A 120783-nucleotide genomic window follows, 5' to 3' on the forward strand; every position below is an offset into this window, starting at 1 on the left:
ATTTAATTCATCTTTTTGACTTGATAATATAAGCTTATGGCTTAAAATGTTAAAAATATGAAAGGTTGAACAGTGAAAAGTCTTCCACTCAGCCACCCGCTTGTCCCCTCATTCTATCCTAGACAACCAATATTACCCATTTTTTGTTTTTCTTTTTTTTTATTTTTATTTTTATCTTTTTTTTTTTTTTTTTTTGAGACGGAGTCTGACTCTGTCACCCAAGCTGGAGTGTACTGGCCAGATCTCAGCTCACTGCAAGCTCCGCCTCCCGGGTTCATGCCATTCTCCTGCCTCAGCCTCCCGAGTAGCTGGGACTACAGGCGCCCGCCACCTCGCCCGGCTAGTTTTTTCTATTTTTTAGTAGAGACAGGGTTTCACCGTGTTAGCCAGGATGGTCTCGATCTCCTGACCTTGTGATCCGCCCGTCTCGGCCTCCCAAAGTGCTGGGATTACAGGCTTGAGCCACCGCACCTGGCCCATTTTTTGTTTTTCTTACAAAGATATGAATAAACAAACATCTCTCTGTTAAAGACTATTTTTTAGAGCAGTTTTGAATTTACAGTGAAATTGAGTAGAAAGTTCCCATATATCCCCTGCCCCAAGACATGCAAAGCCTGCCTATCCTCCACCAGAGTGGTACAACCTACTTTGACACATCATTATCACCCAAAGTCATAGTTTACATTAGGGTGCACTCTTGGTTTTGTATATTCTATGGATTTTGACAAATGTATAATGATATGCATCCATCATAGTTTCATAAGGAGTTGTTTCACCTCTCTAAAAATTCTGTGTTCTTCCTATTCATCCCTCCGTCCATGGTAACCCTTGGCAACCACTGATTTTGTTTTTTTGTTGGTTTTTTTTTTTTTTTTTTGAGATGGAGTCTTGCTCTGTCACCCAGGCAGAAGTACAGTGGCATGGTTTTGGCTTACTGCAACCTCCGTCTCCCAGGTTCAAGTGATTCTCCTGCCTCAGCCTCCCGAGTAGCTGGGACTACAGGTGCATGCCACTATAACCAGCTATTTTTTTTGTATTTTTAGTAGAAATGGGGTTTCACCATGTTAGCCAGGATGGTCTCAATCTCCTGACCTTGTAATCCACCCACCTTGGCCTCCCAAACCACTGATCTTTTTAACTGTCTCCATACTTTTGCCTTTTCCGGAATGTCATATAGTTGCAACCATTCAGTATGTAGTCTTTTCAGGTTGGCTTTTTTCACTTAGTAGTATGCATTTAAGTTTCTCCCATGTCTTCTCATGGCTGGTCACCTCTTTTCTTTTTAGTGCTGAATAATATTCCATTTTATGGATGTGCTATATTTACCCATTCATGGACTGAAGAACATCTTGGTTGCTTCCATGCTTTGTCATTTATGAATAAAGCTGCTGTAAATGTTTGCTTGAAGTTTGTGTGTGGATATGTGCTTTCAGCTCATTTTAGTAAATTACTAAGGAGTGAAATTGCTGGATTGTATGGTAAGAGTATGTTTAGCGGCCGGGTGCGGTGGCTCAAGCCTGTAATCCCAGCACTTTGGGAGGCCAAGATGGGCGGATCACGAGGTCAGGAGATCAAGACCATCCTGGCTAACATGGTGAAACCCCGTCTCTACTAAAAATACAGAAAATTAGCCGGGCGAGGTGGCGGGCGCCTGTGGTCCCAGCTCCTGGGGAGGCTGAGGCAGGAGAACGGCATGAACCCGGGAGGCGGAGGTTGCAGTGAGCTGAGATCCGGCAACTGCACTCCAGCCTGGGCGACAGAGCAAGACTCTGTCTCAAAAAAAAAAAAAAAAAAAAAAAAAGAGTATGTTTAGCTTTTTAAGAAACTGCCAAAATGTCTGCAAAGTGACTGTACCATTTTACATTCCCATCAGTGATGAAGTAGAGTTCCTGTTGCTCCATATCCTTGCCAGCGTTTTGTGGTATTAGTGTTTTGGATTTTAACTTTTTTTTTTTTTTTTTTTGAGACTGAGTCTCGTTCTGTTGCCCAGGCTGGAGTGTGGTGGCATGATCTCGGCTCACTGCAACCTCCACCTCCCGGGTTGTGATTCTCGTGCCTCAGCCTCCCAAGTAGCCAATTACAGGCACCCGCCACCACACCCAGCTAATTTTTGTATTTTTTGTAGAGGCGGGCTTTCGCCATGTTGGCCAGGCTGGTGTCGAACTCCTGACCACAAGTGATCTGCCTGCCTCAGCCACCCAAAGTGCTGGGATTACAGGTGTGAGCCACCACACCTGGTCGGATTTTAACTACTCTAATAGGTATGTAGTGGTAATCATTGTTTTAATCTGCAGTTCACCAATAATATATGATTTTAGCATCTTTTCATGTGTTTGCCACCTGTATAGCTTTGGTGAGGTATCTGTTAGAGGTTTACATTTTTAATCGGATTGCTCATTTTCTTATTGTTGAATTTTAAGTGTTCCTTGTATGTTTTGTATAACAGACCTTTATCAGATAGGTCTTTTGCAAATATTTTCCTCCCAGTCTGTGGCTTATTTTCTCAATCCTTGATTCCCTCTTTTTACTTTTTTTTTCTTTTTTAAAAGAAATGGTAGCATAATATACACAGTTGTCCATTTTTTTTTAAGCTAATCCATCTCACAGATTGTTCTGTATCAGTAAATAAAGATCTTTCCCCCACCCTTGCCCAATTGTCTTAATAGACCATTATTAGTTCCCTATTGGTGGACATTTAATAGCTTTTATTTTTCTGTTGTAAGCAAAACTGCATATGCAGCATCCTTGTCTTTAGGCACATGTGCAAGATATTTATAAGATAATTCCAGGTTGGGCACGGTGGCTCACGCCTGTAATCCCAGCACTTCGGGAGGCCAAGATGGGTGGATCATTTGAGGTCAGGAGTTTGAAACCAGCCTGATCAACACAACAAACCCCACCTCTACTAAAAGTACAAAAATAATTAGCTGGCATGGTGGAGGGCACCTGTAGTTCCAGCTACTCAGGAGGCTGAGGCAGGAGAAATTGCTTGAACCTGGGAATTGAAGGTTGCAATGAGCTGAGATTGCGCCACTGCACTCCAGCCTGGGTGACAGAGCAAGACTGTTTCTCAAAAAAAAAAAAAAAAAAAATTAGAAGGAGGAGAAGTATGTGCCTTTATAGCTTTGATAGAGATTGTGACCTCCCAGATGTTTAGTTATTCCTGCCACTAACAGTGGATGAGAGGTGTGCTCAGTAAAGCAAATAAACAATTGCTCAACAATTCTTTGGTACCAAAAAATTTTTCTTGAATTTCTAACTCACCCCACATTGTTGACAGAATTTCCACCTGTTAGCTAGGAGGCTGAGGAAGGAGGATCAAGTGAGCCCAGGCATTTGAGACCAACCTCAGCAACATAGCAAGACCTCAAAAAACAAAAAAACAAAAACAAAAAACCTTGTTTACCCTGATGTGATGCATTTTATGCCTGTATCAAAATATTTCATTTATTCCATACATATATATACCTACTATGTGCCCACAAAAATTGAAAAATAAAAATAAAAAAATTTCCAACTGTTATTTGAGTAACCAACATAACACACTTGAATCCATTTGCAATGTAGTTGTCACATTCATAGTGATTCTGCATAGGATCAAGCATTTTACTTCCTGTGTGTTATATTACAGTCGTGCCCAAGCCTGTACATACTGAAATATATGTCATTTTTATTATAAATTACATTATTTTTAAGACTTTTTCCATATTAAGCTAGGTGATTTATTGATTTTTAGATATGTATATATGTAGGTAGTTTGTATTTCCTAGGATTTTCATTTTAGGGTGGTAAAGGTGGTATTATAAAAATATCTGTGTAGGCTGGCGGCAGTGGTGCACACCTGTAATTCCAGTGTTTGGCTGGCTAAGGCAGGAGGATCGCTTGGGTGCAGGAGTTCAAGGCTGCAGTGAGCTGTGATCTTGCCACCACACTAGAGTCTGGGTGACGGTGAGACTCTGTCTCAAAAAAACTCTGTAGGGTATTGGGTTTGATGGGGGCTTAATGAAAGCTTCATGGCATATATTAGAGAATGCAGAAAATGTGCTATAATGAGACTAGAGTTGGAGCCCTAGAAGTATGGCCTTAGCTAAAGTTCTGAACATTGCCCCCTTTTATTTGTAAAATGGAAATGAGATGCTATTAATAATACTCCAGGACTTCTGTAAAAAAGAAATACACAGTAACATGAGATGAATCCTATATGTATGCATAAAACCCAGAACCATAAAGCTTCTAGATGAAAGTTTAGAACATTATTTTGCAAACATTAGGTAGGCAAAGATTTGTTGGACAGGAGAAAACATTAGCCATAAAATAAAAAATATAATTTCATAAAATCAATAAATTAATGAAAATGAAGAATATTCTGTCACTAAGAGAAACCTTTAAGAAAACAGACAAGCCACAGGCTGGGGAAATTTTTTTTTTTTTTTTTTTTTTTTGAGACAGAGTCTTGCTCTGTCGCCTAGGCTGGAGTGTAGTGGCCAATCTCGGCTCCCTGCAAGCTCCAACTCCCAGGTTCACGCCATTCTCCTGCCTCAGTCTCCCGAGTAGCTGGGACTACAGGCACCCGCCACCATGCCTGGCTAATTTTTTGTATTTTTAGTAGAGATGGGGTTTCACCGTGTTAGCCAGGATCGTCTTAATCTCCTGACCTCATGATCCACCCGCCTCGGCCTCCCAAAGTGCTGGATTACAGGCGTGAGCCACCGTGTCCAGCTGGGGAAAATATTTATAACAGATAAGTTAACAAGGGATTTGTACCCATGATTTATAAACAGCTCCTATCAAGGAGAAATAAAAATATAAACAACTCAATTAAAAATGGGCAAAAGAAGAGACATTTAAACAAAGATACACAACTAGCCATTCATACATGAATATGATGCTCAGTGGTCTGTGATGGTTAATTTTATGTATCAAGTTGACTGAGTAAGCTGTGGTGCCCAGATGTTTGGTCAAACATCAGTCTAGATGTTGGTTTTTAGATGTGACTAACGTTTAAATCAGTAGGCTTTGAGTAAAGTGGATAACCTACAATATGGATGGGCCTTAGCCAATCAGTTAAAGGCCTTAAGAGAGAAAAGAGTGACATCCCCTGAAGAAGAAAGGATTCTGTCTCCAGACTGCCATGGGACTTGAGCTGCAACAACTCTTCCCTGGGCCAGCAGCCTCCTGGCCTGCCCTGCAGAATTTGTACTTGCCATCCACCAGCCCACACAAGCATGTAACCAATTCCTTAAAATAAAATCAATCTGTATCATTCTCTCTCTTTCTACCCCCATCTATGGGTTCTGTTTCTGTGGAGAACTATGCATGAAATACAGCATCTTTAGTCATCAGAGATAAGCAAATTAAAATAAGATGCCATTTCTTACATGCTTAAATCCCTAAAACAAAGACTAACAACCCCAAATATTGGTGAATTTGTATGGCAACTGGAACTCTCAAACATTATTGATGGGAGTTAAAATGATATACTCATTTTGGCCAGGCATGATGGTTCATGCTTGTAATCCCAACACTTTGGGGGGCCAAGGCAGGCGGATCACTTGAGGCCAGGAGTTTGAACCAGCCTGGCCAACATAGTAAAACCCTGTTTCTACCAAAAATACAAAAATTAGCTGGGCGTGGTGGCACACAGCTGTAATCCCAGCTACTTGGGAGGCTGAGGCAGGAGAATCACTTGAACCTGGGAGGCAGAGGCTGCAGTTAGCCGAGATTGCGCCACTGCACTCCAGCCTGGGTGACAGAGCAAGACCCTGTCTGAAGTAAATAAATAGTAAAAATAAATAAATAAATAAAATGGTATTATCATTTTGGAGAACTATTTGGTAGTTTCTTAAAATGGTAAACATACATTTAGCCTATGATCCAGCAGTTCTAGTCTTTATTAACCCAAGAGTAATAAAAACCTGTTCACAATAAACTTTTAGAAGAATGTATATAGCAGCCTTATTCTAATAGTGAAAAACTGGAAACAACCCAAATGTCTATCAACAGGTGAATAAAGAAATTATGCATGGCTGGGTGTGGTGGCTCACACCTGTAATCCCAGCACTCTGGAAGGCCGAGGGGGGGTGGATGACGTGAGGTCAGGAGTTCGAGACCAGCCTGACCAATGTGGTGAAACCTTGTCTCTACTAAAAATCCAAAAATTAGCCGGGTGTAGTGGTGCGTGTGCCTGTAGTCTGAGCTACTCGGGAGGCTGAGACAGGAGAATTGCTTGAACCTCGGAGGTGGAGGTTGCAGTGAGCAGAGATCATGTCACTGCACTCCAGCCTGGGCAACAGAGAGACTCCATCTCAAAAAAAAAAAAAAGAAAGAAAGAAATTATGCTATATTCGTATAATGAAGTATTACATAGCAATAAATAAATTACCAACACACATTCAGCATGGGAACTTTCTGGGATGACTGAAATGTTCTATAGTTTCTTGTTTGTGTGGTGACTACACAGGTAAACACAGTGGTCAAAACTTACCAAACTGAACATCAAAGATATGTATGTTAATTATATCACTATAATTCACATGCAATAATTTATATTATGCCTCACCATGAACATTTTCTAAGGATTAAATGAGTTTAAATATATTCTTATAGATTTAAAAGGCTGTGATAGTAAGTATTGGAACTTGAAATCTCACAACTTATTCACATATGGAGCCTTCACTTGGAGAGTAATAATTTTAATACACTGATGGCAGAAAGCAAAATGAATGGTACAATTCCTTTGGAAAAGATTGGCAGTTTTTCAAAAGATTATATACCTGCAATACAATCCAATATTCAACTCCTAGGCATTTACCCAAAAGAAATGAAAACATGTTCAGAAAAAGACTTGCACGTGAATGTTCATAGCAAATTTATTTGTTATAGCCAGAAAATGGAACCAATCCAAATGTCTGTCATTTGTTTAGAGCCTCTCACTGTATGGGAATGGCTACTAAAGAAAGCTAGAACTTGGGCTGAAGATTTGCCAGGTCAGTAAAATAGGATGATATTTGGAAAGAGAAAGGTAAAATTTGCAAGGCCAGACAGGGAACATGTTGAGTTGCAGAAGAGGCACAGTGGTAACTAGATACATGAGGGGACAGGGAGAAGTCAAGACACCAAGCTTATAACCCTGAAGCTGGGATTCCTTAAATCCTTTATCTGCTCCAAAGCCCAGGCTGTAGCTCCCTTGTTGCGCTGCCCATCACCGTTTCCATTCTGCCAAGTCCAACTTCCGTTGCTCATGGGGTTACAGAGAATCTCCTCTGAGAGGCAGACAGTCCTACTGCATTTGTGCCAGAGACTCAGGTTGACTTGATGACTCAGGAAGAAGCAAGGGCAAGGGGAAAACTGATGCTATGCCACCATCTGCACAGGGTGTGAGGGGAAAAGTGGACTGGTCCAGCTGGATTGGTGCAGAATGGAGAAGGTCGGTAAGGATTGAGAGTCTCAGAGCAACTGGGAAGATGGTTTGCATTCTAGGACCCTACACTGCGGGTTAAGAAGGATCTAGGCTGTGGAGAAAATGGAGGCTATGATCAACCAAATAGCAAGAAAAGTTATGGCTAGGCATGGGAGAATTTGGGGAAACAATGATTAAAAATATAAAGTTCAAGGTTTCATCCTGTAGCTAAAGAACCTAATCAGCTGTCCCCCAACAGCTCCAGGAACCAGGCTTGTCTTAGCCATTGCCGCTCTCTAAGACAACATTCAAATTGATTATAATAAATGGTCCCTTCTACCCCAGCTTCTAGAACCATATATGCCTAAGTCATATTAAACCCAGAGCTGCCATTAGCCTAAGAATGACTGTGGGGCCAATGGGGAGGGTTCATAACCTCAAACCTGGACAGATGCCTTCTGTCTGCCTTTTCTCTTCCCTGAAAGACTCCCATGCATGATCTGGGAGAAGCCATAGGTTGGTGAAAGTAGGTGTCAGTTGAAAGATAGTTTCTATAGCAGAGTTTTTGCTTTCTGGGGGAGAGAGCAGGTCCAGGACTGGTGAAAGGGCCACAGAAATAGGAGCCTGGAAACTCAGACATGCTTATTCCTTCCCAATGTGACTGTCTGGCCCTGGTTGTCTTGAGCCATCCAGCCAGATATGACTGTATGTTGTGCTGTTTTGTGTCAAACATCAGAACGTCCCTGACCTTTACAAAGTGGGAGGGAATCCCTTGTGGGCTGCAGGACTCCGAACGATAAAAAAAAAAAAAAAAACAGCAATATTAATAACCATAGGTGGCTGGGGCTATTAACATTCCATTATTGCAGAATGTTCTATTGGACAACACTTGGACTTGATGTTTGGAATTCCCAGACAGTAAATTTCAACATATTCTTTGGAGGCTGGTATAGATTTTTCAACCTTTTGACAAAGTAAGTACAATAAACTACCACCTTTCAAAATCATTATTTCATAAAAGAAAGTATATTTTAACTTCAAAGAAACAAGAAAGATATAATCTCAGAATAAAGGACTCATTCTGAAGAGAGGATAATTTGACATCTTTACACTGACCCTTTTGCCCCCAGACAAGCCCTGGAGTCTGTATTGGCATTCATGTGCCATTGCCATACCCTAGGATTCTGGCCTTTTTAGTACTGGGCATTGGTTGCCTTTGTGCCCTATCCTTGAAAAGGACATCAGGAAGGCCCTAGCAGGGTCTTTGTGGCCTTTGGAAGTGAGGTGTCCTTCTCAGTGCGTATCAGTAGGTCATGATGTCAGTATGACATTTTTTTTTTTGAGACGGACTCCTGCTCTTGTTGCCCAGGTTGGAGTGCAGTGGCTCACCACAACCTCTGCCTCCCAGGTTCAAGCAATTCTCCTGCCCCAGCCTCCCAAGTAGCTGGGATTACAGGCATACACCACCATGCCCGGCTAATTTTGTATTTTTAGTAAAGACAGGGTTTATCCATGTTGGTCAGGCTAGTCTTAAGCTCCTGACCTCAGGTGATCCACCTGCCTCGGCCTCCCAAAGGGCTGGGATTACAGGCGTAAGCCTGGCATCAGTATGACTTATTACTGGTAATATTAACTTTGATCATGCAGTTAAGGTGACATTTGCCTAGTTTCTCCACTGTAATGTTACTAGTTTATTTATTTATTTATTTTTTATGAGATGGAGTCTCGCTCTGTTGCCCAGGCTGGAGGGCAGTGGCCCAATCTCAGCTCACTGCAAGCTCCAACTCCCAGGTTCACGCCATTCGCCTGCCTCAGCCTCCTGAGTAGCTGGGACTACAGGCACCCGCCACCATGCCCGGCTATTTTTTTGTATTTTTAGTAGAGACAGGGTTTCACCATTCACAGGATGGTCTCGATCTCCTGACCTTGTGACCTGCCCGCCTTGGCCTCCCAAAGTGCTGGGATTACAGGTGTGAGCCACCGTGCCTGGCCACTAGTTTTTCTTTTGTAATTAGTGTCTTGTGGGGAGATACTTTGAGACTATGCAAATATTCTGTTTTTGAGCATAATTTTGGCCACTGATTTTGGCATCCTTTGATGAATCTTGCCAACAGCACTTGTGTATTAGTTTCCTATGGCTGCTATAAAAAATTATCACAAACTTGGTGGCTTAGAACAACAGAAATTTATTCTCTCAGAATTCTGGAGGCCAGAAGTTTCAAATCAGCTACTATGCTGAAATCAAGGTGTTGGCAGGGCCATGTTCTCTCGAAAGGCTGTAGGGAGCAATCCACTGCTTGTCTCTTCCAGCTTCTGGTGCAGCCAGTATTCCTCAGCTTATAGCCACATCACTCCAGTCTCTGCCTCCATCTTCACATTTCCTGCTGTGTCTAATCTCCCTCTATCCATCTTTTATAAGGAAAGGTGTGAGTGTAATGGCTTTTAGGACCCACTTATATAATCCAGGATAATCCACTTATCTCAAGATCGTTAATTTAATCACATTTGCAAAAAACTACCACATAAGGTACCATTCACAAGTTCCAGGATCAGTACCTGTTGTCTTTAGAGACCATCATTCAGCCCACTAAAGTTTTTTTTTTTTTTTTTTTTTTTTGAGACAGAGTCTCGCTCTGTCGCCCGGACTGGAGTGCAGTGGCAGGATCTCAGCTCACTGCAAGCTCCGCCTCCCGGGTTTACGCCATTCTCCTGCCTCAGCCTCCCGAGTAGCTGGGACCACAGGCACCCGCCACTATGCCCGGCAAGTTTTTTGCATTTTTTTAGTAGAGACGGAGTTTCACCATGTTAGCCAGGATGGTCTCGATCTCCTGACCTCATGATCCACCCGCCTCGGCCTCCCAAAGTGCTGGGATTACAGGCTTGAGCCACCGCGCCCGGCCTCAGCCCACTAAATTTTTTTTACTGTGGAATTTGCCAAATGCTAAGTTTCTATTTCCATAATTCCTCCTAACTTTATTAAAATTCTACTACAAGGAAGACCTAGCCCTTCTCATGTGTTAAAAAATATATATATTGTTCATATCAATAAGAATTTTATGAGTTGTAATCTACTATCATTAATTTCTTGTTCAAATTGCCCCAGATTTGGCCATTGGTAACTCCTACTAGTTGGCTCCTATATCCTTTTGACATGCCTTCATCATTTTAATTTTTTTGAGACAGGATTTCATTCTGTCTCCCAGACTGGAGTGCAGTGTTGTGATCACAGCTCACTACAGCCTCAACCTCCTGGGATCAAGCAATCCTCCCACCTCAGCCTCCCAAGTTGGTGGAACTACAGGTGTGCACCACCAGATACTGCTAATTTTTGTACTTTTTTTTGTAGAGATAGGGTTTTGCCATGTTGCCCAAGCTGGTCTTGACCCCCTGGGCTCAAGTAATCCACCTGCCTTGGCCTCCCAAATTGCTGGGATTATAGGCGTAAGCCACCTCTCCCGGCTGTTCATCATTTTTTAAACACCTTCATATTTTTTGGCACAAGATGTTCCAGGATCAGCTTTTACTATCCCCACTTTAGCCCCAGAATCAACTATTTCTCCAAGGAGCCCTAGCTTCTTTTTGGAGAATAATCTTTAGAAACTCTCCAAGCAATGCTGCCACCATCAGTCTTACAAACTTCAGGGAGCTCATCTCTCTCCTATCCAATTCCAACCTCAACCTAGGACCTTGGTACTACCTTTAATTTCCAAAGACCAGCTAAATCTTGACTGTCACATTTGATAAGGTTTTACCACTTTGGGGGCCACAAAAAAAGGGAAATACTGTACACTAACATGGCCCAGTTCTCATGGGATTTCCTAAAGTTGCCTCCCTGCCTAGCCTTTGGCTTACCTGCCTCAAGCTTAGCAAAGAGCATCTTTCCTCTTAAAAGTGAGAGTCTCCTAGGTTGTAGGGCAGTAGTTCACACCCTTGGCTGAAATTTGAAATCACTGGAAGCTTTCAGAACTACTGGTTTCACCACCAGAGATTCCGATTTAATTAATGTAGGTGTGGTTTGGGTATGAGTGGCTCTGTTTCTCATCCCTAAGTTATACATGAGAATCACATAGGGAGTTTTATAAAAAAGAATTGGATGTCCAACTATTAGGTTAAAGGTTGAAAAGAAACTTTATAATGAGCAGTTCAAGCTTGTCTTAATCCATTTTTTGTTACTTAGAATACCTGAAACTGGGTAATTTATTTTCAAAGAGAAATTTATTTATTTTTGAGACAGGATTTTGCTCTGTTGCCCAGGCTGGAGTTCATTGGTGCAAACATGGCTCACTGCAGCCTTGACCTCCTGGACTCAAGTGATCCTTCCACTTCACCCTCCCAAGTAGCTGGGACCACAGGCACACATCACCATGCCTAGCTAATGCTTTCATTTTTGTAGAGATAGGGTCTCATCATGTTGCCCAGGCTGGTCTCAAAACTCCTGGCTCAAGCAATTCTCCTGCCTCGGCTCCACAAAGTGCTAGTATTGCAGGTGTGAGCCACCACACCTGGTCTGAGGGATTTACTTCTTACAGTTTTGATGCTAAGAAGTCCAAGGTAGAGGGGCCACATCTGGTGAGGGTCTTCTTGCTGGTAGAGACTCTGCAGTCCTGATGCAGTGTATCATATGGTGAGGGGACTGATTACGCCAGTTCAGGTCTCTCTTCCTTTTCTTATAAAGCCACTAGTCCCCTCCCATGATAGCCCACTAATCCATGAACCTATTAATCCACTAATGCATGAATGAATTAATCAATTCATGAGGGCAGAGTCCTCATGACCTAATCACCTCTTAAAGGCCACACTGGGGATTAACTTTCAACATGATTTTGGAGGGTACAAATATTCAAACCATAGCATTTCATCCCTGGCCTCCCCAAACTCACATCCTTCTCATGTACAACCCTGTAACTCCAAAGTCTTAACAACCAGCTCAACTCAAAAGTCCAAAGTCCAGAATCTCATCTATGAGCCTATAAAATCAAAACAAGTTATCTACTTCCAAGATACATTGGTGGTACAGGCAAAAGACAGATATTCCCATTCTAAAAGGGAGAAATAGGCAAAAAGAAAGGAGTAGTACGCCTTAAGGAAGTCTGAAACCCAGGAGGGTAGACATTAATTGTTTTTTTTTTTTTTTTGAGGCGGAGTCTCACTGTATTGCCCAGGCTGGAGTGCTGTGGTGCAATCTCAACTCACTGCAACCTCCTCTTCCAGGGTTCAAGTGATTCTGCTGCTGCTGCCTCAGCCTCCCGAGTAGCTGGGACTACAGGCATGCGCCAGCAACATCCAGCTAATTTTTGTATTTTTAGTAGAGATAAGGTTTCACCATGTTGGGCAGGCTGGTCTCTAACTCCTGACCTCAAGTGATCCTCCTGCCTCAGCCTCCCAAAGTGCTGGGATTACAGGCATGAGCCACTGAACCGGGCCAAATCTTGAAGCTGGAGAATAATCCCTTTTGCCTCCATGTGCTTCCTCCTGGACACACTCAGGCGGGGATTGGACCGCCAAAGCCTCAGGCAGCCCCACCCCTATGGCATTGCTGGGTGCAGCCCACATGGCTACTCCTACAGGATGGAGTCTGGTGCCTGTAGCTTTCCCCAGCAGTTGCTGCATACTGCCTGTGATTCTACAGCTCTTGGTGGTGGTTCTGTTCCCATGACTCCACTATGCATGGCCCTAGTGAAGACTCTCAGTAGTGGCTTGCTTCCACAGCTTCACTATGCATTGTCCCGGGTCGGGACTTTCTACAGTAGCCCAGGTCATCTCTGCTCAGTGTTGCTCTACTGGGGGCGCTCTCTCTGGGGGCGGCTCCACCCCTGCAACAAGTCTCTGCCTGGGCAGCCATCCTTGGAAATTTTGGTGGAGGCTGGTAAACATCCACAGATTTTTTTTTTTCCCTGCAAGCCTACAGAATTAGCAGGTGGACACCACCAAAATTTACTATTTGTACTCTGGAGCTTCAAATACGTGTTCAACATTGCTTAGAAGCAGCATGAGAGAACAGGCCTCGTCTTTCTTCTTTGAGCCTGTCTTCTCTGACTCCAAACTCACCACTCTTAGCAAAATAGATCTTGCAGTCAACAGAACCCACTGTTCTTAGGAAGCAGTTTCCCTGAGGATGATAAACACATCTCAGGTGCCACCATGTCTTGGTCTTTGTCTTTCATCACAAGATGTGCTTCCCGGCTGAGCTTTTATGTTTACATTGCTAGAAATATCACCGGCAGTAAAGGCTTCACCAATATGATGTTTCAAGATTTAAGACCTTTTAAACAGTTTTTCATATTCCTTGTTTAAATTTTCCATCTTTTTCTTTTTCTTTTTTTTGAGACAGTCTTGCCCTGTTGTCCAGGCTGGAGTGCAGTGGTGTGATCTTTGCTCACTGCAACCCCTGCCTCCCGGGTTCAAGCGATTCTCATGCCTCAGCCTCTTGAATAGCTGGAATTATAGGGAATAGTCACTGTGCCCAGCTAATTTTTGTATTTTCAGTAGAGATGGAGTTTCAACATGTTGGCTAGGCTGGTCTCAAACTCCTGGCCTCAAGCTATTGCCCCACCTCAGCCTCCCAAAGTGCTGGGATTATGGGTGTGAGCTATTTTTTATCATAGTTCTAATAGAGTAGTCTTCCATGGTTTTTCTTTCTGTGGTTAAGGTACAGTACAATAAGATATTTTGAGAGTGAGTGAAACCACATTCACATAACTTTTATTATAGTATATTGTTATAATTGTTCTATTTTATTGTTAATCTCTACTGTACCTAATTTATAAATTAAACTTTACCATAGGTATGTACATATAGGAAAAAACATACTACATATGAAGTTTAGTATTACCTGTGGTTTCAGGCATCCACTGGAGGTCTTGGAATATATTCCCCATGGACAAGGAGGACTACTATAGTCTTTATCAGTGGTTCTCAAATGTGAGTGAATAACAGAACCACCTGGTTGGCATGTTACAGTGATTACTGGGCCTTATACACAGTTTCTGATTCAGCAGGCAAGGACCAAAAATTTAATTTTTAGGTTTCTGGGAGGTTCTGATGCTGATGGTACAGGGTCTACACATGAGACCTACTCATCTATAAAAAGAAAATTACAAACAACACTCTCATTCATTTTAACTATGTTTATTATGCACTTAGTAGGCCAGATACTCTTCTGATATTGAGAATACAGTGGTGAATAACACAAAGTCCCCGCTTTCAAGATTCCCACATCCAGATACTAAGACATATTAAAATTTACAGTAATTAAAAGTGTAGTTTGGTACAATAATATATATAGCAATGATACAAATTAGGGGAAAAACCCTGGCTTCTGTAACAAGTGAGTATACATTAAAGACAGTATTGCAGAATGGCTTCAGGATTAATTTGAGTCATTTAGAGCCTATTTCAGGTCTTCCTAGCTCACCCACATACAACACCTTTAAGTATTCTTTATAGGTACTTAAAACTTAAAAGGCCAGGCGCGGTGGCTCATGCCTGTAATCCCAGCACTTCAGGAGGCCGAGGCAGGTGGATCATGAGGTCAGGAGATGGAGACCATCCTGGCTAATACAGTGAAACCCTGTCTCTACTAAAAATACAAAAAATTAGCCGGGCATGGTGGTGGGTGCCTGTAGTCCCAGCTACTTGGGAGGCTGAGGCAGGAGAATGGCGTGAACACGGGAGGTGGAGCTTGCAGTGAGCTGAGATTGAGATTACACCACTGCACTCCAGCCTGGGTGACAGAGTGAGACTCTGTCTCAAAAAAACAAAACAAACTTAAAAAAGATAATGTGGCACCAAATTCGTAAGATACTTTGAAATTCATAATTTCAGATAGATGTGGCTGGTGAGGATCTTAACAAGCCCCCAGTATGGGCTTTTACTAATGAGGAAAATTGTTAGGATTAAGCAGGGTCTTGAGGAATCACCTGGAAAGGCTCAGACTTTACAATGCTTCCCTCCCTTCCCTACTCCAACACTTGGAGAAATCTCTCACTAGATGACCTTTCAAATAAATGAGAAACACATGGTTCTAGGACAATTGATTATTTGAGAAAAAAGTATACTCAAATAAATTCCAGATAGAATAAAACTTAAAATGAATAAACAAAAACAAAGAGAACATGGGTAATTCTTTTTTTTAAATTTATTTTTTTTAAAATTTTCTTTCTTTATTTTTTTGAGACGGAGTCTCGCTCTGGGAGTGCAGTGGCGTGATCTCAGCTCACTGCAAGCTCCGCCTCCTGGGTTCACGCCATTCTCCTGCCTCAGCCTCCCGAGTAGCTGGGACTGCGGGTGCCCACCACCACGCCCAGCTAATTTTTTTTGTCTTTTTTAGTAGAGACGGGGTTTCACTGTGTTAGCCAGGATGGTCTCGATCTCCTGACCTCGTGATCCGCCCACCTCAGTCTCCCAAAGTGCTGGCATTACAGGCGTGAGCCACTGCGCCTGGCCTATTTTTATTTTTTATTTTTTTAAGAGATAGTTCTTACTTTGTTGCCCAGGCTGGAGTGCAGTGGTGCAATCATAGCTCACTGCAGCCTTGAACTCCTGGGTCCAAGCCATCCTCCTGCTTAGCCTCCTGAGCAGCTGGGATTACAGGTGTGTGTCCCTACACCTGGCTATTTTTTATTTTTTGTAGAGATAGGGGTATTGCTTTGTCGCCCAGGCTGGTCTCAGGTTCCTGGCTTCAAGCAATTCTCCTACCTTGGCTTCCCAAAGTGTTGGGATTACAAGCATGAGCCATTGTATCTGGCCTGGGTGATTCTTTATCTGACATAGAGGTTGGGGAACAGAACAACAAAAAATTGATAAATTACATAACTTACAAATTAGTAAGAAAAATATGACCATACTAATGGAAAAAAGTTAATTCGAAAACTTTTGACCTTAAACTAACTTTTTAGATATCAGGCTTCCTGAAGTCCAAGAGTGATATATTAGGCTCATTTGTAATGTTAGAATCATACAGGAAACATTGTCAAGTGTGAGGTGGTGTTTAGCTTCTTTTGGGTTATACTGATAGAGATTTGTTGTTAATATGTGTTCCAGGGTTTTATGAGATTTCTAAAATTCTGATGTCTTAATATATGTTGTAATGATGATGTTAAAATTGTTGTAAGCCACAGAAATAACCAAATTTCTTTGTCAACTGTGTCTTTTATGGCTGTCTTAAAACTTTTGTCATCCATAATTGATGTTTTGCTTTGATCCTTCTCAAAAAAAAAAAAAAAAGTGACTTATACTCAGCTACAGTCCAAGGCTTACTTCTTTGGAGGAGTTCATGAAAAGAACTCTTGAATGCAGGTTTCTGATAACTTTGGAGAGTGTGCCATTGGATTAGACAGAAAACTTCCAAGGCACTAATTGAAAGGCTGATGTGTTCATAAAGATGAATATGAAGTAGAGCAGGAGTTGATTACGATGGACTGAAATGAACTAATGGAAGACTGAAATAATTTGTATGGCTTTTGTTGTTTGAAATATTGCTAATTCTTTTTGTTTTTTCAGTCTGAATAATCTTTTTAGTTTGAACTATTTATAGCCTTGAAATATACTTTAAGTATATAGAGTATTCTAATTTCTCCAGAATTTGTAAACTATTTATGAATATTCTTAATTCATGGTATTTGTTTGTATAACATTAATAACCACGTTTACTTTTGTAATAGGACACAATTGAAGAAACCGGTTACTTTCTCAGGACTTTGACTGAAATGGCCTTGTGAAATGTTCCAGCAAAGCCAATCTAGGAGAGTCTATATGGACAACGATTCTTGTTGCACTTTGTGTGGGTAATCAGGCCAAGTATACAGGACTGAAGCTTATTTTGAAGTTAGATTGGTTCTGCTGTGATTTGTCTTTGTATGTCCTGAAATTAATATAGCTCCCAACAACCAATCCCTCATTATACCTTTAACTGCAACCACCAAGACACAAGGGCTAGGAATAACAGCAGGGGTAGGAATAGGAGTTAGCGGGACTGCAACTTCCCTATCCTATTACCAACGCGTGTCCAAGGATTTTATGGAAAGCTTAAATGACATTGCTCAAAGTATCGTCGCCTTACAAAATCAGATAGGCTCCTTGGCAGTGGTCGCTTCGCAAAATCAAAGGGAACTAGATTTCCTAGCCACTGAAAAAGATGGCTTATGTCTTTTTCCTAGAAGAATGCTGTTTTGACGTCAAGCAATCAGGGTTTGTAAGGGACACCACCTGAAAACTAGCTGACTGGGCCTCCAAAATATGGTAACAGTTGTCGGGTCATGGGGCAGCTAAAGGGCACTAAGTTGGGTTTCATGGTTCCCTCCCTTGGCCAGCCCATTATTAATGATTATACTTGCCTTGGTTTTTGGATCATATTTGTTAAATCTTTTAACTAAATCCATTTCCCTTTGCCTAGAGACCACCAAGTTAGATGATCATATGACAAGATTTCTAGCCAGTTTCAGGTGAACACCCCACCGGCCATCAAGAAGCTACCCTGTCTCCACTAGACAAAGCAGGGTGAGAGTTACGTGATCTCTAATAGGTAGGGAGTATGTCCCAAGTTAGCATGAAGCAGTTACAGAAGAAAGACCCTCAGTCTCTTAGCCTCCCATAAAGATTTATGAGGATCACCTCTCTCAGGGGGAAAATGAGGCAGGAGAATAGGGTCTGGAGGCAGGGAACCTAAGGCTGATTCACATTGACTTCCTAGAACTGAATCAAAAGGAAACCCCACCTCTCCATACCTAAGTAACAAAAGGATGAGAGGCTATTCCCTTTGCAATCTCCTTGCCTTTTCTGCATTGCAGATGAAAAACGTAAGTGCCTCTGATTGGTCCCTTCCTGCAACCAATCAGACTGGTCATAGGCCAAGTCTTCATTTACACAGGAGTATAACTTTCTAACTTCCCTTCAGCCTCTGATTGGTCACTTTCTGCACCAATCAGACAGGTCACGGGCCACTACTTCATTTACATAGGGTGTATACCAAGTAACCAATGACAAACCTCTAGAGGATATTCATTGCTTTGTGCGTTTTGTCCAATTATTTGTCCAAAATGCCAAGAACCTGGACACCCTCCACCAGTAACAGTTTGACCAGTTATTTATTGTATTATTTAGGACTGCATTTGGCTACATATAAGAGAAACCTGACCGAGGCCTAATTAAGCACAGTGTTTACTCTTCTCACTACCAAGAAGTCAGAGGTCAGCAATCCAAGCTGGTGTAGCAGCTCCTGGAGGCATGTCAGCAAGGAGCCAAGTTCTGAGTCTTTTTACTAACATGACCCAAAGCACATGGCTGCCTTCCTTATGTCTAAAAATGGCTCTGCTACTCAGGTTTTATCTCTGCATTCCAAGTAGGATGAACAGATAAGAGCAAAGGCTCATGCTTGCCAAGTCTGTCCTTTTGTATCAAAAAACCCAGCAGCTTTATCAAGCAGAATTCCACCTGTATTTCTTAACTTGCCAGAGCTGAGTCTCATGGCCACCCTTAGCAGGAGTTAGGGAGGTATTTTAACAAGGCACATTATTATCTCCCCCACCCAAAGTGGAGCTATTGCTAATGAAAAAGATACAATGAGATTATGAAATTCTCTGTAGCTATTAATGTCGGTTTTTGAAATTTACTGACCTGGAAGAATACTCATAATGCAATGTCAAGTGAGAAGCAGGACAAAGAACATTTGCAACACAACTGTATTTATAAAATTTTGTTTACACACAAAAAAATGTATTTTGCTTAAAAATATAATTTACATACATATACAACCACACAAGGGAAATAACAAAATGTTAATACTAGCTAATTTCTATAGAGTTGGCATTTTAAGTCAGAGGGGTCAATACCCCTCTGATTGATGAATAGATGTAGTTTATTAAATTTTTTTCTCTATTTCCTAAACTTTCTATAAGGAACTTGTAGTATCTTTATAATAGGAAAAAATGTTATTTTAAAAAACACTCCATATACTTTCAAAGTAGACTAAATTCAAAATATTTACACTTACTCATTTTCATCTTCGTTGTCAAAAGAAAGGAGGCTACTATTTTTAATTTGTTTTTGTGAGCTCTTTTTGACCGAGTCCTGATTTATTTCATCTTCATTTGCCTTCTTCTTTTTTGAGCTTGCTGTTAAACCTGAATATTTTTCATCTGAGGGACGCTTGACTGGTTTTCGGTATATGATTCTTCCATCAGCTGGGGCTGGTTCTTCATCTGAGCAAAACCAGAATTTTTAAGAACTTCCTTCTCCTCATTATTTTGCCTTTATCTTAGAAGCAAATAACAAGAAAATCTCATATTGTATTTAAGGATATCCCTGAATTTGATTCAGTCTGGTCTTCTCCATTATTTCTAGCTAAACTGCCCTCAAGACATGCAGTTACTTAATAAAAACTCACATGCTAAAGTATTCTATAATATTGCCAGTTCCCAATTGCAATCAGGTTGTATTTTTAAGTATTTTCAAAAGTGATTGTTTGGAACTACAGCATTTTCCCCTAAAGCAATGTAGTAAATGTTCAGAAATAATGAAAAATATACTACACAGCATACCAAACTTCAGGCAGTAATGAAATACACCTTTATCAACTGGTTTGTAAGTCTAACCACCTATTTTTTAAAAAAAAAAATAGGATGCTTTTACTTAAATTCACACTTAATCCTGATAACAACCCAATAGGTACAATTATTTCCATTTTACTGATGATGAAATTGAGGCTGAGAGGTGTAATAACTTGCTCAAGGTTACACATCTGGTAAGTGTCAAAGCTAAGGCTGGAACCTGGAACTGCTGCCTTGAAACATACCACACTACTAAATAAAATAAACAATTTCATACCCCGGGCTCCTTACATTGTCAGAAAAACCAGATTACTTTCAGACCTACTTGCTTTGGCAGCCTTTATTTCTGCTTTAATTTTCATGACTTCTTCAACTGACAGGTCTCCCTTTTTCAAAACCACCACTTGAGGCTGTTCATCTTCTTTGTCACTGTGATCCCCATCTTCATCTGGGGGCTGAGGCTGAATTCTCTACGGAAAAACACAATGCAATGCGTATAGATCACTGATCTTGAGACAAACAGAACCACTGCCTCTAAGAGAAACTGTAATTATTCACGAGAAGGGTATCTTTATTGAGTAAATAAGGGCAGTGAATTTTAAGGTAACTCCAAAGAGACTTAGCTTGCCACACAAGGGAACAGGTTTAACTGCCATTCACCCTGGAGTGCCTGTCTGGTGGGATTCATTTCCATCTCAGCACGACCCAACTTGTAGTTGCTAGTGTGAGGGACCCTCTGCTTTGGGTACTGCTGTCATTCCTAGCCTACTCAGGGCAGCACTGTGCCATGTCAGTTGTTTGCTCCTCATCAGCACTTTTCACCTGTCTCTTCTCTGAGTTAGACAAGAAATAAACACCATCAAAGTATAGAAAGAAGCAAGTAAAATGGACTCTCTCTCACCTCTGCTCATCTTTTCCCCCTCCTAATAGCTTCAGTTTGGTGGATATCCAACAGCTATTTTCCACGTCTATACAACCATGCAAGTACATAAAACTTTTTGTATACCAACAACACTGTATATATTACTGTGACTTGCTTTTTTCGTATTTATGAAATTTCTTAAACATAAAGTACAGAGAATAATATAAGAGAAACCATGTACTCCCTGTATATGTGTAACAGATGGTAATATTTTGCCAATTGATTCAGATTTTTGAAATGTCAGACACCATAAGAGCCCCATTCCCACAACTTAACTCAAAAAATATCTTTGCACAGTACTTTAAGATACATATAGAATTATCTGATTTTTAAAAAATCACTGCCTTGCATTTACATAGTCACTTCATGATTTATTTGACCAGTATCTTGTAAATATAAATTTTGCTTGTTTCCAGACTTTTTTCTACTATGAAAAAACCTCATGCAGCTTGTTTTGCTCACTTTTGGGAACTTATATACAAGAACTTTTTTTTTTTTTTTTTTTGAGATGGAGTCTCGCTCTGTTTCCCGGGCTGGAGTGCAGTGGCGCCATCTCGGTTCACTGCAAGCTCCACCTCCTGGGTTCACACCATTCTCTTGCCTCAGCCTCCCGAGTAGCTGGGACTACAGGCACCCACCACCACACCCGGCTAATTTTTTGTATTTTTAGTAGAGACAGGGTTTCACCTTGTTAGCCAGGATGGTCTCGATCTCCTGACCTCATGATCCACCCATCTCAGCCTCCCTAAGTGCTGGGATTACAGGCGTGAGCCACTGTGACCAGCCAAGAACTTGTAATGTTAACAGTTCACTAGAGGTGGAACTGTTGGGTTGAAAGGTATGCATACCAAAATGTATTTTCACATGTTATTCAAACACAATCACTCATTACTCCACTTCTCATAGAGACTTCCTTGTCTCCCAAACAAGGCAACAAAGCCCTGCAAGAATTAGCCTCAGCCCATAACCATAGCTTTATCCTGTACCACTCTCTCATGGCATCTAGACTCTGGCATGGCAAGGTTTGAGTGCTTGGAGATTTATAAATATATTAGCTCCTTTGCTTTCCCCGTCTCTGAACAAATTCCTACTGCCTATTAAGCCCCATAGCCCCTGACCAACTCCTACTCAAGTTGCCTTCCAGATTCAGAGCCTCTAGAAGTGCTTACCTGAATCTCACCTCCTCTTGTTTCTTACACTGTGCATAGCTCATAGGTAGCATGTACTGCACTGTGGCACCAATGTTTTTCTGCTGGTTTCCATTGGACAAGTGCCTTCTGGAGAGGCAGGACTTCCAGAAATATTTGTTGATCTACTCATGAATGATAAACAGAATGGAAAATGATGAACTACGTGAAGCCCTGGCAAGTTGCTTGTGCCCTTCTGACTATATCTCAAAGTTCCCAAGTCTGCTCTATCACTGGACAAGTACATTCTCTTTAATGGTATTCATGTTACTTCACTGATTATTCATCAGTTTCTGCCTATTTTTCTCTGAAAGTCTCCAATAAATGATCACAAATAGGTAATAAGTTTTTTTAGCCAAAAATATGGGAAGGTGAAATAAAATCATTCCTTTTGTTTCTTAAATTGAGAATAATTAATTCTGACTCTCTTCTTTTTTTTAAATGTGACTGCCTGGAAAACAAGAGAAATAGTCTAAGGACAGTGGCAGCAGCCACTGATGACTGTTCAAAGACATTTCTGAATAACTCTCAAGCAAGTGAATAAGGCCAGGCGCAGTGGCTCACGCCTGTAATCCCAGCACTTTGGGAGGCCTAGGCAGGCGGATCACTTGAGGTTAGCAGTTCAAGACTAGCCTGGCAAACATGGTGAAACCCCCCATCTCTACTAAAAATACAAAAATTACCTGGGCGTGGACCTGTAATCCCACCTACTTGGGAGCCTGAGGCAGGAGAATTGCTTCAACCCAAAAGGCAGAGGTTGCAGTGAGCTGAGATTGAGTCACTGTATTTCAGCCTAAGCAACAGAGTAAGGCTCCGCCTCAAAAAAAAAAAAAAAAAGTGAATAGGATGATTTAGTTTAACTGCAGAATGATTTCCCATGAAACTCACTTATTTTTGTTAATAGATGACTAAAATCCTGACTACAGTAGTCCCCTCCTTATCCTCAATTTCATGTTCCATAATTTCAGTTACCTGTGGTCAACTGTAGTATGAAAGAAGGGTGAGTACAGTATAATAAAATATTTAGAGACAGCAAGCAAACAAGCAAATTCACATAACTTTTACTAGAGTATATTGTTATAATTGTTCTATTATTAGTTACTAATCTGCTGATATTCCTAATTTATATAGTAAACATCATAGGTATATATGTATGGAAAAAAACATAGTATATATAGAATTCGGTATTATCCATGGTTTAAGGAAGCCACTGGGGATCTTGGAACATAATAGGGGAATACTGTATATTGCCAAACTGATTAAAAATGAAGTGGTTCTCACACTGAAACATGGCGTACTTCTCTAAGGGAAACTCCCTTGAGTACATAAATAAGCGAAAATCACTGACATTACTTGGAAAGGATTCCCAAAGTTCTCTTAAGAGAGCATTCCAAGCTGTAACCTTCAAGCTGTCAACTGTGTGTACAGGGTCATCACCAGGACCTCAAGCAAAGTAAAGCTGAGAGAGTCTCGTCTTCTCATTGCTGAATCTATGTCCCTTTTCTCAAACCTTATCCTCTTTGTCACCATCCCTATTTTTAGTCATGGGGATCAGTCATTCCCTGTGTTACCTCTAAGAAAAAAATGGCTCCCTGTTGCTTACTAAATAGTCCACATGACCTCATCTCCACTAGTCCCTCTAATACTTCTACATACAGTCCATGACTCTCAAATCTCTACACCTTTACCCATGCCATTCTCTTCATCTCTACCTACTGACCTAACCATGCTCAAGAGTCTACCTAAATATCCCTCCTCCATGAAGTCTAACCTGATAACAAGCACAGTCATTAACAAATACAACACTACTACTTAGTGCCAGGCACTGTGCTAGGTGCTGGGAAAATATGGAAGGATTAAGACACTAACTTAAAGAGTTCAATCTAGTGGTGAAGATAAACAGGAAAGCAAGTAGTTGCAATATAAAATGAGTGTTATAGGTAAGATATAGATAAGGCAAAGAGAAAAACAGAGAATGAGTAACTGTTTGGAGAGCTTTGAAGGGTTTCAGAGAGATGGTGACCTGTGAAAATAGGGCAGGAAGTGTTAAAGAACATGGCATTTTGGAGATCCATCTCTTCATCCTTTCAGAGCCTGGCACAGTGCATGGGGTTAGCACATACTCATCCTACTGGCATACCTTGAAGATACCGCAGATTTGGTTCCAGATCACCACAACAAAGCAAGCATCAAAATAAACTGTCACACAAATTTTCTGGTTTCCCAGTTCACATAAAAGCTATGTTTATACTATACACTAACTACAGTTAGTATTAAGTATGCAGTATCATTATGTCTAAAAAAATCTAGATCCCATTAAGAACATCCACGATTCATGGGAGGAGGCAAAATATCAACATTAACAGGAGTTTGGAAGATGTACCTACCTTAATTTAAAAATACTTCATTGCTAACAACATTAAAGCTCATCTGAGCCTTCAGTGAGTCCTCATCTTTTTGCCAGTGAAGGGTCTGCCCTTGATGCTGATGGATGTTGACTGATGAGGGCGGTAGTTGCTGAAAGGCGGGGTGGCTGTGGCAATTTTTTAAAATGAGACAATGTGAAGTTTGCTGCATTAATTGAGTCTTCCTTTCACAAAAGATTTCTCTTTTGTGATGCTGCAATGCTGTTTCATAGCATTTTACCCACAGCTGAACTCCTTTCAAAATTCGAATCAGTCCTCTTAAACCTGCTGCTGCTTTACCAAGTAAGTTTACTCTAAATCCTTTGTTGACATTTCAACAATGTTCACAGCATCTTCACCAGAAGTAGATTCCATCTCAATAAACCATTTTCTTTGCTCATCAATAAGAAGCAACTCATGTGTTCAATTTTTGAGACTGCAACAACTTAGTTACATTTTCAGGCTCTACTTCTAATTCTACTTCTTTTCCTTGTTCTACCACACCTGCAATTACTTCCTCCATTGAAGGCCTGAACCTCTCAAAGTCATCCATGAAGGCTGGAATCAACCTCTTCCAAATTCCTGTTAATGCTGATATTTTGCCCTCTTCCCATGAATCATGGATGTTCTTAACGTGTCTAGAATGGTGAAACCTTTCCATAAAGTTTTCAATTTACAATGTCCAGATGCATCAGAGGAATCACTATCCATGGCAGCTGTAGCCTTACAAATGGTTTTGACTTTTTGTTTTGTTTTGTTTTGTTTTGAGACAGGGTCTGGCTCTGTTACCCAGGCTGGAGTGCAGTGGTGCGATCATGGCTGATTGCAGCCTCAACCTACCTGGGGTCAGGGAATCTTCCCACCTCAGCCTCCCAAGTAGCTGGGACCACAGGTGCATGCCACCACACTTGGCTAAATTTTGTATTTTTTGTAGAGATGGGGTCTCACCATGTTGGCCAGGCTGGTCTTGAATTCCTGGGCTCAAGCAATCCACCTGCCTTGACTTCCCAAAATGCTGGGATTGCAAGTGTGAGTCACTGTGCCTGGCTGTTATTTCTTAAATAATAAGACTGAAAATAGAAATTACTCCTTGATTCATGGGCTGCAGAATGGATGTTGTGTTAGCAAGCATGAAAACCACATTAATCTCCTTGTAGATCTCCATCAGAGCTCTTGGGTGACCAGGTGTAGTGTCAATCAGCAGTAATATATTGAAATAATCTTTTTTTTCTGAGCAATAGGTCTCAACAGTGGGCTTAAAATAATTCAGTAAACCATACTATAAAGAGATGTGCTGTCATCAAGGTTTTGTTTTTCCATTTCTAGAGCACAGGTAGATTAGATTTAGTGTAATTCTTAAGGACCCTAGGATTTTTGGAATGGTAAATATTAGCTTCAACTTAAAAGTCACCAGCTGCATTAGCCCCTAACAAGAGCGTTAACCTGTCCTTTGAAAATTTGAAGCCAGTCACTGACTTCTCTCTAGCTATTAAAGTCCTAAATGGGCCAGGCATAGTGGTTTTTGAGAGGCTAAAGTGGGAGGATTGCTTGAGTCCAGGAGTTTGAGACCAGCCTTGGCAACACAGTGGGATCCTGTCTCTATAAAAAAATACAAAAATTACCTACCCAGTGGTGGTGCGTGCCTGTAGTCCCAGCTACTTGGGAGACTGAGGCAAGAGGATCACTTGAGCCCAGGAGGTCAAGGCTGCAGTGAGCTGTGATTGCACCACTGCACTCCAGCCTGGGTGATAGAGTGAGACCCTGTCTCAAAAAAAAAAAAAAAAAAAAAAAAAAAGTCCTAGATGGCATCTTTTTCCAATAGAAGGCTGTTTCATCTACATTGAAAACCTGTTTAGTGCAACCATTTTCATCAACTATCTTAGCTAGATCTGAATAATCTGCTTCTTCATCTCATACTTTTATGTTATGGAGATGGCTTCTTTCCTTAAACCTCATGAACCAACCTCTGTTAGCTTCACTCTTTTCTTCTGCAGCTTTCTCACATGTCTCAGACTTCAGAGGATTGAAAAGAGTTAGGACCTTGCTCTAGATTACGCTTTGGTTAAAGGGAATGTTGTGGCTGGTTTGCTCTTCTATCTAGACCATTAAAACTTTCTCGGTATCAGCAACTTAGCTGTTTTGCTTTCTTGTCATTCATGTGTTCAATACTGATCCCTCCAGCCCTAAACAACAGTAGTCAGGTGTGGCTCTTTCCTGAAGCTCCTGTTCTATTTAGACCTAGGATATTTAGGGCTTTTGCCTACTTTTTTTTTTTTTTTTTTTTAGACGGAGCCTTGCTCTGTCGCCCAGGCTGGAGTGCAGTGGCCGGATCTCAGCTCACTGCAAGCTCCGCCTCCCGGGTTTACGCCATTCTCCTGCCTCAGCCTCCCAAGTAGCTGGGACTACAGGCGCCCGCCACCTCGCCCGGCTACTTTTTTGTATTTTTTAGTAGAGACAGGGTTTCACCGTGTTAGCCAGGATGGTCTCGATCTCCTGACCTCGTGATCCGCCCGTCTCGGCCTCCCAAAGTGCTGGCATTACAGGCTTGAGCCACCGCGCCCGGCCTATATATTTTTCTAATTTTTTTTTTTTAACTTAACAAAGCATAGAAACAGATTCAGGACATTCCTCCGAAGACGTTCCAGACTCGAGTCCTAGGACACGGTTGGGGCGGGGGTCATTTGATCGAGTGGCCTGTGTCCTTATCTGGAATACGGGACGACGCTGTAACTAAGTCACCCTGCGAATTCACAGCTTTTGAGGTAAACAAGAGAGAAAGAAGAGAAAAGAAAGTGATCTTTCTTTACCATCTACCAAGGACCAGGCGGTTTATATGTAAGGTCATTTTCAGGAAAACAGCAGCGCTCTGAAACCTACAGAGCTTCCAGGGTGTAGGGGTCTGTAGTCGCTTGAAAAGAACCAGGCTGCGGGTCCGAGTTCCATCGGAATTGGTGCCGAGCGCGGGTGAAAAGAGGGACCCGACAGCACCCACCCTCCAAGTAGAGGCAAAAGTTGAAAGTGGCCGGCTGGCCGCGCTTCCGAAGTAACACGACGGGCGAGGGCTCACCTTACTCTCTATGGTTGGTCCCTCCCTGTAGCCGACCCGTTCCTTGAAGCGGGCCAGAAACGCTGGCTCCGCTGGCCGTACGTACGATACCCGGTTCCGCTTGCTCATGGTAGCTCTAGGTAAAGACAGGTTCCGCGACCGATTCGCAACGATACAGAGGCGCTTAGCTGTGACGTCAACTGGACCACGCCCCTGATGCGTAGGCCGGCAACATGGCGGCCTCCATTCGGGCGTCAACGTCGGATACAAGCGCCAAATTCAAATTCGCGGCCATTTTGAGCGGGCGGAATTCAGTCGCGCGCGGCGCAGTCGGGAGGTGGAGGCGTCGGCTGCATTGTTCCCGGGATCGAGGGGTGAGGGCGCTATGGCACCCGGCTGCAAAAGTAAGTCTGGACCCCAGACTTCGTTACCCTATCTTTGCCCCCAAATACAGCTGTGAAAAGATGGCAACCTCGGACCGCCCGCAAGGTTCTTGCTGGGCATGAACTGCAGAAGCTGAGTGACCGGCGGGGGCGTTTCGGAATCCCTCTCTGTCGCTCAAAGACAATACGCTAGCCGAAAAGGTCATCCCTTCCTTCTGTGTCCTGTGCGCATGCTAGGAGTCTGGCGCAGTTGTAGGCGCTCGGGATGGGCAGTGGACCTGCCGTTCTTCCCTTTTTTTCCCTCAGTTCTGCTGTTTCTTCGCAGGCCTCTTCCCACATCCCGACCAGGGCTACCTCTCTAGATATCCTTGTTTCAGGATCGGCTTTTGCTCCCACCAGCTTCTGCGTATTTCCACATTTCTGACCTTCCTATAGGGAAGAGTTTATTTATGTTCCAAACACTTCTCTTTTATCCTTAAGTAAATGGAATGTTAAAACACAGATGTCAGCAATGTCTGTGTTCTCACAGTCTCTATTTTCACTTAAAGGAGACTCGTCCGATTTCTTTTTCTTTTTCTTTTTTTTTTTTGAGATGGAGTCTCGCTCTGTCACCCAGGCTGGAGTGTAGTGGCCGGATCCTGGCTCACTGCAAGCTCCGCCTCCCGGGTTCACGCCATTCTCCTGCCTCAGCCTCCCGAGTAGCTGGGATTACAGGCGCCCGCCACCTCGCCCGGCTAGTTTTTTGTATTTTTTAGTAGAGACGGGGTTTCACCATGTTAGCCAGGATGGTCTCGATCTCCTGACCTCGTGATCCGCCGGTCTCGGCCTCCCAAAGTGCTGGGATTACAGGCTTGAGCCACCGCGCCCGGCCCCGATTTCTTTCTCTTTTTCACGGTGGAGAGCACTGTCATTTTTGCTTATGATAAACCCTACAGTTTTCACTAACGTAGTCTTTTGCTGTGGCTGTGTACGTGCGCCACTTCTTTTTTTTCTTTTTTTTTTGAGAAGGAGTCTCGCTCTGTCACCCAGGCTGGAGTGCAGTGGCCAGATCTCAGCTCACTGCAAACTCCGCCTCCCGGGTTTACGCCATTCTCCTGCCTCAGCCTCCCGAGTAGCTGGGACTACAGGCGCCCGCCACCTCGCCCGGCTAGTTTTTTGTATTTTTTTAGTAGAGACGGGGTTTCACCGCATTAGCCAGGATGGTCTCGATTTCCTGACCTCGTGATCCGCCCGCCTCGGCCTCCCAAAGTGCTGGGATTACAGGCTTGAGCCACCGCGCCCGGCCGTGCGCCACTTCTTACATTGCCACATCTCTTAAGGAGTCTTGTTTTTGTAAACCTGATTATGAGCTGATTTAATGGGATCTTTGTGAGTGGTGTGAATGGTAATGAGGAGAGGCCTAGATCAGATGATTAAGAATTTATGAACTTCTGTCATTTGAGCTTTCCAACAGCGTTAATGTTTCTACCTTTCTGTCAATTATAGTTGTTTTTGATGGGTTTGTTGTTTCAGTAACCTTTTAGGTCGATCGCACCTTTATTGGAACACCTCTTTATACTACCTTTTTCCGTCTAAAATACTTCTTTTCCTTCCTCATTTTCAGTGTTCAAGGACTATGAGCTCACAAAATGGTACCCTATTGGAGAGAAATGTTCATCCTGCTTTCTGAACAATCATACTGTTTGTTCTTTGTTTCCACCTTATGGATCTGGACTCAAACAAAAAAAATTGATGCCTGTTAAATAAGTAAAGTATCTGCTTATTTAATGAGATATATGTATGTGACTAAGGGCTCTTGTCTGAAAACCAAATTTGAGAGCCTTTCCTAAAGTGGTGGGAGCACTCCCCTTTATGATGGTGGTGATGCCATGGGGAACTTTTCCACTCCCTTAAGTTTGTTGGCAAAATTGAGATTGATGACTTCCCAGGTAAAGTGCTTCTTGCTTTCCCAGCAGCCTAGAGACCTGGAGCATGAAGTGGGAACACATGGGAGAAGAGAGCCCGTGCAGTGGTCTTTACAACTTTTACTTTGTGCCCTGAAGGCTTTTTTTTTTTTTTTTTTTGAGACAGAGTCTCGCTGTGTCACCAGGTTGGAGTGCAGTGATGCAATATCGTCTCACTGCAACCTACACCTCCCGTGTTCAAGAGATTCTCCTGCCTCAGCCTCCCGAGTAGCTGGGATTACAGGCACGTGCCACCACGCCCAGCTAATTTTTTTATTTTTAGTAGAGCCGGGGTTTCACCATGTTGGCCAGGATGGTCTTGATCTCCTGACCTCATGATTTGCCCACCTTGGCCTCCCAAAGTTTTGGGATTACAGGTGAGCCACAACACCCGGCCCCATGAAGGCTATCTCTAGTGACATTGACACCATGAGTTGCTGACTGTGAAATCAGAGAAATGAAAAAGTGAAATATACAATTCCCTTTCTTTTTTTTTTTTTTTTTTGAGACGGAGTCTAGCTCTGTCGCCCAGGCTGCAGTGCAGTGGCCGGATCTCAGCTCACTGCAAGCTCCGCCTCCTGGGCCCAGGCCATTCTCCTGCCTCAGCCTCCTGAGTAACTGGGACTACAGGCACCTGCCACCTCGCCCGGCTAGTTTTTTGTATTTTTTTTAGTAGAGACGGGGTTTCACCGCGTTAGCCAGGATGGTCTCGATCTCCTGACCTCGTGATCCGCCCGTCTCGGCCTCCCAAAGTGCTGGGATTACAGGCTTGAGCCACCGCGCCTGGCTCTTTTTTTTTTTTTTTTTTTTTTTTTTTTTTTTTTTTTTTAAAGACAGTGTTGCTCTGTCACCCAGGCTGGAGTGCACTGGCACAATCTTGGCTCACTGCAGTCTCTGCCTCCTGGGTTCAAGCAGTACTTGTGCCTCAGCCTCGGAGTAGGAGATCTGGATTTAGCATGCCTTTGTTCAAATCCTAGCACTTCTCAGTGATGGTTCCTTAGATCTCAATTAGAAATAATGCCAGAACTATCTACATTTGCGTAGTTTTAAATTTCACTTTATCTCACTATTTGCTCATTAACTTTGCTTCTTTTTTTATTAAGTAAACATTTTACTTTGGGTTCCTTTTAGATATACCAGAAAGTTCCACATAAGCGCAGATCAGTATCCATCTAATTAGTTTCCATCTGATCGGTTACAGAGATCTCTGCAGAGATGAAGAGCTGGCAGCCTACCTTCTGGGGCTTCTTATTGTTGTTTGTTTGCGTATTTGCTTAGCAACTGGCTGGATCAATTTAGTGAAGTCTATTTCCCTCCTATACTGTTAAGCCTTTGATATTGCTCCTCAGGAAAGCACAGCTTTGGATATGCCCACCTTTATCCTGGGATCACAGTGGTTTTGGTAGGGATCTCTTTCTTTCCATGACTGCACACAGCTGTGAAACTCCAGTAGTTGTTAGCTGATTGCTCTATTGTTTTTTAACAATGTCCTAGGGCATAAGTTGTCTTACAAACTACTTCAATTCTTGCTCCATTGAAGGAGTAGTTTCTGAGGTTGTCTTTTTTATTTCTTGTGACTCCACTGTAGCTACTCCTAGTTGTCTTATATCCCCATTGTCTTCTGGCAAGCGAACAGGCCTACAATTTAGCTTGTATCTTGAATGTCTTCCTAATTACTTTCACTAAAACCTACACTGTTCCTGAGAGTGCCCTTAGGTTTGAACTTCTTTTCCCCACACCCCACTCCGAGACGGAGTCTCGCTCTGTCACCTAGGCTGTACGGCACTGCAACCTCCACCTCTTGCATTCAAGCGATTCTCCTGCCTCAGCCTCCCAAGTAGCTAAGATTACAGGCATGTGCCACCATGCCCAGCTAATTTTTGTTTTGTATTTTTAGTAGAGAGACGGGGTTTTGCTGTGTTGGTCAGGCTGGTCTTGAACTCCTGACCTCAAATGATCTGCCTGCCTTGGCCTCCCAAAGTGCTGGGATTACAGGCATGAGCTACCACACCTAGCCACGTTTGAACTTCTCTATGCTCTGTTGCAAATGAATTCAGCTCATTTGGGAAGAGAATAGGATTTATCTGTTTATGGGCTGATTCTTCGTCTAGGCAAAATCTCTGAGCCTGGGCACTAGAGTTGGGGATAGGGATAATGGCAGTCTTGTCTCTGAGTAATACCTTTTCTAGTTGCTGAGCATTTTGTGGGGAAGGTGGGGAGTGCAGCAGCCTCAGGTCTTCTAGACTTTCCTTGTGTGGAACCACTGCCTAATGAGTTGGGACAAGGATGATCAGGGCCCCAGTGTTCTCAGCATGCAGTTGCAAGATGAGGGCTGGGTGGGAGAAGAGAGAGCCCTCACCTCTCAACCACACTTGTCTAGGACTTTATCTCAGCATCAGGTAGCTAGCTGGAGACACAATGATACACTGACATCCTGCTGCTCTGTGGAAGACACCCCTGCAATTAGGAGCTGGAGGGGGATCCTATTTCTCGGCTGCTGCAATCTACAGTGGAGTGTTTGCCTTGCTGAGATGGGAGGAAGAGAGCAATCTTGGTTCAAATAACACAGGACCACCTTTCTTGATGAATTTTCATAAATGTTCTCTAACGGATGTTTCTTTGTTTGCTGTTTGCCTTTGGGAACATTTCCAGAGGCTTTAATTTTCTTTTCTTTTTTTTTTTTTTTTTTTTTTGAGATGGAGTCTCACTCGGTCGCCCAGGTTGGAGTGCAGTGGTGTGATCTCGGCTTACTGCAAGCTCTGCCTCCTGGGTTCACGCCATTCTCCTGCCTCAGTCTCCTGGGTAGCTGGGACTACAGGTGCCTACCACCACGCCTGGCTGATTTTTTGTATTTTTAGTAGAGACGAGGTTTCACCATGTTAGCCAGGATGGTCTCAATCTCCTGACCTCGTGATCCGCTCACCTCGGCCTCCCAAAGTGCTGGGATTACAGGTGTGAGCCACTGCGCCCCGCCAATATTCTTTTTTTTAATTTCACCAGTTTCACTGGGGAGTGGGTCAGTGGAGTTCCTTATAACGTCATGTCAGAAGTCAATCTCTGACTTCTTTTTTAACAGAATTATTCTGCTGCTAGGTTGAGAAAAGATGGGAGTGGGGCAGAAAGAGAAGCAGAGAGACTGTTGTAATAACACAATAAAGAGATGTTGCTGGCTTGGTTCTACACTGTGGCAGTGGATTTAGCAAGAAGCTGTTGGATTGTGGGTATGTTTTAAAATTAGAGCCAAAGCTTTGCTGAGATTGGATATGAAGAGTGAGAAAGAACAGGGTCAGGGATGACTATATGGTTTTTGGCCTAAGCAACTGGAAAGATGGAGTTAACGGAGATATAGAAACACATTTGGGGTAGAGGTGGGGTGTTCAGGAGCTCAGTTTTGTACACATTAAATTTGATTCATTGCCCACTGCATATCCAGTTAGAGATATCAAATAGGTAATAAGTTGTAAGAGTGTGGAGCTCAGGAGAGCAGTCCAGGAAGAAGGTTTAAATTTGTGAATCATCAATTTATACCTAGTATTTAAAAACAGGCCAGGCATGGTGACTCTGGTGACAGAGCGAGACTCCGTCTCAAAAAAAAAAAAAAAGAAAGAAAGAACCATTGATGCAGGATATTTTGCTCCTTAGCTCAGCTAAAATCCAGGTTCTTGTTGCATGCCCAGGAAAAATCAGGCACGCGGACACATTGAAAGATGAGGAGAGTGGAATTTATTAAAAGGAGGCCCTCAGTGAACAAAAGTGTGTCCTGCCAACAAGCTGCCACCTCACAGATTGAATACCAGGTCACCACACACCAGCTGAAGAGGCCAGGCTTCTCCCCCTGCATAAGGTGCAAATTCCCAGTGGCTCCACCCCATTCCCTGAGTGCGCATGTGGGCCTTTAGTCTGAGCCACTCCACATTGATTTATTTTCCTTACTGCGTGTGTGTTAAGGGACAGAATTTTTCAATGACCTGGGAGGCGTTTGGCTGTCTCCTGTCTCTATCATTCCCCCTTCTAAAGAGTATATCTGGCTGGGCGCGGTGGCTCAAGCCTGTAATCCCAGCACTTTGGGAGGCCGAGACGGGCGGATCATGAGGTCAGGAGATCGAGACCATCCTGGCTAATACGGTGAAACCCTGTCTCTGCTTAAAAATACAAAAAACTAGCCGGGCGACGAGGTGAGCGCCTGTAGTCCCAGCTACTCGGGAGGCTGAGGCAGGAGAATGGCGTAAACCCGGGAGGCGGAGCTTGCAGTGAGCTGAGATCCGGCCACTGCACTCCAGCCTGGGTGGCAGAGCAAGACTCCGTCTCAAAAAAAAAAAAAAGAGTGTATCTAACTGCCCTTAGAATAAAGATAAGAACAAAGACACTGTTTCCTGCTGACAGGGGGTGCTGTGTTGGGAAAATGGCAGTCAGATCTCCCTAAGAGGCTGATCTAAGGGTTCCTGGCAAAAGGGACCATTATCTGAGGCTCCAGTTGCACGACTGGAGTTTGATAGCCTGAAGGCAAGAAGAGACATGCTGGGTTATTAGAAAACATGTATCAAAACAAAACAAGGATGGGGGAAGGACAGCTTGAAAATCCCGAGGCCTTTTACTGGTTTGCACAGGGAGAGGGAGGCCAAAAGCCCGATTGGTTAAAAAAAACTTTTACTCTTTTGCCGGCATGTCAGTCTTCTGGGTTCCCTTCCCCCAAGCCCAATCCTAAACCAATCTCAAGTTTAAGGTTTGGGAAATTAACTTTTCGCAGTTTACAGGATGGATTCGAGGGGAGTGTCCTGTAGTAAGGAGACACAATTACCTATCTGTGAAGAGAGGACACAATAGGAAAAGGAAAAAAGAAGGTGTCCCAGGGGTTCAGGATGCATTCAAAATGGGACAGACTGAAGATGAATGGCTATCCATCAAGAAAGAGGGGAGCAGGTGTCCCTGGTTCCTTTCTCTTCCTAGCGAAAACCCAGGGTGGGTGAGGGAGGGAGAAAGCGAGGTGTCCCTTTTTATTTCTTCTGTCCTTTTATCCCCAAGACCCGGTGACCATCACAGGGTGCTACCCATGGATGTCAAAGCGACTTTCCCCCATGTTAACAGGGGGGTCTAGGAGGTGGAAATATCCACTCTTACCCACATATGCCCTATCTCCCCTGCTGTCAGTAGCCTTCAAGTTCTCTAGACCTCATTTATGTCATGGATACTAGCATGATGTTTATCCATGAAACAGGAGGCTTGGCTTAATTGGCAGGAATTAGTCTTGCTCACCTGTGCTGTGCTTTTTAACTTCTGTTACCATCTACCTCTGGATCCCTCAGATCCAGTTTTTTTTTCTTAGGGACCTGATGTTTGGAATTGAGTGTGGAACCAAAAATGTGTCTCAGGGGTTGTATGGACTCCTTATCATAAGCTGAATGCTAAGGTGAAGCTGTGGAAGTGAGTCCTCCTCCAAGGGAAAGAAAAGGATGTCCTGTGTCACACCCAGATAACTGGTGGCTATGGTTATGTTTGCTAAGATTTGGGTGCATGGAGCTTGGCTATGGTTAGCTCTCTTGGTCTTACTTTCCCAAAAAGGAAAGCTCTGGATGACAGGCACCCTATTTATTCCCACCACCTAGCAGGATTTGCAGGATAATTGCTCAGAACTAGAATAGATTCAGATTTTTACATTACCCGTCCCCCTTTGTTCCTTCTGGGCTATAGTCGGAGATCTCTGGTTGGATCACAGGAATAAGCCGGGTTAGTTTTTAAACAAACTAGGCAAAAAACTTGAAAACAACTAGTGGGTCTAGAATTTAGTGATAAGTTTTGAAACGTAATTTTTCTCTCTCCAGTCCTCATTTTTCTTAAAAACAAACCATGATAGGACTGAGTTGTTTGCAAAATAGACTTTAGTCTTATACTTGGCTTGATTATTTGCATGAAGTGCAGCAAGAATTATTTTTACAGAGGACTTTTAGATTGACTTTGATGGAACTCTATTCCACAAGGAATCTCAGATAGGACTTTCTAAAGCCGAGCCCAGCCATGGATTTGTACCCTCATATACCTGTGAGTTGGGTAAACTCCTCTCTTCTTGAGGTCCCAAGAGCATAGGGTTCCTGGGCCTGTTAAAAAGTGACACTTTTTACTCACCACAGATTAGGAACCATGTATGGGGACTGTGTAGGCAAGGTATGAGGCCAGTTTTCCCAAGGAGCTTTTATCAGGTCTGCAAGTCAAGCTTGACTCCTTAAAGGGAAGCATACCCTTCCAGTCAAAGGCCTTGGCAAAACAACTAGTGTCTTCAGTTGGGTCCTGTTGCAAAGAAAATGGACTCTTATTGCACTGATGCAAACAACTATATTGTCATAAGTTAAGAATACTCACAACTAGTTTCCAAATTCTGGAGAAGCCAGGCAGAGAGAGAGAGAGACAAACATGCTCCAAATTTTGTTCACAGGAGTATAGCTTACTCAATTATTAAAGGCTGTAAAATAGTTCAAAATAGTTTCCTTGACTCTGAAAAACAAAACAAGGATTGGCAATGTTCCAAGCAAAAGTCAAAAAGATTACTTCAGTTTTGTATTCATTAAGTCCATCCAGTTAACTCTTGTTTAGCTTGATATTCATGAACATTTCAACTCTTCATGAGTCCTGTTTGTTTTTTCTTTATTCTAATGTCACAATCTCCAAAGTTATCAGAAACCTGCATTTGAGAGCACCTATGAAAGTTCTATGGCTGATTATAAACCATCTTTTGAAAAGGATGAAAACAAGACAATAATTATCTGTGAATAACAAAATGTCCAGGGTAGTTACAGTCAGAAACAGAATTGACAAATAAATTTGGTTATCTCTGTGGTTTATAATAACATAACAACCTTAATTGTGATTGATAGCATATACTCCTGATGGGGCCCTAAGATAATTTCTGATGGCCTGGGACTCCTTGGAAAAAACAGAAAAGGCATCACAGATTCCATTTTGATGGTCAGACACTAGAATTTTAGAAATCCCATACAGTTTTGGAACATATATTAATATTCCCTAAAATAAAACCTGAAGAAGATTAAACATTATTTTGGCAATCTCATGCACCTAACTAAACATGTCACATAATCTGTTTACCTCTCTTCTGGATGTGCCAGGGGCCCTCTGTAGCATCCAAAAGCCAGGTGTCAGGAAAGATAATTTTGAAACTGAAGTTTGATTTTGGGAAGCCTGTTGAATATGTTAGAGGTTTAAAACATTTGATTTTTATGAAATAGAATTCCAGATTACCATAAGTTATTTATTTTGCCAAAATGATGGCTCAGAAATTTTAAAAAGCAAAAACTTTTTATGACAACCCTTTACAGATTTAGCTGAAGAGCAGATTGGTGCCTTAAGAGACCCTTGTTGTGCTTTTATTTTAATGCTCAATTTACAGAAGAGCCATATAATACCCTTTTGAATTTAATCAGTATGTTCACACAAGGAATTTTTTTTGCAAGATTAATTTTTACAATCCTTCCACTACTTGTTTAAACGTTTAGCTTTATCTTATCTAATTCAAAACAGTCCTTTAACCCTAGGCAAAAATGTACATTTTGATGACATCTGAATTTTACCAATAATTTTTAAGGCTGTTTTTATTTTTCAAAGATTAAAGTCATGTGAACTAAACGGTACCACAGCTATTCTTTCTTTTAAAAAATATTTGATATAAGTGCTTATTTTCCTTTAGGCCAATTAATTAGAACTCTTGTGTATAGAGATCACACACACAACACATACATAACTACACAGGCAGAAGAAGATCCAGTAGCTATAAGATTTTCTGTTCACCAATTTCATAACTGGACAGTTAGCCTCTGAGTGGGGCCCTTTAAGAGCAGGGCTAGGATGGCCGGGCATGGTGGCTCAAGCCTGTAATCCCAGCACTTTGGGAGGCCGAGACGGGCGGATCACGAGGTCAGGAGATCGAGACCATCCTGGCTAACATGGTGAAACCCCGTCTCTACTAAAAAAAAAATACAAAAAACTAGCCGGACAAGGTGGTGGGCGCCTGTAGTCCCAGCTACTCGGGAGGCTGAGGCAGGAGAATGGCGTGAACCCGGGAGGCGGAGCTTGCAGTGAGCTGAGATCCGGCCACTGCACTGCAGCCTGGGCGACAGAGCTAGACTCTGTCTCAAAAAAAAAAAAAAAAAAAAAAAAAGAGAGCAGGGCTAGGAAAACATGTAGTTTCTAGGGCCTAGGAAACAGATACAGCCAGAAAACAAAAACAGATTTTGAGAGGGATCCATCCACCTCCAATTCCTGGGGCTTCAATAGGAAAACAAAGGTCTCTCCCAAAATGGAATCCTGGAGCCTTTTCTTATTCCCCAAGGAGTGTCAGGTCATCAGAAATTATCTTAGGGCCCCTCATGCATGCATTAACAGTGGCAAGACAAAATGGAGAAAAAGAATTCAGTTAACTGAGAAAAAACCTTTTCCCAGCAAAATAAGATCCAAGAAGAGAAAAACACAAAGGCCTTTTAAATATACTTATAACTTGGATATCCACTTTCAATTAAGCTGAGGGCTTTTTAAGAAAATCCTTTTAAGTCCCTTATTACCCAACGTTAGCCATGTAAAGTGGCCAGTATGTCTGGCTTCGAAACTTTACCAAACCTCCCAAGTGCTCAGAAGAAGGAAAATTCAAGGTGGTTCATGGAGGGGAAGAGAATCAACAAATGGCTAAGGTCACACAGATATCAAACCAGAAAGGACTCATTCCTTAAGCCAGGATTGAACCCAAGCCACCATTGTAAAATGGCAGAGGCTAAAACAAAGTACTGGGTACGTGGTTACAGGCCACGCTTCCAAGGACGTAAAACAAGATGGAGGCCTGCAGCAAAGTTTGCCATTGACCAGTTTGCCGGACTGGTTTGAACCATGGACCTATGGAGTCCTAGGCCGGCATCCCATCCTAAGGTACCCCTCTTTCTGACAGAGCCGTACAGAAAGACATGGAAAGCACACCAGCTTGGCTACAGCTTAAGACCAACCTCACAAATCCTTTTTCATAATTGAAATCTTACAGAGAATATAAACAGTGATAGTTGGGGTCTTGGCCTAGTAAAACATCTTCAAAAAAAAAAAAAAAAGCTTCTCATATAAAAGTTAATCCCTGGTAGAAAAAAGGAAAAAAAGCTTAAATGCAGGGCTTCAAAGATGCTTGAAGGAAGAACCTGTTATTCTTATGCGAATGAGTTTCTGCAACAGGGAGAGAAATCTTTAATTGCTGTTTCTTCTCTGGGGCTTGGACCTAGCTGGGCCCCTTGGCTAGGGGAGGGGAAGACTCTATGGGCATGTGGTGGGGAACCCTAGCCAGCCAGCCAAGTGGGGTCCTTGGGCCATGCACCCCAGCCCCACCTGGGAGGGGAGGGATGCAAGGAGCTGCCACTCGCCCATCCATCCTACGCATGAGCCTGCAGCCATTGGGTTGGGGGTAGAACACCCCCAGTATTGTAAAAGAAAAGATAGGTGCTATTACAGTCTCAAAAAAAGAAGGAAAATGCCACAGAAAGGCTGGGCTGGGTTGGAATGAGGCCAACATTCCCTACCCTGAGAGTGATGGGGGGTAGAAGGGGGGCACAGTTTCCTCTACCCTCAGGAGAAGTCCGAGGACAATAAGGCTCAGAAACGAGGGAGAAAAGACTTTTTTGTTCACATTTTATTCACCTTTACTCATGTCCTTATACAGGCCACCAAAATGATGCAGGATTTTTTGCTCCTTAGCTCAGCTAAAATCCAGGTTCTTGTCACATGACCAGGAAAAATTAGGCACACAGATACATTGAAAGGCGAGGAGAGCAGAATTTATTAAAAGAAAGCTCTCAATGAAAAAAGGAGGTCCTGCCAACATACCTCACGGATTGAATACCAGGCCACAACACACCAGCTGAAGAGGCCAGGCTTCTCTCCCTGCATAAGGCACAAATTCCCATTGGCTCCACCCCATTCTCCCAGTGTGCATGTGGGCCCTTAGTCTGAGCCACTCCGCATTGATTTATTTCCCATACTGTGCATGTGTTGAGGGATGGAATTTTTCACTGTGGTTATGTTAGGGAAGCCCCCTGTGCACAATGACCTGGATGGCATTTGGCTGTCTCCTGTCTCTTATCACCATGACACTAGGTGTTATAACCAGTAATGGGTTAGGATAGAATGGGAATAGGATCAAGGCCTCAGCTGTGGAGCACCACATTGTTAATGTCAGGGATCTGAGGAGGCTGAATATAGTAGGCAACGCAGGAGCACGTTAGAGAAGAATAGGATTTCCATATTACAATTTAAATGACCTTTAATGACTTTTTATTTTTATTCCAGCTGAGTTACGCAGTATGACAAATGGTCAGTCTAACCAAACAAGGTAAGAAAAAAAATATTCTTGATGAGCTCCCAAAGGACTAGGGATTGAATATTTTTAAAACAACCATTTAGCTTAGTAAAGAGTACTTATTTCAAAATTTAACTTAGTCCTCAACCAGCTGGAAATGTGAGAAAATCGCATATTCCCTCTGCCCTCTCACTTTCCAGGCAAAATAATAGAATCAGTAGCATAATTCTCCTTGGGAATGCCTTACTTATTATTGCTAGTAAGAGGGAAATGAGAGACAAGCACTAGTTCATGAAATGAACTCACACTCCCTTTGAGTTCAAGTAAAGGGTTGTGAAGGTGCCTGTTGTGAAGTAAATCAGTAAAAGGAATGGGTCATGTGAGACTCTTTAAAAAGAGATAAATTTGGCCGGGTGCAGGGGCTCATGCCAGTAATCCCAGCACTTTGGAAGGCCAAGGTGGGCAGATAACTTGAGGTCAGGAGTTCAAGCCTGACCAATATGGTGAAACCCCATCTCTACTACAAGTACAAAAATTAGCTGGGTGTGATGGCAGGTCCCTGTAATCCCAGCTACTTGGACGGCTGAGGCAGGTGAATCATTTGAACCCGGGAGGTGGAGGTTGCAGTGAGCCAAGACTGCACCATTGCACTCCAGCCTGGGCAACAAGAACAAAACTCTCCATCTCAAAAAACAAAAAAGAAAAAAAGAGGTAAATTTGTATGGGGTATGTCTTCAGCTTTGTTGGAGAATCTCATTATAGAAACATTAGAGGCAATATGAGACTTGGATCCTTTTTCAGTTTTCTTTCTTCTTCAATAAACTGCACTGCTACTTTTTTTTTTTTTTTTGTCTTTAGTAATGAAGGTGATGCTATCAAAGTTTTTGTGCGAATTCGTCCTCCTACAGAAAGATCTGGGTCAGCTGATGGAGAGCAGAACTTATGCTTATCTGTGCTCTCCTCCACGAGTCTCCGGCTGCACTCCAACCCTGAGCCCAAGACCTTCATGTTTGATCATGTTGCTGATGTGGATACCACTCAGGTAATGATAATTGGAAACTTAACTTTTTTTTTTTTTTTTTTTTTTTGAGATGGAGTCTCACTCTGTCACCAGGCTGGAATGCAGTGGCATGATCTCGGCTTACTGCAACCTCCGCCTCCAGGTTTCTAGCAATTCTCCTGCCTCAGCCTCCAAAGTAGCTAGGACTACAGGTGCACACCACCATGCCTAGCTAATTTTTGTATTTTTAGTGGAGAAGGGGTTTCACCACGTTGGCCAGGATGGTCTTGATCTCTTGACCTCGTGATCTGCCTGCCTTAGCCTCCCAAAGTGCTGGGATTACAGGTGTGAGACACCTTGCCTGGCTAGAAACTTTACTTTTTACCTGGAAGAGGTAGGCCTTCATTAGCTCTAAGAATTTCATTTCTTGGCCAGGTGCGGTGGCTCACGCCTGTAATCCTAGCACCTTGGGAGGCCGAGGTGGGTGAATCACGAGGTCAGGAGATTGAGATCATCCTGGCTAACACAGTGAAACCCTGTCTGTACTAAAAATACAGAAAATTAGCTGGGTGTGGTGGTGGGCACCTGTAGTCCCAGCTACTTAGGAGGCTGAGGCAGGAGAATGGCATGAACCCAGGAGGCGGAGGTTGCAGTAAGTGGAGGTCGCACTGCTGCACTCCAGACTGGGCAACAGAGCAAGACTCCGTCTCAAAACAAAACAAAACAAAAAAGGATTTCTTTTCTGGGTTGGTCTCTTTTTAATTTCATCTGTCTCAAGGAGACTCAACTATTCCTTTTTTTTTTTTTTTTTTTGAGACAGAGTCTGGCTCTGTCGCCCAGGCTGGAGTGCAGTGGCCGGATCTCAGCTCACTGCAAGCTCCGCCTCCCGGGCTTACGCCATTCTCCTGCCTCAGCCTCCTGAGTAGCTGGGACTACAGGCGCCCGCCACGTCACCCGGCTAATTTTTTGTATTTTTTTAGTAGAGATGGGGTTTCACCATGTTAGCCAGGATGGTCTCAATCTCCTGACCTCGTGATCCACCCATCTCGGCCTCCCAAAGTGCTGGGATTACAGGCTTGAGCCACCGCGCCCGGCCTTCCATAAATATTTTAAATCTAATTTTATTAAATAGTTTTCTCCTTTTTTCATCAAACTTTGTAGCAGAATGACAAAAGCCTCCTTTTTTTTTTTTTTTTTTTTTTTTACCAAGTGATAGGAAATTATTGGGAATAGTGTCACATGCCTGTAAACCCAGCTATTCGGGAGGCTAAGGCAGGAGGATCACTTGAGCCCAGGAGTTTGAGGCTACAGTGAGCTATGATGGTGCCACTGCACTCCATCCTCGGCAACAGAGCAAGACTCTGTCTCTTAAAAAAATAAAGATCTGTGATGTTCAGTGTAGTAGCCATTAGTTGTATGTGGCTATTTAGATTTAAATTAATTAAATGAAACTTGAAAGTCAGTTCCTCATACACACTAGTCATATTAAAAGTGTTGCTCGTGCATCTGAGGCACTGGAGGTTAGTGAAGATGCACTTTTTGGAGTCAGTGGATGATTGAGAAGTATCGTTGAACTGCCTAATCTAAGGATTTAGGGTTACCATGATGTCAACAAGTGCTTTTCTAATTAACGTCAACTTAATTAAGACCTAGTTAGTGCTATCCAATGGAACTTTCTGCAGTGATGGAAATGTCCTGTATCTGTGCTGTTTGTTACAATGGCCTCTAGCCAAATGTGACTATATAAGTTTAAATTAATTAAATCCAATTTAAAATTCAGTGCGTCAGATGCACTAGCCACATGTGGCTCCTGAGCACTTTTAATATGGCTAGTATGTATGAGGAACTGACTTTTAAGTTTTGTTTACTTAATTTAAATCTAAATACCTACATATAACTAACGGCTACTATACTGAACATCACAGATTTTTTTTTTTTAAGAGATGGGGTCTTGCTTTGTTGCCAAGGGTGGAGTGCACAAGTGATCCTCCTGCTTAGCCTCCCGAGTAGCTGTGATTATAGGCATGTGTCACTATGCTTGGCTAATTTTTTTTTCATTCCAGGATAAATCTCAGTTATGCCCAGCTACATTTTAAATTTTTTGTAGAGATGGAGTCTTGCTATGTTCCCCAGGCTGGTCTCAATCTTATGGCCTCAAGCAGTCCTCCCATCTTGGCCTCCCAAAGTGCTAGGATTGCAGGTGTGAGCCACTGCACGCAGCCCATCACCGATCTTCAGTATTCCCTTATACATATAGATGTTTTTGGGCCGACATTTAGGTCTTTGGATCTTCTTTTATGTGGAGCATAGCTGGCCAAGAGATATATAAAATGAGGGCCTTGTGCAGTGGCTCATGCCTATAGTCCCAGCACTTTGGGAGGTGGAGGTGAGGTCCACCTCACAAGGTGGATCACGAGGTCAGGAGTTTGAGACTAGCCTGATCAACGTGGTGAAACCCCATTTCTACTAAAAATACAAAAATTAGCCAGGCATGGTTGCGCGCACCTGTAGTCCTAGCTACTCAGGAGGCTGAGGCAGGGGAATCGCTTGAACCTGGAAGGTGGAAGTTTCAGTGAGCTGAGATTGCGCCATTGCCCTAAAGGTGACAGAGCGAGACTCCATCTCAAAAATAAATAAATAAATAAAAATAAACTGTAGATTTGGGAGTTCTTACATTCTTAATAAGACTGCATCTACTTATAGGTAAAAATGAAAATAAAATGGAGGTATTGACTGTTCAATGCAAACTTACGAGAAAAATCACTGAAGAAGATATACACCCATTTTTTTTATGCTAGTACCAGTACAATAACTAGATGCAATATGCTGTACAAAATTCTGTATAAAGTTGAGTTGTGTGCTTTAAACCTATAGTTGTATAGGAGATTAATAGATGTAATTATGTTTAAAGTTTTATCATCTTAGATAGTTTAGCCTTTTTTCTGTAATGGATGTTAGCCATGTTATTACTAAGCAGTTTTTGCTGTTACATTGTAGAATGTAATTTAGGAAAAATGTTTTCATTTTTATGAAATGTTAAACACGTTTGGTTACGTTTGTAGGAGTCTGTATTCTCAACTGTGGCTAAAAGCATTGTGGAGTCTTGCATGAGCGGTTATAACGGTACCATCTTTGCATAGTAAGTTGTTGTCTGTGTCCTTATACATACTACATGCTTGTATTATTTTCCTGTTGCTGTTGTAACAAATTACCACAAACTTAGTGGCTTAAAACAACACAAATGTATTATCTTAGAGTTCTGTAAGTGAAAAGTTCAACTCGGGTCTCTCATGGGCTAAAATCAAGGCGTCAGCAGGGATGCAATTCTTTTGGCAGCTCTGTTCCTTTCTGGAAAATTGTTTCTTTGCCTTTTTCAGCTTCTAGAGGCCACCCACATTACTTAGCTTACAACCCCCTTTATCTTCAAAACCAACAACATGTAACTCTTTGACTCTTCTTCCTTAGTCACACCTCCCTCTGACAGCAGCTAAAATCGGTTTTCTGATTTTGGGGACTCATATGATTAGATTGGCCCTGCCTGGCTATCAAGGTAGCAGGGATTACACTCGAAGGTAGAGGGGTTGTGTAGAGCAGAGTATCTGTCTAACTACATATAACACATTTTTTTGTAAGAAAGGTTTGTCCAGCCAGGCGTGGTGGCTCATGCCTGTAATCCTAGCACTTTGGGAGGCTGAGGTGGGCGGGTTACTGGAGTTCAGGAGTTCAAGACCAGCCAGGCCAACATGGTGAGACCCCGTCTCTACTAAAAATACAAAAAAAAAAAAAAATAGCTGGGTGTGGTAGTGCTCACCTGTAGTCCCAGCTACTCGGGAGGCTGAGGCAGGAATCACTTGAACCCGGGAGGCGGAGGTTGCAGCGAGCCGAGATTGCACCACTGCACTCCAGCCTGGGTAACCGGGTGTGACTCTGTCTCAAACAAAACAAAACAAAACAAAAAAGATTTGTCTGTTTTCCACATTTATTTATTCAATTATTTATATGTTATGGATGTACATTTATTTTATTCTTTAGGTTATAATCTAATACTAAAAATTATTTACCTTGTTGTTTCTGTTGTTCCAGCTTTGCCCAGTGTGCCCTCCTTGAGGTTGGTTTTTGTGTCCCTTTGCTATAGCTCACGCTTTTGTTTTCTGAGCCCCTTCTTACTTTGTGATGCTACAAGATGCTCTGGGCTCATCTTGTGTTTTCCTTGACCTATGCCTAGAATCAGCTATTTCACCAATGAACCCTAATTCCTTTAATTGGAGCATGGTATTTAGCAACCAAGATCTGGTTGCTAGGTGTGTTTGGTTTGTTGCTTCTAGGCCTTTTCAGTAGACAGAGCTAGGTAATACATGGCGGGGTGGGTATACTGTCTGGTTTACTGAGGACAATACCAATTGTCAAGTATTATTAATAGTGTCCTCTTCACTCTCAAGTGCCTGTTTGGACAATAATCTGTAGGATTACCCTATTTGTAGGAGACTCAGTAATACCCATTTCTCATTCCGAGTTACTAAAGAACTTTATTCCTCTTCTTCCAGAAGAAGGGGGTAAAAAACTATAGCATACTGTTTTCTAGTTTTGGGGGGCATTTAATGAAAAAGTAAATTCAAAATTTTCTATTTTTGCTGTGAATCTAAGCTAAAGTCTTTTGATATCTTGATTGACTTCTTTAAAATACAACTTTTTATTTTATTTTTTTTTAAGATAGGGTCTTGTTATGTTGCCCAGTCCTGGAGTGCAGTGGCTATCCACAGCTGTGATTCTAGTGCACCACAGCCTGGAACTCCTAGGCTCAAGCCATCTTCCTGCTTTAGCCTCCTCAGTAGCTGGAACTGCCTGGCTTCAACTTTTTTACTTTTAGTTGTTTGTTACTCTTGTTTCTGTTAAGTGGGATAACAGGAGAGATGACATTGCAGAAAAACCTATAGCATAAGAATTTTTTTATTGCTTTATATTTAAATGAAGAGATTTTAGTATCTTTTAAAGACAAAGAATTTAGGAAAGGAAATGCTGTATTACTTAGCATAGCAAAAATTGGAAACAAAAGTTCATTTGATTCTGGTTAAATAAATTATGGTGCTGCAAGATGCTCCACGATCCCAAACCCGTGGAATACGGTGTAGCTATTAAAAATAATGAGGCAGACCTCTATTGCTGACCTAGAAAGATATCTGAAGTAAAATTAAGGGAAAAACAGGTTGCCAAGCAGTATGAAGAGCATCATCTCAATATTTGTAAATAAAGATTAAATGAAAACTCTGATGGCTATGTTTGTGTAATACAGAAGCATTTGCCAATTAATAGTGGTTAGCTCTTTGTAGGGAGATTGGAGAGAAAAGAGGCGGATCATTCACTTTTTATCTAATAGAATTTAAAAATGGAAAGAAAATAAGCTCACTTTTTGTGGAGAAAACTTATACACTAGTATTATAATAGGAGTAGTCTTTTAATTTTATGTGTAAAAATAACATGTAAAACATTATTTTTTACAGTGGACAGACTGGCTCAGGGAAGACATTTACTATGATGGGTAAGTAAATTAAAGATTAACTTTTGTTGGCTTAATCTACCCTTTCTGTGATAACAGTAACCTACAACATTTTGGGGAAAGGCATAATTTCTATATATGATGTTGATCTCTTGAAATTAAGGAGATTCCCTAGGCTTCTGCCAAGTTGTGAGTTTTTTGCTAGCAAAGTCCATGTGTTAATCATGTTTGCAGCTATGTTTCCAGCTCAATGCCTGGCACAGAGTGGTGCTGAATAAACAGGTTTTCAGTAGGATTTAATGAATTTGTATATGTTTCTACACCTGTATAACTACTAACCAGATCAAGATTCCTTCCTGGTCAGTAACTACCAAACCCTGTCCCCTGGAATGCCTATTACTCTGATTTCTGTCATCATTAATATTGCTTGTTTTTGATCCTCTACAAATAATATTTTATTGTGTATCTTTTGTTTCTGGTCTTTTAGTGTTAAGTTTCTGTGATTCACTGATGTTGTTGCAAGTAGTAGTAGTTTATTTCCATTACTGTATAATATATTATTGTATGAATATACTACACATTTTCCAGTCTACTGTTGGTAGACATTTGGATTATTTCAACTTTTCAACCATATGAATAATGTTGCTGTGAACATCTTTTCTTGTGTCTTTTGAAATAATTTGTGTTGGATATGTATCCAGGAAAATTGCTGGATCATAGTATATATGTATATTTAGCTTTAGTAATTCTGCCCAACAGTTTCCCAAAGTGATTATCTCAGTAGTATATGGAAGTTCCAGTTGCTCCACTTCCTTATATGTACTTGAAATTGTCAATTTAAAAAATTTTAGCCATTCTTAAGTATGTACAGTATTATCTTATTGTGTGTTTATTTCTGTTGACAACTGAATACCTTTTATATGTTTACCCGATATATCAATAGCCCCTCTGTTGAAATGCCCATTCAAGCTTTTTTCTCCCATTTAAAAAATTAGCTTGACTTTTTCTTACTCATTTGTGGATATTCCTTATAAAACAGAGAAGTTAGCCTTTTGTCTATGATATGGATTCCAGATTTTTCTCTAGGTTTTTCATTTGTCTTTTGACTTACTCGAGGTTTTTTTTTCTATGCTAAAGTTTTATTTTACATGGCTGAATTTTTTTCTTTTCTTTTTCTTCTTCTTTTTTTAATTTTTTTGAGACGGAGCCTTCCCCCTGTCGCTGAGGCTAGAGTGCAATGGTTCAATCTTGGCTCACTGCAACCTCCACCTCCTGGGTTCAAGGCAATTCTCCAGCCTCAGCTTCCCAAGTAGCTGGGATTACAGGCATGCGCCACCACACCTGGCTAATTTTTGTATATTTAGTAGAGATGGGGGTCTCACCATGTTGGCCAGGCTGGTCTCCAACTTCCGGCTTCAAGTGCTCCACCTGCCTCAGCCTCCCAAAGTGCTGGGATTACAGGCAGAAGCCACTGCACCCGGCTTCTTTTTCTTCTTTAATGGCTTCTGAATTGTGAGTTGTAGTAAGAAAGGTCTTCCTCTCTCTCTGAGGTTATAACAACAACAACAACAACAACAACAAATAATTGAATACTTGTACTTACAGTATGCCCGGCACTCTTGAAGACACTGTTGTTTACTTGAATACAAGGCAGTGTCCTGGCTCTTGTGGACCTTCTGATTTTCAGGCAGGGGGAATACACAATTAAAAGCAAATACACCTGTAGAAATTATGCCAGAGGTAATAAGTGCTATGAATTAAAATAAAGCCATGTAAAGGGATGGAAAAAAGTAGAGGGTGCTATTTTAGATGGTGGGTCAGGAAAGATCTCTCAGGAGGTCACCTTTGGAGTTACTAAGTGAAATGAGAGTGAACAATGAGACTGTCCAAGAGAATAATCTTACAGGCAGAGGAACAGCAGTTGCACAGGCCCTGAGGTGGGTGCACACTCAAGAATGTTTGAAGAACAGCAGAAGACCCATTGAGAGTGGAGTTTTCCAGGATAAGGGGCTGGTAGCGTGGGAAGTCGGAGCTATACCCTAGGGCCAGGTCATATAGGCCCTGGTGAGGATTTTGTATTTTGTTTTGAATATGATGTGACATTATTGGAAGAGTTCTTTTTTAAAATAAACAAACAAATAGGAAGTACATGATCTGATATATAATTAAAAGGATTACTCAGGCAGCTAAATGGAATAAAGACTATTAGGGGAGGCCGGGCGCGGTGGCTCAAGCCTGTAATCCCAGCACTCTGGGAGGCGGAGACGGGCGGATCACAAGGTCAGGAGATTGAGACCATCCTGGCTAACACGGTGAAACCCCGTCTCTACTAAAAAATACAAAAAACTAGCCGGGCGAGGTGGCGGGCGTCTGTAGTCCCAGCTACTCGGGAGGCTGAGGCAGGAGAATGGCATGAACCCAGGAGGCGGAGCTTGCAGTGAGCTGAGATCCGGCCACTGCACTCCAGCCTGGGCGACAGAGCGAGACTCCGTCTCAAAAAAAAAAAAAAAAAAAAGACTATTAGGGGATAGAGCAGGATTAGGAGATACTGCAGTGGGTCAGGCAAGAGATGATGAAGGTAATTAAAGATTTGTTGAATCTTTGTCTTAGTCTATTTGTGTTGCTGTAAAGGAATACCTGAGGCTGGGTAATTTTTAAAGAAAAGAGGTTTACTTGGCTCACAGTTCTGCAGATCATAGAGGAAGCGTGGCACCAGCATCTGCTCGGCTTCTGGTGAGGGCCTCATGCTGCTTCAACTAATGGCAGAAGACAAAGGGGAATGGGCATGCAGGGATTACATGGTGAGAGAGGAAAGTGAGAGAGAGAGAGAGAGTAAAGTGAGAGAGAGGGAGAGAGACAGAGAGAGAGAGATGAGGAGGTGCCAGGCTCTCTCCAACAACTAGTTCTCTTGGGAAATAAGAGAACTCACTCCCATGAGAATGGCACCAAGCCTTTCATGAGTGGTTGTGCCGCCCCACACTCCATGACCCAAAAATGTCCCAGCAGGCCACACCTCCAACAGTGGGGATCAAATTTCAACATGAGAATTGGGACCAAACATACTATATCAAATTGATCTTTGTATAATATATTCTCCAACAGGAAAATGATGTAAAATTATCTGCATGTTCTAATATTCTCTTTATTCATTTACTTGCATTTTTCTACCTCTGTTATGTGTTTCTTAAGCTACGAGTTACAAGGACCATTTAAAATATTCCAGGTGTGGTGCAAGGCCTTCTAGCAAAGACAACTATTATATTTTAAAATTTATTCTTTATTTTTCTTCTGCATATCAGCATTTTGTTAGTTCCTTTGGTCTCTAAGGCATACTTCACCAATATTTTGATTGTTAAATAGATCTAGATCTTTTCTAGCTATATATATTTTTTCTGGGAAATATTGCTATAACTTGAATTAGAATTCCTTAGAATCCTGCTATTTACATATACACTGATATCTCTTCCTTTTCCCAGTGTAACAAAATGGAGACTCTGCATTTTTCTGTCTGCATGGAAATCTTGTAAGATATTCTTACAGTACTTTTCTTACCAGCTTGGCTTTTATTGCCTAATTTAAAAAAAATCAACTAGCTAACCCTGATTTTTAGTACTTAATGTGTTTAAAGCACTAACATGGCTCTCAGTGCTTTGCCTTTACACTCTCAGTTAATTCTTTCCAATAACCCTATGTGGTATTTAGTACCATTATTATCCCCATTTTATAACTGAGAACTCTGCAGCTTAAGAGGGATTTAGTAATTAGCCTATGGTCACAAGGTATGGGGCCAAGGCCTGGACCACAGGTCAGTCTATGAGACCAAATGTGCTTGCAATAAAGTACAATTATTTGATATTCCTGCAGATTTTGGTACCTGGCAGTTGGAAAAATTTCAATTCCTCTCACAGACCTAAATTTAACTTGCTTGGAGCACAAGTAGGAAAATCATTATACAGTATAATCATCTTATTTCTATATAAATTGCCATTTTGAAAGACTTTTGGAATAGAATAAAAATCCAGTGTTTATTTTTTTCACTTTTTTAGGACCATCTGAATCTGATAATTTTTCTCATAACCTGAGAGGAGTAATCCCACGAAGTTTTGAATATTTGTTTTCCTTAATTGATCGTGAAAAAGAAAAGGTAAAACTTAATGTAAAAATAAAGTGGTTCTATGAAATGTCTAATTTTGAATAGGTAGCTCCTGATAGTTAGCTCATGATACATGGTGAAGCATGAATGGTACTACTTTACAATGTGGATAGACTAGTGTGGTATAAAAAAATCTTTCAATTCTGAGGATAATATTAAGGATTCTGAGTTGTTTTATCTCAATTGAGTTTTTGGTTTATAAAACATGCATTATCCTTTATCCCAAATTGCTAGTTTACAAGAAAGGAAAATAATGCTTCTGGGGCTCTCAGAAAAAATATTTTGCAAGAGAGAAACTGTAAATAAAATCTCAACTGAGGAAAACAGATACATTAATACACTAAGCCTAATCATCTACCTGTACTTAGGCTCACAGGTGACTGCAGGTGTCCCTAAATCCTCATGGCATCCAGCAGTGATGGACTCATCCTCACCATCTTTGTAGCACCTGCTACTGCCTTCCCATGGTCTTTGTGCTCCACATGTGGTATGGCTCCATCACCGTGGGGATATGTTCTTTCCTCCTGCATTGGCTCCCAGGTTGGGCCTTCTCACAATTGTGCAGATTTAGCTTGGGGAAGTCGGGGCTTAGAACCATTTGTGTTTTATGTTCCATTACTTATGTACCAAAGAATCTTATATATAACATTGGTTTACTATTTACTCCTTTGCAGAAATCACCTATCTGTAACACTGAAGTTAGACACACAAATTGTGTGGCAGTGAAATAATTTAGTACCATGCATTTCTATGGTTTAAAATCCTATAAAGTCTTTTAAAATAAATTATTTTCAATCGTTTGAAGAACATAACACTTGTTTCGAATAAAACTTTATGAGGACATCAAATATGTAAGACAGACAAAAATGGAATTTCCCAACTGGACTGCTCAATTCTCCTCTCCCTGTATTAGCTCCCAGGCACCTGTGGAGGCCTCTAGGGTGCCTGGGACCACACTTTGATGCAGCTCTAAAATATAATCATGTGTTAAAACTAGTTATCGGCCGGGCGCGGTGGCTCACGCCGGTAATCCCAGCACTTTGGGAGGCTGAGGTGAATCACGAGGTCAGGAGATCGAGACCATCCTGGCTAACAGTGAAACCCCATCTCTACTACAAATACAAAAAATTAGCCAGGCGTGGTGGCGGGCACCTGTAGTCCCAGCTACTCGGGAGGTTGAGGCAGGAGAATGGCACAAACCCAGGAGGCAGAGCTTGCAGTGAGCCCAGATCGCGCCACCGCACTCCAGCCTGGGCGACAGAGTGAGACTCCATCTCAAAACAAAACAAAACGAAACAAAACAAAACAAAACAAAAAACTAGTTATCTAGATTTTTTTACTTTTAGGTATCTTATATTGTATTAAAGGATAATAGCATAGGAGATTTATATCTTGTGAAGCAAGTGCAAAATTAATGCTTATGAAAACTAGGTATGAACACATGAAAATAATGTATCTAAACGAGGCTTCTTTTTTACAGGCTGGAGCTGGGAAGAGTTTCCTTTGTAAGTGTTCCTTTATTGAAATCTACAATGAGCAGATATATGACCTATTGGACTCTGCATCGGCTGGACTGTACTTAAGGGAGCATATCAAGAAGGGAGTCTTTGTTGTTGGTGCAGTGGAGCAGGTGGTAACCTCAGCTGCTGAAGCCTATCAGGTACCCTGCAATGAGCACTTATTTGGTGCTTAGGCAACAAACCTGCTGTGAAAGCACCCCAATCTCAAAAAAGTAAGAATTGAGGTGCCAAAAATATGTCGTAAAAGCATAATACAGAATGTTCATGAGAAGTAAAGATAAAATAATATGGCAGTATTTTATTCTATTCTAAGAGTCTTTCAAAATGGCAACCTGGAAAGGGCAATTTAAACAGAAATAAGATGATACATTGTATAATCAGTTTCTTATTTGTCCATATGTCTTTAGTGGTTCCTCCTGGGAGATGCCTGTTTGAGGGGCTTTTGGGAACTCTGGCCTTTAAACCAGCTGGCTGTTCTTTTCTATGTTGCTTGCTTGTTAGGTGTCAAAAGCTAACTTATCTTGAGCATTCAGCTCAGGACAAGCAAACCTCTTGACAGGAATTTACAAAATATTCTAGGTAAGTTTTTATGAAATCTGATCTGGTCCAATGATTTGAAAGTGTTTTTATTATGTAACATTTGACACATGTAAAATATTGCCACACACATTAAGTTACCAAGCATAATGTTAATGTGAACATTCAGGAGGCTTTTAGACAATTTAAAGACCCTAGTATCACCAGTACTATCCTATTTACTGGTGATATTTGGTTTTTTAAATATACTATAAATAGGTAAATAGGATACCTGTCCTCCCTATCCCATATCCCTGGCTCCTCTCCAAAATTAAGCACTAAGTTGAATATCATTATCATTTTCTTCCACTTTTAAATCACATATATATGTGGTTTTGCCTCTTTTTGAGTTTGAAAAAACACATATTTAGCTCTCTATGACTTTAAAAACTCAACATGGTTTATGAAATCTATGTTGCATTTCATTTATTTTCACTGCTGTATGATATTTCATAATTTATTCTTTTATCTTCAACAAGCCTCTTGATTCCAGCTGTTTAAATTGAGACTCCCCCAAGCAAGAGACAGGTTCTACTTGTGACCAAATGTGTGTATACATACATACTCAAGAAATTGTGTTGGGTTTTTTATTGGAATTACATTGCAGTTATAGACCAGTTTAGAGGAATTAACATTTTTTTACAATGTTTTACAATATTCAGTCCATATATTAACATGATATGTCTCTTCTTTTATTTAGATCTTTAATGTCTTGCAATATAATTTTAATAATTTTCATCATAAAAGTCATACATACTTTTTGTTAACTTTATTCCAGTATACCTTATGTTTTTAGTTGCTCTAATAATCTCTTTTATTTTCATTTTTATTTATTTTTTATTTATTTATTTTTTTTGGAGACAGAATCTTGCTGTGTCGCCCAGGCTGGAGTGCAGTGGCGTGATCTCAGCTCACTGCAACCTCTTGTCTCCTAGGTTCAAGCAATTCTCGTGCCTTAGCCTCCCAAGTAGCTGAGACTACAGGTGCACACTACCATGCCTGGCTAATTTTTTGTGTTTTAGGAGAGACAGAGTTTCACCATGTTGCCCAGGCTGATCTTGAACTCCTGAACTCAGGCAATCCACCCGCCTTGGCCTCCCAAAGTGCTAGGATTACAGACATGAGCTACTGCGCCCAGCACATAGTCTCTTTTTAAAATTATATTTACTGTTTGGTGTGTATAGAAATGCAGTTGAATTTTTCTTTTCTTTTTTTTTTTTTTGAGACGGAATCTCACTCTGTTGCCCAGGCTGGCATGCAGTAGTGCGATCTTGGCTCACTGAAAGCTCTGCCTCCCGGGTTCATGCCATTCTCCTGCCTCAGCCTCGTGAGTAGCTGGGACTACAGGTGCCTGCCATTACGCCCGGCTAATTTTTTTGTTTTTTTGTTTTTTTTTTTAGTAGAGACGGGGTTTCACCGTTTTAGCCAGGATGGTCTCAATTTCCTGACCTCGTGATCCACCCGCCTTAGCCTCTCAAAGTGCTGGGATTACAGGCGTGAGCCACCGTGCCTGGCCAAAATGCAGTTGATTTTTATAAGATGCTTTTATAATTAGTCACCTTGCTAACTATCTTAAAAAATAAAGAATGTGTGTTAAAGTTTTGTTTCATGCTTTTTCCACTATTGTTGAGATAATCTTGTGTTTTTTCTTCTTTAACATGTTAACTTGATAAAGTACTAGATTAAGATTTGCTAATATTTTGTTTAGTATTTTTCATCAATTTAAAAAATTGAGATCAATCTGTAATTTCCTTTGTCCTATTCCGTTTTTGTTTTTGTTTTTGTTTTTGTTTTTTTTGAGACAGGGTCCCGCTCTGTCACCCAGGCCGGAGTACAAGTGACACAAACAATCATGGCTCACTGCAGCCTTGACCTCCTGGGCCTAACAGATCCTCCCACCTCAGCCTCCCTAGTAGCTGAGACTACAAGTGCACAGCATTATGTTTGGCTGAGTTTTGAATTTTTTTGTAGAGATGAAGTTTAGCCATGTTGTCCAGGCCAGTCTTGAACTCCTGGGCTCAAGCATTTTACCTGCCTCAGCCTCCCACTATAGGCTGAGACACTGCACCCGGCCCTATTCTCTTTGTCTTGTTTTATTTAGCAACGTTACTTGTTTTCTGAAAGTATTTATGCCTGGGATGACTTATTCTTAGAATATATAGTAGAACTCATCTGCAAAATTATCTGGGTCTTGCAAGAAGATTTTTAACTACAAAAAAAATTATTTTAATAGAGTCATGCAGCCATTTTATTTCTTCTTGGGTCAGTGTTAGTAAGTTATGTATTCTTAGAAAAATTTCAATTTCCTCTTAGTTTTCAAGTATATTGGCATAAAGTTGTTCCTAGTATTCACATTTTTACAATCTTTGCCATAACTGCCATTTTGTTTGCTTTTTACATGGTTTTTATTGTTTATATGGACTTGCTCTTTAATATTTTCTTCGTTTTTAGTTTCTCCTGGGTTTATCTTGCTGTTCTTTTTCAGCTTCTTAAGCTGGATGTTTACCCGTGTTGGCATTTCTTTTGTGATATAAGTATTTAATGCTATAAATTTTTACTTAATACTTCTTTAACTTCACACAAGTTTTAATATTTTAATTATCATGTAGATCCAAATATTTTTCTATAATTTTTTTGACTCATTAATTACTTAGAAATGTGATTTTAAATTCCAAAGTTTGTGGGATTTCTAACTTATTTCTTATGTTGATTCTCAATTGCACTGGGATCAGAGAATGTGGTCTTATGTGACATCTAGTCTTTGAGATTTTTTTAAGACATAATTTATGGATTTATAACAATTTTTTTCAAGTGTGCCATGTGTGCTTAAGAAGAATATGTATCCTTGGTACAAGGTTTTATATTTTTGCGAGTTTTCTTGTCCCTGTAATCTATTGATACTTCAGAGAGATGCACTGATTTCCCACTAAGGTGTTGGTTTTTCAGTTTCATTGTGATTTTTTTCTGTATGTATATATATATATACATTCACATATGGAAACACAAGTTCTCACTTAACATCCTGATAGGTTCTTGGAAACTGACTTTAAGTGAAACAATGTATAATAAAACCAATTTTACTACAGACTAATTGATACAAAGAAGAGTTAAGTTCCTACTGCATATTTCTAGTCATAAAAGCATCACTAAACTTCTCAATAAGGACCCAACACACTTCTAATATTAAACATTAAAATAAATGTGAACTATACGTTTATTTAAAAAAGATGATAAAAACAACTAAGATAATTATTTACCCAGGTTTGGTGGATAAGTGAGTGATGGCAGTCATGGTGTTGGGTTAAATCGGGAATAAATGTTTACAAAGTAGAAATTGTCAGGAGCACTTCCTACCACCATACAGTTCAGAAACAAGCGATAACAAATATGGTGGGCTCACTGAGTACTTTCATACTGCATTGTTTATTGTCCTGTATTTGTATGAGTATCATATACTTTATGAAATTTTTTTTTTTTTTTTTTTTTTGAGACAGTCTCACTCTGTCTCCAAGGCTAGAGTGTAGTGGTGCAATCTTGGCTCACTCCAACCTCTGCCTCCTGGGTTCAAATGATTCTTGTGCCTCAGCCTCCTGAGTAGCTAGGACTACAGGCATGTGCCACCACACCTGGCTAATTTTTTGTATTTTTATTAGAGATGGGGTTTCGTCATGTTGGCCGGACTGATCTTGAACTCCTGACCTCAGGTGATCTGCCCTCCTCAGCCTCCCAAAGTGCTCAGTTTACAGGCATGAGCCACCACACCTGGCCACTTTATGAATTTTTATTTGGCAATATTTGTATTAATTCATTTTCTACCATGCTTATTCCTGTTCAGGTTTACATGTGGCAGGAACCAACCAAGACAGGACACCATTCTATTGCAGGCACATACATCCAGTCAGTCAGACTGGGATCATTTGGATGTGCCAGTTCTCTTACCATGCACATCTTTGGAATGTAGGAGGAAACGAGGGTACCTAGAGAAAGCCCATGCAGACAAGAGGAGAACCGTAAACTTTACACAGACAGTCGCCCTGGCTGGAAATCATTTTTTTTTCTCAACTTCACAACAAAATAACATTGAATGAAATGGAGGACCTGCTGTGGACTCTTTTGTTCGGTGTATATACAAGTGTAGAATTAGTATATATCTTCCTTTTATTTTCATCTATAATTCCTTATTGACCCTACACTTTCCTATCAACACATTTTGCTTTACAAATATGTTTTGTTTGATGTTCACATACCACTCAACGTTCTTTTGATTACCATTTGCCTGGTATATGTTTCTCCATCAGTCTTTCTGTTTTTTTTTTTTTTGAGTCTCGCTCTGTCACCAGGCTAGAGTGCAGTGGCGTGATCTCGGCTCACTGCAACCTCCGCCTCCTGGGTTCAAGCTATTTTCCTGCCTCAGCCTCCCGAGTAACTGGTACTACAGGCGCGCGCCAGTGTGCCCCTTTAATTTTTATGTTTTTAATAGAGACAGGGTTTCACCATGTTGGCCAGGATGGTCTCCATCTCTTGACCTCATAATCTGCCCGCCTTGGCCTCCCAAAATGCTGGGATTACAGGCGGATTACAGGCGTGAGACACCGCGCCCGGCCCCTTCTGTTTCTTAGTATGTTAAGTGTTTTTTGTAAACTACAAAGCTATACTTTGCTCTTTTTTTTAACCGCTCATGACAGTATCTTACCTAATTTATTTATATTACTGTATGATTGTTGATATTGTTAGACTGGTTTCTACTATCTTTTTTAGTGTGTTTTGCCTGTTTCATCTAATGCTTCCTTCTCTTTTCTTGCCTTTTTGTTTTTGATCCAGTATGCAGCATGATTTGTTGAAAAAAACTTTCTTTTTCCCATTACATTGCCTTTGCACCTTTGGTGAATTGACTGTACACATATGGGTTTATATCTAACTGTATTCTGTTCTGTTGATCTGTTTCTTTTCATCAATACTAAACTGTCTTGATTATTACATAACTTGTTGCTAAGTAGTGTCTTTAGATCAGGGAGAGTAAGTCTTCCAACACTTCTTTTTAACAGTTATTTTGGTTATTCATTGTCCTTTGCATTTTCATTTACATAGAACCAGTTTGTCAATTTCTACAAAATAGGCTGATGGGATTTTGAGTGGGATTGTGTTGAATCTATCAATTATTTTTGGTAGAATTGGCATCTTAACAACATTGAGTCTCCCGGTCTATGAACATTCACCAAGTATTTTTGTTTTTGGTTTTTTATTTTGATTTTTATAGAAGTATTCAAGCAAACATGCTTGTATTTGCTTTTTCTCCTTCTGTTGCACAAGTGACAGCATACTGTGCTATTTTTATACCTTGCCTTTTTTATTTTAGAGACCAAGTCTCACTGTGTTGCCCAGGCTGGAGTGCAATGGCGCAATCTTGACTCACTGCAACCTCTGCCTTCTGGGTTCAAGAGATTCTCCTGCCTCAGCCTTCCGAGTAGCTGGGATTACAGGTGTCTGCCACCACGCCCAGCTAAATTTTGTGTTTTTTCATAGAGACAGGGTTTCACCATGTTGGTCAGGCTGGTCCTGAAATCCTGACCTCAGGTAATACACCCGCCTTGGCCTCCCAAAGTGCTGGGATTACAGGTGTGAGCCACGGTGCCCAGCTGCTTTTTTTAAATAATAGTATTTTGGAATTTGTCTCAGGTTGGAGGATCTCTCTCTCTCTCTTTTTATAGCTGTATGAATGTATCAGATGTATTTAATATGTAATATACAGTATTTAATGTTATAGAAAGAAAACATAAAGTACTATCCAAGGAATATACAAGATACAAATAGCTGGGCGCAGTGGCTCACTCCTGTAATCGCAGCCTCTTTGGGAGGCCAAGGTGGTGGATCACTTGAGGTCAGGAGTTCAAGACCAGCCTGGCCAACGTGGTGAAACCCCGTCCCTACTAAAAATACAAAAAAATTAGTCAGGCATGATGATGCATGCCTGTACTCCCAGCTACTCCAGAGGCTGAGGTGGGAGGATCATTTGAGCCTGGGAGGCAGAGATTTCAGTGAGACACGAACACGTCACTATACTCCAGCCTGGGTAATAGAGTGAGACTCCATCTTAGATTAATAGGGTTATTATAGCTAGGAATTTTTTTTTTTTTTTAAATGAGACAGAGTCTCTCTCTGTCGCCCAGGCTGGAGGGGAATGGCCCGATCTCTGCTCACTGCAACCTCCGCCTCCTGGGTTCAAGTGATTCTCCTGCCTCAGCTTCCCGAGTAGCTAGGACTACAGGTGCGTGCCACTACGCCTGGCTAATTTTTTGTATTTTTAGCAGAGATGGGGTTTCACCGTGTTAGCCAGACAGGTCTTGATCTCCTGACGTCATGATCCACCCACCTGGGCCTCCCAAAGTGCTGGGATTACAGGCGTGAGCCACCGCGCCCTGCCAGCAGCTACAATTTATTGAGTGAAGGTGCCAAGCACTGTGCTACCTTTTTTGATACACATTATTTTACTTAATTTTCAATATGCCCTTTGAGATAAAGATGCTAATTTCCCCATTTTACCCTATATGTACTGTGACTCTCCTACCAAACCTGTGGTCCTTAGAACATCAGCATCACCTGAGAACTTGTTAGAAATGCAGAATCTCAGGCCCCACCTCACACTGAATCTGAATCTGAATTTTAACAACATCCATAGGTGATTCATATGCACCTAAAACTTATATGTTCTGTTCTGTGGGGTAGGTACCCATATTCCCATTTTACAAATATTAAGGCTGAGCCTTCAAAAGGTTCAGCTGGCCCCAGACCTCACCTAGTAAATAGTGGAGCCATAGTTTGAACTGTTATGCATCTGATTCCAGAGCCTTCATTCTGAACTTTCATGTATCCTGCTTGCCATAGGGAATAGAAGGGAAAAAATACCTTGTAGACCAAAAGAGCTGACAAAACTTTGGACTTAAAGATAATTTACAGGTTTTTCCTGTCCAGCATTCTCATTTTGTAGGTAAAGAAAGGGGTTCAGAGAGGTTTTGTGACTTACATTAGGTTAACACAAATAAAGGGTGGTAAAACCACTTCTAGATCCTATGCACTCTGATTTCCTGTTTGTTCTCTTTCCGTAACGTGGAAAGGGAACACAAAGGAAAGGAAAATAACTTCAGTTTATTCCTTAATGGACCAGTAATCTTTCTCATCACCCTTTACAAATTTCCTACTGATTTTGGTGGATGTTGTATACCATTTGGAACTTGGAATAATATAATTTATCTTAAAAAGCTAGATAACAATGGAAGGCAATAGATATTCCTAACCCCTCTTCTAAAGAGAAAATATGCTTTGTGTAAATATATTTCTTTTTCCCTATGAAAGTAATTAGCTGTATGTTAGTATTTTTCATAATAAAATGAGTGATTCTCAAGTGCTTATTTTACGTTTTAAGTGTACTTACCTTGTTCCTTTTTTTTTCCCCCTTTTTTTCTTTTTTTTTTTTTTAGATAGGATCTTGCCCTGTTGCTCAGGCCGGAGTGCAGTGGCACAATCATGGCTCACTGCAGCCTTGAATTACTGAGCTCAAGAGATCCTCCCACCTCAACCTCCCGAGTAGCTAGGACTACAGGTTCCTGCCACTATACATAGCAAATTATTATTATTATTTTTTGTAGAGGTGAGGTTTCACTATGTTAGTCAGGCTGGTCTTGAATTCCTGTTCACAAGTGATCCTCCAGACTTGGCCTCCCAAACTGCTAGGATTACAAGCATGAGCCACTGTAACTGGTCCTCTCATTTCTTTTAATATGTTTTCGTTTTGCATAGGTGTTGTCTGGAGGGTGGAGGAACAGACGTGTGGCATCAACATCAATGAACAGAGAATCGTCTAGGTCTCATGCTGTCTTTACAATTACAATAGAGTCAATGGAGAAAAGTAATGAGATTGTGAATATACGGACCTCCCTACTCAACTTGGTGGATTTAGCAGGATCTGAAAGGCAAAAAGATACCCATGCAGAAGGGATGAGATTGAAGGTAAGAATGAAATTATGGTCTTCAACTTGTGTGTGAGTTCTTACTAGCAGTCAATATAGTCGTGATGCATAACAATGTCTCAGTCAGTGAGGAACTGCATTTATGATGGGAGTCTCTTAAGAGTATAATAGCTATACCACATGGCTTAGGTTTGTTGTAGGCTATACCATCGCAGTTTGCATAAGTATATTCTATGACACCCACAAAACGATCAAATTTCCTAACAGCACATTTCTTAAAATGTACCTGTGTTAGCTGGGTGCGGTGGCTCACACCTGTAATCCCAGCACTTTGGGAAGCTGAAGCAGGTAGATCATGAGGTCAGGAGATCGAGACCATCCTGGCCAATATGGTGAAATCCCGTCTCTACTAAAAAAATACAAAAGTTAGCTGGGTGTGGTGATGCACACCTGTAGTCCCAGCTACTTGGGAGACTGAGGCAGGGGAATCGCTTGAACCTGGGAAGCAGAGGTTGCAGTGAGCTGAGATTGCGCCGCTTCATGCCAGCCTGGGTGACAGAGAGAGACTCTGTCTCAAAAAAAAAAAAAGAAAATATCCCTTTTGTTAACTGATATATGACCATACCAAGCTAAGTGTTTTGAGGGTGGCAAAGAAATAAGAAATTGTTCCTATTGAAAAGAAACAGAGATTTCTGTTGTGGAACAGTGAACATAGATGGGATAGGGCAAGTCTGTCAGTAGCAAAAATGTTTTAATTCATACCAGAGGGGATAAGGGCACAAGAGACAACAGGGGTCAGAGGAAGAAGGGTGCAATGTGGACTGCTTGCGGAACGTGTGGAAAAGAAGTAGTTCTTGACTTGTGAAGGATTTGGATAGGGAGAGAGAAACAGGAAATGCATGCCTGGCAGGGGGGCATCTCAAGGGTTATTGTGGATGCAGAATGAGTATAGCATTTGGCATATCATCATGGCTCAATGGATGGGTTTGTTAGAGAGGCAAGCAGGCCCAGATTATCAAGGACCAGGAGTGCTAGGCCAAGTTTGTACTCAACTCTGCGAACATTGGGAAACACTTAACATTTCTGAGCAACTAAATGATTCATGAAGAAAGCCTGTTTTATAGAAACTTAGTCATCTGACCCACTGCTGTTGAGATTTTAGAAGGGAGAGACCACAGAAAAAGATGACCACTTACGCTGTTTAATATTTCAGATGTGAAAGGTTAAGCACCTAGTCCTACACTAAGGTATTAACAGTGGGACCAGAGGTTCTATGTAATATGTATTGTCAATATGTATATATGGAGTAAAATGAATTGTCAATAAAATATTTCTAGATTCTATAGTTTAGAATATACATGGGCGAGGGGAGAGGAATTGGAAAGAATGAGGGAAGAGATCTACTTTTTTCATTAAAAATGAGGATTTGAGTCGCCTGACCTACATTTGAGGCAGTTTCAGGCAATCTAAAGCTCATATTTCTTTGTTTTGAGACAGTCTTACTCTGTCACCCAGCTGGAGTGCAGTGGCACGATCTCGGCTCACTGCAACCTCCGCCTCTCGGGTTCAAGCAGTTCTCCTGCCTCAGCCTCCCAAGTAGCTGAAATTACAGGTGCCCAGCACCACACCTGGCTAATTTTTTGTATTTTTAATAGAGATGGGGTTTTGCCATGTTGGCCAGGCTGGTCTTGAACTCCTGACCTCAGGTGATAACCCCCTCCTTGGCCTCCCAAAGTGTTGGGATTACAGGCATTAGCCACCGTGCCTAGCCTAAAGCTTATATTTCTATTGAGATATGAGGCTTAATAAATATTGCGTATGGGCTGAGCATGGTGGCTTATGCCTATAATCCCAGCACTTGGGAGGATGAGGTGGGAGGATCCCTTGAACCCAGGAGGTCGAGATTGCAGTGAGATGTGATTGTGCCACTGTACTCCAACCTGGGTGATGGAGTGAGACTCTGTGTCAAAAAAAAAAAAGAAAAAAAAAGCATAAGCTTATAATAGGACATATACCAAGTCTGTTCTAAAATGCTTTATATATATTAATTCATTTAACCTTTCCAATAACTCTGAGAAGTAGGTGCTATTATTTCTGTTTTACAGTTAAAGAAACTGAAGTCACACAGCTAATAAAAGTAGGGCTGAGATTCACACCGAGCTGCTACAGTACTCTCAACCATGCCACTAACCACCTTTCTGATTTACTGAATGATAGCAGCAGTGACTCTGAATTCAGTATATCTTGCATTATAATTTTGACTTTTTCTCTTTTTTGTATACTGCTTCCACTGCAGACCGAGTTTTCAAAATATGCTACCTACAGTAAAAATCTAATGTAACATATTTAGCTTGTTTTTCCCCCCACCAAGCTTCTGTTTTAAAGTAGTTTTTATTATCCTTTACAGAATTAAACTGAATATTCTCCTCAAATAAGTTCATCAGTGGCTTTGGGGGCTGTATGGGTGAGTTATTAGGCATTATACCCTTAAATATTTTAGCATAAAAGGATTGAAAAAAGTACCTATTAATGCACTACTCTACCCTTTTTTTCCCTATTTTTTTCTGGTCTTTATCTCTACCTACAGCATGGTTTCAAACTATTACAATCATGAAGTGACATTAATTTTTTTTTTTTGTTGCATGATTTTTGTGTTTGTCTTTTTTTGCTGTTGTTTTTGAGACAGGGTCTCACTCTGTTACCCAGGTTGGAGTGCAATGGCACAATCTCAGCTCACTGGAACCTCTACCTCCCAAGCTCAAGTGATCCTCCCACCTCAGCCTCCCAAGTAACTGGGACTACAGGCGTGTGCCACCATGCCCAGCAGTTTTTTATATTTCTTTGTAGAGATGGGGTTTCGCCATGTTGCCCGGGCTGGTATCCAACTCCTGAGCTCAAGCAACCTGCCCGCCTCGGCCTCCCAAAATGCTGGGTTGACAAGCATGAGCCACAGTGCCCAGCCTGTGTTTGTCTTCTAATACTAAAATTACAGTGTATATCAAATAGGTAAAGGTTAGGGGGATAGTTCAGCACTTCTTTTTTGTTTGTTGAATAGTTGTTCTTTATTAACGTTGTCCCTGACTTGCCTTTTCATCCAAAATTATCCTCTGCTAGATATATTTTCATTCAAAATACCAAAGAGAAACCAATGTACCTAAATTTTTGTTATTTTCCGTCAACACCTTAGGAAGCAGGTAACATAAATCGATCATTGAGCTGCCTGGGCCAAGTGATTACTGCACTTGTCGACGTGAGTAATGGAAAACAGAGACATGTTTGCTACAGAGACTCCAAACTTACCTTCTTACTACGGGTAAAGTAGATCCTTGGATTCCTGGGCTCCTTTTGGTTATGCCAAAGTTGATAGTGGGACAATCTCTCAGCCTTGGTGGCAAGAGTATACGTTTTCTTTGCTTAAAAAGATCTTGTGATTTCTCATCGAAAATGTGTCCATTCCTATCATTAAATAGGATTCCCTTGGAGGTAATGCCAAAACAGCCATAATTGCAAATGTTCATCCTGGATCCAGGTGTTTTGGGGAAACCCTATCAACACTTAACTTTGCTCAAAGAGCCAAGCTGATTAAAAACAAGGTAAAATACTGGCATATACTTCATTAAATAAATAAGAAAAATACTAAAGCTTGCAGTATGCCATTTTTGTGATTGCCCTAATATTAACATTAACTTTTATTTCTCTGTAAAAGTTTATCTCACTGTATGCAAAATTTCTATTTTATCTTTCCTACCCTTCTATATCACACATGTAATCAGAGACCTAGGTTAGATCTTATGGTAGTTATTGCTTGACTAGTTTTTTCTCCCTTTTTTTGAGACACAGTCTTGCTGTGTCACCCAGGCTGGAGTGCAGTGGTGCAAACACAGCTCACTCTACCCTCAACTTCCTGGGCTCAAGAGATCCTCCTGCCTCAGCCTCCTGTGTAGCTGGAACCACAGGCATGCAGCACCATGCCAGGCTAATTTTTTAATTTTTTAAAAAAATTATTTATTTATTTATTTATTTTGAGACAGAGTCTTGCTCTGTCACCCAGGGTAGAGTGCAGTGGCGTGATCTCGGCTCACTGCAAGCTCCGCCTCCCGGGTTCATGCCATTCTCCTGCCTCAGCCTCCCGAGTAGCTGGGACTACAGGCACCTGCCGCCATGCCCAGCTAATTTTTTGTATTTTTTAGTAGAGACAAGGTTTCACCATGTTAGCCAGGATGGTCTCCATCTCCTGACCTCATGATCTGCCTGCCTCAGCCTTAATTTTTTAATTTTTTTGTACAGGCAGGGTCTCACTTTGTTGCCCAAGCTGGTCTCAAACTCCTGGGTTCAAGCAGTCCTCCTGCCTCATCTTTTCAAAGTGTGGGAATTACAGGTGTGAACCACTGTACCCAGCTGACAAATGTTTTCTTAAGGGAAAGCAAATTAAGTTTGTGAGTCTTTCCTCCTGCCAACAGCCAATCAGTCAGTTCTGTAGCAGATATCAGCTGGGTATCCTCTGATTCAGTTCCATTCTAACACTATATGTCTAGAGATAGGGTGAGATCTCACAGGTTCAGGGCTCAGTCCTACAAGACTGCCCCTGACTTCTGATGCCAATTGCAAGCCCTAGCTCGTCCTATCTGTGCTTTCAGACCAATTGGCTATAAATCAGGGGTTCCATGTTGCCCCCTTTCCCTGGGTCAATCAGAAGACTATAGATCTAGTCATTTGTTTTATTTCCTTGGACTATGGAGTACTAGTAAGATGAGGAGGAAAAATCATTAGAGCTTCCTGACCCTAAGTCTCTTAAGATTTACTAGAAGTCTTTGGAGATTATAGAACTGCAGCGATAATTAGAATTGTGATGTCACTGATGGGACAGTGATGTCAGAAGTACAGTAGTACCTTGTAATGAAGCTGGCCATAAGAATCAGAAGCAACTGGAAATGGCTGCTTAACACGCAAAAGAACAAAACCAAGAGCCTTCTACTAGTCATTCTCAATGGTAAGCCCTCTGCAGCCTATCAGTGGACAGTGCTAGAATGTCTGGGACTTGTTTAAAGATGTGCTATTTAAATTTTTCCCAGTGAGCAAATTGGGCTTACGACAACAATACAGAAGACCTTGGGGCTGTCACAGGGTGTTTTTTCCTTCCTTGAGTATTGAGTATTTCACAGCTGAATCCTCTGACCTGGTTGGTACTCAGCTGTTGGCACTCATTGTCACCCTTTAGTGGACCTTTTTAAAGATTTATTTTTTTAATTAATAAACTTTTTTTTTTTTTGAGATAGAGTCTCGCTCTGTCACCAGGCTGGAGTGCAGTGGCACAATCTTGACTCACTGCAACCTCCACCTCCTGGGTTCAAGTGATTCTCCTGCCTTAGCCTCCCAAGTAGCTGGGACTACAGGCAGGGGCCACCACGCCCAGCTAATTTTTTTTGTATTTTTAATACAGATGGTGTTTCACCGTGTTAGCCAGGATGGTCTCAATTTCCTGACCTTGTGATCCACCCACCTAGGCCTCCCAAAGTGCAGGGATTACAGGCGTGAGCCACCGTGCCCAGCCAACTTTATTTTTATGGCAGTTTTAGCTTTACTGCAAAATTGAACAGAAAGTACAAAGAGATCTCATATATTCCCTGTCACCATACATGTGTGACCTCCCCAACTCTTGACATCCTGACCCACAGTGGCACATTTTGTTTGTGAGTCTTTTAGCCTTTTAGAAGTTGTCCTAAATAAGACATTTCTTTAAGAAAATGAAGATAATCATTTAGTGTGGTAAAAAATTAAAAAAAAAAAAATCGAAGTGTCAAACCAACCCCTCCTTCCAAAAGGGCTGTTAAAAAATAAAGGTTGGATTCCTCTGGAGAAGGTTGCTTCTGCAGAGCTCAAGCCAGCCCTACAAGTCATCGTGCACTTAGAGATTAGGCTCCTTCCCTGTAGGGAGCTAGGAAAGAGGGAAAATGATACTCATTGAGGTGTTGACTCTTCTCCATTGGAAGGGTGGGGGAAGGCTGTTGTTCTCAGGGAAAGAAGTATTAGGTGAACACACCCAGATCCCAAAGGTGACCCAACCTAACAGCTCAGGGCTAGTCAGCTGGGGGGAAGAGAGCCTGGCTGGGGCTGTCTCTCTCTGGCTCCAGGTCTGAAGGCACAAGAAAAGGAAGCTTCCTCCCCACTCAAGCACACTGTGATTCCTGTGGCCTTTTGACTATGAGGTGGTCGTGAAGTTTTGTTTGATGTTCATCACTACAAATCATATCAAACAAATGTAAACACAGGACTATACTGCTCAAAAAGCATTAATTTAATACTTTTTAAAAATTTCCTGAACAGGCAGTAGTAAATGAAGACACCCAAGGAAATGTGAGCCAGCTCCAAGCTGAAGTGAAGAGGCTCAAAGAACAACTGGCTGAGCTTGCTTCAGGACAGACACCACCAGAAAGCTTCCTGACCAGAGGTAGGATAAGCACGCTGTCCTTTATCTTGGGGAAGACTGTGTGCAAATAATAGTTTAAGAGCCGTTGATGATAGACACAACACAATAAGGCAACCCACATTTTTCTACAAGTATCTCTTTCTGCTTATTTCTCCTATATAGGAACATAGTGCTTTGTTTGTAGTCAGATACAGATACCATAGGCAGTGAGTTCTGTGAGATATGGTAAAAGGGAGAATTAAAATAATTTTGAATAATCCATAATAAGTGCTAAGGAGATTAATTTCATTTAGATCTACTTCTACGTAGCATATATAACCTATATATGTTTACTATAGGATAAGAGAGACTTTTCTTTAAAGAACAGCTAGTAGAGAATTAATTAACTGGAAATCCATAAAGCCAAGAGGGTGAATTATTAATAGATCTTAAGAGGTGCACAGCACCCTAGGACTGCTCTAATTTAAAAAAAAAATCTACTTCTGTTACACCATATGTAATCTATTGTGCATATTAACTAAATAAAGAGAAACTTATTCTTTGAAGAACAACTAATATGTGGAATGGTTAATTTGAAATCCATGATCTGGTGATGACAGTCTCATTTTTTTTTTTTTTTTTGAGATGGAGTCTCTTTCTGTTGCCCAGGCTGGAGTGCAGTGGTGCGATCTCGGCTCACTGTAACCTCCACCTCCTGGGTTCAAGCGATTCTCCTGCCTCAGCCTCCTGAGTAGCTGGGACTACAGATGCACACCACCATGCCCAGCTAATTTTTTGTATTTTTAGTAGAGATGGGGGGCGCGTCTCACCATGTTGGCCAGGCTGGTCTCGAACTCCTGACCTCAAGCGATTCATCTGCCTCGGCTTCCCAAAGTGCTGGAATTACAGGCATGAGCCACTGTGCCCGGCCACAGTCTCATTCTTTTAGATTAGTTGAGAGCAATCAGTTAAAGGCTATCTGTTCTCTTGGGTTTGAAATGTGTTAAATAATTTTTTTTCATCTTCCCTTTCTTATTGGATCAATTACAGACAAAAAGACGACTAACTATATGGAGTATTTCCAGGAAGCAATGTTATTCTTTAAGAAATCTGAACAGGAAAAGAAGGTAGGAAATGGAATTAGTAATAAAGGAGATTCAAGATACTTAGTTTTTCGCTGTGTGGTTTTTATTGCGTTACTGAGTGAAATAAGTAATACCAAGTCAATAAAGAAATAGAAGGCTATGAAAAATCAAATTTTGCCTTTAAGATTAAATTTGAAGTTAGTATTTGTTGCTGGACTTATGAAAATTTAAGGATGTCGAATTATTTTTCATGTTTAACCAAATTATGAATTTCTTTAAGTCTCTGATAGAAAAAGTTACCCAATTAGAAGACCTCACCCTCAAAAAGGAAAAATTTATTCAATCTAATAAAATGATTGTGAAATTCCGAGAGGATCAAATAACACGCTTGGAAAAGCTCCACAAGGAATCCCGGGGAAGTTTTCTGCCTGAGGAGCAGGATCGTTTGCTCTCAGAATTAAGGGATGAGATTCAAACTCTGCGAGAACAAGTGAGTATAGGGCGTCTGTAATATTTCTAAAAATAAAAGAAGTTCAAAGCAAATCTAAATTTGTCACCAAGTACATGTTCTTTAATACAATGGAAATTGTTTTAAGTGAATTCTTCTGACAGTGTGATTGCATAATTCCTTTACCTGCCTTTTTAAAATAGTTAAAGGGAAGAGAAGGGGAAAAGGAAGAAGTTGTGACGTTGCTACATAGTATGCAACTCTAGCAGGACATGCAAAATTTCACCCAGTGGGCGTTGTGGTTGTCTGAGTTAGTAGGCTCTTTAGAGTTGTGCCTTTTAAAGTTTTTGTTGTTTTTCCTTTTCCTTAGGGAGAATGGATAGGTCAAACAGGTACATTGTGGGAAAAACCAAAATCTCTTATCAGCTGCTTATTTATCTCTCCGGAGTTTTTAATGAATATTCAAACTAATATGGGTGGATATTTTTACTTTTGTTTCTCCTTTACACTTTTCTGCACTTTGCCTTTTTCAGTTAATCTTGGTTGACAAGATTAATTTGGTCCTTGTTCTTTTCAGTGTGTTGATTTAACTAGTCTCCTTTGCATGAAAAGCCTGCCACAGTGTACACCCTTGTGCTTACCTCCTTAGGTGGGTGAACATTGCAAGGGTCTAGACTCCGACTGAGAATAGCAGAGTTACAGGACATGCATATTTTTAAACTGATCACACATGCCAAGTTGCTTTCCACGGTAGTTGCAGAAGGGTACCACCAGTAGTGCATGTGCATACCTAGTTTTCTAATGGCTTTTTAGAGGAACTAATTCACTAAAGAAATGTTTGTAAATATATAATGCATGTAATTCTTCTATGTCACAGATAGAGCACCACCCCAGAGTTGCAAAGTATGCTATGGAAAATCATTCCCTCAGGGAGGAGAATAGAAGACTGAGATTATTAGAGCCTGTGAAAAGAGCCCAAGAAATGGATGCCCAGACCATTGCAAAACTAGAAAAAGCTTTCTCTGAAATAAGTGGCATAGAGAAAAGTGACAAAAGTAAGAAATGATTGTTGTATATACGTTCCATATAGGAAGGGACTGTATTAAAGAGCATTTGTAGTGCCTTGTGACTAGGGTCTTCATTTTAGCCTCCAGGCCTGCTGTGCTAATGTCTTATACACATATTCTTTTATGTTATAGAAAGGTATTTACTAAACTTTTTTTTCTCAAAGATCACAGAGCATAAACTATGTAAGCTAATAGATATAACAAGAAAATACTCATTGTATTTCTGTTTTATTGATAAAAAGATTGATTCAGATACTACGTTAAATTTTTACTAAATTTTCTGGTTTAAAGTATTTGAAATGAAAACTGTTTAATTAATCAAACATGAATAAAAATCGAGTTGAAATGTTTATCAATCTAGTTAGGCCTGTGCAATGTAAGAGATGTAGAAAGGTCAGACTCATGGCACAGTGTTTGGGTCCTGATGTTGTGGTTACCAGTGTATGCACTCTCTAGTTACATGCTACTTTCATAAGTTTGCATACCATGTGAAAAGTGGTTTAGTTAGTACTACGTCTGTCTTACAGTCTTGACAGCTGTTGGTGTTCATACCCTGGGATTTGGTAACAAAGTCTGTGTTTGCCCCAGTCTTAGAGTTAATATTTTCATGGTCTTTTATCATAGACGGGGCCTTGGTTTCCTTTTAGTTTGAAATTGAGAAAGTTCTACTGTTTTTATTCTACATTCATAAAGAAGACTGTCTCTTTGCTTTTTAAAATTTCATTTTTTAAGCCTTCTTCCATTCTGTTACGACTGAATAGAATATTAAGAGTCACAGTAACTGGGTTGGGGAGAGACTTAAGATATTAGATGTAAAATTACTATCAGGTTTTCTATTTTCTTTTTTTTTTTTTGAGATGGAGTCTCACTTTGTCGCCCAGGCTGTAGTACAGTGGTGCCATCTCGGCTCACTGCAACCTCCACCTCCTGGATTCAAGCGATTCTCCTGCCTCAGGCTCTCTCCTGGGATTACATGCACACACCACCACACCGAGCCAATTTTTGTATTTTTGGTAGAGATGGGGTTTCACCATGTTGGCCAGGCTGATCTTGAACTTCTGGCCTCAAGTGATCCACCCACCTCGGCCTCCCAAAGTGCTGGGATTACAGATGTGAGCCCCCAGGCCTGACTTAGGTTTTCTGTTTTATTTAAACTACTTTTCCCTACAGTGCCCTTTATTTTGTTGGCCATTTTGTTTTGGTCTCCATAATACCTTGACTTAGTCCCTTCAGAAGATACTAATATCTGGATCTCATCAGTTTCTAAACATTGATCACTCTCTAAACAACTTTTACGTGATCTTTTCCCACACTGAAACTCAGTGGACTCTCTTCAACATATTCAGTGTTCTAGGCATTTCCTGAAAATTAATATTTTCTACCTGGTAGATGATACTGAGTTCTTACAACCTGCTGCCCTTGCTATTTGTTTCCTTTTCTAAATAATTCCTTGGCTGTTAACATTAGCTGCTAGCACTAATTCTTGCAAGATTCACTGGCTGCTGTTTCTCTGTCTAGCATTAGGCATGCCACATTTTTGTCATTCTTTGCTCTTTCTCCTAATGGGAAAGGTGGTGCCTTAACTACGCTTCTCCATCCTATGGCCTCTGCTTCTTAAACATGACTTCTAATCCCCTTTGGCACACTCTCACATCCTGCGCCTTCTGCTGAGTTATAAGCTTTTGTATTTTAGGGCTCACTTTCCAACCCATTTCTCATTTTTCCTCCTTGTGGCCCAAAATTGATATCTGACAGAGAACTTAGAAAATGTGTCCTGTTATTTTTGTTTTTCAAACACTGAAGTTGTGAAGCTAGGCATGGTAGCATGCACCTGTAGTCCCAACTATTTGGGAGGCTAAAGCAGGGGGTTCACTTGAGACCAGAATTTGGGGCTTCAGTACACTATGATTGTGCTTGTGAATAGCCACTGCACTCTAGCCTGGGCAACATAATGAGGCCCTGTCTCCAAAAAAAAAGACTGAGATTGTTTTCTTATTAACAGATCAGCAAGGATTTTCTCCTAAAGCTCAGAAAGAGCCATGTTCGTTTGCAAACACTGAGAAGTTAAAAGCACAACTCCTGCAAATTCAGACAGAGCTGAATAATTCAAAGCAAGAATATGAAGAATTCAAAGAACTTACTAGGTAAAGTCTAAATACACATGCATGCACACTTACTTTCTTTTAGTGTTCATTTGCTGTAGTGTTAATATTGATAATTCAATTGGGCGTTTTACTTTAAATATTAAACTCTCATAAAAGCAACTACTTTGACATGAAGAAAAAGCATGCTTCTAGCTCTTTACTAATATATTTAATGAACTAGATAATACAGGTGTTTTAAGCAGTTTTTTCCTGTTGGGTTGAGAGTCTATTGAACTTACATAATAAATTATTTAAATTTAAATTTGGTAATCAGAGTTGTTAAGATTTTTAGGAAGTATAGGTTTATTAATATTCCTACTTGATTCTCATTATGTAAAAACAAAGATAAATCGCATTCATATTATAACTAAGATCAAGCTTACCCTAAAATATAAACAAATGTTTGGTTCAAAAATGACATATCACATATGGTATAATCATGGACTATTTGGACTTTTGAATTTGAGCTCTACCATTTATTTACTAGTTGAATCCCTTAAACAGTCAGTCTCTGAGCTGTAGTTTACCGAACTGGAGAATGAAGGGAATAATCTGAGAGAATAGAGAATATCTCTGATTTAGAGATAACTATAAAGTTATGTGAGAGCATAAACTGTAAACTACTCTATAAACGTTTGACATTACTTATTACCTGAAATACTCAGTTTTACAATATCTATTAGGAAAAGGCAGCTAGAATTGGAATCAGAGCTTCAGTCTTTGCAAAAAGCAAACCTTAATCTTGAAGACCTTTTGGAAGCAACAAAAGCCTGCAAGCGGCAAGAAGTTTCTCAGCTGAATAAAATTCATGCGGAAACACTTAAGGTAGGTCATCTGAACCATACTTCCATCTTAAATCACTGCTGTGTCATTTTGTTAGTAATGGAGTCTGTATGGTTTATCTCCAGATGCCGATGACATCCCATGCAGATAATTAACACCGGTGTCACACTGGTCCTTGGGTTGCTGCCAGCAACCCCACTGATGTATCCCCCCACGGGTAGGGTGGAGTAGGAAAGAATTCGGCATTTGGAATCAAATTTGAATGTGCTGCTAACCTTAGGCAGGGTTTCCTAACTTCTGAGCCTCATCTTTCTTTTCTCTAAATTGGAGATAAAAGTAATTTACTTCCAGAGTTTTAGTGTACTAAATGAGATAGATAAGCTCCCTGGTACCTTGTAGGTATCAGTAAAATGGCAGCTGTTGCTACAATGTAACATGTCCTCAAAGCTTTCAGTAGAATAGAAACCCTAAAGGGCAAAGACCACTAAGGGATCACAGGTGCCATTGGAAATAACATGAGAGGGTTTTGTCCTAAATAACCATATCCCTCATAAAAGAAAAACAAACAAAAAAAGAGAATGAACGACTGAGAATGAGGAGAGAGAAAGGAAGTACACAAGGAAAACAAAAGGTTGAGGAGGTGATGCTGATTTTAGTTTTTGTATCAAATTTTTGTGTCAAATTTTCTGAAGGTTAAAAAAATTTTTTGCCACACCTGGGTGTGGTGGCGCAGGCCTGTAGTCCCAGCTACTTGGGAGGCTGAGGCAAGAGGATCGCTCAAGCCCAGGAATTCAAGTCCAGCTTGAATTCAAGTTCTTTTTTTTCTTTTTTTGAGACGGAGTCATGCTCTTGTCGGCCAGACTGGAGCGCAGTGGCGCAATCTCAGCTCACTGCAACCTCTGCCTCTGGGGTTTAAGCGATTTTCCTGCCTCAGCCTCCCGAGTAGCTGGGATTACAGGTGCATGCCACCATGCCCGGCTAATTTTTGTATTTTTAGTAGAGATGAGGGTTCACCATGTTGGCCTGGCTGTTCTCGAACTTGTGACCTCATGATCCACCCACCTCGGCCTCCCAAAGTGCTAGCATTACAGGTGGGAGCCACCACGCCGGACTCAAGTTCTTTTCAATAAAAGAAAGAAGTAGAGAAGAAAGACAGAAAACCTTTCCTTATGTGTCTTAAAATATAAATAGATGTTTATTTATAATGATTATTTTTAGTAGTGGTGCTTTTCGTGTCACTTAATGGAAGACTAAGTAATTGTATTCATTTGAATAGGTAATTTATGTGACTGAAATTTTTCTTTTTTTTTTTGAGACGGAATTTTGCTCTTGTTGCCCAGGCTGGCGTGCCTTGGTTTACAATCTTGGCTAACTGCAACTTCCGCCTCCTGGGTTCAAGCGATTCTCCTGCCTCTGCCTCCCAAGTAGCTGGGATTCCAGGTGCCTGCCACCACACCCGGCTGATTTTTGTATTTTTAGTAGAGACAGGGTTTCACCATGTTGGCCAGGCTAGTCGCGAACTCCTGACCTCAGGTGATCGGCCCATCTTGGCCTCCCAAAGTGCTGGGATTACAGGTGTGAGCCACTGTGCCTGGCCTGTGACTGAAATTTTCAAAGATATAAAAGGTATTTAGTAGCAAATCTCTTTCTACAGCTTGAGGTGTGTGTGTGTGTGTGTGTGTGTGTGTGTGTGTGTGTGTGTGTGTGTGTTTTAAAGCAATGTTTTAGAGTTTGTCCTATGTCTGCAGGGGAAGAAATGTTCTCCCCTTTTTTGTTTCTGTTTTGGTTTTTGATTTGTTTTGGCAGTTGCTCAAGAATGTTATGTGGATATATAATGATTTATTCAACCTGGAAAATGCTGGGTTTTTTCCTATACAGGTAGAAATTTTAAGAAATTATTTTAAAATTTTGATTTATTTATTTTTGGTTTTGTTTTTTAGAGACAGGGTCTTGCTCTGTCACTTGGGCTGGAGTGCATTGGCATGATCATGGCTCACTGCAGCCTTGAACTCCTGGCTTCAAGCGATCCACCTGGACCCTCAGCCTTCCAGAGCACTAGGATTACAGGTGTGAGCCACCATGCCTGACCAGAATTTTTTTTTAATGTTGCTTTTTAAAAAAGGTGGCCTTTGAAATTTTTGTAAGAAATTACTGAAAAATACTTGCAGAATACTGCCAAATATTTTATAATTCCGTGTCTGTAGCCCCTTAGCACAATTATAGAGCTTGAAGCACCATGGCATTCTAGTCCTACTTCTTCCTTTTATGACTGAGTAAACAGGACTCAGAGGACTAGAAGGTTTGCCAAGAGCGGCATAGCAATTCAGAGCCTTTGTTGTTGTTTTAGTTGTGCAACTACTATATGAATACATTCTCTTTGTTTAAAAGAAATATACATATTTCAAGTTAAAGTTAAAATGCCTTTTCAGCATCACTTCCAATCTGGATCTAATCTAATCCTTTGTCCCCCCCAATTCCTGGAGGTAGTTTAATCCTTTTTCTTAGCATTTTTATACTATAAATATATACAGACTGAGAAAGCACATAGAGTTGTTTCCTAGATTGTTTATTTTGCTTTTTTTTTTTTTTTTTTTTAAAGAGTCATTCTTCATATGTTATTCCACAATATGCTTTTGTTAACTCAGGGATATGCCTTAGAGCTTTCCACATTAACTGGTACCTAGAGCCTCATTTGGATATGAGGCTCAAGGAATATGAGCCTCATACCGGTTAATGTGAGGCTCAAGGGATATGAGCCTCATACCAGTTAATGTAGAAAGATCCAAGGCATCTTCCTTGAGGGACAGAAGAATTATAGAGTTTGAATTATAGAGCTTGAAGCACCATGAAGGATATCCCCTTAAGGGATATGCCTTGGATCTTTCCATATTAACTGGTACCTACTTCATTTTAACCCTAGGTTTCTTTTTTTTTTTTTTTTTTTTTTTTTGAGACGGAGTCTCACTCTGTCGCCGGGGCTGGAGTGCAGTGGCCGGATCTCAGCTCACTGCAAGCTCCGCCTCCCGGGTTCACGCCATTCTCCTGCCTCAGCCTCCCGAGTAGCTGGGACTACAGGCGCCCGCCACCTCGCCCGGCTAGTTTTTTGTATTTTTTAGTAGAGACGGGGTTTCACCGTGTTAGCCAGGATGGTCTCGATCTCCTGACCTTGTGATCCGCCCGTCTCGGCCTCCCAAAGTGCTGGGATTACAGGCTTGAGCCACCGCGCCCGGCCTTAACCCTAGGTTTCTATGGCTTAAGTAGATGGTTTCGAGTGCATGCATTCTCTGGGGGTGGATTCCGTTAAAGGAGAATTGGTCATTTTAGGATGTCTTAGCATTTGAGTGAGTCAAGCTGAAGCTCCCTCCCAGTGTCTGTACCCTGTGCCTGCAGCATAGATGCACTCCTTTCCCAGCACTGTCCGCAGGAACTGACATTGTCAGGCTTGTTAATATTTGACCATCTGATGGGTAAAAAATGAGATCTTGCTGTTAAGGTTTTAATTCTCATTTCTCTAATTTCAAATATCCTTTCATATGTTCATGTCCATTTGTATATCCTATTCCCTGAAAAGAAAGAGCCCATTTTACTATTTTTTAAAATATTTTTCTTCAGATTTTATTTTTATGTAATAAGCATTTGTTAGGTATACTGCCAATATATTCCTCCATCATGTTGTTTGTCTTTCATCTTTGCATGTGATGCTTTTGTTATGTAGAAATTTTATATTTTTGATGTAGCCAGGTTTATTGGCCTTTTATCTTTATGACTTTTTTGTCTTTTATTTTGCTTTACATTGAGGTGTTTGTGTATCCACTGTTTTTCTTTTGAATGGTATGAGAAAGGGATTTAACTTAAAAATAATAATAATAATAATACAGCTAGGCACAGTGGCTCACACCTGTAATCTCAACACTTGGGGAGGCAGAAGCGGGAGGACTGCTTGAGACCAGGAGTTTAAGACCAGCCTGGGCAACATAGTAAGACCCTACCTCTGCAAAAAAAAAAAAAAAATTTAGCCAGGTGTGGTGGCGTGCACCTTTGGTCTCAGCTACTCCTGATACTTGAAATTTCCACAGAAAAATTATTCTATTTCTGGGCTGGGCATAGTGGCTCACGCCTGTAATTCTAGCAACTTTGGGAGGCCAAAGCGGGTGAATCACTTGAGGCCAGGAGTTGAAGACCAGCCTGGCCAACATGGTGAAACCCCATTTCTACTGAAAATACAAAAAGTAGCCAGGCGTGGTGGTGTGTGCCTGTTGTCCCAGCTACTTGGAAGACTGAGGCAGGAGAATCGCTTGAACTTGGGAGGCGGATGTTGTGGTGAGCCAAGATCACACCATTGTACTCTAGCCTGGGCAACAGAGCAAGACTCTGTCTCAAAAAATAATAATAATTCTATTTCTGGACTTTGTATTTCCTCCCAGTGTTCTATTTGAATGTACATAAGCTAATGTACTGTTTTAATATGTACTGTAATGTAATATACTATTTTAATGACCATACTCCCATACCCCTATGTATTTTTATATCAGATGGGGAAGTCTCCCTAATTTGTTCTTTTTTTATTTTTTTTTTGAGAGACAGGATCTCAGTCTGTCACTCAGGCTGGAGTGCAATGGTGTGATAATAGCTCACTGCACCCTAGAACACCTGGGCTTTGGGGATCCTCCTGCCTCAGCTTCCCAAGTAGCTGGGACTACAGGCCCGGGACACCGTGCCTGTAAAAATAATTAAAATGATTTTTTTTTGGTAGAGACAGGATCTCACTTTGTTGCCTAGCCTGGTCTTGGACTCCCGGCCTCAAGTGATCCTCCCCTTCTTAGCCTCTCAAAGTGTTGGGATTATAGCCATGAACCATCATGCCTGGCTTGTTCTTTTTAATTGTCTTGTCTCTTCTTGTACTTTTATTCTTTGTATGAAATTAGATATCAGCTCATTAAGTTTATTTTTAAAAATTGTATTAGGATTTTGCTTGGGACTGCTTTGAATTGATACATTTATTTCCACTTGGGCATTTTTATACTGTGTTTCAAGGACACTTTTTCCTTTCTTTTCATGAATAGTATTTCAATTTTATCCTCTCCATTCACAAAATTATTAAATATGCCCTTTTTAAATATGTGCTAATGTTTTCCATAATCATTTTTTGCTGCAGATTATAACTACACCAACCAAGGCCTGCCAACTTCGTTCCCGACCAGTACCAAAATTAAGCCCTGAAACGGGAAGCTTTGGCTCTCTGTACACTCAGAATTCTAATATATTAGATAATGATATATTAAATGAGCCAGTTCCACCCGAGATGAATGAACAAGCCTTTGAGGCCATTTCTGAAGAGCTTAGTACAATGCAGGTAATGTTTTGTTCTAGAAAAAATAAATAACTGGACATCCATTTAAATAAATTTGCTTTATTATTTTAATTCCCTGTAAGTTACAGTGTTCAAAAGTGCTTAGTAATAAAATCATATCTTTTTAAGTGTGGGTTTATAATCATTCCTAGATTGGAAATCAGCCCACTCTTGCATTTTGTTTCCACTTTGCAATCTTTAGCAAGTCATTCTCCATGGGCTTTGGTTCCCTAGTGTATAAAATGACCAGCTGGCCGCTAGCTCCAAGTTCCAGAACTGGTTTATATAGCACAGTGCTGTATCTGCTAAAGAAAGTTAGAAGAGGCCGGGCGCAGTGGCTCTTGCCTGTAATCCCAGCACTCTGGGAGGCTGAGACAGGCAGATCACATGAGATCAAGAGCTCGAGACTAGCCTGATCAACATGGTGAAACCCCATCTCTACTAAATACACAAAATTAACCGGGTGTGGTGGTACATGCCTGTAATCCCAGCTACTCAGGGGGGTGAGGCAGGAGAATTGCTTGAACCTGAGAGGCGGAGGTTGCAGTAATTTGAGATCACGCCACTGCACTTCAACCTGGGCAACAAGAGCCAAACTCTGTCTCAAAAAAAAGAAAGTTGAAAGAATCTTATTATTGTGGGGAAAAGAAAGAGAGATCAGACTGTTACTGTGTCTAAATAGAAAGAAGTAGACATAAGAGACTCCATTTTGTTCTGTATTTGAGATGCTGTTAATCTGTGACCCTACCCCCAACCTTGTCCTTGCAAGAGACATGTGCTGTGGTGACTCAAGGTTTAACGGATTTTGGGCTGTGCAGGGTGTGCTTTGTTCAACAAGTGCCTGAAGGCAGTATGCTTGTGAAAAGTCATCACCATTCTCTTAATCTCAAGTACCCAGGGACACTGCCAAAGGTCACAGGGACCTCTGCCTAGGAAAGCTAGGTATTGTCCAAGGTTTCTCCCCATGTGATAGTCTGACATATGGCCTGGTGGGAAGGGAAAGACCTGATCATCCCCCAGCCTGACACCCGTGAAGGTTCTGTGCTGAGGAGGACTAGTATAAGAGGAAAGAAGGCCTCTTGGCAGTTGAGATAGAGAAAAGCATCTGTCTCCTGCCCGTCCCTAGGCAATGGAACATCTTGGTATAAAACCCGATTGTATGTTCTGTTTACTGAGAAAGGAGAAAACCGCCTTAGGGCGAAAAGTAGGACTTGCTAGCGCAATGCTGCTCTTTATGCACTAAAAGGGTTTATGGAGATGTTTGCATATGCATATCAAGGCACAGCACTTTTCCTTAAACTTATGTCACAGAGGTCTTTATTCATATGTCTTACTGCTGACCTTCTCAGAATGATGATCCTATTATCCTGCTACTTCCGTTTTTCTAAGATAGTAAAGATAATGATCAATAAATACTGCCAGTGTAGGTCCTCTGTATGCTGAGCACTGGTCCCCTGGGCCCACTTTTTCTTTCTCTATACTTTGTGTCTCATTTCTTTTCTCAAGTCTCTCGTTCCACCTGAGAAACGCCCACAGGTGTGGAGGGGCAAGCCACCCCTTCAATTATAGATCAAATTTTAGACAGCTTTTAGTATATTTGAAATAACCTGAAATTTGATTATTCCAGAATTTTTATGGTTTGTTAATTTTTAAAAATAGGTTTTCTACTGTCCGGTAAAATTTGGAGTGGGCCAGACCACCCCAAACCCCAGTATTTTGTCCTTTCCAGGCCATGGAGGCCTTTCTGGTGAGGTAACTGCTGCAGCCCTGAGGAAGCTTCTTAGAAGTCTCAAGATGGCTCAATCATTTAATCCAGGATTTTAATTTTAATCACTTCTTTCCTTTGTATTTCAAAGTATCTACTTTAACGGACCACAAGTGTAAATCTGAAACATTAGAAATCATTTAGTATATAACCTTTTGATATTGTTTTCTGGCTCCAAACAGGCCTTTGATACCTTTGTTCATATGAAGTTTTGAATTTGTTTTGTTTTGTTTTGTTTTGTTTTGTCTTTAATGCAGAAGAAATGGTGGAATGTTTGAGAATTCCATTAAAAGAAATTTTGATGACTGAAGTTTTTGTGTTGCAGGAACAAATGAGTGCTCTTCAAGCCAAATTGGATGAAGAAGAGCATAAAAACCTAAAGCTTCAGCAGCTCGTTGACAAACTGGAACATCATTCTACCCAAATGCAGGAGGTGAGACCAAGAGCACAGCCTCAGAAAATGTATGAAGTACCCTCAAATGTTTCTTTGAGGAAACATCCTCAAGGATCCTCAAACATCCTTGAGTATGTATGAAACATACTCAGAGAGTATCACAGAAAGAAAGTGTTGCCACATGGCCTTAGTGAAGGCTTATTTGAGCTGTATTCTCTACCTTGTCACTTGGCATGCTGCTCTGATAATGAGACAGGCATGCATAGTCTGCACCTGGCTGACTTAGTCAATAATGCAAATGGATCCCTTGCTATGTGTTTAGAAGAAACCAAGATGGACTGTCCATGGCTTCGTAGTTGTTAATCCTCTTTACCGTAGTTCATGGGGACAGCCAATTATCTTCTGGTCAGAGACGTTAAAACTAGACTTTAAAAACAGAAGCAGGTTAATGAGGCCAGGCATGGTGGCTCACACCTGTAATCCCAGCACTTTGGGAGGCCGAGGCAGGTGGATCACCTGAGGTCAAGAGTTCGAGACCAGCCTGGCCAACGTGGCGAAACCCTGTCTCTACTAAAAATACAAAAATTCGCTGGGCGTGGTGGCGCATGCCTGTAACCCCAGCTACTCGGGAGACTGAGGCAGGAGAATCACTTGAACCCAGGAGCCGGAGGTTGCGTCACTGCACTCCAGCCTGGGTGACAGAGCAAGACTCTGTCTCAAAAAAAAAAAAAAAAGAAACAGGTTAATGATTTGGAGTGCGTCTTAGCATACCAGGATTCCTTTTCCAGTAAATTTATCTGTTTTCCCAAAGCTTTTCTCATCAGAGAGAATTGATTGGACCAAACAGCAGGAAGAGCTTCTCTCACAGTTGAATGTCCTTGAAAAGCAGCTTCAAGAGACTCAAACTAAAAATGACTGTAAGTTATTCTATCAGGAGCTTTGTGACTTGAAGGAATGTTGTAACTCAGTATCTTTTTACTCTTATTGATAAAGCTGTTCCTATGTTTTTGGATGGTTGCTGTGTTGTTGTTTGTTGTTTGATAACCAGACTGGAGTTTGCATGCAGTGGTAAGTAACAGTAATATATCATAAAAGGTAAATATCTCCATCATTGTCTACAAACAAATGATACAAATGTTTGCTTAAAGTTTTTTGTTTGTTTTTGAGACAGAGTCTTGCTTTGTCACCCAGGCAGGAGTCCAGTGGCATGATCTCGGCTCACTGCAACCTCCACCTCCCGAGTTCAAGCAATTCCCCACCTCAGCCTCCTGAGTAGTAGCTGGGATTACAGGAGTGCATTACCATGCCTGGCTAATTTTTTTCTTCTTTGGATGTTTTTTTTTTTTTTGAGACTGAGTCTTGCTCTGTTGCTCAGGCTGGAGCGCAGTGGTGGGATCTCGGCGGCTCACTGCAACCTCCGGCTTCTGGGTTCAAGCAGTTCTCCTGTCTCTGCCTCCCAAGTAGCTGGGATTATAGGCATGCACCACCAAGCCCAGCTAATTTTATTAGAGACGTGGTTTCGCCATGTTGGCCAGGCTGATCACGAACTCCTGACCTCAGGGGATCCACCCACCTCGGCCTCCCAAAGTGCTGGGATTACAAGCATAAGCCACCATGCCCAGCCTGCTTAAAGTTTTAAATAAGCTGTTTTGAAAATGAAGTGTCTTGAATTCATGAATGTTTTAATATTAGCAAAGCATAGGTTATATATTTGTATATGTTTGTAGATGTGAGAATATCATTTGATTCCCAATGTTTTCACTTCATTTTTCACTTCATTAAAGTACTTGCAGTGGTTTGTAATAAAGCTAAAACAAAAAGAGATAGCCATTCTGTTTTCTTTGAACTAAAAAGTTAACTAATACTATTTGCAGTTGTAATTGTCTTAGAAGACCTGAAGTGTTTGACCCATGTTGGAAAGTTTAGGCAAATTTCCAAGGGATTTTTCAATAACTAAGATGAGCTCACTTAAAATACATTATATCTTTTAATTTTTTTTTCTTATATTAAGAGTTTTGTTCGTTTGTTTTGAGACAGACTTTGTCACCCAGGCTGGAGTGCAGTGGTGCGATCTCGGCTCACTGTAACCTCCACCTCCCAGGCTCAAGCGATCCTCCCACCTCAGCCTCCTCAGTAGCTGGGACCACAGGTGCTCACCACCACACCCAGCTAATTTTTTGTATTTTTGGTAGAGACAGGGTTTTGCCATGTTGCTCAGGCTGGTCTCGAACTCCTAACCTCAAGCATTTTGCCTGCCTCAGCCTCACAAAGTGCTGGGATTATAGACATGAGCCACTGTGCCTGCCTTTATGTTAGGAGTTTTGAAGCACATTTTACAGGAGAAATCTAGCAAAGTCAAGTGACCTGTAAGTCAGGGACAGATGTTAACTCTCTTTCAGTAGGAATTTACCAAAAACCATGTGCAAGGGAGAGGAAGGAAACAGAAATCTCAGTGCTGCTAGGTACCCACCACTTAATTCTTCAACATTTTTCCTTAAAATAGTCTCTTCGACTTGATTTTGCTAATTGTGGGAATAGTACCTATGAAATTTGTCTGCTTTAAGAAACCTATTGAGGATATGTTTTGTTTTTTAGTTTTGAAAAGTGAGGTACACGACCTGCGAGTAGTCCTTCATTCTGCTGACAAGGAGCTTTCTTCAGTGAAATTGGAGTATAGTTCATTCAAAACGAGTCAGGAGAAAGAATTCAACAAACTTTCCGAAAGACACATGCATGTACAGCTTCAATTAGATAATCTCAGGTAGAGTTGTTTTCTTATGGTTTCAAGTTGCCTAATTGGCTGTAACCTACGACTGTTTGAAGTTACAAGTGTTAAACCCAACTCAAAGCAGTTAAACAAATAAAAAAGATAGTTTATTGGCTCCAATATTGGGAAGTCCCAGAGGTGATTTTAGTTTCAGGAACAGACTAGTCTGAGTCTCAAACAATATTGTCAGTGTTCTGTCTCTCTCAGCTCTGCTCTGCTCTATGTATTGCTCTTATTCCCTCCTATTATTGAGGTCCTTCTTCTATGTGACAGGGAACAGATTGCCTCACACAGCTCCATATTTTGGTTCCCAGCATAAAAACCCCTGTAAAGAAATTCTCTCTCCCAACAGCCATGTATTATCCCAGAGAAAATCTGAATTGGTTTTGCTTGAGTCATCTGCTCCCCTTTGGACTAGTCCCTTACCAGGTTTGAGATGGCACTGGCCCAACATAGAGTAATGTGCCTGCTCTGGAAGGAAAGGTGTGCTCTCACTAGAAGAAAGGACAGCGTAAGGTAAATAAACTAAAACAATAGTCATCACTGCTGTGCACACTAACTCTACAAAGGCTGGCTGATTGGTCAGTACTGGTAATCTTGACACAAATGTAATCTCACATGTAAATAGATTCTTCTTTGTTATTTACTGTTTCTTTTTTTCTTCTTGCTAATTTCAACCTTTTGTATAACATAACACTTTTTGACAATGTCTCCTGTGTCTGTAGCCATAATTTAATAATGGACATGAATGTTATACTGTGAATGTGATGTAAATGTAACTGTTTGCTCTGGAAAAGCTACTAATAGGCAGCCTTGAGTTTAATTTTTGTAGACATTACAAAGATTAAAATCTGTAGCTGTTGAGTGTTTTTTGGATATACAACCAGAAATTGAAAGAGAGGAAGAAAACTTGAGATGTGCAGGCCAGAGCCATCTATACATACATTTTTCCTTTTTTTTTTTTAATTATAAGATTCATTTCTATTTGTAAAATGAAAAAATGCGTAATTATTACTAATGAAATACTGACAATAGTTTCATTTTCATAACAGAGAAAGTGATGACATTTGTAACCTTTCCTTGCCATATCTCTATCTCACTGAATGTTGAATAGCTTGAGTTTTAGGCAAAATCCCATATTTATCTGCTGCTTCTTCCTTCTTTTTTTTTTTTTTTTTTTAATTTTTATTTTACTTTAAGTTCTAGGGTACATGTGCACAACGTGCAGGTTTGTTACATAGGTATACATGTGCCATGTTGCTTTGCTGCACCCATTAACTCATCATTTACATTAGGTATTTCTCCTAATGCTATCCCTCCCCCAGCCCCCCACCCCGACAGGTCCTGGTGTGTGATGTTCCCCGCCCTGTGTCCACGTGTTCTCATTATTCAGTTCCCACCTACGAGTGAGAACATGCGGTGTTTGGTTTTCTGTCCTTGTGATAATTTGCTGAGAATGATGGTTTCCAGCTTCATCCATGTCCCTGGAAAGGACATGAACTCATCCTTTTTTATGGCTGCATAGTATTCTATGGTGTATGTGTGCCACATTTTCTTAATCTAGTCTATCATTGATGGACATTTGGGTTGGTTCCAAGTCTTTGCTATTGTGAATAGTGCCACAATAAACATACATGTGCATGTGTCTTTATAGCAGCATGATTTATAATCCGTTGGGTATACACCCAGTAATGGGATCAGTGGGTCAAACGGTATCTCTAGTTCCAGATCCTTGAGGAATCACCACACTGTCTTCCACAATGGTTGAACTAATTTACACTCCCACCAACAGTGTAAAAGCATTCCTATTTCTCCACATCCTCTCCAGCATCTGTTGTTCCCTGACTTTTTAATGATCGCCATTCTAACTGGTCTGAGACGGTATCTCATTGTGGTTTTGATTTGCATTTCTCTGATGACTGGTGACGATGAGCATTTTTTTCATGTGTCTGTTTGTTGCATAAATGTCTTTTTTTGAGAAGTGTCTGTTTATATCCTTTGCCCACTTTTTGATGGGATTGTTTTGTTCTAGTAAATTTGTTTGAGTTCTTTGTAGATTCTGGATATTAGCCCTTTGTCAGATAGGTAGATTGCAAAAATTTTCTCCCATTCTGTAGGTTGCCCATTCACTCTGATGGTAGTTTCTTTTGCTGTGCAGAAGCTCTTTAGTTTAATTAGATCCCGTTTGTCTATTTTGGCTTTTGTTGCCATTGCTTTTGGTGTTTTAGTCATGAAGTCCTTGCCCATGCCTATGTCCTGAATGGTATTGCCTAGGTTTTCTTCTAGGGTTTTTATGGTTTTAGGTCTAACATTTAAGTATTTAATCCATCTTGAATTAATTTTTGTATAAGGTATAAGGAAGGGATCCAGTTTCAGCTTTCTACATATGGCTAGCCAGTTTTCCCAGCACCATTTATTAAATAGGGAATCCTTCCCCATTTCTTGTTTTTGTCAGGTTTGTCAAAGATCAGATGGTTGTAGATGTGTGGTATTATTTCTGAGGGCTCTGTTCTGTTCCATTGGTCTATCTCTCTGTTTTGGTACCAGTACAAGGCTGTTTTGGTTACTGAAGCCTTGTAGTATAGTTTGAAGTCGTGGTAGTATGATGCCTCCAGCTTTGTTCTTTTGGCTTAGGATTGTCTTGGCAATGCGGGCTCTTTTTTGGTTCCATGTGAACTTTAAAGTAGTTTTTTCCAGTTCTGTGAAGAAAGTCATTAGTAGCTTGATGGGGATGGCATTGAATCTATAAATTACTTTGGGCAGTAAGGCCATTTTCACGATATTGATTCTTCCTATCCATGAGCATGGAATGTTATTCCATTTGTTTGTGTCCTCTTTTATTTCTTTGAGCAGTGGTTTGTAGTATAGTTCTCCTTGAAGAGGTCCTTCACATCCCTTGTAAGTTGGAGTCCTAGGTATTTTATTCTCTTTGTAGCAGTTGTGAATGGGAGTTCACTCATAATTTGGCTCTCTGTCCATTATTGGTGTATAGGAATGCTTGTGATTTTTGCACATGATTTTGTATCCTGAGACTTTGCTGAAGTTGCTTATCAGCTTAAGGAGATTTTGGGCTGAGATGATGAGGTTTTCTAAATATACAATCATGTCATCTGCAAACAGGGACAATTCGACTTCCTGTTTTCCTAATTGAATACCCCTTATTTCTTTCTCTTGCCTGATTGCCCTAGCCAAAACTTCCAACACTCTGTTGAATAGGAGTGGTGAGAGGGGGCATCCCTGTCTTGTGCCAGTTTTCAAAGGGAATGCTTCCAGTTTTTGCCCATTCAGTATGATATTGGCTGTGGGTTTGTCATAAATAGCTCTTATTATTTTGAGATACATTCTATCAATATCTAGTTTATTGAGAGTTTTCAGCATGAAGGGCTGTTGAATTTTGTCAAAGGCCTTTTCTGCATCTATTAAAATAATCATGGTTTTTGTCATTGGTTCTGTTTATGTGATGGATTACATCTATTGATTTGCATATGTTGAGCCAGCCTTGCATGCCATAGATACAGCTGACTTGATTGTAGTGGATAAGCTTTTTGATGTGCTGCTGGATTCGGTTTGCCAGTATTTTATTGAGGATTTTTGCATTGATGTTCATCAGGGATATTGGTCTAAAATCCTCTTTTTTTGTTGTGTCTCTGCCAGGCTTTGGTATCAGGATGATGCTGGCCTCATAAAATGAGTTAAGGAGGATTCCCTCTTTTTCTGTTGATTGGAATAGTTTCAGAAGGGATGGTACCAGCTCCTCTTTGTACCTCTGGTAGAATTCGGCTGTGAATCCATCTGGTCCTGGACTTTTCTGGGTTGCTAGGCTATTAATTACAGTCTCAATTTCAGAGCCTGTTATTGGTCTATTCAGAGATTCAGCTTCTTCCTGGTTTAGTCTTGGGAGGGTGTATGTGTCCAGGAATTCATCCATTTCTTCTAGATTTTCTAGTTTATTTGCATAGAGGTGTTTATAGTTTTCTCTGATGGTAGTTTGTATTTCTGTGGGATTGGTGGTGATATCCCCTTTATCATTTTTTATTGCGTCTATTTGATTCTTCTCTCTTTTTTTCTTTATTAGTCTTGCTAGCAGTCTATCAATTTTGTTGATCTTTTCAAAAAACCAGCTGCTGGGTTCATTAATTTTCTGAAGGGTTTTTTTGTGTCTCTGTCTCCTTCAGTTATGCTCTGATCTTAGTTATTTCCTGCCTTCTGCTAGCTTTTGAATGTGTTTCCTCTTGCTTCTCTAGTTCTTTTAGTTGTGATGTTAGGGCGTCGATTTTAGATCTTTTCTGCTTTCTCTTATGGGCATTTAGTGCTATGAATTTCCTTCTACACACTGCTTTAAATGTGTCCCAGAGATTCTGGTATGTTGTGTCTTTGTTCTCATTGGTTTCAAAGAACATCTTTATTTCTGCCTTCATTTCGTTATTTACCCAGTAGTCATTCAGGAGCAGGTTGTTCAGTTTCCATGTAGTTGTGTGGTTTTGAGTGAATCTCTTACTCCTGAGTTCTAATTTATTGCACTTTGGTCTGACAGACAGTTTGTTGTGATTTCTGTTCTTTTACATTTGCTGAGGAGTGCTTAACTTCCAACTATGTGTTCAATTTTGGAGTAAGTGCGATGTGGTGCTGAGAAGAATGTATATTCTGTTAATTTGGGGTGGTGAGTTCTGTAGATGTCTATTCGGTCTGCTTGGTGCAGAGCTGAGTTCAAGTTCTGGATATCCTTGTTAACCTTCTGTCTCGTTGATCTGTCTAGTATTGAGAGTGGGGTGTTAAAGTCTCCCATTATTATTGTGTGGGAGTCTAAGTCTCTTTGTAGGTCTCTAACGACTTGTTTTATGAATCTGGGTGCTCCTGTATTGGGTGCATATATATTTAGGATAGTTAGCTCTTCTTGTTGAATTGATCCCTTTACCATTATGTAATGACCTTCTTTGTCTCTTTTGATCTTTGTTGGTTTAAAGTCTGTCTTATGAGAGACTAGGATTGCAATCCCTGCTTTTCTTTGCTTTCCATTTGCTAGATCTTCCTCCATCCCTTTATTTTGAACCTATGTGTGTCTCTGCCTGTGAGATGGGTCTCCTGAATACAGCACACCAATGGGTCTTGACTCTTTATCCAATTTTCCAGTCTGTGTCTTTTAATTGAACCATTTAGTCCATTTACATTTAAGGTTAATATTGTTATGTGTGAATTTGATCCTGTCATTATGATGTTAGCTGGTTATTTTGCTCGTTAGTTGATGTAGTTTCTTCCTAGCATCGATGGTCTTTACAATTTGGCATGTTTTTGCAGTGGCTGGTACTAGTTGTTCCGTTCCATTTTTAGTGCTTTCTTCAGGAGCTCTTGTAAGTCAGGCCTGTTGGTGACAAAATCTCTCAGCATTTGCTTGTCTGTAAAGGATTTTATTTCACCTTCACTTACGAAGCTTAGTTTGGCTGGATATGAAAATTCTTTTCTTTAAGAATGTTGAATATTGCCCCCCACACTCTTCTGGCTTGTAGAGTTTTTGCCAAGAGATCCACTGTTAGTCTGATGGGCTTCCCTTTGTGGGTAACCCGACCTTTCTCTCTGGCTGCTCTTAACATTTTTTTTCCTTTACTTCAACCTTGGTGAATCTGACAATTATGTGTCTTGGGGTTGCTCTTCTTGAGGAGTATCTTTGTGGTGGTCTCTGTATTTCCTGAATTTGAATGTTGGCCTGCCTTGCAAGGTTGGGGAAGTTCTCCTGGATAATAATATCCTGAAAAGTGTTTTCCAACTTGGTTCCATTCTCCCTGTCACTTTCAGGTACACCAATCAAATGTAGATTTGGTCTTTTCACATAGTCCCATGTTTCTTGGAGGCTTTGTTCATTTCTTTTTACTCTGTTTTCTCTAAAGTTCTCTTCTCACTTTATTTCATTAATTTGATCTTCAATCCCTGATACCCTTTCTTCCACTTAATCGAATCCACTATTGAAGCTTGTACATGCGTCACGAAGTTCTTGTGCCATGGTTTTTAGCTCCATCAGTTCATTTAAGGTCTTCTCTGCACTGTTTATTCTAGTTAGCCATTTGTCTAATCTTTTTTCAAGGTTTTTAGCTTCCTTGCAATGGGTTCAAACATGCTCCTTTAGCTCAGAGAAGTCTGTTATTACTGACCTTCTGAAGCCTACTTCTGTCAACTTGTCAAAGTCATTCTCTGTCCAGCTTTGTTCTGTTGCTGGTGAGAAGCTGCAGTCCTTTGGAGAAGAGGCGCTCTGGTTTTTAGAATTTTCAGCTTTTCTGCTGTGGTTTCTCCCCATCTTTGTGGTTTTATCTACCTTTGATCTTTGACGTTGGTGACCTGCAGATGAGGTTTTGGTGTGGATGCCCTTTTTGTTGATGTTGGTGCTGTTCCTTTCTGTTTGTTAGTTTTCCTTCTAACAGTCAGGTCCCTCAGCTGCAGGTCTCTTGGCATTTGCTGGAGGTCCACTCCAGACCCTGTTTGCCTGGGTATCACCAGCGGAGGCTGCAGAACAGCAAATATTGCTGCCTGATGCTTCCTCTGGAAGCTTCGTCCCAAAGGGGCACCCACCTGTATGAGGTGTCAGTCAGCCCCTACTGGGAGGTGTCTCCCAGTTAGGCCACACAGGGGTCAGGGACCCACTTGAGGAGGCAGTCTGTCCATTCTCAGAGCTCAGACACCATGTTGGGAGAACCATGGCTCTCTTCAGAGCTGTCAGACAGGGATGTTTAAGTCTGCAGAAGTTTCTGCTGCCTTTTGCTCAGCTGTGCCCTGCCCCCAGAGGTGGAATCTATAGAGGCAGCTGGCCTTGCTGAGCTGTGGTGGACTCCACCCAGTTCCAGCTTCCAGGCTGCTTTGTTTACCTACTCAAGCCTCAGCAATGGCTGATGGCCCTCTCCCTGCCTGGCTGCTACCTCGCAGGTCGATCTCAGACTGCTGTGCTAGCAGTGAGCCAGGCTCCATGGGCATCAGACCCACCAAGCTAGGTGCGGGATATAATCTCCTGGTGTGCCATTTGATAAGACCATTGGAAAAGCTCAGTATTAGGGAGGGAGTGTCCCATTTTTCCAGGTACAGTCTGTCACGGCTTCCCTTGTCTAGGAAAGGGAAATTCCCCAACCCCTTGCGCTTCCCGGGTGAGGCGACACCTGCTCTGCTTTGGCTCGCCCTCCATGGTCTGCACCCACTGTCCATCCAGTCCCAGTGAGATGAACCAGGTACCTCAGTTGGAAATGCAGAAACCACCTGTCTTCTGTGTCGATCCCACTGGGAGCTGCAGACTACAGCTGTTCCTATTTGGCCATCTTGCCTAATTCACATACATTTTTCTTAGGCCTGCCCAGTGGCTAAAGAAAAATAAATGAACATAGCATTTTAAAAATTGAGTGTTTTCTTATAAAAATCTATATTTCAGCATTCTGTAGCGAAATCATACAATTTGGTACCACTAGGCCCACATCCCTGCATGGCAGCATCAGTTGCTGCAAAACTCACTCCTTTCTATTTAGAAACAGAACGTGCTGTCTGGGTCAGCACAGCCTCCACCACCCTGTCCCATTTCCCCAGCACCAAGTCCACTTATCTAGCTCTCTGATTGGCCGGTAATGTACTTGAAGTGCAAGTGATGTAACACAACTCAAATTAGTTAAACAAAATAGGTAATTTATCGATAACTTATCACAGGTGCACTGTTGCCTTCTCTTACACTTAGCATTTGTTTTAACTTCTGAATCACTGGATCTGATGATCTTGGCCTCACCTCAAACTATTTTGTGTGATATTTTTTGAAGTCACTAATCTCATGGGATCTTAATTTCCTAATGTTTATATGTCAGAGTTGAACTACATCAAAAAATGTTAAGAATCCACTATATTTTGGTATGTACTTAAATTCTGTTTTCATCATTAAATACGTCCTAGGTTTGTTTGTTTGTTTGTTTTTGAGACAGTGTCTCACTTTGTCACCCAGGCTGGAGTGCAGTGGCATAAACATGGCTTACTGCAGCCTCAATATCCCGGGCTCAATCTGTCCTCCCCTCTCAGCTTCCCACATAGCTGGGACTACAGGCACATGCCAGTGCACCCAGCTACTTTTTCTATTTTTTGTAGAGACAGAGTTTCGCCATGTTGCCCAGGCTGTTTTCAAACCCCTGAGCTCAAGCGATCCACCCACCTCAGCTTCCCAAAGTGCTGGGATTAGAGGCATGAGCCACTGTGCCCAGCCTCTTCCTAGCTTTTTAAATACACTGAACACAATTTAACCTTCTCAGTGTCTCCAGTTTAAGTACATCATTTACTGGCCTGCTTGTATTCCACTGTGGCCTTCAGTGGTTGTTAAGGCCTCTGAATGAAACAGCACGACACTGCTACGTGTTTCTTGAATTATTTTGTCTACTTTATATATCTATATCTGTATAGTTTGTGCCATAAATGCGTAAATATGTTCCCCTTCCCTACCATCTGTTGCCCATGTATCTATTTTTAGCAACTGATTTATACCACTTTATGATTTGCTGCTTCTGCTCTGCTTTGAGTTAGTATAGCAGATATTCCATATATAATATATAATATTCCAGATATTCCATTATAATATAACCTTCTGTACATAAGCTAGGACATCTGTTTTGAATGATCCAGAGGTCAGATTGATTGTGTGGTAGTTCTTGGCTAAGTTCTGGATTCTTGGGGGTGCTACAGCTTACTCGAGGGAAATAAGAGGATGAAAACCAAAAAAAAGCAGTAATTATCTGCCAAAGACATTTTCTCTCTTGCTCAAATCAAAGTCACATTGTCATCTTGATGTTCCTAGAGCTGAGAGGATGTATGAATAGTTGGAGTTGAGCTATCAATAAAACTTGGAAATTAACAGCCAGTGCCTGGCTTACGTGAGGGTTAGGTCTGGAAACCCCTAAATGAGTCTAATCACTATAAATTGCTAATCAATTAAGCATGTCTGGTTGAAGCCATGGGGAGAGAATGAGGAAGTGATGCCTGCAAGCTAATGCTTCTACTTGTCTTTTCTGTTCCTACCAAACTACTCTGTGGTCCAGTGTGTCTCACATGTTTGTGCATTATGGACATTTCACACAGGTCCATAAGGAGCCTTATATCACTTGAGGCTTATGTGAGTTGGGAATGGGCTGTAGATGGGATAAATTGAAGTGCAGATGATCTGATTAATAGAAATACATTAAATGTTTATTTACCATTTTTAAAATATTTTCCTTATAAAGGTTAGAAAACGAAAAGCTGCTTGAGAGCAAAGCCTGCCTACAGGATTCCTATGACAACTTACAGGAAGTAATGAAATTTGAAATTGACCAACTTTCAAGAAACCTCCAAAACTGCAAAAAAGAAAATGAAACTCTGAAATCTGATCTGAACGTACGTTAAGAAGGGAATTGGTTGGTGAATTTGTCCTGCATCTGTGACTGTCCTTTTGAGTGTAGGACAAGGACTGTCCTTTCCTCCTTCCTTGCTATACTTGCCCACAGTGCTTGCCACATAGAAGGTACTTGACATGTTTGTTGACTGCGCATTACTAGTAACAGTTACTTAAAATCTAACGTTGTCTTTTAGAATTTGATGGAGCTTCTTGAGGCAGAAAAAGAACGCAATAACAAATTATCATTACAGTTTGAAGAAGATAAAGAAAACAGTTCTAAGTGAGTGCTATTTATGTTTTCTACTAGCATACTAGAATATTGTTTAATACCACATTCTTAATCTTGTTTTTTTTATTGCCAGTACCCTGTAAAGAGTTATTTTTTTAAAGCATTCCAAAAGGAACAGCAGGTTCTTTTGTATAAATGGCTATGTGGAGAAACTTAATTTTTCAAAACATTTAACAACTAGCTATAGTACTTTTAAATGAATAGGAATTGGTGGTAATCAGAACTCAGGGCCTTCTGTAAATAAATCACAGCAAATATATAATAAGATGACTTCTAACTATTCCTTTTATTATTGGAAGGAGGAGACAGATTTTTATTTCTGTGTCTACAAATCTTTTTCCACCAGGAATGTCCCCTAACAGGAATGCTGCCATATTTCTTCCCTCTTTCCAAATTCCTCTCCTTGGTAATCTCAGTGAATCTCCTCAATCACTAGGCTGAGAGTCACTCTAATGAGAAGAATTTGTTTATTCAGTAGGTACTTATGGAGCTCTTCCTATGAGGTCGATTTTCTTCCAGGCCCTGGTATACAGTGGTAAACGTAGAGCATACATCCAGTTGAGAGACAAGCAATTGACATTTACTCATTCATTCAAACATTTACTGATATCCAACAAGCCAGGCACTGATCTGGTGAATGCCAGAACATTTAGAGGTGAAACAGTGAACAAAAACATCCCTGTCCTCATGGATTTTAAATTCTAGCACAGGGAGACAGGTAATAAACAAATACTATATTATATATGTTATATTTAGGAGTACTGAACACTCTGAGGAAAAACAGTCATGGCACAAAAATGGGTTCTCATTGAATAATTGTTGAAGAAATGGGTTCAAATTTCTGATCCCCACTGGAAGGTAATGCCTGACACCAAGTGTGTGCCTAACAAAGTTCATTTGCACTTAATCTCTTCTGTACTAACAGATTCAGTTCCTGTTTTCACTGAATGAAGTCAGGGGTAAAAGATAATTCTTCTCTTCCAGAGAAATCTTAAAAGTTCTTGAGGCTGTACGTCAGGAGAAACAGAAAGAGATGGCCAAGTGTGAGCAGCAGGTAAATTTCCTATTACTCTAACTCTAGAATTTGAAGTTTATAACTTTTATTCCTGATCCCTAAAGAGGCTTATTATAAAAATGATTTCAGCTTGCAGATGTTGGAAATTAGTAAGAAAGAGATGGAATTTGGGGCTGGTTCTATTATTATTATTATTATTATTATTATTTTCTTCTTTTTTTAAGACAGTGTCTCTCTCTGTCACCCAGGCTGCAGTTCTGTGGCACAGTGATGGCTCACTATAGCCTTGACTTCCCAAGCTCAGGTGATTTTCACACCTCAGCCTCTCGAGTAGCTGGGACTATGGGCGTGCACCACTATGCCTGGCTAAATATTTGTATTTTTTGTAGAGATGGGGTTTCACCATGTTGCCCAGGGTCGAACTCTTGAGCTCAAGTGATCCACCTACCTTGGCCTCCCAAAGTTCTGGGATTACAGGCATGAGCCACCGTGCCCGGCCTATTGTTTTTCAACTCTTGTTTTTCTAACTCCCAGAGGGTTACAATAATAATTTGTTGGTAGTCTCCTGGTAGACAGCACAAAATCACTGCCTTTCAACCTGATTTATCATTTTCAAGTATTACTCCTAGCGTAGACTCTATAATATGAGAAGCTGCTTTCAACTTGTTTATCTGTGTATATGGTTAACTTTGATTTAATTATTCTTCTAAAAATATTTCTTTTTCACCATAGATGGCAAAAGTGCAGAAACTAGAAGAAAGCTTGCTTGCTACTGAAAAAGTGATCAGTTCCCTGGAAAAGTCTAGAGATTCTGATAAGGTTGGTAGAATTTGAAGCTACATCTTTCTGTGCATTTTCTTATAAATGCTAGTTTAACATTTTGTTCTCCTACCTCTTCTTGCACCCCCAGGGTGACCAATAGATAGTATGAATATTTCTGTATGCAGTTAGGCCTTGCTCATCTTCCAAGGTTGCTAGAGAATGAGGTCTTCCACTGAAGTTAATTTTCCATGTAACTTCAAGTACAAACTACTGTCACTTTGGATGGCAATGTTTCTAAAACGCATCCTACGGTTTTAACTAGGATGCTGATATTATTGTGACCCTTTCTTGTTGACTCGAAGTCCCATGATACAAATTTTCAAATCCCTGGTGTTGACTTTAACTAGAATAATAAAAATAGTATACATGTCCAAGTTTAAAATTAGGTATAAAATTCTTCTATGTCTAGCTCATATACATTCATAACACCAAAACAAATGATTAAATGAAATATGATAGACTGGGCACAGTGGCTCACGCCTGTAATTCCAGCACTTTGGGAGGCCAAGGCAGGAGGATCACTTGAGGTCAGGAGTTCGAGACCAGCCTGACCAACATGGAGAAACCTTGTCTCTACTAAAAATACAAAATTATCCAGGTGTGGTGGCACATGTAATCTTAGCTACTCGGGAGGCCGAGGCAGGAGAATTGCTTGAACCTGGGAAGCGGAAGTTGCAGTGAGCCAAGATCACACCATTGCACTCCAGCCTAGGCAACAAGAGCAAAACTCTGTCTCAAAAAAAAAAAAAAAAAAAAATTATAAAGCCATTAAAATATAAATTGATGCCAGGAGCAGTGGCTCATGCCTGTAATCCCAGCACTTTGGGAGGCTGAGGTGGGCAGATCACGAGGTCAGAAGATCGAGACCATGCTGGCTAACACGGTGAAACCCCGTCTCTACTAAAAATACAAAAAATTAGCTGGGCGTGGTGGCAGGCGCCTGTAATCCCAGCTAGTTGGGAGGCTGAGGCAGGAGAATGGCGTGAACCCGGGAGGTGGAGCTTGCAGTGAGCCGAGATCGCGCCACTGCACTCTAGCCTGGGTGACACAGTGAGACTCCATCTCAAAATTAAAAAAAAAAAAAAATATATATATATATATATATACTCCAGTGAGTATCTGAGCCAGGATAAGCCAGGAAAAGGACTTTCACAAGGTAATGTCATCAGTTAAGGCAAGGACCGGCCATTTTCACTTCTTTTGTGGTGGAATGTCATCAGTTAAGGCGGGGCAGGGCATTTTCACTTCTTTTGTGATTCTTCAGTTACTTCAGGCCGTCTGGGTATATATGTGCAAGTCACATCTGGGCGTCACATCATGGGCGTATACTTGCGGTGGCTTGGCTTGGGCTCAGAGGCCTGACAATATATATAAATTGATACTAATGTGACATATGACCTTTTACTAAAATAAAATTGACTTACCATATTGCCATTAGGAAAGGTGATTTACTGTTTAAAACTTTTCTTCTCCTCAATGTCATTGGGTATGAAGATATTATTTCTGTCCTCATCAGAAAGTTGTAGCTGACCTCATGAACCAGATCCAGGAGCTAAGAACATCGGTCTGTGAGAAAACAGAAACTGTAGACACCCTGAAAGAAGAACTGAAGGACATCAATGTAAGTTCGGTCACCAACAAGATGTTAAATTTGAACATGAGACACTTCACAGACTTTTCAAGAGATTAACATATGCTTCACCAGAAAAAAAGATTCTGTGGTCAAATAAGTTTGGAAATTCTAGTTAAATAAAGCTCAACAGGTTTGTGTGTTTGTAGGATTTGCAGAGTCATTATTACGGAAGTGTGTAGTATGTATCTCCGGGAGACAATGTAGGCTGCAGTGTTTCTCAGGTTTCACTGATCTGGGACAATGTTCTCTGTGCACTGTTTGGGAATTGCCGGTATAAACTGGATAAGAAACAGGCTGGTTGTTGGCCATGACAGTTAAGGGAAATGTAGTGTTCTTTAGTGACTTTGAGGAAAAAGTAACACAGTAGCACATTGTAGTTAAATTCAGAGACATTAATAATTTAGAAAGTGAGTTTGTTTCCCCAATATTGGATATAATATCATTTCCTAAAGTTAATTACTTATTTTGTCAGCATGTATCTGAGTTCAGTGTTGATGCTTTTCTCCTCTGGGTCAAGGCGAAGTCTTTTGTCACTCCTCCTCACTCCTCTGCTCTACAGGGAGCTTGCTGCACTCCATGTTTATTTTTGAAGGCAGTAGATGACAAACCCGATGTTTTTTTCACTGATACTTAGAGGACTTTTCCATTTCTCTTCACCACTGATGCATGTATTCTTCTATTCCTTCAGTCAGCAAGTATTTATTGAATTACCTTGTGTTAATCTTGTCATCACCTTGGAACCCAGACTCATTCTTGTTATTTTAATCTAGAAACAAACAGGTAATAAAACAGCTCTTATAGCATGACTTTCTTTTCTACAGTGCAAATACAACTCTGCTTTGGTTGACAGAGAAGAGAGCAGAGTGTTGATCAAGAGGCAGGAAGTGGATATTCTGGATCTGAAAGAAACCCTGAGGCTGAGAATACTTTCTGAGGACATAGAGGTTGGTATTAACGCATCACAGCTTGTTTGCCTTATTACTTGTCAATATGTGTGTCATGCACGTCCGTGTGAAGAGACTACCAAACAGGCTTTGTGTGAGCAATAAAGCTTTTTAATCACCTGGGTGCAGGTGGACTGAGTCCGAAAAGAGAGTCAGCGAAGGGAGATAAGGGTGGGGCCGTTTTATAGGATTTGGGTAGATAAAGGAAAATTACAGTCAAAGGTGATTTGTTCTCTGGCGGGCAGGAGTGGGGGTCACAAGGTGCTCAGAGGGGGAGCTTTTTGAGCCAGGATAAGCCAGGGAAAGGACTTTCACAAGGTAATGTCATCAGTTAAGGCAAGGACCGGCCATTTTCACTTCTTTTGTGGTGGAATGTCATCAGTTAAGGCGGGGCAGGGCATTTTCACTTCTTTTGTGATTCTTCAGTTACTTCAGGCCGTCTGGGTATATATGTGCAAGTCACATCTGGGCATCACATCATGGGCGTATACTTGCGGTGGCTTGGCTTGGGCTCAGAGGCCTGACAATGTGTATTTGTGTGTGGAAGTTATTAATGAATAAATACAGGATTTTTAAAGAAGTAATCCTTATACAGCTGATGTTCCTCAAGATGCTTCACTACACAGGCTCACTCTACCTCTACCTCACTGCCTGCACCTCATGCTGCCACCCTGACTGCTTGCTGTGCCTAAGACACTCCACACACGTTCACGCTGCCAAGCTTCCCGCTCTGGCAGTCTTATACGTATACTGTCTCCTCTGAGGAGATAGTATTTATATACTACTAATGTATTATTGTATAATGTATAATGATACAAGTAGTCATGTATAATAAGTTCACCAAAATTATTGTATTTTATCTAGCTAATCTATTTTCTGTCATTTTTGGTGACACCACGTTAACTTCCTATAACTGACCCCTGTGAGGGGAACAGAGTGGAAATTGCATTTAATTGGATGCAGTAGTGAGCTGAGATCGCACCACTGCACTCCAGCCTGGGCGACAGAGCGAGACTCCATCTCAAAAAAAGAAATACTATAGCATATCAAAATCTTAGGTAGAATATTTGACAATTGTTAAGAACATAAAACTTTCCAAGCAACATGAAAAGAGACCTCAATAAAAGGATCTAAAGGAAGATTTGGACAGGAAGACCCTGTCGTTTTAGAAACAGAAATTTATGTAATTCTACTTCAAATTCCAATTTATTAATTTTTATTTTTTTGAGACAGGATCTTGTTTTGTCACCCAGGCTGGAGTGTAGTAATGTGATCATGGCTCACTGCAGCCTTGAACTCCTGGGCTTGAGTGATCCTGCCACCTCAGCCTCCCAAGTAGCTGAGACTACAGATGTGCACCACCATGCTTGGATAATTTTTGGTATTTTTTTGTAGAGACGAGGTTTCACTATGATGCCCACACTGGTTTCAAGCTCCTAAACCCAAGTGATCCTCCCCTGTCTCAGCCTCCCAAAGTGCTAGGATTACAGGTGTGAGCCACCATGCCTGGCCTCAAATCCCAATATAAAAAACTGATGATTTTAAAGTTCCTTTGAAAAAAATACACAAGAGTTACCAACAAAACTTAGAAAAACAATAATGCAGAGAGATTTGGAAGCTAATAAATGATAACCATATCCAGTGTTGGACTGATGAGAGAGAGATCATTGCAAAACTTTGAACATCCACAAATAGACAGCAGTAAATATGAAGGAATTCAGTGTAATGGTAAAGGAAGTATTTCTCGGCCGGGCGCGGTGGCTCAAGCCTGTAATCCCAGCACTTTGGGAGGCCGAGACGGGCGGATCACGAGGTCAGGAGATCGAGACCATCCTGGCTAACATGGTGAAACCCCGTCTCTACTAAAAAAATACAAAAAGCTAGCCGGGCGAGGTGGCGGGCGCCTGTAGTCCCAGCTACTCGGGAGGCTGAGGCAGGAGAATGGCGTAAACCCGGGAGGCTGAGCTTGCAGTGAGCTGAGATCCGGCCACTGCACTCCAGCCTGGGCGACAGAGCGAGACTCCGTCTCAAAAAAAAAAAAAAAAGAAGGAAGTATTTCTCAACAGTGAAGAAAGAGTGGGTTTAGTCCATATATGTGTTGGGAAAATTGTCTGACCAATTTGAAAAGATATGAAAGCCAAAACAATTCTTACATGGATTAGAGTTCTGTACAAATGATGACATCATATAAGTACTAGAAAATAAAAATACAAGCCAGGCATGGTAACACATGCCTGTAGTCCCAGCTACTCAGGAGGCTGACGTGGGAGGATTGCTTGAGTCCAGTAGTTCAAGTCCAGCCTGGGTAATGTTGCAAGAGCCCCCATCTCTAATAAAACAAAAGGAGGGATGGGCACGGTGACTCACACCTGTGATCCCAGCACTTTGGGAGGCCAAGGCAGGTGGATCACTTGAGGCCAGGAGCTCAAGACCAGCCTGCCCAGCATGATGAAACCCCGTCTCTACTAAAAATACAAAAAATTAGAAAAATTAGCCAGGTGTGGTGGTGTACACCTGTAATCCCAACTACCCAGGAGGCTGAGGCCTGAGAATCACTTGAACCTGGGAGGTGGAGGTTACAGTTAGATGAGATCACGCCACTGCACTACATCTGGGCGACAGAGCAAGACTCTGTCTAAAAAAATAAATATTTTTTTTTCAGGAGAAGAAAAAATACAAATACATAAAAAAACTTGAGATTATGTGACTCTTTGAAAATATCTTGATATAAAGGTTAGAACCCATAAGGGAAGATTATACAATATTAAAAACAAAAATTCTAACAACAGGGGGAAATATTTGCGACTGATGACAAAGTATTTTACCACTGCAATTTATCCTTATGAGAAGGATAGAAACACGGCTGGTGGAAAATGGACATAAGTAGCTCCCCACAGAAGGAATGAATATAGTGGCACAAAACCTCCTTGGAATCAGAGACATGCAAATGTTCCTGAAACACCAGGGGTTCAGCCTAGGTCTGGTTGCTTACCACATAGAAAGCCAATCACTGAGTCAAGGAGTATTGCCAGTGAAGAAGACTTTAAATGGGTGCCATAGCCAAGATAGGAGATCAGTCTCAAATCCTTCTCCCTGACTGACTAAAACTGGTAGTTTATATAGCAAGAAAGGTAACCATGTGTGGGAAAACAGGAATTAGGGAGGGGTAAGGAAGAAGAGTTGGTTAACAGGAAACAGGTTGTCAGTTAGGCAGCTGTGACAGGTGAGGGGCCTGGCATCTCACTTGTCCAGTTGCCATGATCTGGTAAGTTTTAGTTCCTTGATCTTGTCTGGGATGCCTGATGGTTGGTTCCCTGAGAAAGGAACTCAGATAAGACAAATGTAACTTTCTTAAGACTGGGAGGGCCAATTTCTATGTTTATTCAAAAGAAACCATAAACATCAGTTCTATGGGAGAGTTGGGCCAGTTTCACAAATTAAAATAAGAGCTATTTTCTAATCTTATAACTGGTCAAGTTTAAGACCCAAGGAAGATGTGCAGACAAGGATGATTACTCAGACTTCCGGAGGAGTTTATGTTCAGCCTTTGGGGAAGCAGTCTGGTAATACATAGCCTTATGCTTTTTACATATCCTTTGAGTTTGCACTTTTAAAAATTCAGCCTAAAGAAATAATCTAGATATAAGAATAAAGTGCATAGAATAGTGAAAAATTCATATCAACCAAAATATTTAGTGATGGATTAAATTGTGGTACATCCATAAGATGAAATGGAGTCCACACAATGAAAAGAGTGAGTACATGCAAAAATGTTTGTGATGTGTCAAGTCTTTTAGAAGTGTGTGTTTATATGTGTGTATTTCTATGTGTGTATATCCATGTATATCCATGTTTATGTACACACATATATATGTGTGTGTATATATATACACACACACACACATACCTACATACATACATGTACATTTGGAAAGGAAAAGAAGGATAAGCAGTATCTGCTCTAATTTGGGAGGAATTACATATACTGTGTACATAGAAATTATGTATGCAACCTATAGGACTTCTAATTTTCTGTGCCACTTTCCACAAAAGCTACTTCCTGAAACTTTGATGGTCTATGACAATGAATCACAATCTGGTGCAAACTGCCCACCCCCTCCCCAACTGGCTGATGGAGGCTCATCTTTACAGCTATTTACTTTCTAGTATTTAAAGGACTAGAGTCAATTGGTGAGACAAGTAACCAAGAGACCTTTGCGTCCTTCCCAGGAGAGAGAGATTGGCTTTGAGATCCTGGGGGTGAGGGGAGAGTGCAATTAAACCTCAAACCTAGAGTGCAGTTAAACCTCAATTGGGATACCTATATAAGTTTACTGTAATAATGTTAATGTCTAGACCTATTCATCTAAATATTAGCGGATTACTTTGTCTTAGAATGGATTAGCACGCAAGCAAAAGAAATAGGTTTTCACATAAAACTTCCTTAGTCTGTTAAAAGTTGCACATAGTAATGATTTGGGAATCCTTATTGGAGTACCACAATTAAGAAACTGTGGTGATTGCCTCCTAACAGAGGGATATGCTCTGTGAGGACCTGGCTCATGCCACTGAGCAGCTGAACATGCTCACAGAGGCCTCAAAAAAACACTCGGTGCTGCTGCAGTCTGCCCAGGAAGAACTGACCAAGAAGGAGGCCCTGATTCAGGAACTTCAGCACAAGGTGAGATGCACACAGGTGTCACTCAAGATGGGATACAGGAGGCCAAGTGCAGTGGCTCACTCCTGTAATCCCAGCACTTTGGGAGGCCAAGGCAGGCAGACCACTTGAAGTCAGGAGTTCGAGAGCAGTCTCGCCAACATGGTGACTTGAAACCCTGTCTCTACTAAAAATAGAAAAGATAGCTGGGCATGGTGGCGCTCGCCTGTAATCCCAGCTACTTGGGAGACTGAGCCACAAGAATTGCTTGAACCTGGGAGGTGGAGGTTGCAGTAAGCCGAGATTGCACCACTGCACTCCAGCCTGGGTGACAGAGTGAGACCCTGTCTCAAAAAAAAAAAAAAAAAGCTGGTGGACAGGAGGAATCCACAGTTGAGGTTGTCATGACATTTCTGCATTAGTCAACTTCTCCATGTACAAAGGTGAGGCTAATGGAGTGTCCTCACCTGGACTGAGACTTGCTCAGCTGCCTCCCACCCACCTTAGGTCCCTGACACATGGCAGCCAGTTCTAACCACTCTGGTGAGGTTATGCCTGACTTTTATCATATTTTTGGTGGTGGTGGTTGTCATATTTTATTTTGTATTTTTCTCAGATGACCATTTTGTTACTTGTGAAACTTGGATCATTTTTAAAAGTATAAATAAATTTGTGAGAGAAAAGGAGATGGGGCCAGGCGTGGTGGCTCACACCTGTAATCCCAGCACTTTGGGAGGCCGAGGCAGGTGGATCACAAGGTCAGGAGATCGAGACCATCCTGGCTAACACGGTGAAACCCAGTCTCTACTAAAAATACAAAAAATTAGCCGGGCGTGGTGGCAGGCGCCTGTAGTCCCAGCTACTCAGGAAGGCTGAGGCAGGAGAATGGCGTGAACCCGGGAGGCAGAGCTTGCAGTGAGCCGAGATTGCGCCACTGCACTCCAGCCTGGGCAACAGAGCGAGACTCCGTCTCAAAAAAAAATAAAAAGAAAAGGAGATGATTGGGTTATGGTAGCAACCAAGTTAGATTTCACAATTACTTTTAAAAATATCATAGGTTTATTTTAATATCTTACTGCTTTTCAAATTATTAATCAAGTTCTGAAAAAATAATGTAAATACAGCAGATTTCCATATGCCATGGGAAGAAACCACAATTACTTTTGCATCAACCTAATAACTGTAATCACCATGCCCTGCAGTAGATCTCCAAAAGGTATTCCTCCTGTCTAACTGAAACTATACCCTTTGACCAACATCTCCCATTGATGATTCATGTCTCCTTCCACCCCTCACTTCCTCCCCCAGACTCTGGTACTCTCCTTTTTTTTTTTTTTTTTTGAGACAGAGTCTCGCTCTGTCGCTTGGGCTGGAGTGCAGTGGCTGGATCTCAGCTCACTGCAAGCTCCGCCTCCCGGGTTTACGCCATTCTCCTGCCTCAGCCTCCCGAGTAGCTGGGACTACAGGCGCCCGCCACCTCGCCCAGCTAGTTTTTTGTATTTTTTAGTAGAGACAGGGTTTCACCATGTTAGCCAGGATTGTCTCGATCTCCTGACCGCGTGATCCGCCCGTCTTGCCTCCCAAAGTGCTGGGATTACAGGCTTGAGCCACTGCGCCCGGCCGGTACTCTCCATTTCAATGAGTTCAACTTTTTTTGATTCCACATATAAATGAGATTATGTGGTATTTGTCTTTCTGTGTTGGCTTATTTTGCTTGGAACAGTGTCCTTTAGGTTCATCCATGTTGTCACAAATGACAGAATTTGCTTCCTTTTTAAGGCTAAGTAGTATTTCATTGTGTATGTATATAGCACATTTTCTTTACCCATTCTCCTGTCAATAGACAGTTAATTTGAGTCCATAGCTTGGGTATTACGAATAATGCTTCAGAGAACACGGGAGTGCCGCTGTCTCTTCAACAGACTGATTTTAATTCCTTTGGATATATATCCAGAGGTGGGATTGCCGGATCATACGGTAGTTCTATTTTTAGTTTGTTGAAGAACTTCCATACTATTTTTCACAATGGCTGTGCTAATTTGCATTCCCAACAGTATACAAGGATTCTCTTTTCTCCACAAACTCACCAACACTTATCTTTCATCTTTTTGATGATAGCTATCCCTATCAGGTGTGAAATGATATCTCATTGTGGTTTTCATTTGCATTTCCCTGATGATTGCTGATGAGAAGTTTGTCTTTTCTATTTGGAACATGCACTCTATATTTCTTTCTAAGTTGTAACCTTGTATCTGTTCAATTTTCCCAGCTAAATCAAAAGAAAGAGGAAGTAGAACAGAAGAAGAATGAATATAACTTCAAAATGAGGCAACTAGAACATGTGATGGATTCTGCTGCTGAGGATCCCCAGGTACTTTTCAGAAAAAGAGTATTTCAGGAGGAAGAAACAGTTTTATAAATGATAAAAATTTGGAAATTACGAAGGCCATACCTTTGTCTTTTTAAAGAAAAAGATTTTCACTAATACCCTCTGTCTGCTTTTTACTTGATGAAACTACCAGTCTTTTATTTCCTTGGAAAAGAATTAGAATAATAAGCTAAGTCGCTGGAATGTTTTTTTTTTTTTTTGGCAGATGGAGTCTGGCTCTGTCACCCAGGCTGGAGTGCAGTGGCATGATCTCGGCTCACTGCAACCTCCGTCTCCCAGGTTCAAGCAATTCTCCTGCCTCAGCCTCCCAAGTAGCTGGGACTACAGGCACACGCTGCCACACTTGGCTAATTTTTTTTTCAGTATTTTAGTAGCGACAGGGTTTCACTGTGTTGCCCAGGCTGGTCTTGAACTTCTGAACTTAGTCCGCCCACCTCAGCCTCCCAAAGTGGCTATGATTAGAGATGTGACCCACCATGCCCAGCCATAGCTAGAGTATTTTTTTATGTACTTGACCTTTACATTTAAAAGAAATCGTTATGATATCACTTAATCGGATATTTGGATGAGATGTGATTTTATTTTAGAGCCCTAAAACACCACCTCACTTTCAAACACATTTGGCAAAACTCCTGGAAACACAAGAACAAGAGATAGAAGATGGAAGAGCCTCTAAGACTTCTTTGGAACACCTTGTAACAAAGCTAAATGAAGACAGAGAAGTCAAAAATGCTGAAATCCTCAGAATGAAGGTAACTGGAATTTTTTTTTTTTTTTTACAGTAAATTTAATTCTTTTTAAAGAGATCAAGTCTCACTATGTTGCCCAGGCTGGGCTCAAGTGATCCATCTGCCTCAGCCACCCAGTATCTGGCACTATAGGTATATGCCACCATGCCCAGCCAGTAAATTAATTTTTTTTTTTTTTTTTTTTTTTTTTTTGAGATGGAGTCTCCCTCTGTCGGCCAGGGTGGAATGCAGTAGCACGATCTTGGCTCACTGCAAGCTCCGCCTCCCAGGTTCACAGCATTCTCCTGCCTCAGCCTCCCGAGTAGCTAGGACTACAGGCGTCTGCCACCACATTCAGCTAATTTTTTGTATATTTTAGTAGAGACGGGGTTTCACCGTGTTAGCCTGGATGGTCTCGATCTCCTGACCTCGTGATCCACCCGTCTCGGCCTCCCAAAGTGCTGGGATTACAGGCTTGAGCCACCGCGCCCGGCCATATTTTTCTTAAAGAGTAAAATTGAGCATCTTGTTTTTCTGTTTCTGTGAACAATATCCATTACCCATTTTTCTATCATTGGACTTTTTCTTATTGATTCATAGGCATTTTTATATATTAGAGAGATTTCTTTCAGTCTCTGATAAATTTAAAATACTTTCTTGTTTTCCATTTTTTAAAGTTCCCTCATAGTGTTTTTACCCAGTTACTTCATGGTATGTTGTCCGAATAGTGGGGTGTGCACATGGCTCAGGGGTGGGCACATGGAGGAGTGTCTGGGTAGGTGTGTAGATGCATGGGGGTAGGGAGGATGTGATGCTCCACAGAAGATAGCATTTATTCTGTGAGGTCATTGCTCTGCAGGGAGTTTTTGTTTAGGAACACAAATTGTTCACTTTAACCAAGGGATGTATATAAAGACAGCACTTATCTTGAGTTTTGTTATTCATGGAGAGGATTATTCCTGATCTTTTTATTTAGGGCAGTTCTCAGTATGCTATCTCAGGAATGTGGCTGTTATCCAGATTGGCACGATCTTGAAACTTAAAAGAAATTGGGTCAGGTGAAATGAAATCAGATAATAGGCAAGTAAATCCAAAAGGATATTCCTTGCAGACAAGTATTTATTTCTTCCAGATAGCTATGCTCATGATTTTCAAGTTAGGATGCAATTAAGTATTTTGAGGGATGAGCTGTGACATCAATTTTTTGTGTGTTTTAATTAGAATCTACCTAATAGAATCGAATAGTTGAGAATATTTTTCAATGTAGAGATTTTTGTCATCTTTATTCACAAAGGAATTTTAATATTTAATGAACTCTGTGATATTGATTTTAAAAATCTGTGTTCAAGACACTGTGGATGTAATCATGAATCACCATTCTAGGCCTCCAATAGCTTGTCACAGTCTGCTTTTCATGCAGCCATACCCAGTGCAGTGTCTCTGCATAGGAACTTAAGAGGAATACCTGTCTCAGTGGTGGCCTTGGGGAGCTAAATGAAGCCTACTGTAATGTGTTTTTTGAAAATACACGATTTGATATGTTATCAGGAGCAGTTGTGTGAAATGGAAAACCTACGCCTGGAAAGTCAGCAGTTAAGAGAGAAAAACTGGCTCCTGCAAGGTCAGCTGGATGATATTAAAAGACAAAAGGACAACAGGTGAGAAAGAACCACAAGAACTCTGTGGACTAAATCTTGGCCTGACTGTGTGGAGTTAAATGAGGTTGGAATTGGTTTCACAGGTTTCCCAAGGTGTACAATGTTTCCCACTAATCCAGGAGATGCTCTTTTGGTTGATTTTGAGTCAGGTCTGATCTGTTCACCTTTGCATTGCTCTGCAATGCATTTTTGGCATTGTTGCATTTGTTTTAAAGCAATTGAAATGAATTTAAAACGTGAAATACTTAAACCAAACTACTTATATTTTGAAAAAAAATTTTTAAGGAATAAATGATATCGACAAGGTTCAAGAAGCCTTGCAGAGAAAGGGAGAATTCTCTACTAGTTGGTTTTGCTTCGTAACTCATGGTCCAGGAAAAGCTCCTGGGCAGGACAAGAAGGATATCCTTAGCATTTTATAGAGGAGCATTCACTTGGGTTTAGACATCTCTCTGAGTGTGTTTTGACTTCAGGTAAGGCAGTTTTGTAGTTGCATTTGCCGATATATTTGCATAGTGTCGGGGCAGCCATATCCAGACTTATATCTTGTCTTTGACTTAAAAGTCATACGATTTTTGACATATTTTTTACCCTCTTAGTATTTCACTTTCCTTACCAGTAAAATGAGGAAAATGATAATTTTCTCACGAGGAGTTTTAAAGATTAAAAATTACATGTATAAAGTGCCAGTTACAGTGCTTGGTATCAGGTGTCAGTCAATGAAAGGCAGGTATTAAGTACACAAGGTAGAATTACGATTCTGCCTATTACAACTTTCTGAGTGAGGGTTTGGAGATGATAGTGGCCTGTAAAATTATGCAAGAAGTTGAATTAAATCAAAGTGGGATCTCCGAGATAGAAGCCCTTTCCGAATTCCACTGACTGCTATCCATGCTATTGCCAGAACGTCTGTGACAGAGAAGCTTGTGCACTCCTGCAGCTCCCTGGCCCTGTCCAGAAACATCCCTGATACGCATTGTTCAAAACCGAAATGAGGCAGTAGAGATTTGAGGATGGTAATGGCGGCTATACTAAAATCTCTTCTTAAATGATTCTCTTCAAATTTTAGTGAGCATCAGAGATCTTATTCAGTAGGGCTGGAGCAAAGCCCAGAATTCTGCATTTTAATAAGCAACTGCCTCCCTTTGTAGGTGATTCTGATGCAGGTAGTCCACAGTCTGCTCACCTAGCTTTCATATGCTCCACATATGTCCAATTATATTAAAGAAAAGCCTTATATTTAGTATACTGTCTTTTATCAAGAGCTACTGTGAGCATAGAACATAGAACATTTCCGGATCATTTGTAAAATGAAAATTAAAAATACCGTATTTCAGAGATAAATCATGAGCTTACTACTTTTGCCCATGGATCCCACTAAGGACGCATCATTCAAGTCTCTTCCCACTACCAACATGTCTAAGTCAGAGTCTCTTAAATAGCCCAAATAGCTACAGAAGCTCTTCATCAGATGAGTGAGATTTGAAACAACCAATAAGCGTCTGGGGAGCCATTCTGAGTAGTGAGGAAAGCTCATGGCTTATATGGCAATGAGAGACCCGAACACCAAGCATTTGGTTTGTCACAGATGGCACTGTGGAGGAGGTGGATGCAGCCATAAATCAAGGCCACACAAGGCAGATAAAAGAGTTGTGAAACCAAAGAGGGATGTCAAGAAAAGATTCTCAAAGACCAGGTGCCTGGTTAACTGTAAAAAAGATCTTTGTTGGTGGCATCACAGAAGACACTGAAGAACATCACCTAAGAGATTATTGTGAAGGTACGAGAAAACAGGAGTGGTTGAAATCATGACTGACTGAGGCAATGGCAAAAAGAGGAGCTTTACTTTTTTTACCTTTGAGGACAGCCATGACTCTGGATAAGACTGTCTCTCAGAAATACCGTAAAGTACATAGCCACTACCATGAAGTATGGAAAACCATGTTGAAGAAAGAAATGGTTAGTACTTCAGCCAGCCAGAGAGATCAGAGTGGTTCTGGAAACTTTGGTGGTGGTCATGGAGGTGGTTTTGGTGGGAGTAACAACTTTGGTCATGAAGGAAAAATTTCACTGGTAATGGTAGCTTTGGAGACGGCCGTATTGGTGGATATGCAGGCAGGAGAGATGGCTATAATGGATTTAGTAATGATGGAAGCAGTTTTGGAGATGGTGGGAACTACAACAATTTTGGTAATTACAACAACCAATCTTTAATTTTGACCCCATGAAGAGAAGAAACTCTGGAGGCAGAAACTCTGGCCCCTGTGGTGGCTGAGGCTACTGTGTTGCCAAACCATCAAACCAAGGTGGCTAAGGCATGTGAAAATTGCCAGTACCAAAATGGAGTCATTTATGTCAAAACCCTAACAAAGTGGAGTCAGGAGGCCATAAAGAAGTTCTCACTGCACATGCCTATAATATACTTTATCACAAGAAATTCCTGCAGGTCCCACATGCCCCACTTCTACACTCACCCTGCAACAGAGCTTATCACAGGAATTTTTCAGGCCTGCAGTAGTTCAGACAAGCCGCCAGTACCAGGACAGTTACTCAGCAACAGCCAGCTCCACCAATGAACAAACACCAACTCCTGCAGTGAGCTTCTGTGACCTGTGAGCTTTATTTCATGGATTTCTCTTTGTCTTTAAAAGCTTTCCCTTTCCCCAACTCCCCTGGATACACCAATGGCCCGTCATAGCTTGCAAACCCTGCAATTGCGATCCTTCTACTATTCCTAGATAAGCCTGTTTGTTCTAAAGAGCCTGTCGTTCTGAGTTTTTTTTTTTTACGTTGACAGGCAGTTGCAGTAGCGGCAATAGCTATGGCAGTGGCAGAAGGTTTTAATTAATGCCGGGAAACAAAGCTTAGCAGGAGAGGAGAGCCATAGAAGTGACAGGGAAACTATAGGTTACAACAGATTTGTGAACTCAGCCAAGCACAGTTGGTAGCAGGGCCTACCTACTACAAAGAAGATATGTTTTAGACAATACTCAGGTGTATGGGTAAAAAACTCAAGGACCGTACTTGTGACTAATTGTATAACACGTTATTTTAGTTTCTGTTCTGTGGAAAGTGTAAAGCAGTCTTAACAAAGAGTTTTAATGTGGTTTTTTTTTTTTTCCTTTGCACTCATCCTGTTGATTGCCAAATGTCATAGGTCTGATCATGATGTTCAATAAATGTCTTTTTAAAAAAATTTATTTTTTTTTTTTTTGAGACGAAGCCTCACTCTGTCGCCCAGGCTGGAGTGTAGTGGCACGATCTCGGCTCACTGCAACCTCCGCCTCCCAGGTTCACGCCATTCTCCTGCCTCAGCCTCCCGAGTAGTTGAGACGACAGGCGCCCACCACCATGCCTGGCTAATATTTTGAATGTTTAGTAGAGATGGGGTTTCACTGTGTTAGCCAGGATGGTCTCAATCTCCTGACCTTGTGATCTGCCTGCCTTGGCCTCCCAAAGTGTTGGGATTACAGGCGTGAGCCACTGCACCTGGCCTAAAAAATGTTTTTCACTAGGTGTGGTGGCTCATGCCTGTAATCCCAGCACTTCGAGAGGCTGAAGCAGGCAGATCATTGGAGGTCGGGAGTTTGAGACCAGCCTGGCCAACATGCACTCCAGCCTGGGACAGAGTAGGACACCGTCTCAAAAAAAAAAAAAAAAAAGTTTTTCATTTCATAGCTTCACGTCCCTTATATATAAAAAGAGCTACTCAGACTGTTCTTTGTGAAAAATTAGAGAAAGGGCAAACTATAGCTCAGGGGCCAAATTCAGCTCTCAACCTGTTTTGTAAATAAAGTTTTATTGAGACAGTCACACCTTGTCATTTTAATATTGTTGTGGCTGGTTTTGCACTACAGTAGCCAAGTTGAATAGCTGTGGCAGAGACCGCATGACTCCCAAAGCCTAAAATATTTACTGTGTGGTTCTTGACAGAAGACATTTGCCAATCCTTGGATTAGTGGACAGAAAACACATCTTTCCTTAATGATTTGGGGTGAATTCTTCATTGAGGACTCATTACCATTTGTGTCTAGGCTGCCAGATTTGTTAAGGGAAAGAAACCTCACTGTAGCTTCTGTTTTCTTTCAAGAAATAGTCTTTTACTCACCAGTGAGAGAGATATTCCTAGAGAAGCCTACAACATTCAGGAAGGTTCTCCAAGGAGGGAGGGAGGGATGCCTCTCTGGTCCAGGGGCTGCACACAGAAACTTATTATCCTCACCTGGTCAGGCTCACAGAGATAGATGTATTATCTAGAATGTGATTTCCTTACTTTATATATTGGAACATTCCTTTTCCACGAAGACATATCTGGTGCTTGGGACTTCTGGCCCTGGTGTCCACATACATGGAAAGGCAGAGTGGTTATCAGAAAATGTCAACTGACTATGGAACCTGAGCAAAAGCAGAGTCAAGGGCTCCACCAGCCTGAGGCCAGAGCGATACTCCCTACCCAAAATGTGCCCCCTCCCAGCTGATCACATTCATACCAGCCTTGTGGCCCTTTCTTTCAGCCCCCTTTTGTTCACATTCGGTCTTCAGATGTTACCCCTTTCAACTAAGTTTCTACTGTATTTTACTTTCAGCCAATCCTTGATTATATTTCCCACCTCTGCTCATCTTGCTTTTGTACTGGGAGGAATCCTGAGTTCTGGGGAAGTGCCTTATTTCATCCCCATGTGTCAATCACATTTATCAACTGTGTTGACTTGACCCAATCACAATAGAGTTAGCCTTTCTTTGCACACCTTGGCATTGCTGCATATAATAGATTTGAATTTGAAATTGATACTTGAATATACTTAGCAGTGTTTTCCTGTGCCTCCTCCCCACCCCTGTTAATCTATGCAGTGATCAGAATCATCCAGACAATCAACAGCTGAAGAATGAACAAGAAGAAAGTATCAAAGGACTTGCAAAAGTAAGATTTTTTTTTATATATGATAGTTTCTTCTTATCTGAGCAATGCTTTTATAGTTAGTATCTATGGTTATATATTTTAGAAATCATTTTACTATTGAAATTCCTGTCTTTTCTGTATTCCCACTGTTTAGCATGATATTTACCATCAGTATTTAGACACAGCTGAGAATTAAGAATTTGTCTTCATGCCTAGATAGCAAGCCTGCTGCTCAGCATACACACATATAATTCTCCATTTAGAAGCAAGTACCAAGGCCTGTTTGAAGCCTTAGAGGGCATAGTGCTTGAAGTCTTCGAAATAGGTACTTCCTTTATGTATGTGTAGCTGGGATTGTGAAAAAAGATATTGGTTTGATTTTATTCACATGAAGGAGAATAGGCTGGTTCCTTTCTATCTTTTTAAAGCAATGTTATTTAAGAACCTAAGTCATCTTTTTATTTTCTTTTTTTATATCTTCTTATAGAGTAAAATAGTTGAAGAAATGCTGAAAATGAAAGCAGAGTAAGTGTACTATTTTGTAATTCAAATTATTGATCATCTTTTCCTTATTCTCCTCTAAAGGAATGATATACCACAAGGTAGGTAACTTCTTTCCTTCTACAGTAATAAGTGAATTTAATAGATGTTTACAAATTTTTTTTTACTACCATTTGCTAAAGGGATTTCTCATGTGAAGCCACTTCAAAAGAAATCTTAAAAAAATAAATAGCAGGAAAAGCTTAGCTTTCCTTGAGGAATTGATAGGTCTTTTCCTCATGGACAATGAGAACAATATAACTACCAGGTGTCCCTTTTCATTTCTGCTTCTGGATTCCTCTGATTTAAAACCTGAGGCCCTCTGAGACCCAAAGATCAATACTTTGATTTCTTCTGGTCTAGACCTTGGGTCTCTTTATGTTTTCTAAAGCCATGAGTTTAATTTATTCAGTTTTCATATTAATTTATGTAGCCTTATAAATGGCTTCAGTCTTTGATGAACGAGGTGTACTATATTTTCTGTAAAATTCAAACTAAGTAAGCTGGTTGGCATTAACACAAACAAAACATTAGAGAGCTATTGGGCTTTTTCTGGGTAGATACTCCTCAATCTTCAAACATTTTTGCTTATTATACTGATAGATTTTGAGACATCATATACCCTCTTGCATATTTTTGAAGTTGACTTTATATCTAAAATTTTTCATTTTAAGTTTAAATTGTTACAAAGAATAGACATTCTGAGATATACAATATAGTGACATGGGAAAATAAAGCTGTTGGCTGGGCACAGTAGCTCACACCCTTTGGGAGGCTGAGGCAGGTGGATCGCTTGAGCTTAGGAGTTTGAGATCAGCCTGGGCAACATGGTGAAACCCTGTTGCCTCTATTTCTAAAATATTTTTTTAAATAAATTTTTTTAAAAAGAGAAAAGAAAATAAAGCTCTTGCCATTCTTTTAAACATATTTAACTAATTTGCTGCTTTTTATCTGTTTAAAAAATACATGAACAAATTTCTCAGTCTAAAATTTTATGTTTTTCCTTTGTAATTGAATTTCCTTTCTACACCCTGCAGGATTTTATATTGATTTAATATATTTTCTGGAAAATTTTTTTATTCATAACCCCATCATACTACTTAACAATAAAATATATGTGTGTACATACATACACACACACAAATTGAAAGTAATTTGTAAAAATTTATTTTAATCATATGACTTTGTTATATTTCCAATTGAGTTCACAATGCAATTATTAATCAGTGTGCCCTAAATTTACTGGAAATTTTTATAAATAATTATTATACATAGGGAAAATTTTAGTGAAAATGCATCTCTTAATGTATTTTAACCTAATGCTTTTTCTTCAGTCAGCTCATTTTTCTGCTGTACTCAAATGAGACAGGATTCAGCATCAACTCTATTCCTATTTTCTGCTTTTATAGATTTAAATGCTGAGAAATCTTGTTCACATAGTTAAGTAAATGGCAATGGAAGGAGTTTTGATAGAGTACTATCTTCTAATTATTTGAACTTTATGCAAGTAAATATGTCAAAAATTACATGGTGATTTACCATAAAAACTTTTTAATGATCAGCTGACAAAGACCACCCAATTTATGAAAGATTTGTTACCCAATCATTGAGTCATTTGCTTCATAGAATCAGAGTATACATAGGAAAACAGCCTTTTCAGCTGTGTATGAGCCATTCAGAGTCCAGCTCCTAGCTAATTAATGGTAAAGCTAAGTCAGAAACCTAGATTATTTACAGGATTTTTGAGAATCCAGCTAGTTAGTTGAATTACAGCTATTTTAGAACTAGTATCTATTCGAGGTCTTCTAGCAAAAAGAGTAAAAACTATTTAACTTGTTGTATAATTTATTTCATAGTCTAGTAACCAAGAGTCTTCATGATATGCTGTCTCTGGAACATACAGCAAGCCAGACTTCACTGCGGGCAAGCGAAGCACGTTTCAGCAAACGGCATGCACTGTTTTATCAATCCCAGCCTACGACAGCAATTTTAAACGTTATGTTATCCATATATTTCTGAAGATGCTTTAAAAAGTAATGGGGAACCAGGCCGGGCGCGGTGGCTCAAGCCTGTAATCCCAGCACTTTGGGAGGCCGAGATGGGTGGATCACGAGGTCAGGAGATCGAGACCATCCTGGCTAACACAGTGAAACCCCGTCTCTACTAAAAAATGCAAAAACCTAGCTGGGCGAGGTGGCGGGCGCCTGTAGTCCCAGGTACTCGGGAGGCTGAGGCAGGAGAATGGCGTGAACCCGGGAGGCGGAGCTTGCAGTGAGCCGAGATCCGGCCACTGCACTCCAGCCTGGGTGACACAGCGAGACTCCATCTCGGAAAAAAAAAAAAAGTAATGGGGAACCAATACGAAGCCAACAATGAATTGGGAGAGCATCAGTGCCCTTCTCCCCACACTGTCCTTCTGAGATCCACAGAATGTAGTCCAAAAACAACTTGCCTAGAAATTAGCTGGGCCTTAGTGTATTAAATTTTGTGTATTATATTATCTTAGCAATCAACAACTAGAAATTAGCTGGCTTTGGTGTATTAAATTTTGTGTATTATATCATTTCGGTAATCAACAGCTAGAAATTAGCTGGCCTTGAATGGTGTAATAATACATCATTTCAACAGTCAACATTACATTTCATGAGCATTATAAAATAAAAAACAGGCCTGGCACAGTGGTTCACACCTGTAGTCCCAACATTTTGGGAGATCAAGGAGGATTGCTTGAGGCCATGAGTTTGAGACCAGCCTGGGCAACATAGCAAGACTCTATCTCTATGGATAATTTTTAAAACATTAGCCAAGCACAGTGGTGCATGCCAGCAGTCCTAGATACTCCAAAGGCTGGAGCAGGAAGATTGCTTGAGCCCAGGAATTGGAGGCTGCAGTGAGCAATGATGGTGCCAGTGTACTCTAGCCTGGGCAGCAGAGTGAGACCCTGTCCCTAAGGCAGGGGGTGCGGGGGGGAAGGCATTTGTTTTGGAAAACTTACAGGATTCAGACCATTTTATAAAGTCAGTGAAATGTATATGAAGTGTATAAATTCTAAACAACACATCCTTGAAGAAATTATTGGTGTCCCACTGTCTGAGGACCAGTTTCTGAAATCAGAAATGATCAAGATAGGGGATACTGAATAAACCATGCAGATTATAATAATACTTAAATCACATTTGCCCCAAGTGGGCTGAACCTAAACAATTTTATTCTAAATTTTTATTGTTTAGAAAATGCTTTGAGGAGTTTTCCAAAATGAAAGTCTTGGGTAAAACAAAACCAAAAAAAGCATATCTGATATGTAGCACTTACTGTCTTCTTTTGCCATCAGCAGAGGAGGGCTAAAGATTAGTAATACTTTCAAATCAAAATTCTGGCCTTGAAGGACACATATCTAACTGGAGCACTGTTTTATGATTATGTTTCTTTCAAATACTATAAAGTGATACCTATTTTTACAGCCTAGAAGAAGTCCAAAGTGCCCTTTACAACAAAGAGATGGAATGCCTTAGAATGACTGACGAAGTTGAACGAACCAGAACTTTGGAGTCTAAAGCATTCCAGGAAAAAGAACAACTGAGATCGAAGCTGGAAGAAATGTATGAAGAAAGGGAGAGAACATCCCAGGTGTGCTAGTGTGTTGGTTTTTTCATGATACTTAGAACACTCAAATGAATAGAACTAATTAGCGTAAAACTCACTTCTGTGATTGGGTGTCCTTAGTTCAGAGTTGCTTTATTGTATGAAGAGTTGTGAGGCCATGAAAGCTGGGATTCTGGACTCTCTGACTTCCTGTGCTCCTGGAAGGCAAGAAATAATGTAGCTTTAAAAGAAAAATTAAGACCTACTTCTAATTTTTCCCTCCTTGGATTTGATTACCTGCAGGAGACAGAAATGTTAAGGAAGCAGGTGGAGTGTCTTGCTGAGGAAAATGGAAAGTTGGTAGGTCACCAAAACCTGCATCAGAAGATTCAGTACGTAGTACGACTAAAGAAGGAAAATGTCAGGCTTGCTGAGGTAAACCTAAAAATTATTCTGAATAAATTATGTCTGGTTTAAAAATGATTATTTTATTAAAACCAAATTAAAACTTAATTATTGAATCAGTCAACTTCTTACTTCAGGGAGCTTCCTGAATTCAAAAAAAAAAAAGTGTTCATCGTTGCTATTCTGAGCCTAATTCAATCAGTTACCTTTTCATAGACAGCAGATTCTTGTTAAATGTTTAGTTTGCACATGGAAAATTCCAGTCTTAATTTGAAATATACACTTAATGAATGCCAAAAAAACAAAAACAAAAAAACACACTTCCTGTAATAATTAGAGCCTTAGTTTTTTTCCTTTTTGTTTTTTAAACATTACTTAGGAGACAGAAAAGTTGCGTGCTGAAAATGTATTTTTAAAAGAAAAGAAAAGAAGTGAATCATGAGGATTCCGGTCGACTACCAAGGCATCACCTTGTTTGAAGATATTTCTTCTCTTTTACAAGTAAGACCTACTCTTGGCCACTTAGGAGAGCTGTATTAACGGACCTTAATTATTAAATGTGTATAAGGTGGTGGTGGCTGAACCTCAAGTTTCTGATGAGCATTCTGCATCAATATACACCCTGCATCAGTCAGCAGTCTGCTAATAAGTGGCCCACTTCGAGGCTTTGAATCAACTGTAAGAGAAAACCTTTTGTCTTTGTAAAAATAAAAGCCTGTAGCTAAGGTTTACACTGGACGTTAGCCAGATCATTTTCTTCTTAGATTATGCCATAATCTCCTTTGATTCTTATGGAAGTTCTAACAATATATGGCGGTTCCAACACCTGCAGTGAGTTTAATGACTGACTTAGTAGCAGGTACAAGAAGCAAACTTGTTAATATAGATTATTTTTGTATTCTTACTTTAGGTATTTTCTTGAGCATTTTCCATGACTGTAAATAAAGCCATTTTTTAAGATAATAATTAAAGTGACTTACATTGTTCATTCTGTTCATTGAACACATACTTAATGAACACCTACAATATGCCAGGCACTAATCATCAGTAAACAAAGCAAATAAAATCTTGCCCTCAAGAAACTTCTATGTATCGGGCCTTCTTTCTTTTTTATTGAGACAAGTATTCCATTTTATGGATATGCTACACTATCCATTCACCAGTTGATGGATACTTGAATTGTTTCCAGTTTAGGACTATTATAAATAATGGAGCTATAAATGTTCATGTATAAGTCATGGTGTGGACATATGTTTCATATCTCTTGAGCACATGCCTAGGAGTAGAATTACTGGGTTAACTGAAAAGCATGTCTTTACTTTTTAAGACATTGCCTGTTTTACAAATTTACCATTTAGGTATACCATTTTACATTTCTACCAACAGTGTATTCCAGTTTCTCCACATTTTCACCAACACTTGTTATCGTCAGGTTTTTTACTGCAGCCATCCTAGTGGTGTGTAGTTATATCACTTGCATTTTCCTAATTATTAATGCTATTGAACATTTTTCCATATTACAGAATATTACTTGGCAGTAAAAAAGGAACATGCTACAACATGATGAATCTCAAAAAAATGCTAAGAAACCAAACCCAAAAGACCACATATTGTATGTTTTTATTTATACGGCAGGTCCAGAAAAGGCAAAATTATAGAGATAGAAAGTAAATCATTGGCTGCTTGGAGCTAGGATGGGAGTAGGAATGACTGGGCACAGGGAACTTTTTGAGGTGGTGGAAATGTTTTAAAATTGCTTTGTGATGATGGCTGCACAACTCTATATTTACTAAAAAATGAACTATACAGCTGGGTGTGGTGACTTACACCTGTAATCCCAGCACTTTGGGAGGTCAAGGCAGGTGGATCACTTGAGGCCAGGAGTTGAAGACCAGCCTGGCCAACATGGCAAAACCCCATCTCTACTAAAAATACAAAAATTAGCTGTGTGTGATGGTGTGTGCCTGTAATCCTAGCTACTCGTGAGGCTGAGGCACAAGAATCACTTGAACCCGGGAGGCAGAGGTTTCACTGAATCAAGATTGCACCGCTACACTCCAGCCTGGGCAACAGAGTGAGACTCCGTCTCCAACAAAAAACAAACAAACAAAAAAGGAACTATACATTCAAAATGAGTGCATTTTAATAAAACTGTAGGAAAAAATTGTAATGCATAGTTGAACTCTCAAGGAATAATAAATAGTAAATCAGTATGGGCCAAAAATGAAAAAGGAACTTTAATGTAGTATTAAATATAAGGTAGCGAGCAGACACTGCAACTGCCTCGGAGGTAAAAGAAGGTGGAATATTGAAGCTGATAATGAAGAGGTTTGGCTCTGATCACCTGTATTAGCTCTAGGGCTGCTATAACAAATGACTACAAACTGGGTGGCTTAAAACAATAGAAATCTCTTTTCTGACAGTTCTGGAGGCCAGTAGTCCAAAATTAAGGTGTGAGTAGGGCCACATTCTCTCAGAGCCATAGGGAAGAATCTGTTCCATGCCTTTCTCTTAGCTTCTGATGTTGTCAGGAATCTTTGGTGTTCTTCCTTGTGCCTCTGTCTCTTCTGAGAAAGACACTAGTCATATTGGATTAGGGCCTACCCTAAGGATCTCATCTTAATTTGATTATATCTGCAGTGACCCTATTTCCAAATAAAGTCACATCACAGGTACCAGGGGTTAAGACTTCAACATATCTTTTTCAGGGACACAATTCAACCCAGAACATCACTCACTGCAAGGAAAGTGTCACACGCGTCAGTGTGAAGAGACCACCAAACAGGCTTTGTGTGAGCAACAAGGCTGTTTATTTCACCTGGGTGCAGGCGGGTTGAGATTGAAAAGAGAGTCAGCAAAGGGTGGTGGGATTATCATTTGTTCTTATAGGTTTTGGTATAGGTGATGGAGTTAGGAGAAATGTTTTGCTGGCAGTGGGTGGATCTCACAAAGTACATTCTCAAGGGTGGGGAGAACTACAAAGAACCTTCTTAAAGGTGGGGGAGATTACAAAGTACATCGATCAGTTAGGGTGGGGCAGAAACAAATCACAATGGTGGAATGTCATCAGTTAAGGCTATTTTCACTTCTGTGGATCTTCAGTTGCTTCAGGCCATCTGGATGTACACGTGCAGGTCACCGGGGATATGATGGCTTAGCTTGGGCTCAGAGGCCTGACATTCCTGTCTTCTTGTATTAATAAGAAAAGCAAAACAAAATAGTGGTGAAGTGTTGGAGTGGTGAAAAATTTTGGGGGTGGTATGGAGAGATGATGGGCGATGTTTCTCAGGGCTGCTTCAAGAGGGATTAGGGGTGGCGTGGGAACCTACAGGGGGAGAGATTCAACTGAAGAGAGATTTTGGGTTAAGGGGTGATATTGTGGGGTTGTTAGAAGGAGCATTTGTTGTATAGAACTATTGGTGATGGCCTGGATGCAGTTTTGTATGAATTGAGAAACTAAACGAAAGACACAAGGTCCGAATAAGAGAAGAAGAAAAACAGATATTAAAGGACTAAAAATCGGGAGGACCCAGGACATCCAATTAGAGAGTGTCCAAGGGAGTTCAGTGTAATTGCTTGTTTGGTTAGTGAGTTTTTGGGCTCTATTTTTGGCAGAGTCCTTTTTTTTTTAAGTTGGAGGCTGAGCTTGGTGAGGTGTGTTTTTAAAAGACCATTAGTCCATTCTACCTTTCCTGAAGATTGAGGACAGTAAGGGATATGAAGGTTTCACTGAATACCAAGAGCCTGAGAAACTGCTTGGGTGATTTGACTAATTAAGGGTGGTCCATTATCAGACTGTATAGAGGTAGGAAGGCCAAGCCGAGGAATTATGTCTGACAAAAGGGAAGAAATGACTGCAGTGGCCTTCTCAGACCCTGTGGGAAAGGCCTCTACCCATCCAGTGAAAGTGTCTACCCAGACCAAGAGGTATTTTAGTTTCCTGACTCAAGGCATGTGAGTAAAGTCAATTTGCCAGTCCTGGGTGGGGGCAAATCCCCGAGCTTGATGTGTAGGGAAGGGAGGGGGCCTGAACAATCCCTGCGGAGTAGTAGAATGCCAGATGGAACACTGAGAAGTGATTTCCTTAAGGATAGATTTCCACGATGGAAAGGAAATGAGGCCGGGCGCGGTGGCTCAAGCCTGTAATCCCAGCACTTTGGGAGGCCGAGACGGGCAGATCATGAGGTCAGAAGATCGAGGCCATCCTGGCTAACACGATGAAACTCCGTCTCTACTAAAAAATACAAAAAAAACTAGCGGGCGCCTGTAGTCCCAGCTACTCGGGAGACTGAGGCAGGAGAATGGCGTGAACCCGGGAGGTGGAGCTTGCAGTGAGCCGAGATCCGGCCACTGCACTCCAGCCTGGGCAACAGCACGAGACTCCGTCTCAAAAAAAAAAAGAAAGGAAATGAGAGGTGCTAAGAGATGGGCTAGCGGCTTGTAACCTACATGGAAGAGGTTATGAAATGACAATAGAATAGAATGGGCCTGTGAGGCTTGAAGGAGGTATTTTTCTTGGTCCAAGAACCATTTGTCTGGTGTGGGAAGAGATTGATAGGTGGAAGTTTCAGTGGGAGAGTAGGTGGGAGTGACTGATAAGGAGAAAAACTAGCCGTGAGGGACAGAAGTTGGAATGCTAGCTGCTTGTTTAGCATAAGCGTTGCCCTGAGTGATGGGATCTGATGCCTTTTGGTGAGCCTTGCAGTGTATGACTCCAGCTTCCTTTGGAAGTAAAGTGGCCTTGAGAAGAGTTTTCATTAAGGAGGCATTAA

At 40.9% G+C, this 120783-nt stretch overlaps 2 protein-coding genes across 3 annotated transcripts; one reads left to right on the forward strand and one right to left on the reverse strand.

The window, feature by feature from the left end:
* Window positions 1-16021: 16021 nt before the first annotated feature.
* Window positions 16022-27697, reverse strand: KIAA1143 (KIAA1143 ortholog). Of its 2 annotated transcripts, none has more exons than XM_010374376.2 (3): window positions 27526-27697; window positions 20270-20414; window positions 16022-19596 (listed from the first exon to the last, which is right to left on the reverse strand). In XM_010374376.2, the coding sequence occupies exons 1-3, from the start codon at window positions 27631-27633 to the stop codon at window positions 19385-19387; spliced, it is 465 nt and encodes a 154-aa protein (XP_010372678.1). In that variant the 5' UTR covers window positions 27634-27697; the 3' UTR covers window positions 16022-19384. The 2 variants fall into 2 exon arrangements, with proteins under 2 accessions (XP_010372678.1, XP_030791794.1); XM_030935934.1 differs by having other exon boundaries at window positions 16022-19651; window positions 27526-27679.
* A 43-nt stretch (window positions 27698-27740) lies between these two features.
* On the forward strand, window positions 27741-116977 carry KIF15 (kinesin family member 15). The gene is made up of 35 exons (XM_010374378.2): window positions 27741-27908; window positions 40151-40193; window positions 41019-41202; window positions 44223-44299; window positions 46659-46696; window positions 50701-50798; window positions 52288-52467; window positions 60698-60907; window positions 64055-64180; window positions 64338-64460; window positions 67192-67315; window positions 68324-68400; window positions 68639-68848; window positions 69684-69861; window positions 71876-72017; window positions 72701-72842; window positions 77956-78153; window positions 80241-80348; window positions 81121-81226; window positions 82905-83070; window positions 92298-92448; window positions 92644-92729; window positions 93723-93792; window positions 94486-94572; window positions 96092-96196; window positions 97030-97152; window positions 101687-101833; window positions 104079-104180; window positions 104786-104950; window positions 106475-106584; window positions 111436-111505; window positions 111972-112009; window positions 115486-115651; window positions 115910-116041; window positions 116391-116977. The coding sequence occupies exons 1-35, from the start codon at window positions 27890-27892 to the stop codon at window positions 116451-116453; spliced, it is 4164 nt and encodes a 1387-aa protein (XP_010372680.1). The 5' UTR covers window positions 27741-27889; the 3' UTR covers window positions 116454-116977.
* Window positions 116978-120783: the final 3806 nt, after the last annotated feature.

Source organism: Rhinopithecus roxellana, chromosome 1, assembly GCF_007565055.1.
Source record: "Rhinopithecus roxellana isolate Shanxi Qingling chromosome 1, ASM756505v1, whole genome shotgun sequence".
In the NCBI taxonomy this organism is placed as follows: Eukaryota; Metazoa; Chordata; class Mammalia; order Primates; family Cercopithecidae; genus Rhinopithecus; species Rhinopithecus roxellana.

Excerpts from the sequence above, each read along its gene's own strand:
- KIAA1143 (XM_010374376.2), bottom strand. The coding sequence starts at position 27,633 with ATGAGCAAGCGGAACCGGGTATCGTACGTACGGCCAGCGGAGCCAGCG. Across the intron at positions 20,415-27,525 it reads GACCAACCATAGAGAGTAAG|AGAATTCAGCCTCAGCCCCC; the intron begins GTGAGCCCTCGC and ends GTTTTTCCGTAG. Across the intron at positions 19,597-20,269 it reads AATAAAGGCTGCCAAAGCAA|ATGAAGAACCAGCCCCAGCT; the intron begins GTAGGTCTGAAA and ends GGTTTTGCTCAG.
- KIF15 (XM_010374378.2), top strand. Across the intron at positions 68,401-68,638 it reads AATCTGAACAGGAAAAGAAG|TCTCTGATAGAAAAAGTTAC; the intron begins GTAGGAAATGGA and ends AATTTCTTTAAG. Across the intron at positions 78,154-80,240 it reads AAGAGCTTAGTACAATGCAG|GAACAAATGAGTGCTCTTCA; the intron begins GTAATGTTTTGT and ends TTTGTGTTGCAG.